At 44.3% G+C, this 144,179-nt stretch overlaps 1 protein-coding gene across 1 annotated transcript; it reads left to right on the top strand.

Annotated features, from left to right (window-relative positions):
* Positions 1-29,200: 29,200 nt before the first annotated feature.
* Positions 29,201-98,482, top strand: marc1 (mitochondrial amidoxime reducing component 1). The gene is made up of 7 exons (XM_068044970.1): positions 29,201-29,989; positions 38,279-38,452; positions 39,384-39,549; positions 59,135-59,275; positions 63,236-63,297; positions 64,308-64,379; positions 83,235-98,482. The coding sequence occupies exons 1-7, from the start codon at positions 29,712-29,714 to the stop codon at positions 83,362-83,364; spliced, it is 1,023 nt and encodes a 340-aa protein (XP_067901071.1). The 5' UTR covers positions 29,201-29,711; the 3' UTR covers positions 83,365-98,482.
* The last annotated feature ends 45,697 nt before the right edge of the window (positions 98,483-144,179 follow it).

Here is a 144,179-nt window from a genome sequence, read left to right as displayed (position 1 = left end):
CTAGGTATGACTCTAACCAGCAGAGAGTTTTCCCCCTGATTCCCATTGACTCCAGTTTTGCTAGGGCTCCTTGATGCCATACTCGGTCAAATGCTGCCTTGATGTCAAGGGCAGTCACTCTCACCTCACTCTTGAGTTCAGCTCTTTTGTCCATGTTTGAACCAAGGCTGCAATGAGGTCAGGTGCTGAGTGGCCCTGTCGGAACCCAAACTGGGAATCACCGAGCAGGTTATTGCTAAGCAAGTGCTGCGTGATGGCACTGTTGATGGCACCTTCCATCACTTTGCTGATGATTGAGAGGAGGCTGATGGGGCGGTAACTGGCCAGGTTGGACTTGTCCTGCTTTTTGTGTACAGGACAGACCTGGGCAATTTTCCACATTGCCAGGTGGATGCCAGTGCTGTAGCTATACTGGAACAGCTTGGCTAGAGGTGCGGCAAGTTCTGGAGCACAGGTCTTCAGTACTATTTCTGGAATATTGTCAGGGCCCATAGCCTTTGCAGCATCCAGTTCCTTCAGTCGTTTCTTGATATCACGCGGAGTGAATCGAATCGGTTGAAGACTGGCATTTGTGATGCTGGGGACTTCAGGAGGGGGCCGAGATGCATCATTAACTTGGCACTTCTGGCTGAAGATTGTTGCAAATGCTTCTGCCTTATCTTTCGCACTGATGTGCTGGGCTCCCCCATCATTGAGGATGGGGATATTTGTGGAGCCACCTCCTCCAGTTAGTTGTTTAATTGTCCACCACCATTCACGGCTGGATGTGGCAGGACTGCAGAGCTTAGATCTGATCCGTTGGTTATGGGATTGCTTAGCTCTGTCGATTGCATGCTGCTTATGCAGTTTGGCACGCAGATAGTCCTGTGTTGTAGCTTCACCAGGTTGACACCTCATTTTAAGGTATGCTTGGTGCTGCTCCTGGCATGCCCTCCTGCACTCGTCATTGAATCAGGGTTGGTCTCCTGGCTTGATGGTAATGGTAGAGTGGGGGATATGCCAGGCCATGAGGTTCCAGATTGTGGTTGAGTACAATTCTACTGCTGCTGAGGGCCCACAGCGCCTAATGGATGCCCAGTTTTGCATTGCTAGATCTGTTCGAAATTTATCCCATTTAGCACGGTGATAGTGCCACACAACACGATGTACGGTATCCTCAATGTGAAGGCGGGACTTCGTCTCCACAAGGACTGTGTGTTGGTCACTCCTACCAATACAGTCATGGACAGATGCATCTGCAGCAGGCAGATTGGTGAGGACGAGGTCAAGTATGTTTTCCCTCGTGTTGGTTCCCCCACCACCTGCCACAGACCCAGTCTAGCAGCTATGTCCTTTAGTACTCGGTCAGTAGTGGTGCTACTGAGCCACTCTTGGTGATGGACATTGAAGTCCCCCACCCATAGTACATTTTCTGCCCTTGCCACCCTCAGTGCTTCCTCCAAGTGGTGTTCAACATGGAGGAGTACTGACTCATCAGCTGATGGAGAGCGGTAGGTGGTAATCAGTAGGAGGTTACCTTGCCCATGTTTGACCTGATGCCATGAGACTTCATGGGGTCTGGAGTCGATGTTCAGGACTCCCAGGGCAACTCCCTCCCTACTGTAGACCACTGTACTGCCACCTCTGCTGGGTCAGTCCTGCCGGTGGGACAGGACTTACCCAGGGATAGTGATTGCAGTGTCTGGGACGTTGTCTGTAAGGTATGATTCCTGTGTCAGGCTGTTGCTTGACTAGTCTGTGGGACAGCTCTCCCAACTTTGGAACAAGCCCCCAGATGTTCATAAGGAGGACTTTGCAGGGTCGACAGGGCTGGATTTGCCGTTGTCGTTTCCGGTGCCTAGGTCGATGCCGGGTGGTCCGTCCGGTTTCATTCCTTTTTAATGACTTCATAGCGGTTAGGTACAACTGAGTGGCTTGCTAGGTCATTTCAGAGAGCATATAAGAGTTAACCACATTGCTGTGGGTCTGGAGTCACATGTAGGCCAGACCAGGTAAGGACAGCAGATTTCCTTCCCTAAAGGACATTAGTGAACCAGATGGGTTTTTACAACAATTGACAATGGTTTCATGGCCATCATTAGACTAGCTTTTAATTCCAGATTTATTAATTAAATTCAAATTCCACCTTCTGCTGTGGTGGGATTCAAACCCATGTCCCCAGATCGATACCCAGGTCTCTGAGTTACTCGTCCAATGATAATACCACTAGGCCACCACCTAGCTGAGGATTGTGATCTACTTGAACAAATTAGCATTGAAAGGGAGGAGGTATGAACGTTTTTAGCGGGCTTAAAAGTGGATAAATCCCCTGGCCCAGATGAGATGTATCCCAGGCTGCCAAGTGAGGCAAGGGAGGAGATTGCAGGAGCTCTGACACAAATTTTCAATTCCTCTCTGGCCACAGGAGAGGCACTAGGGGACTGGAGGACAGCGAATGTGCTACCATTATTCAAGAAGGGTAGTAGGGATAAACCAGGTAATTACAGGCCAGTGTGTCTAACATCAGTGGTAGGGAAACTATTGGAAAAACATTCTGGAGAACAGAATCTCCACTTGGAGAGGCAGGGATTAATCAAGGATAGTCAGCATGACTTTGTCTGGGGGAGATCATGTCCAACAAATTTGATTGAATTTTTCGAGGAGGTGACTCGATGTGTAGATGAGGGTAAAGCAGTTGATGTAGTCTACGTGGACTTCAGTAAGGCTTTTGATAAGGTCCCGCATGGGAGATTGGTCAAGAAGATAAGGGCCCATGGGATCCAGGACAATTTGGCAAATTGGATCCAAAATTGGCTTAGTGACAGGGGGCAGAGGTGATGGTCGAGGGTTGTTTTTGCAATTGGAAGTCTGTGACCAGTGGTGTACCACAGGGATCGGTGCTGGGACCCTTGCTGTTTGTAGTGTACATTCATGATTTAGATGTGAATATAGGAGGTATGATCAGTAAGTTCACAGATGACATGAAAATTGGTGGTGTCATAAATAGTGAGGAGGAAAGCCTTAGATTACAGGACAATATAGATGGGCTGGTAAAATGGGCAGAGCAATGGCAAATGTAATTTAATCCTGAGAAGTGTGAGTTGATGCATTTTGGGAGGACTAACAAGGCAAGGGAATATGAAATGGATGGTAGGACCCTAGGAAGTACAGAGGGTCAGAGGGACCTTGGTGTACTTGTCCATGGATCACTGAAGGCAGCAGCACAGGTAGATAAGGTGGTTAGGAAGGCATATGTGGTACTTGTCTTTATTAGCTGAGGCACAGAATATAAGAGCAGGGAGGTTATGATGGAGCTGTATAAAATGCTAGTTAGGCCACAGCTGGAGTACTGTGTACAGTTCTGGCCACCACACTATAGAAAGAATATGATTGCACTGGAGAGGGTGCAGAGGAGATTCACCAGGATGTTGCCTGGGCTCGAGCATTTCAGCTATGAAAAGAGACTGGATAGGCTAGGGTTGTTTTCCTTGGAGCGGAGAAGGCTGCAGGGGTCCTGACTGAGGTATATAAAATTATGAGGTGCATAGACAGGGTAGATAGGAAGAAACTTTTTCCCTTAGCGGAGGTTTAGAGGGAATTTGAGGAAAAGTTTTTTCGCCCAGAGGGTGGTTGAAATCTGGAACACACTGCTTGAAGGGGTGGTAGAGGCAGGAACCCTCACAACATTTAAGAAGTATTTAGATGAGCACTTGAAATGCCATAGCATACAAGGCTCCGGGCCAAGTGCTGGAAAATGGGATTAGAATAGATAGGTGCTTGATGGCTGGCATGGACACGATGCTCCGAAGGGCCTGTTTCTGTGCTGTATAACTCTATGACTCAATGACACTAATGTTTGACATGAAATGTAAATGCACATTGTAAATATAACCAGTAATGGCAAGTGTAGTGAGGCACCTCATGTACTGTATTGAAAGAAACTGATCTGTATTGCACTCACGTAATGGTCAAATTTGAACTGGTATTTTTGCAAATTTTAATATAAAGTATATTTTGGAAAAAACTTTTGTTATGTAGATGAAGGTGGCAGCCATTTTGCTCACAGCGGTGTTCCACATGACGTAATGAAAAATTGACAGATTATTTGAAGGGCTGCACTTGAGAACAATGCAGCACCTCCTCAATTCTGTCCTAGAGTGCCAACCTAAACTATGCAAATAATCAAGTAAACTATTTTCATTTTTTGTATTTTACTGTATGAAAGTATGTCTAATAAGGATTCCCTAATTGAATTGAAGGGGAGAGTGAATATTTGTGTGACCAACTTACACCCATTTCAATTATGTCGGACCTGACTGATTTTAGTGTGAGATAACCTTTGAACATTTTAATAACTCTAGTTAAACGTGGTTGGCCAGAAAAATCTTGTTAGAATTTTCAGCTTAGTCAGTCGGGCTTCTAATCATTAGTAAAATGTTAATAACTCGGGTTTGTAGTACAGACCTAGAAAGTCCCAGATTTGATCCCTGTTCAGTACTGTATTCGCTGATCATTCCGAGGGCATTGGGACAGGTGCTACAAACTTGTTTGCTGGCTGTTTGCTGAAGAGTGGAAGCATGAAACTGGTTGCACAGCTGTTCTCTTGGCCACTGGTGAGACCTATAAAGGGAATGATACTTGCAAGGAAAAGGAAAGGTTTACGTTGCAACAAAAACAACCCTTGAAATCAAGCTGTGAAATATTAAAAACTAGTTAATACATTGGTAGCAAATTACTTTCTTTGCTATATTGATAATGTAGTTAACAAATCTAATATCAAGCGTTTTATTTATTCATTCATGGGATGTAGGCATCGCTGGCAAGGGCAGCATTTTTTGCCCATCTCTAATTGTCCTTGAGAAGGTGGTGGTGAGCTGCCTTCTTGAACCGCTGCAGTCCATGTGGTGTAGGTACACCCACAGTGCTGTAAGGGAGGGAGTTCCAGGATTTTGACCCAGCGACACTGAAGGAACAATGACATAATTCCAAGTTAGGATGATGTGTGGCTTGGAGGGGAACTTGCAATGGAGGTGTTCCCATGCACCTGCTGTTGCAGTGGTTGTGGGTTTGGAAGGTGCTGTTGAAGATGTCTTGGTGAGTTGCTGCATCTTGTAGATGGTGCACGCTGCTGCTGCTGTGAGCCAGGAGTGGAGGGAGTGAATGTTTAAGGTGGCGAATGGGGTGACGATCAAGTGGGCTGCTTTAGAACATAAGAAATAGGAGCAGAAGTAGGTCATTCGGCCCCTCAAGCTTGCTCACCATTCAATAAGATTATAGCTGATCTGATTGTGGCCTTAACTCCACTTTCCTGCCCCCCCCCCCACACACCCCACCCCATAACCCTTGACTCCCTTGTCAAAATCTGTCCAACTGAGCCTTGAATACATTCAATGACTCAGCCTCCACTGCTGGCTGGGGAAGAGAATTCCAAACACGAACGATCCTCTGAGAGAAGAAATTCCTCCTCATCGCTGTCTTAAATGGGAGACCCCTTAATTTGAAACTGTGCCTCCTCATAATCTCATACATTTCAATGTCACCTCTCAATCTTCTAAAATCCCATGAGTATGGGCCCAACCTGCTCAACCTTTCCTCATAAGACAAACACCTTATCCCAGGAATCAGCATAATGAACCTTCTCTGAACTGCTTCCAATCCAAGTATGTCCCTCCTTAAATAAGGTGACCACAACTGTACACAGTACTCTAGCTGTGGTCTCATCAATGCTCCGTACAGTTGTAGCAAGACTTCCCTACTTTTATACTTTATCCCCCTTGCAACAAAGGCCAACATTCCATTACCCACTACCCATCGCATCTTCCCCTCCCTTCCCCTGTCAGCATTCTGAAGGGATCGTTCCCTCCGCAACACCCTGGTCCACTCCTCCATTACCCCCACCACCTCGTCCCCGTCCCATGGCACCTTCCCCAGCAATCGCAGGAGGTGTAATACCTGCCCATTTACCTCCTCTCTCCTCACTATCCCAGGCCCCAAACCCCTTTCAGGTGAAGCAGCGATTTACTTGTACTTCTTTCAATGTCGTATACTGTATTCGCTGCTCACAGTGTGGTCTCCTCTACATTGGGGAGACTAAGCGCAGACTGGGTGACTGCTTTGCGGAACATCTCCGCTCAGTCCGCAAGCAGGACCCTGAGCTTCCGGTTGCTTGCCATTTCAACACTCCCCCCTGCTCTCATGCTCACACCTCTGTCCTGGGATTGCTGCAGTATTCCAGTGAACATCAACACAAGCTCGAGGAACAGCATCTCATCTACCGATTAGGCACACTACAGCCTGCCGGACTGAACATTGAGTTCAATAATTTCAGAGCATGACAGCCCCCCATTTTACTTTCATTTTTAGTTATTTTTTCTTCTTTTTTTTTACATTCTTTTTTACATTTTTTACAATCTTTTTTTTGCATTTATTTCATTTCATCTTAGTTTGTTCAGTTTGCTTACCCACTGTTTTTTTTTTCAGGTCTGCACTTGCTGCTGTTCAATATACAGTGCATTAACACCTAATCTGTACTAATGCTTTGTCTTTCAACACACCATTAACATATTGTTTGCCTTTGCTCTGTGACCTTTTGGTCAGCTATGTGGCCTGGTCCAATCTACACCTCCTTTGTTATCTTTTGCCCCACCCCCACCTCACTTGCTTATAATCTGTGACTTTTCTAATATTTGTCAGTTCCGAAGAAGGGTCACTGACCCGAAATGTTAACTCTGCTTCTCTTTTCACAGATGCTGCCAGACCTGCTGAGTGATTCCAGCATTTCTTGTTTTTATACCAACATTCCTAATTACTTGCTGTACCTGTATGCTGACTTTTTGTGATTCATGTACAAGGACACCCAGGTCCTTTTATACTGCAGCATTCTGCAGTCTCTCTCCATTTAAATAATATTCTGCTTTTTCATTCTTCCTGCCAAAGTGGACAACCTCACATTTTCCCACATTATGCTCCATCTGTCAATTTTTTGCCCACTCACTTAACCTATCTATATCCCTTTGCAGACTCTTTGTATCATCCTCACAACTTGCTTTCCTACCTATCCTCATATTGTCAGCAAACTTGGCCACAATACACTTGATCCCTTCATTTAAGCCATGAATATAGATTGTAAATAGTTGAGGGCCCAGCACTGATCCCTGTGGCACTCCACGAGTTATAGTTTGCTGTCCTGAAAATGATCCATTTATCCCGACTCTGTTTCCTGTCAGTTAGCCAGTCCTCTATCCATGCTAATATATCACCACCAACACCATGACCTTTTATCTTGTGTAGTAACCTTTTATGCAGCACTTTATTGAATGCCTTTTGGAAATCCAAATATATTACATCTACTGGTTCTCCTTTATCCACCCGGCTTGCTTCATCCTCAAAGAACTCTAACAAATTTGTCAAACACGATTTCTCTTTCACAAAACCGTGTTGACTCTGCCTAATTGTATTGTGATTTTCTAGATGGCCTGCTACTACCTCTTTAGTAATGGATTCTAGAATTTTCCCAATGCCAGATGTTAGGCTAACTGGCCTATAGTTTCCTACTTTCTGTCTCTCTCTTTTCTTGAGCAGAGGTGTTACATTTGCAGTTTTCCAATCCACTGGGACCTTTCCAGAATTTAGGGAATTTCAGAAGATTACAATCATTGCTTCCACTATCTCTCAGCTACTTCCTTTAAGACCCTAGGATGCAGGCCATCAGGTCCAGGGGACTTGTCAGCCTTTAGTCACATTAGTATTCCTATTATATTTTCTCTAGTGGTAGTGATTGTTTTACGTTCCTCCCTCCCTTTTGCCTCCTGATTTTCTGCTATTCTTGGGATGCTTTTTCTGTCTTCCATTGTGAAGACAGATACAAAATACTTGTTCAAAGTCTCTGCCATTTCCTAGTTTTCCATTATTAATTTTCCACTCTCATTCTCCAAGGAACCAATACTCACTTTAGCTACTCTTTTCCTTTTTATATATTTGTAGAAGCCTTTACTGTCTGTTATATATTTGTAGAAGCTTATACAGTCTTGGATGGTGTCGAGTTTCTTTATTATCGTTGGAGCTGCACTCATCCGGGCAAGTGGACAGTATTCCACCACATTCCTGATTTGCGCCTTGTAAATGGTGGACAGGCTTTGGGGAATCAGGAATTGAATTACTTGCTGCAGAATTCCCAGCCTCTGACCTTCTCTTGTAGCCACATTATTTATATGACTGGTCCAGTTAAGTTTCTGATCAATGGTAACCACCAGGATGTTGACGGGAGGGATTCAGTGATGGCAATGCTGTTGAATGTCAAGGAAAGATGGTTAGATTGTCGCTTAACATAGAACATAGAACATAACAGCGCAGTACAGGCCCTTCGGCCCTCGATGTTGCGCCGACCTGTGAAACCATCTGACCTAAACTATTCCATTTTCATCCATATGTCTATCCAATGACCACTTAAATGCCCTTAAAGTTGGCGAGTCTACTACTGTTGCAGGCAGGGCGTTCCACGCCCCTACTACTCTCTGAGTAAAGAAACTACCTCTGACATCTGTCCTATATCTATCACCCCTCAACTTAAAGCTATGTCCCCTTGTGTTTGCCATCACCATCCGAGGAAAAAGACTCTCACTATCCACCCTATCTGACCCTCTGATTATCTTATATGTCTCTATTAAGTCACCTCTCCTCCTCCTTCTCTCTAACGAAAACAACCTCAAGTCCCTCAGCCTTTCCTCGTAAGACCTTCCCTCCATACCAGGCAACATCCTAGTAAATCTCCTCTGCACCCTTTCCAAAGCTTCCACATCCTTCCTATAATGCGGTGACCAGAACTGCACGCAATACTCCAGGTGCGGCCGCACCAGAGTTTTGTACAGCTGCAGCATGACCTCGTGGCTCCGAAACTCGATCCCCCTACTAATAAAAGCTAACACACCATATGCCTTCTTAACAGCCCTATTAACCTGGGTGGTAACTTTCAGGGATTTATGTACTTGGACACCAAGATCTCTCTGCTCATCTACACTACCAAGAATCTTCCCATTAGCCCAGTACTCTGCATTCCTGTTACTCCTTCCAAAGTGAATCACCTCACACTTTTCCGCATTAAACTCCATTTGCCATCTTTCAGCCCAGCTCTGCAGCCTATCAATGTCCCTCTGTAACCTACAACATCCTTCGGCACTATCCACAACTCCACCGACCTTCGTGTCATCTGCAAATTTACTAACCTACCCTTCTACACCCTCATCCAGGTCATTTATAAAAATGACAAACTGCAGTGGCCCCAAAACAGATCCTTGCGGTACACCACTAGTAACTAAACTCCAGGATGAACATTTGCCATCAACCACCACTCTCTGTCTTCTTTCAGCTAGCCAATTTCTGATCCAAAGCACTAAATCACCTTCAATCCCATACTTCCGTATTTTCTGCAATAGCCTACCGTGGGGAACCTTATCAAACGCCCTACTGAAATCCATATACACCACATCCATGGATTTACCCTCATCCACCTGTTTGGTCACCTTCTCAAAAAACTCAATAAGGTTGGTGAGGCATGACCTACCCTTCACAAAACCATGCTGACTATCGCTAATGAACTTATTCTTTTCAAGATGATTATAAATCCTATCTCTTATAACCTTTTCCAACATTTTACCCACAACCGAAGTAAGGCTCACAGGTCTATAATTACTAGGGCTGTCTCTACTCCCCTTCTTGAACAAGGGGACAAAATTTTCTATCCTCCAGTCTTCCGGCACTATTCCTGTCGACAATGACGACATAAAGATCAAGGACAAAGGCTCTGCAATCTCCTCCCTGGCTTCCCAGAGAATCCTAGGATAAATCCCATCTGGCCCAGGGGACTTATCTATTTCCACACTTTCCAAAATTGCTAACACCTCCTCCTTGTGAACCTCAATCCCATCTAGCCTAGTAGTCTGTATCTCAGTATTCTCCTCGACAACATTTTCTTTCCCTACTGTAAATACTGACGAAAAATATTCATTTAACGCTTCCCCTATCTCCTCTGATTCCACACACAACTTCCCACTACTATCCTTGATTGGCCCTAATCTAACTCTAGTCATTCTTTTATTCCTGATATACCTATAGAAAGCCTTAGGGTTTTCTTTGATCCTATCCACCAATGACCTCTCGTGTCCTCTCCTCGCTCTTCTTAGCTCTCCCTTTAGATCCTTCCTGGCTAGCTTGTAACTCTCAAGCGCCCTAACTGAGCCTTCACGTCTCATCCTAACATAAGCCTTCTTCTTCCTCTTGACAAGCGCTTCAACTTCTTTAGTAAACCACGGCTCCCTTGCTCGACAACTTCCTCCTTGCCTGACAGGTACATACTTATCAAGGACACGCAGTAGCTGCTCCTTGAATAAGCTCCACATTTCGATTGTGCCCATCCCCTGCAGTTTCCTTCTCCATCCTACGCATCCTAAATCTTGCCTAATCGCATCATAATTTCCTTTCCCCCAGCTATAATTCTTGCCCTGCGGTATATACCTGTCCCTGCCCATCGCTAAGGTAAATCTAACCGAGTTGTGATCACTATCACCAAAGTGCTCACCTACATCTAAATCTAACACCTGGCCGGGTTCATTACCTAGTACCAAATCCAATGTGGCATCGCCCCTGGTTGGCCTGTCTACATACTGTGTCAGAAAACCCTCCTGCACACACTGTTGGAGATGGTCATTGCCTAGCACTTGTGTGGCACAAATGTTACTTGACACTTAACAGCTGAAGCCTGAATGTTGTCTAGGTCTTGCTGCATTCAGACATGGACCACTTCAGTATCTGTGCAGTTGCGAATGGTACTGAACACTGCAATCGTCAGAGAACATCCCCATGTCTGACCTTATGATGGATGAAAGGTCAGTGGTGAAACAGCTGAAGATAGTTGGGCCTAGGACACTACTCTGAGGATCTCCTGCAGCTGAGATAATTGGCCTCCAACAACCACAACTATCTTCCTTTGTGCTAGGTAAGACTCCAACCAGTGGAAAGGTTTCCCCCTGATTCTCATTGATTTCAACTTTGCTAGGGCTTCTTGATGCCATATTCGGTCAAATGATGCCTTGATGTCAAGGGCAGTCACTCTCACCTCACCTTTGGGATTCAACTCTTTTGTCCATGTTTGGACCAAAGCTGTAATGTGGTCTCGAGCTGAGTGGCCCTGACGGAATCCAAACTGAGCATCGCTGAGCAGGTTATTGTTGAATACGTGCCGCTGGATAGCACTGTCATTGACACCTTCCATCACTTTGCTGATGGTTGAGAGTAGGCTGATGGGGCGGTAATTGGCCGAATTGGATTTGTCCTGCTTTTTGTGTACAGGACATACATGGACAATTTTCCACATTGTCTGGTCAATTCCGGTACTGTGTCTATACTGGCTCAGCTTGGTTAAGGGTGTGGCTAGTTCTGGAGCACAAGTCTTCAGTACTACAGCTGAGATGTTGTCAGTGCCCAATGCCTTTGCTGTATCCAGTGTCTTCAGCCATTTCTTGATATCACGTGGAGTGAATCAAATTGGCTGAAGACTGGCATCTATGTTGTTGGAGACCTCTGGAGGAGGCCACGATGGATCATCCACCCGGCACTTCTGGCTGAAGATGGTTGCAAATGCTTCAGCCTTGTATTTTGTACTTACATGATGGGCTCCACCATCTATGAGGTTGGGGATGTTTTTGGAGCCTTCTCTTCTGGTAAGTTGTTTAATTGTCCACCACCATTCACAACTCAATGTGGCAGGACTGCAGAGTTTGATCTAATCCATTGGTTGTGGGGTCTCTTAGCTCTGTCTACTGTATGCTGCTTCTGCTATTTAGCATGTATGTCGTCCTGTGTTGTAGCTTCACCAGGTTGGCACTTCATTTTTTCGCATGCCTGGTGCTGCACCTGGCATGCTCTCCTACACTCTTCATTGAATCAGGGTTGGTCTCCTAGCTTGATGGTAATGGTAGAGGGATATGCCGGGCTATGAGGTTACAGAATGTGGTTGAATACAACTCTGCTGCTGCTGATAGCCCACAGCTGGATGCCCAGTCTTGAGCTGCTAGATTTGTTCTGAGTCTATCCCATTTAGTACAGTGGTAGGGCCACACAAGACAAAGAAGAGTGTCCTCTGAGTGAAAACAAGGATTATGTGGTGGTCGCTCCTACCAATACTGTCATGGATGCATGCATCTGCGACAGGTTCATCGGACAGGATGAGGTCAAGTAGGTTTTTTCTCTTGTTGGTTCTCTCACCACTTGGCACAGGTCTAGTCTGACGGATCTGTCCTTCAGGACTCGGTCAGCTGAGTCTGTAATTGTGCTACCGAGCCACTCTTGCTGATGGACATTTATGTCCCCCACCCAGCGTACATTTTGTGCCCTTGCTACTCTCAGTGCTTCTTCAACATGGAGGAGCACTGATTCATCAGCTGAGGGTGGGCGGTAGTTGGTAATTAACAGGAGGTTTCCTTGCCCATGTTTGGCCTGTTGCCATAGTCTTCATGGGATCTGGAGTCAACATTGAGGACCCCTAGGGCCACTCCCTCCCAACTGTATACCACTGTGCTGCCACCTCTGATGGGTCTATCCTGCCAGTGGGACAGGACATATACAGGTATGGTAATGAAGGAGTCTGGGACATTGGCTGTAAGGTATGATTTGGTGAGTATGACGATGTCAGACTGTTACTTAACTAGTCTGTGAAACAGCTCTCCCAATTTTGGCACAAGTCCCCAGATGTCGTTGAGCAGGACTTTGCACATTGACTGGGTAGGCTGTGCCTTTATCGTTTCCGGTGTCTAGGTTGATTCAGGTGGTCTGTTGGATTTCTTCTTATTTGACTTTTCTGTAGCAGTTTGATACAAGTGAGTGGCTTGCTAGGCCATTTCAAAGGGTAGTCAACCACATTGCTGTGGGTCTGGAGTCACATTTAGGCCAGACTGGGTAAGGACAGCAGATTTCCTCCTCTGAAGGACGTTAGTGAACTAGATGGGTTTTTACGACAATCCGGTAGTTTCATAATCATTATTAAAAAGATTAGAATTTTATTCCTGATTTATTGTGTTATGACCAGGTGAGAAAGGGGTCTATGGGTTCCCTCTCAGCCTTTGCCTGGTTTAACCGTAACAAGGTTTAATTTTAAAAACACCGTATTCTTAGCTCCCCCTCAGTGAATCTTTGTTCACTGCTCTCCAATTGTAAGGAGAAGAAATCAACCAGACAGGTTTTCTTAGATTTAAACAAGAAAGGTGGAAGTTTATTAACCTTAACCTCTAATTCGGTTAATGACTATGAACACGCTGCACGACTACGCTAACATGCATACGCGATAAACACATACGCAGATAGAGACAGAAAAGTAGAAAGAGTAAAGGGGAAAAGTTTGAGGCAACAGACAAGGGATTTATTTACTGTCCTTTGAGTTTGATGTAGCGTCTTTGATTGCCAGTAAGTATTGCCGTTTTGTCGGGGCCCAGTGCATGCTTTAAAACTTGTTTTGATGTAGGAGTCTTTTCTCTCTTGAGGTTTAAGTGACTTCAGTGGATCCAGAGATTCATGAGAGAGAGAGCTAGCCAGGAGAGAGGCTTTCTTCTTCCAAGTTCAGTTGCAATCTGACCCACACTGTGCTGTGAGCAGTTCAAACAAAAACCTAGGCCAGCAGGTTAGTCATGTGACTAACTGTTTTCACAAACTCCTGCGTTTGTGGATTCTCCATCTTAGCAGACACCCTGGAATGCTGGCTTTCTTACACATTCAGTGTCTGGGGATCAAAACCCATTTGGGTTCATTGGATCAGGGAGCCATTCTATTGTCTCCAGACACTGTCTCTTAGTATGCAAATGTTTACCAGCCACTGCTGATCTCTTTAAACAAGTCATCTCTTCCTTTCAGCAACAGTTTAAATTAATGTTCATATGACAAAAGTAATATGCCTCATTCGTGGCAGGTGGGGTCTTCTTGACCCAGCGGAATGAAATGTGATTTTTGAAGAGCATTTCATTAAAAGGGACTAGACAGAAGAGTAGGTACAGGAAAACACACATGTATCTCTCTCATTCATTCAGAAATCCTAAAAATTGTTACAGCCTGTCTTCGATTGGTAGCAGTGAACAAAGAAGAACAAAGAAAATTACAGCACAGGAACAGGCCCTTCGGCCCTCCAAGCCTACGCCGATCCAAATCCTCTATCTAAACCTGTCGCCTATTTTCTAAGGGTCTGTATCTCTTTACTTCCTGCCCATTCATGTATCTGTCTAGATACATCTTAAAAGACGCTATCGTGCCCGCGTCTACCACCTCCGCTGGCAAAGTGTTCCATGCACCCACCACCCTCTGCGTAAAGAAATTTCCACGCATATCCCCCCTAAACTTTTCCCCTTTCACTTTGAACTCGTGTCCCCTTGTAATTGAATCCCCCACTCTGGGAAAAAGCTTCTTGCTATCCACTCTGTCTATACCTCTCATGATTTTGTACACCTCAATCAGGTCCCCCCTCAACCTCCGTCTTTCTAATGAAAATAATCCTAATCTACTCAACCTCTCTTCATAGCTAGCGCCCTCCATACCAGGCAACATCCTGGTGAATCTCCTCTGCACCCTCTCCAAAGCATCCACATCCTTTTGGTAATGTGGCGACCAGAACTGCACGCAGTATTCCAAATGTGGCCGAACCAAAGTCCTATACAACTGTAACATGACCTGCCAACTCTTGTACTCAATACCCCGTCCGATGAAGGAAAGCATGCCGTATGCCTTCTTGACCACTCTATTGACCTGCGTTGCCACCTTCAGGGAACAATGGACCTGAACACCCAAATCTCTCTGTACATCAATTTTCCCCAGGACTTTTCCATTTACTGTGTAGTTCACTCTTGAATTGGATCTTCCAAAATGCATCACCTCGCATTTGCCCTGATTGAACTCCATCTGCCATTTTTCTGCCCAACTCTCCAATCTATCTATATTCTGCTGTATTCTCTGACAGTCCCCTTCAGTATCTGCTACTCCACCAATCTTAGTGTCGTCTGCAAACTTGCTAATCAGACCACCTATACTTTCCTCCAAATCATTTATGTATATCACAAACAACAGTGGTCCCAGCACGGATCCCTGTGGAACACCACTGGTCACACGTCTCCATTTTGAGAAACTCCCTTCCACTGCTACTCTATGTCTCTTGTTGCCCAGCCAGTTCTTTATCCATCTAGCTAGTACACCTTGGACCCCATGAGCCTTCACTTTCTCCATCAGCCTACCATGGGGAACCTTATCAAACGCCTTACTGAAGTCCATGTATATGACATCTACAGCCCTTCCCTCATCAATCAACTTTGTCACTTCCTCAAAGAATTCTATTAAGTTGGTAAGACATGACCTTCCCTGCACAAAACCATGTTGCCTATCACTGATAAGCCCATTTTCTTCCAGATGGGAATAGATCCTATCCCTCAGTATCTTCTCCAGCAGCTTCCCTACCATTGACGTCAGGCTCACCGGTCTATAATTACCTGGATTATCCCTGCTACCCTTCTTAAACAAGGGGACAACATTAGCAATTCTCCAGTCCTCACCCGTGTTTAAGGATGTTGCAAAGATATCTGTTAAGGCCCCAACTATTTCCTCTCTCGCTTCCCACAGTAACCTGGGATAGATTCCATCCGGACCTGGGGACTTGTCCACCTTAATGCCTTTTAGAATACCCAACACTTTCTCCCTCCTTATGCCGACTTGACCTAGAGTAATCAAACATCTGTCCCTAACCTCAACATCCGTCATGTCCCTCTCCTCGGTGAATACCGATGCAAAGTACTCGTTTAGAATCTCACCCATTTTCTCTGACTCCACGCATAACTTTCCTCCTTTGTCCTTGAGTGGGCCAATCCTTTCTCTAGTTACTCTCTTGCTCCTTATATATGAATAAAAGGCTTTGGGATTTTCCTTAACCCTGTTTGCTAAAGATATTTCATGACCCCTTTTAGCCCTCTTAATTCCTCGTTTCAGATTGTGCCTACAATCCCGATATTCTTTCAAAGCTTCGTCTTTCTGCAGCCGCCTAGACCTTATGTATGCTTCCTTTTTCCTCTTAGCTAGTCTCACAATTTCACCTGTCATCTATGGTTCCCTAATCTTGCCATTTCTACCCCTCATTTTCACAGGAACATGTTTCTCCTGCACGCTAATCAACCTCTCTTTAAAAGCCTCCCACATATCACATGTGGATTTACCTTCAAACAGCTGCTCCCAATCTACATTCCCCAGCTCCTGCCGAATTTTGGTATAGTTGGCCTTCCCCCAATTTAGCACTCTTCCTTTAGGACCACTCTCGTCTTTGTCCATGAGTATTCTAAAACTTACGGAATTGTGATCACTATTCCCAAAGTAGTCCCCTACTGAAACGTCAACCACCTGGCCCGGCTCATTTCCCAACACCAGGTCCAGTATGGCCCCTTCCCGAGTTGGACTATTTACATACTGCTCTAGAAAACCCTCCTGGATGCTCCTTACAAATTCTGCTCCATCTAGACCTCTAACACTAAGTGAATCCCAGTCAATGTTGGGAAAATTAAAATCTCCTATCACCACCACCCTGTTGCTCCCACAGCTTTCCATAATCTGTTTACATATTTGTACCTGTATCTCACGCTCGCTGTTGGGAGGCCTGTATTACAGCCCCAACATTGTTACCGCACCCTTCCTATTTCTGAGTTCTGTCCATATTGCCTCACAGCTCGAGTCCTCCATAGTGCCTTCCTTCAGCACAGCTGTGATATCCTCTTTGACCAGTAATGCAACTCCTCCACCCCTTTTACCTCCCTCTCTATCCCGCCTGAAGCATCGGTATCCTGGGATATTTAGTTGCCAATCATGTCCTTCCCTTAACCAAGTCTCAGTAATAGCAATAACATCATACTCCCAGGTACTAATCCAAGCCCTAAGTTCATCTGACTTACCTACTACACTTCTTGCATTAAAACAAATACACCTCAGACCACCAGTCCCTTTGCTTTCATCATCTGCTCCCTGCCTACTCTTTCCCTTAGTCACGCTGACTTCATTATCTAGTTCCTTACAGGCTTTAGTTACTACATCCTTACTCTCTAGTGACCTCTTTTGGTTCCCATCCCCCTGCCACATTAGTTTAAACCCTCCCCAACAGCGTTAGCAAAAGCACCCCCAAGGACATTTGTTCCAGTCCGGCCCAGGTGTCGACCGTCCAATTTGTAATAGTCCCACCTCCCCCAGAACCGGTCCCATTGTCCCAAAAATCTGAACCCCTCCCTCCTGCACCATCTCTCAAGCCACGCATTCATCCTGACTATTCTTTCATTTCTACTCTGACTATCACGTGGCACTGGTAGCAATCCTGAGATTACTACCTCTGAGGTCCTACTTTTTAACTTGGCTCCTAATTCCCTAAATTCTGCTTGTAGGACCTCATCCCATTTTTTACCTATATCATTGGTGCCTATGTGCACAACGACAACTGGCTGTTCACCCTCCCCCTTCAGAATGTTCTGCAGCCGATCTGAGACATCCCTGACCCGTGCACCTGGGAGGCAACATACCATTCGGGAGTCTCGTTTTCGACCACAGAACCGCCTATCTACTCCCCTTACAATCGAATCCCCTATGACTATAGCCCTTCCACTCTTTTTCCTGCCCTTCTGAACAGCAGAGCCAGCCACGGTGCCATGAACCTGGCTACCCCCGGTGCCTTCCCCTGGTGAGCCATCTCCCTCAACATGGTATACCTGTTGTGGAGGGAGATGACCGCAGGGGACACCTGCGCTGCCTTCCTGCTCTTTCTCTGCCTTTTGGTCACCCATTCCCTTTCTCCCTCAACAATCCTAATCTGCGGTGTGACCAATTCGCTAAACGTGCTATCTACGACCTCCTCAGCATCGCGGATGCTCCAAAGTGAGTCCATCCGCAGCTCCAGAGCCATCATGCGGTCTAACAAGAGCTGCAGCTAGACACACTTCCTGCACGTGAAGGAGTCAGGGACATCAGCTATGTCCCTGAGCTCCCACATTGAGCAAGATGAGCATAACACGGGTCTGAGATCTCCTGCCATTTTTAATCTTAAGCTTAAACTTAGTTAAATGAAAAAGGAACGAAAAGTTTTTAACTAATCACACGATAAAACAAAAAGAGAAATAGAAAAAGCCTTACCTTATCTACACAAAACCGAGTCCTTTTTTTTTGGTTAGAGGAGGAGGGCGGGTGGGAGACACTACAAGTGTAGTGTCTCGGGTTCAGAAATGGCCCAAATATATGGGGTTTTACTTACCCAGCAGCCCCCTGGTCTCCGCCGAAAACAAAAGGAAATTAAGTTTACTTTAAACTGACCTTCCCAGCTGCTCACGCGCTCGCACTCTCTGCTCCCGAAAAAGCAGCTGCAGTGAAAGGCAAGTTATTTGAAACGGCCCAAATATATAGGGTTTTACTTACCCACCAGCCCCCTGGTCTCCGCCGAAAACAAAAGGAAATTAAGTTTACTTTAAACTGACCTTCCCAGCTGCTCACGCGCTCGCACTCTCTGCTCCCGAAAAAGCAGCTGCAGTGAAAGGCAAGTTATTTGAAACGGCCCAAATATATAGGGTTTTACTTACCCAGCAGCCCCCTGGTCTCCGCCGAAAACAAAAGGAAATTAAGTTTACTTTAAACTGACCTTCCCAGCTGCTCACTCGCTCGCACTCTCTGCTCCCGAAAAAGCTGCTGCAGTGAAAGGCAAGTTATTTGAAATGGCCCAAATATATAGGGTTTTACTTACCCAGCAGCCCCCTGGTCTCCACCGAAAACAAAAGGAAATTAAGTTTACTTTAAACTGACCTTCCCAGCTGCTCACTCGCTCGCACTCTCTGCTCCCGAAAAAGCTGCTGCAGTGAAAGGCAAGTTATTTGAAACGGCCCAAATATATAGGGTTTTACTTACCCAGCAGCCCCCTGGTCTCCGCCGAAAACAAAAGGAAATTAAGTTTACTTTAAACTGACCTTCCCAGCTGCTCACTCGCTCGCACTCTCTGCTCCTCTCTAACCTTTTGCCAGCCTTATGCCTGCAGTACTGCTTTAAACTGCCCTTTTTAGCATCCCAATAAACATGTGATGTTTGGGGAAGTTTTACAGTTTGCACATTTCCATGATTGCCTAGAGTATCTTTGTTCCTCTTGAGGTCTGCAGGGGGAGGGTTAGATTTAATTAGCCCTAGCTTGGAGTTCTGCCTCTGGGCAGCGGCAGTGGATGGAACCACTCTGAATTCTCTTTCAGTGCTTTGATGAGTCATGCAAGGGCTTTTCACCTTAGGGGATGATTGGTTCCCTTTTCTCCTGACTGTGGGGGTGGATTCCTTGCTCATCTTTCCTGTGTCCTCTGGGGCACTCCTGCTTGCAGGTATTTGCCCAGATTCTACTGCACTCCCCTGCAGCACTTTGACTAGGTGAGGCATCCTCTTCACAGTTTCTCTCCCCTCTTGAGGACTTTCTTTGTCTATGCAGGTGCCTGTAAATACTGTTAGCAACTCTGGTGGGGTGCTTCTAGTGTCTGCATTTACATAGGAGGATGTGAGGTCTAATTTTTCAAACGTTTTGGAATTGGCTGACCGGACAGTAGGGGTTTCCATTTGGGATTCCTCCTGGACTTCCGTTAACCTGCCCTATTTGTCCCTTTTACCCTTTCTAACCTTTTGCCAGCCTTATGCCTGCCTGTCCCCTTTTGTTCTGACAGGGATCCCTTATGGTTCACCAGCCCTCTGCTGGAAGGTCCTCCAAACACCGATACAGGACTTAGGGGTGCAGATTTCACTGAAGGTTGGGGTTTCCCCTCAACCTGGCACATGTGGCAACTCCTACAGTACTCCACCACATCTTTGTAGAGTTTTGGCCAGTCAAACTGCTGTGTTATGCAGGCTTTGGTTTTTCGTGTACCTACATTTACAGCCACTGTTGTCTCGTGGGCCATTCTTAATATTTCTCTCCGGTACCTCTGAGGCACCACTAACTGGTGAACCACTGTCCACTCCTTGATCTCAGGTCTGTGAGGAGAACTCCATTTCCTCATCAGTACCTCATTCTTTAGATAGTAGCAGCCAGGGTCTCCCTCTGAATCAATTTCAGACTGAGCAGCCTGTGCTAGCTTTCTCAGTACTGGATCGGTCCGATGAGCCTCAACAAGGGAAAATTCATTTAATTCATTCCCTGGGTCTTCTAACTTTCCAAAGAACGTCTCAGACAGACAGACCTCATGGTCATCTGTCTGCAGTGCCAATTCAGTCCCCTCTGGGGGAGTTGGTTTGATCATGGCCTGATTCATTACACATGCAGGGAAACTACAGTGGACCATCTTCTGCCACTGCCCTGTCTCTCTGATCTCCTGCGGTCTTTCTTTCATTACTGGGGAAACGACCACCTTCGTCCCCGTCAGATCATTACCTAGGAGCAGGTCAACCCGGTCCACAGGCAAACTATGGACAATCCCTACGGTCACCGGTCCCAAAACTAGGTCGCACTCCAAGTGCACCCAGTGTAAAGGTACATTGCCATCCAATACCATTCACCACCATTCTGGTGTTTACTGCACTCTCTGGGAAAAAGGTCAGGCCTTTTCCTAGTAAAAGGGATCTAGTGGCCCCTGTGTCCCGGAGGATTACTATGGGCTTGCTTGTTCCACTCAGGTTACTCTCCCTTCAAACACAAAATCCTGATAACCCTCAGGAATCCTTTTAAATTCTCCTGCACTTGCAGCAATAGGCTTCCTGGGTCTTACTGCTACAGCAGTTAAAGCCACAGCTTGTTCTACTGTGCTTTCCATCAGGGTCTCTTCTCCTTCACTGAGTGGGTGTGCCCTCATTAACCCTATAGGTTTTCCCTTTAGTTTCCAGCAGTCAGCTCTTAGATGCCCTTCTTTATTACAATGGAAGTACACAGGTCTCCGGGTCCCGCTCTTACTGACAGTACCTTCCTTTTTGGCTAGAGGAGGGCACCTGTGTCTGCTGCTTTTCTTTCCCCCCCAGGACTGCTTGGGTTTCTATTACCTACCCTCCCTTTGTCCTTTTCAGATTTCTGGGGGTGACTAGGAAAGGTTTTCCCCTGGGAAACAGACTGATAAATGAGAGCAAACTAATCAGCCAGAACTGCGGCTTGCAGGGCTCTATGAACCTTCTGTTCCTCTACATGTATCTTTATGGAGAGTGGGAGAGAGTTTTTAAATTCCTCTCGCAAAATTATCTCCCTGAGATTCTCATAGCTGAGGTGCACTTTAAGAGCCCTCAGCCACTGGTCAAAAGCCAGCTGCTTATTTCTCTCAAACTCCAGCTAAGTTTGATCAGCTTGCTTCTTGAGGGTTCTAAACTTTTGGCGATAGCCTAACTCATATGCCCCGAGGATAGTATTTTTTGTCAGTTCACAATTGGATGAACTCTCATCTGGCAACAGGGAATAAACCTAATGAGCTTTTCCTGTTAGCTTGCTTTGTAGCAGGAGAGTCCAAGTCTCAGCTGGCCACTGTAACTGCCTTGCCAGTTTTTCAAAAGATACAAAAAATGCTTCCACATCTCCCTTATTGAATTTTGGAATCAATTGGGCAAATTTTAACAATTTTGTACCCAACCCTGAATTATGCTCCTCCATATTGGCCATGCTTTCACTGGGGTTAGTCTGTCGCCCCCTAGTTAATTCAAGCCGCCTCTCTTTGCATTCCTTCTGGAAGGCTCTCTCTTTCTCGCACTCCTATCTTTCTTTCTCTCTCCTCTCTTTCCTTCTCTCTTAACTCTCTTGCTTTCTCCCTCTCCTGTCTCTCTCTTTCTCTTTCCTCACATTCCTTCTGGAAGACTCTTTCTTTCTCTCTCTCCTGTCTCTCTCTTTCTCTTTCCCTGTCTTCTAATTCAAGTTTCCTCTGTTCCAACTGTATCCTTGCTAGCAATACCCTGTCAGAGTCTATTTCCATCCCTGTTTCTGCTTCTTCAGATTCAAAGGAAAAATGGTTGGCCACTAGGCTTAGGAGTTCAGACTTAGTAGCCTTGACACGGACAGTGATCCTATGCTGCTCAGCCATTTTACTCAGCTCTTCCATAGACAGTGCTTTTAACTTATCCCAAGTTACCTCACCCTGGCTTGGGGAGTTACTGACTTCAGTCAGCATGTTAGTATTTTAGCACACACAACCACAAGAAAACCTGTATTGAAATCTTTTATCTTTTTTATTGGGATCAATTTGACTTCCCACTTCCAATTTTCTCGTTTGTCTGTGGGTCAAATCCGGACGCTAGCCGCCAAATTTCTGTTACGACCAGGTTAGAAAGGGGTCCAGGGTTTCCCTCTCAGCCTTTGCCTGGTTTAACTGTAACAGGGTTTAATTTTAAAAACACTATGTTTTTAGCTCCCCCTCAGTGAATCCTTGTTCACTGCTCTCCAATTACAAGGAAAAGAAATCTACCAGACAGGGGTTTTCTTAGATTTAAACAAGAAAGGTGGAAACTGATTAACCTTAAACTCTAATTTGGTTAACGACTATGAATACGTGACATGACCACACAAGGATGCGTACGTGATAAACACACACGCAGATAGAGACAGAAAAGTAGAAAGAATAAAGGTAAAAGTTTGAGGCAATAGCTGGGATTTATTTACGGTCCTTTGAGTTCGATGTAGAGTCTTTGATTGCTGGCAAGTCTTGTCGTTTTGTTGGGGCCCAGTGCACACTTTAAAACTTGTTTCGATGTAGGAGTCTTTCTCTCTTGAGCTTTAAGAGATTTGGAGATTCATGACAGAGAGAGAGCGCTAGCCAGGAGTGAGGCTTTCTTCTTCCAGGTTCACTTGCAATCTGACCCAAACTGTGCTGTGAGCAGTTCAAATAAAAACCTGAGCCAGTAGGTTAGTCATGTGACTAGCTGTTTTAACAAACTCCTGCGTTTGTGGATTCTCTATCTTAGCAGACACCCTGGAATGCTGGCTTTTTTACACATTCAATGTCTGGTGATCAAAACCCAATTGGGTTAATTGGATCAGGGAGCCGTTCTATTGTCTCCAGGCACTGCCTCTTAGTATGCAAATATTTTGCTGCCACTGCTGATCGCTTTAAACAAGTCATCTCTTCCTTCCTGCAATAGTTTAAAATTAATGTTCATATGACAAAATTAATATGCCTCATTCGTGGCAGGTGAGGTCTTCATGACATTTAATCAATTGAATTTAAACTCCTCCAGCTGCAGTGATGGGATTTGAACTCATGTTCATGTTTGTTGCAGGCTGGAGAGAGGAATGATTCAAATTTAACAATGTTGTGCGATTTATTCAACAACAAAAACTTGCATTTATGTAGGGCAATGTTGTAAAATGGCCAACCCATTTCACAAGAGTGTAATCAGGCAAAACCTGACACCAGGTCAAAGAAGGAGACATTAGGATAGGTGACGAAAAGCTTGGTTGAAGAAGTAGATATTACGGAATGTCTTAAAGGAGTGGAGAGATGTAGAGAGGTTTATGGAGGAAATTATAGAACTTTAGACTTAGACAGCTAAAAGCTCTGCCGCCAATGGTGAGATGAAAGAAGTGGGGAATGGACAAGATGCCAGAATTGGAGGAATGCACAGTTCTCAGAGGGTTTTAGGGATGAAGTGATTTACAGAGATAGGGAGGGGGTGCGACCATGGATGAATTTGAACACGGATGAGAATTTTAAATTTGATATATTGGTGGATTGGGAGCCAATGCAGGTCAGTAAGCTCAGGGGTGATTGGTGAATGGGACTTGGTGTGAGTTCTAAAATGGGCAGCAAGGTATTTTATGTTGTAAAATGAATTTGCTTGATTTTTTTAAACATAAAACTAGTTCTGATATGATGCTCTATTGCTTTCAAAAACTGGAGTCATATATTTATGAAAGAACAGGATAAAAGCAGTAGGTAAAAACTGTTTCTTTCTGAAGCACAATACTGAAACCTTACCCAGATGTCAAGGTGAGAAGTAGCATTCTTGAAGGTATAGTGAGCTAGGATTTCCCATGAGAGCGATTTGAGATAAACCAGAGTAGGAAGGTTTTAAAGACCTAAAAATCGAATAGATTCTAAAGCAGTAATCTTGTCAGAGAAAGATATGCCCTGGTTGCTATGTGCTAATACAATGTTAAGGTTTCACTTAATCACTATGTTTAAAAGAATGCATTAATTATTTTGCTAGAAACAACAATCAGAGGAAATCTTTCCACTGTGTTGTGAACAAATTTTTTTTTTCATTCATGGGAGGTAGGCATCGCTGGGGGCGAGGCCAACATTTATTGCCCATCCCTAATTGCCCTTGAGAAGGTGGTGGTGAGCGGCCTTCTTGAACCGCTGCAGTACCTGTGAGGTAGGTACACGCACACTGCTGTTAGGAAGGGAGTTCCAGGATTTTGACCTAGCGACAGTGAAGGAACGGCGATATAGTTCCAAGTCAGGATGGTGTGTGAGTTGGAGGGTAACTTCAAGGTGGTGGTGTTCTCATGCATTTGCTGCCCATGTCCTTCGAGATGGCAGAGGTTGCGGGTTTGGAAGGTGCTGTCTAAGGAGCCTTGGTGCGTTGCTGCAGTGCATCTTGTAGATGGTACACACTGCTGCCACTGTGTGTCGGTGGCGGAGGGAGCGAATGTTTGTGGATGGGGTGCCAATCAAGCGGGCTGCTTTATTCTGAATGGTGTCGAGCTTCTTGAGTGTTGTTGGAGCAGCACCCATCCAGGCAAGTGGAGAGTATTACATCACACTCCTGACTTGTGCCTTGCAGATGGTGGGCAGGCTTTGGGGATTCGGGAGACGAGTTACTCGCCGCAGGATTCCTAGCCTCTGACCTGCTCTTGTAGCCACACTGCTAATATGGCTACTCCAGTTCAGTTTCTGGTCAATGGTGATCATCAGGATGTTGATAGTGGGGGATTCAGCGATGGTAATGCCGTTGAATGTCAAGTGGAAATGGTTAGATTCTCTCTTGTTGGAGATGGTCATTGCCTGGCACTTGTGTGGCGCGAATGTTACTTGCCACTTATCAGCCCAAGCCTGGATATTGTCCAAGTCTTGCTGCATTTCTACACAGACTGCTTCAGTATCTGAGGAGTCGTGAATGGTGCTGAACATTTTGCAACCATCAGTGAACATCCCCCCCTCTGACGTGATGATTGAGGGAAGGTCATTGATGAAGCAGCTGAAGATGGTTGGGCCTAGGACACAACCCTGAGGAACTCCTGTAGTGATGTCCTGGAGCTCAGATGATTGGCTTCCAACAACCATAACCATCGTCCTTTGCATTAGGTATGACTCCAACCAGCAGACAGTTTTCCCCCTGATTCCCATTGACCAGTTTTGCTCGGGCTCCTTGATGCCATATTCGGTCAAATGCTGCCTTGGTGTCAAGGGCAGTGACTCTCATCTCACCTCTTGAGTTCAGCACTTTTGTCCATGTTTGAACCAAGGCTGTAATGAGGTCAGGAGCTGAGTGGCCCTGATGACCCCAAACTGAGCGTCACTGAGCAGGTTTAGATTAGAGATACAGCACTGAAACAGGCCCTTCGGCCCACCAAGTCTGTGCCGAACATCAACCACCCATTTATACTAATCCTAGACTAATCCCATATTCCTACCAAACATCCCCACCTGTCCCTATATTTCCCTACCACCTACCTATACTAGTGACAATTTATAATGGCCAATTTACCTATCAATCTGCAAGTCTTTTGGCTTGTGGGAGGAAACCGGAGCACCCGGAGAAAACCCACGCAGACACAGGGAGAACTTGCAAACTCCACACAGGCAGGACCCGGAATCGAACCCGGGTCACTGGAGCTGTGAGGCTGCGGTGCTAACCACTGCGCCACCGTGCCGCGAAGCAAGTGCTGCTTCATGGTACTGTTGATGACACCTTCCATTACTTTATTGATGATTGAGAATAGACTGATGGAGCAGTAATTGGCCAGGTTGGACTTATCGTGCTTTTTGTGTACAGGCCATACCAGGGCAATTTTCCACATTGCCGGGTAGATGCCAGTGCTGTAGCTGTACTGGAACAGCTTGGCTAGGAGCATGGCATGTTCTGGAGCACAGGTCTTTAGTACTATTGCCGGAATATTATCAGGGCCCATAGCCTTTGCAGTATTCAGTGCCTTCAGTTATTTCTGGATATCACGCGGAGTGAATCAAATTGGATGAAGTCTGGCATCTGTGATGCTGGGGACTTCAGGTGGGGGCCGAGATGGATCATCAACTCGGCACTTCTAGCTGAAGATTGTTACAAATGCTTCTGCCTTATCTTTCGCACTGATGTGCTGGGCTCCCCCATCATTGAGGATGGGGATATTTGTGGAGCCACCTCCTCCAGTTAGTTGTTTAATTGTCCACCACCATTCACAGCTGGATGTGGCAGGACTGCAGAGCTTAGATCTGATCCGTTGGTTATGGGATAGCTTAGCTCTGTCTATCGCATGCTGCCTTTGCAGTTTGGCACACAAGTAGTCCTCTGTTGTAGCTTCACCAGGTTGACACCTCATTTTGAGGTCTGCCTGGTGCTGCTCCTGGCATGCCCTCCTGCACGGTTCATTGAACCAAGGTTGGTCTCCCAGCTTGATGGTAATGGTAGAGTGGGGGACATGCTGGGCCATGAGGTCACAGATTGTGTTTGAGTCACCTTTGCAAATCTTCTCCCAGTAAGGTTGTGTGAAACCTGTAACAACGTTATCACCTTGAAACAAACTGTCCTCATGTATCCATTTTTTGTGCTGGTGCTAAGTGTCACAACAGATATGTTCACCATTCCATGCATGATGATATTCATACTGAAATGCCGGGGCAAAATCACCACATGGCCACTGGGATGTCGCACTATTAGAATGATACACTTTACAATTTGGTATTTCTAATAATCTCTACTATTGCCTGTGGTATAGTTTAGTATGTTCGTGAATGCGGTTATGGGATATGAGAGCACGCTGGGCTACATGGACTCTATTAATGACTACCTTGAACTTAAGGATATCATACAATTTAGCAAAATACAGTGTCTGGTTGTGCATGGGTGAAGTGATGAAGTTGCTAGCTCTGGCAAACAATCTATCAGTTATTTGTTAATACCACGGCACTGTAAATTGGTTGATGTTGCTGATGTTCCTTATGGTTACCTGGAATAAACCTGAAATATATAATGCTCAGGCTGAAATTACTTTCACAGTATTACAGTATGTGCCTTTGGTTTATAATGTCCTCAGTTTGAACAATAACCTTGTCCACTAACAGCTACATTATTCAATATGTACTGCAGCAACAACAGCAATTTGTATTTATATAGCACCTTTAAAGTAAGAAAATATTCCAAGGCATTTCATAGGGGCATTATACAGCAAAATATGGCACTGAGCCACGTAAGGAGATATTAGGCTAAATGACCAAAAGTCTGGTCAAGGTGGTAGTGATTAAAGGAAAAAAGTCAGGTAGGGAGACAGCGAGGTTTAGGGAGAGAATTCCAGAGCTTAGGACCGAGGCGACTGAATGCAGAGTCACCAGTGGTGGAGCAATTAAAATTGTGGATGCTCAAGAGGTCAGAATTAGAGGAGCACAGATATCTCGAAGGGTTCTGGGATTTGGGGAAATTACAGAGTTTGTGGGGGGGGGGGGGGGGGGGCATGCAGGTGGGCATGAGGCCACAGCAGAATTTGAAAACAAGGATGAGAAGTTTAAAATCGAGGTGCTGCTTAACTGGGAGCCAGTATAAGGGTTATGGGTGAACAGGATTTGATGCATGTTAGGACATGGGCAGCAGAGTTTCCAGACCTCAAGTTTACATAGGGTAGAATGTGAGAGGCCAGCCAGGATTGCATTAGAATAGTCAAGTTTATAGATAACAAAAGCATGGATAAGGATTTCAACAGCAGATGAGTTGAGGCAGGGATGCAGTTGGGCAATGCTCTGGAGTTGGAAATAGGCGGTCTAGTGATGGAATGGATATGTGGTTGGAAGCTCATCTCAGGGTCAAATATGACACCAAGGTTGCAAACATTCTGGTGCAGCCTCAGACAGTTGTCAGGGAGAGGGATGAAGGTGGTGGCTAGGGATTGGACTTTTTGGTGGGGATCGTCCCAATATTTAGTTGGAAGAAATTTGTCCCCATTCTTTAAAGGATGTCAGACAATTTAGAGACAGTGGAAGGGTGCTGGTGAGGTAAAGCTGGGTGTTGTCAACTTACATGTGGAAAGTGACGTGTTTTGAGATGATGTCACTGAGCGGCAGCATGTACATGAGAAATAGGAAGGGGATAAGGATAGATTCTTAGGGGACACCCCCAAAGTAACGGTATGGGACTGGGAAGAGATGCCATTGCAGGTAATTCTCTGGCTATGATTAGACATACAAGAATATAGCCAAACACAAGTAGCCCCACCCAGCTGGTCAACAGTGGAAAGGCTTGGGAGGATAGTTCAGTCACAGTCACATAGGATGTCATTTGTGACTCTGATAAGAACCATTTGAGTACTGTGGCAGGGGAGGGAAGCTGATTAGAGGGATTCAAACATGGAGTTCCAGGAAAAATGGGCACAGATTTGGAAAGTGACAACACATTCAAGGACTTTAGAGAGGAAAGGGAGGTTGGATATAGGATGATAGTTTGCAAGAATGGAGAGGTTGAGGATTTCTTTTTGACTTGACTTACAAATTAACAGTATGAATGAAGATTGACCTTTTTGCTAAAATTATCAACAGGAAGAATTTCTGGAGGGGGATGTGGGGTGGAGGGGATGTGAAGTGGGACGAAGGGAGGTAAAGTGGATGTGGAGGGGAGGTGAGATGGAGTGTGGTGTGGGGGGATAAATGGGAGGTGAAATATGGGTGAAAGAGGGGGTGAAGTAAACAGGTGATGGGTGTGTGAGTGGGGAGGTTAAAGGACTAGGGAGCCTTTGGGCACCTCCCCTCTACACTATCACTAATTAGCCTGGTGGGAGGGCAAGCAATTTTCCTGGTTGCTTACCCATAAACACGGTATTGCTTCCTCGCATATTTACCAGGAGATATAGCTTGGTTCTTCTGATTAGACCGAAAGGAAATCATTGACTTGGAGCTGCAAACAGGTTAAAGCCTGGTTAGTCTGTGCTCTGCAACCGGTGTAACAGACGCAAACTGTCCTTTTGACATGTTTGTTCTTGGCAGAGGCTTCGAAACTTCCGGCATGTTGATGGAAAGTCTCAGGATTTTTCCAATGTTGACATGCGGGTGACATAAAAGCAATTTTTGCATCACGAATGTTGGCCAATGACATGACTGCGTCATGTGTGGATAAGAACTTTTCCAGTACATTTACTGCAACCTCATTGCCCAAAGCGTTCCCTTTAACTTCGAAGTCGTTTGAAATGTGGACTTTTGCTCCAGAAGGGCATTGAATTTGGACCCCATGAAGAGGATTTACTGAAAACAAAACTCGCAATTGTTTAATCCTTCATCGGAGTTTGGCAATGAAAACAGTTCGAGTGTAAACTATAATATATACCTTGGGTCAATGCAGAGCGCAAAACAAACTGCCACTGGAAGTCTATTTATTCGAAAACACACCCCTTTCTTCTGACATATCGCTTGAAGCGTCGAGTTTGCTGAGACTCCGTGGAAGTTTAGCGTCAAGCAGGCTGAGGAAGGGTTAGTGAAGGCGGGTGAAGAGCTGCCCGCTCAGTCCATTCTCGCTGCCTTGACCTGTAGCTCTGGTGCCCGGGGTCCTGTGTTGTGCCTTTGCTGCCGATGGATCGCTTGACGGAAGCTCGGGGACTGATGACTCCAAGGCGCGCGGTGTTGGCGGTGGCTGCGGGGCTCGGAGTAGCGGCCGGGCTGGGGCTGGCAGCGCTTGGGGTCAGACGTCTCTTGCACGCCTTCCCACAAGGCCATCCCGACCCCAAACTGGTCAAGGTGGCCGAAGTCTCCAGACTCTTCATTTACCCGGTCAAATCATGCAAAGGGATTGCCCTGACCGAGGTGGAGGTTGATGAGTTGGGAATGAAAAAGGGCCCGCTGAAGGACAGGTACTCCAAAAACTTTATGCCATCCTCTTAAAAAAAAAACTATTATTTTCCATTCTCTGCTTTGATTTTCTTTTCTCTTAATCGTGGTTTAAAATTGCAAGTGATTGTCTTGCTGTATTTGGCTTAGTCGTATTTTGGCAAGGCGCGGTTGTTTGTCAACAGCTGCAACGTATTAATTTTCTCGTCACATTGTCCAGAGGAGAGCAAGTCATATCTTTAGCAGTATTTTTATTAAATGATAATACTGTCGTTAGCTGTTTCATAAAGATTTATTCTTCAGTTAGCATGCGATATCAGTGGAACACGTTTAAACATGTGCCCGGGGAAACGTTTGGGCACAAATTTTAATAAAAGGCTTTTGATTTGGAAGAAAATACATTTTTTTTAACTTTTAGAACTTGACTAAAACGAATCGTTTGTGTAGTGTTTAACTCATTGGGTTATCACATTGCTAGTCTTATTCCAAAGTACTTTGTGTGAGGTTTCATTGATGGTGTGTTTTAATATGGGCTATTCACCGTCGCTATTCTGCTGAACAATATCCGCCACTCCAGTTACAAGGCTCGGGACCTAAAATGCTCCAGGTGAAATATACCAAGATCAAAGAGGCTTTTGAAGCAAGGGAGAGAGGGTTAGCAACTTCAAGTGTTTATGCAAAGGAGCAGGGCAGCAGAGACTGAAATGATCATTCTACGGTGTGTGATTGAGCGAGCAGTGGATAAGCAGTGATCAAGGGTCAAAGAAATGTAGATAAGGCCTTGGACATACAGCTGGAGAACATTACTCAGGTATGGTGAACTGAAGGAATTAGAAAATGAGGACAGGTACTTTGAAGTTGATATAGTGGTTGAATAAGAATAAAAATGACGGGTGTGTGCATGTGGGAGACTTGAGTTAGTGAGCTCAGGATTAACTATAATAAAAACAAGAAATGCTGGAAATGCTCAGCAGGCCTGGCAGCATCTGTGGAGAGTGAAGCAGAGTTAACGTTTCAGGTCAGTGACCCTTCATCAGAACTGTTACTTCAGATTTCCAGCATCTGCAGTATTTTGCTTTTATTTCGGGATTAACTAGTAGTGTAGGGTGGAGGAGAGGGCACTAGTAAAGAGAGCATTTTGAGATCAAGTCCTGAGATGATGAATGCATGTATTAGGGGTTTTGGCATTATTGGAGGCTGAGGGATGGCAGGAGGTGGGAGCCTGCTGTTCCAGAAGTCGAAAGATTGATTGGATGCAGAGTTAAAAAAACAGCCCAGTGGTGAGCAGAACGCTGGGTTGCCAAGGTCCACCTTAAGGACTAGTTAATGGAACTGGAGATATGCAGATCATGTCAGACATTAAAGAATAGCTTACAATTTTCCACAGGGGAGCTGAAGAAATTTCTGAATCACCCACACTTAATGCTGAACAGATAGTTGCAGCCTTGGAGTCAATGGTGGCAGTGACACAGAATTGGGTATCATTGCATACATATGACAGCTGATCCTGTGATTGTGATGCTGTTGCTTAGGAGTAGCAAATAGATAATAAACAAGAAAAATGGAGCCTTGAGATGCAGCTCCAGTTACCATCTAGGTATGGAGAGCTATTAAACCCATCTGGTTCACTACTGCCTTTTAAAGAAGGAAATCTGCTGTCCTTATATAAAAGCAAAATACTGCAGATGCTGGAAATCTGAAATAAAAACAAGAAATGCTGTAAATACTCAGCAGGTCTGGCAACATCTGTGGAGAGAGAAGCAAAGTTAATGTTTCAGGTCAGTAACCCTTCATCAGAACTGGCAGAAGCTAGAAATATAACAGGTTTTAAGCAAATAAAGCAGGGTATGGCAAGAGATAACCAAAGAGAAGGTGTTGATAGAACAAGGTCACAGAGAATAACTTACCAGAAGGTCATGGAGCAAAGGCAAATCGCATGTTAATGGTGTGGTGAAAGAGAGTGCAGAGAGGGTGTTAATTGTCAGAAAAGTAGAACAGCCTGGCCCAAAGTACAAACATGAAAAAGCAGTGGATAGGCACATGGTAAAAAAAATGAATGATGAAATGAAATAAAATAAAATAGACAAATTAAAAAAAACAAGAAAAAAAACTAAAAATAAAAAGGGGGGCCCCTCATGCTCTGAAATTTTTGAACTCCCATGTTCCGTCCGGCAGGCTGTAGCATGCCTAATCGGTAAATGAGATGCTGTTCCTCGAGCTTGCATTGATGTTCGCTGGAACACTGCAGCAATCCCAGGACAGATATGTGAGCATGAGAGCAGGGGGGTGTGTTGAAATGGCCAGCAACCGGAAGCTCGGGGTCCTGCTTTCGGACTGAGCGGAGGTGTTCCGCAAAGCAGTCATCCAATATGTATTTGGTCTCCCTAGTGTAGAGGAGACTGCATTGTGAGCAGTGAATACAGTATACTAAATTGAAAGAAGTACGAGTAAATTGCTGCTTCACCTGAAAGGAGTGTTTGGGGCCTTGGATAGAGGAGGGGGTAGGGGAGAGAGGAGGAGGGGCCTTGCCTGGTCTAGGCTACTTGTGACTCCAGATCCACACCAATGTGGTTGACCCTTAACTGCCCTCGGAAATGGCCTAGCAAGCCACTCAGTTGTCAGGGGCAACAAATGCTGGTCTTGCCAGCAGGGGTCAGCAGTGTGTCTGTACATGGACACCAATGTCCATGGTAATAATTTTGGGGTCCATGACTGGTAATTTCAGGGATGAGAAATTTCCCATTGCCTTCTTCTTCCAGACCAGTCCGATTTATAAAAAAAAAATCGCAACCCAGTTTCACAGCCGACAGGTGCTGGGAGCGGGAACAGCAGTTTCTGAACTTCAGAGAGATACATGGTTTTCCAGCAGGTTCCAATTTCTTTTTAAAAGCCTGCCGGAAAACCCAGAATCTGTCCGAAGTTCAGAAACTGCTGTTCCCGCTCTCAGCAATGGTCAGAGAGAGGGGTGGGTGGGGTGGTGGTGGGGGAGAGGGGGAGATCCGAAGTTCAAGAGGGAGACAGGGAGGGGGTAGAGAGAGAGAGAGAGAGAGTAATGGGGGAGAGAGAGGGGTCAGAGAAGGGGGAGAGGGATGGACACAGGAGAGAGGGGTGAGAGATGGACACAGGAAGGGGATAGGGATTGACACAGAAAGGGAAAGAGAGTGAGAGGGGAGAGAAAGCGATCAAGATCACTCCTGACTGATGGACATCTATCCGGATTCTCCGCATCGCGACATCATGTGTGCGGACAGACATTGACCACTTGTGCAAGCAAAAACAATGCCAGGTATCTCACTAAATAGGGACAAATGTGTTTTAAATTGTAATGTGTTTTGATGGCTTTTGTTGGCTATACACTCTATATACAGATTCATTGCCTCCATGTCTGTGGCTGAGTCAATAATTCTGCCAATAATTCTGCAACATGTTGATGCCTATCCCTACTTGCCAGTGATGACCACATCCCATGAAAGAATTTTTAAAAAAGTTATTGGAGCCCTCTGTTTGACTGTGTGTCTCTCTCTCTCGCTCTCTCTTTCTCTCATATTCCATGCACCGTGAAGCTGCAATGTACTGTAATGCTGCACATAGTTTAAAAATTGACTTAAACGTCAGTAGAATACTTAATAATTTTATAAACTTCAATTCTACTCATCCTATATTCCATTCAAATCCTTTTTAATATTATATTTTGTATACCATTGTTACCACCAGGTGAGAAATGTGTCTCGGGGTCTGTTGCTGTCTTTACCTGGTCTTAGTGTAACAGGGTTTAATTTTAAACATACTGTGGATTGAGTTCCCCTTTTTTTGTGAATCCTTATTTACAGTTTTCCAATTATAAGACAAAGAAACCAATTCACACAGGCTTTCTGAGGTTTAAAGAAGAAAGATAAAATTTATTAAACCTTAAACTTAAACTTTAATACAGTTCATGCCTACGGATATACGACACACCCACGCTACCATGCACACGCGATATACACATGCAGATAGGGACAGAAAAGAGAGGAGGAAAATATAGTAGAGTGGGGTTTGAGGCAATTTCAGAAGAGTTTCTTGTTTACGGTGCTTCAAGCTCACTTGCTTGTAGGTAGTCTTGCTGTTTGTCCCGGCCCAGCATTCTTAAACCTTGTTCACATAGGATACTTCACTAGATTCAGTTCCGTGGGAAAGAGATGGAGCAGGCAGACAGGACTGGAGAGGAGGTAGTTCTTGCTTCAGTTCTAGGAGCACACCGTGTTCTCTGAGTTCAAATCCTTTGTTGGAAGTTCAGATTCTCTGCAACAGTTAGGTAGTCATGTGACAACTAGTCTGATTCACTTCTTCTGTGTATTAGGGAAGCAACGACTAGGTCCCCATTGTTCCAACACTGCTCGTACTATGCAAATGTCCTTCCAGTCAGGGCTTGCAATTTTAAGTTTTAATGTTCATGTGGCGAAATAATGTGTGCCTCAGTCCTGGTAGGTGGCGGCATGCCTGAGAACCTTAATTTTTTTAAAGTTTAATTTCTACCTAATCGCAATCTATCTTTCTCTAAAAGCTAAATTTAAAACACTACACTTACCTCATCTCTCGCTTTTTCAGTTCCCATTGTCCATTTTGAATAAGGGATCAAATTGCTATAATATGGGTTTGATTTTGTTAGCATTGAATGAGTTGATGTCAGCCTAGGTGAGAGAAAGAGTGTCATAATTCTACTGAGTGCTTCTGGGGAAATGTCAGCCAGGGTTTCTGTTTCTGATTGCTGTCCAGTAAGCCCAACAAAAACAACTTGTAAGGTGTTTAAAATTATGAAGAGGTTCAACAAGCTGGATGTAGAGAAGATGTTTCAACTTGTAGGGGAGACCAAAACTAGGGGCCATAAATATAAGAAAGTCATTACTAAATCAATTGTGGAATTCAGAAGAACCTTCTTTACCCAGAGGTAGGTTAGAATGTGGAACTTGTCACCACATGAAGTGATTGAGCCGGATAGCATAGATGCATTTAAAGGAGAGCTAGATAAATGCTCCTTTGCATTGGGAAAATGCTAGAATCTATCCTAAAGGATATGATAAATGGACATTAGGATAATAATGATCTGATTGGGCACAGTCAACATGGATTTATGAACGGGAAATCATGTTTGACGAACTTGTTGGAGTTTTATCAGGATGTTACTAACAGAATCAATAAAGGGGAGTCGGTGGACATGGTATACTTGGATCTTCAGAAGGCTTTTGATGAAGTCCCTCACAAGAGGTTGGTTAGCAAAATTAAAGCACATGGGATAGGAGGTAATATAATGGCATGGATTAAGGATTGGTTAACAGGCAGAAAGCAGAGAGTCGGAATAAATCGGTCATTCTCGCGTGGGCAGGCTGTGACTAATGGGGTACAGTAGGGATCAGTGCTTAGGCCCCAGCTGTTCACAATATATATCAGTGATTTGGATGTGGGGGCCAAATGTAGTATTTCCAAGTTCGTGGATGACACAAAACTAGGTGGGAACATGTGTTGTGAGGAAGATGCAAAGCGGCTTCAAGGGGATTTGGACAGACTTAGTGAGTGGGCAAGAATGTGGCAGATGGAATGTAATGTGGAAAAATGTGAGGTTATCTACTTTGGTTGGAGGAAGAGATGTGCAGAGTATTTCTTAAATGGTAAGCGATTAGAAGGTGTAGATGTACAAAGGGACCTGGGTGTCCTTGTCAATAAGTGACTGAAAGCTAATATGCAGGTGCACCAAGCAATTAGGAAGGCTAATGGTACGTTAGCCTTTGTCACAAGAGGATTTGACTACAAGAGTAGAGAAGTTTTGCTTCAATTGTATAGAACCTTGGTTAGACCGCACTTGGAGTACTGTGTGCGGTTTTGGTCCCCTTGCCTTAGGAAGGATATTATTGCCATACCAGACTTGTTCCCGGGATGGCGGGACTGTCCTATGAAGAGAGTTTGGGGAAACTGGGCCTATATTCTCTAGAGTTTCAAAGAATGAGAGGTGATCTCATTGAAACCTACAAAATACTTAAAGGGATAGACAGGGTGGATGCAGGTAAAATGTTTCCCCTAGTTGGGGAGTCTAGAACCAGGGGACACAATTTCAAAATAAGGGGGAAGCCACTTAGGACAGAGATGAGGAGAAATTTCTTTACTCAGAGGGTTGTGAATCTTTGGAATTCTCTACCCCAGAGGGCTGTGGAAGCTCAGTCATTGAGTATGTTTAAAGCAGAGATTGATAGATTTCTAAATACAAATGACATAAGGGGAATGAGGATAGTGTGGGAAAAAGGCATTGAAGTGGATGATCAGCAATGATCGTATTGTTTGGTGGGACAGGCTCGATGGGCTGAATGGCCTACTCCTCCCTGCTCCTATGTTCCTATAAGGGAAAAAGGAATAGAAGGATATGATGATGGAGTTAGATGAAGAGGGGTGGGAGGAGCCATGTGTGGAGCATAAACACTAGCATAAACCACTTCTGCAGAATGGTCTGTTTCTGTGCAATAAATTTGATGTAATTGTTTGTAAATATTAAATATATACATCTCGATGTTGTCCTTTACGCAGCAATGTGTAACAAACAATATCATTGATCATCTGTTGCATTGCTCTGTGGAAACTTTAGGACTGGTATATGTTGTTTGAGATGTTTCCTGGAACATTATATGGTTCTATGATCATAATTTTCCCTATATTGCAACAGTGAGTACACTTCAAAATTTATTTATTGTCTGTAGAGTGCTTTGGGATGTGTTGAGGTACTGAAATTAGCTATTTAAATGCCAGTCTTTTCCCTTTGCTTTATAAATGGCCGAGACATGGCATGATACGTGCTTCTTATCTCGCTTTGGTGGAAAATAGAATGTAAACAATATGGGTGGAATGGCAAAACTACTTTTGCTGAGTCACTGACAGTTTAAAAGTAAATCTTAATGAGAACAGCCTCAAAATAACCATCTTGAAGCACGATATAGCATTAAACAATGAAAAAAAAAATCACCCAAAGTGACAAATGACCTAAAAAACCCTCAGCACTAACGTCTTTTTTAAATGGTCTGCAACTATTTAACTTTCACTACCAGCTCTGAAGAAATGGGCATGTCCTAAAAATTATGACATTAATAGAATAATTTCATTGCTTCCATCTGCAGACTACATCACAAGAATTAACAGGAAAATTGTGGAAATAAGATGGAAGGTAAAGAAAGGTGATCTGGAGCTCCAGGTGAACCATATCACCTTGTTCTTCAGTTAGGGGGATATTGGAGCAGCTTAGGGAAGAATTGCAACAGGCACCTTGGAAAATGATGGAAGATGAATAGGCTTAACCATTTGAAATAGGAATATCTGTTCCTCACAGGCAGATCCAGTGTAAACTTAGGAATGTATGGATTTGCCCCATTCTGAGGTATTAAGGATTTCTTGGTAGATGGCGCACACAATATAATTCTGTGTGAATAGAAAAGATATCTACCAAGTCAGAGATTTGTATTTAGGAACCATTTTTTTTCCTGAGTAATAGACTGAGAAACAAAATATTCTGAAGGTTTATTTTTAGGTGTGTGTGGTGAATAGTCAAAGAATGGTGAACAAGGTAGATATTTAATTGAGAAATAATGTTTACACAAATGGTGGATCTGTCAATGTAGGCACTCAAAACTGGTCCGACTGATTTTGCTAATTTCTGTTAGGATAGATAGGATAAAGATGAAAGAAGAAACACAGAAAAGGATCTACATAGGAGTAAAGTTCAAGAGAATGGAAATTATTCTTGTTTAGGAATGCTCTTTATGTGGGTGTGAGAGACTAAATTTAAAACTGGTGAAGGTGCTTCATAATATGCACTTCATCCCTGAGGGGCTTTGCATAATTTGTGTTATAGAATTGCTAGTTATGTCAGAGGGTATGCACCTTTTCAGCAATGTGATGTGATAAATAGGTTGGCTAAATAACCCATGAGTGACAAAGCCTAAAATTTTTTACCACACAGATTGTTTACCCATATCTGGACCAAGTGATTTGATAGAGTCAGATTCACTCAAAACTGCATTTTTTCTGGTTAATGATTTCTTAATCCAAAATTGCAATACTAAGGCAAAAGAATGTGCTAGGTATAGAAATCTGCAAGACGTTGCACTATGCCAAATTTATATCTCATTTAAATTGACGTTACATTTTCGCTGAGTCAAACAGGATGTATGTTTTGAATAAGCTGTCCTGTAAAGAAGACTGAAATGCCCTTTTATGCTCTTCAGACCCATAATCTGTGTTATAATACTGCTTTTAGATGAAGCAAGACATCCTATTAAGATTTTTTTATCTTCCAGACAGTGGCTGATAGTTGATGAGAAATGGAATATGGTTACTGGTAGGGTGGAGCCTACTTTGGTGCTCGTCACCATATCCAGTGAGAACGGCTTTCTGTGTCTTAATGCACCAGAAATGGAAGAGCTGAGGGTCCCTTTGAAACTGCCAAAGACAAATTCTGTGAAGATGTGCAGGTAACATATTTTGAGTTTTCCATATTTCTGCATAAAAGAGATGGTGCTTACTGCTGCCCATATTTACTGGTGGTCAGGTCAGAGTGTGTAGTGTATGTTTGAAGTGCCTTGCTTCAAAGCAATAATTAAGCAGACTTATCAGTTATGAACTTTTAAAGGAGGAGAAAAAACACTTGATACAGAGATGGACTTTGTCGTGCAGTGAATTAGATTACTTTGCTGAAAGCAATATTTGTTTGTCGCCTCTGGCACCTGAGCTTAAATATAATCTAGGTAAAGGTTGGCAGAGGCTGGTGCATAGTGTGATTTTAAAAAAAAAATTAGAATTGTGATTAATTATACTTGATTTTATGCCTCAATTGAACAAAAGTTGTAGATTCAATTCTGGATTTTTATTCCATATTCTAAAACCATTAATTATTAAGATTTATCTGATGAGGAGGACATTGTCTTGTAATTTTTTTTGCTGCGGTGACATTAGTTAAGATGACAGAAATGGCATCTGTTAACAGGAGGAGCCTCAATTCAATATAATTTGTTGTATGATAAGGTAAAGGGGTGGTTTGTAGTCTAATTACATTATAGTGCAACAGAAAACAAAATTCTGATTCATGATCACAATTGCCAGCAGCTTCCCTACCAGATAATTGTAATCTTAGAACAGTGTGGAATCCTGTTGCTGGTTTACACTTTGATAGGTTTTGATGGGGAAAAAACAAATGGACAAGCTGTAAAACAAGATTTAATTAATTCTATTGTTGTAGTCACAAGAGGATGAGAATTCCTCTGGTCACTTTACAGTTTTGCTGGAATTCTAAACAGAAGAAATCTTCACGAGCAGGCTGACACATGGGGATCAAAGGAATTCTTAACCCAAGATGATATCTGATAAAAATATATTTGTTAATTTTAAAACTTTTTTTTTGATCAGAGTGTGGGGATGCGACATAGAAGGTAGAGATTGTGGTGATGAAGCTGCCCATTGGATCAGTACCTACTTAAAAAATAGTAAGGCTTTCCGACTGGTGTGCTATGAACCTTCGATGAAACCAAGATATCCAAAGGAGAAGGCACCACTTTTCATGGACAATGATAAGGTAATTTGTTATAGTACATGGCACAGATTTGACATGTATGATGAAATTGCAATACATATGAACTTTGTGTTTATTTTATAAGAAATAAGGTAATTTTAATTCCTTGAATTCACCCTGGTCTTCGAGGACATGCACTTTCAAGAGAATAAACAGGGGTTATGTCTTGTGGGTCCCAGACCACCTTAAATAATCACATTTAAGACACAGATACTGGAGCTTGCATTGTGTATATTTTCTCACATCTGAACATCTGTGGTGGAATGATACAATGTGTGTTTGGTGCACAAGTTGTAGTACAGTAGTGAGTGAAGTGGCATAGTGGAAAATATGCTTGAACAATGTAGTCCCTAAGTCATTTTGGATGATAACAATATAACATCCCTCTTTCTTTATAAATAATTGCAATGCCTTTTACTATTAACATAACTTTTCCAAATATTTTTTTCTTTTGGCTAAAGTAAAGAACATTTACAAAGCTTTTACAATTAAACTTGTAATTCTGAAAATATTAAAACTCTTTTATGAGTCATTTTCTTTCAAAGCATTATTCATATCATTCTGGTGGTAAGAAGTTGGGCCTTCATCTCGTGGATTTGGTTCTCGTCATCCCTGTCTGTAATGCGTTGGAGCACTGTACTGGCTGTGTTGTATGTGTTGCTCCTGGTGTTGTACAAGTTGTGCTTAATGTTGATGATGTTGTGTCACTGGGTAGGCGGTGGCGTAGTGGTATTATCACTGGACTAGTAACCCAGAGACCCAGGGTATTCCTCTGGTGACATGGGTTCGAATCCCACCACAGCAGAAGGTGGAATTTGAACTTAATAAAAAATCTGGAATTAAAACTAAGACTAATGATGGCCATGAAACCATTGTCGATTGTTGTAAAAACCCATCTGGTTCACTAATGTCCATTAGGGAAGGAAATCTGCTGTCCTTACCTGGTCTGGCCTACATGTGACTCCAGAACCACAGCAATGTGGTTAACTTGTACATGCCCTCTGAAATGGCCTAGCAAGCCACTCAGTTGTACCTAACCGCTACAAAGACTATAAAAAAGAATGAAACCGAACGGACCACCCGGCATCGACCTAGGCACCGGAAATGACTACGACAAACCCAGCCCTGTCGACCCTGCAAAGTCCTCCTTACTAACATCTGGGAGCTTGTGGCAAAGTTGGGAGAGCTGTCCCACAGACTAGTCAAGCAACAGCCTGACATAGTCATACTCACGGAATCATACCTTACAGACAATGTCCCAGACACTGCCATCACCATCCCCGGGTACGTCCTGTCCCACCAGCAGGACAGACCCAGCAGAGGTGGTGGCACAGTGGTATACAGTAGGGAGGGAGTTGCCCTGGGAGTCCTCAACATTGACTCCGGACCTCATGAAGTCTCATGGCATCAGGTCAAATATGGGCAAGGTAACCTCCTACTGATTACCACCTACCGCCCTCCCTCAGCTGATGACTCAGTACTCCTCCATGTTCAACAGCACTTAGAGGAAGCACTGAGGGCGGCAAGGGCTCAAAATGTACTCTGGGTGGGGGACTTCAATGTCCATCACCATGAGTGGCTCAGTAGCACCACTACTGACCGAGCTGGCCGAGTACTAAAGGACATAGCTGCTAGACTGGGTCTGCGGCAGTTGGTGGGGGAACCAACATGAGGGAACAACATACTCGACCTCGTCCTCACCAATCTGCCTGCCGCAGATGCATCTGTCCATGACAGCATTGGTAGGAGTGACCACCGCACAGTCCTTGTGGAGACGAAGTCCCGCCTTCACATTGAGGATACCGTCCATCGTGTTGTGTGGCACTATCACCGTGCTGAATGGAATAGATTTCGAACAGATCTAGCAATGCAAAACTGGGCATCCATGAGGCGCTGTGGGCCATCAGCAGCAGCAGAATTGTACTCAACCACAATCTGTAACCTCATGGCCTGGCATATCCCCCACTCTACCAGTACCATCAAGCCAGGAGACCAACCCTGGTTCAATGAAGAGTGCAGGAGGGCATGTCAGGAGCAGCACCAGGCATACCTCAAAATGAGGTGTCAACCTGGTGAAGCGACAACACAGGACTACTTGCATGCCAAACTGCATAAGCAGCATGCAACAGACAGAGCTAAGAGATCCCATAACTAACGGATCAGATCTAAGCTCTGCAGTCCTACCACATCCAGCCGTGAATGGTGGTGGACAATTAAACAACTAACTGGAGGAGGTGGCTCCACAAATATCCCCATCCCCAATGATGGGGGAGCCCAGCACATGCGTGCGAAAGATGAGGCTGAAGCATTTGCAACAATCTTCAGCCGGAAGTGCCGAGTTGATGATCCATCTCGGCCTCCTCCTGAAGTCCCCAGTATCACAGATGCCAGACTTCAGCCAATTCGATTCACTCCACGTGATATCAAGAAACGACTGAAGGCACTTGATACTGCAAAGGCTATGGGGCCTGACAACATTCCGGCAATAGTACTGAAGACCTGTGCTCCAGAACTTGCCGCACCCCTAGCCAAGCTGTTCCAGTACAGCTACAACACTGGCATCTACCCTGCAATGTGGAAAATTGCCCAGGTATGTCCTGTACACAAAAAGCAGGACAAATCCAACCCGGCCAACTACCGCCCCATCAGCCTACTCTCAATCATCAGTAAAGTGATGGAAGGTGTCATCAACAGTGCCATCAAGCAGCACTTGCTCAGCAATAACCTGCTCAGTGATGCTCAGTTTGGGTTCCGCCAGGGCCACTCAACTCCTGACCTCATTACAGCCTTGGTTCAAACATGGACAAAAGAGCTGAACTCAAGAGGTGAGGTGAGAGTGACTGCCCTTGACATCAAGGCAGCATTTGACCGAGTATGGCATCAAGGAGCCCTAGCAAAACTGAGGTCAATGGGAATCAGGGGGAAAACCCTCCGCTGGCTGGAGTCATACCTAGCGCAAAGGAAGATGGTTGTGGTTGTTGGAGGTCAATCATCTGAGCTCCAGGACATCACTGCAGGAGTACCTCAGGGTACTGTCCTAGGCCCAACCATCTTCAACTGCTTCATCAATCACCTTCCTTCAATCATAAGGTCAGAAGTGGGGATGTTCGCTGATGATTGCACAATGTTCCGCACCATTCGCGACTCCTCAGATACTGAAGCAGTCCGTGTAGAAATGCAGCAAGACCTGGACAATATCCAGGCTTGGGCTGATAAGTGGCAAGTAACATTCGTGCCACACAAGTGCCAGGCAATGACCATCTCCAACAAGAGAGAATCTAACCATCTCTTGACATTCAACGGCATTACCATCGCTGAATCCCCCACTATCAATATCCTAGGGGCTACCATTGACTGAAAACTGAACTGGAGTAGCCATGTAAATACCATGGCTACAAGAGCAGGTCAGAGGCTAGGAATCCTGAGGCGAGTAATTCACCTCCTGACTCCCCAAAGCCTGTCCACCATCTACAAGGCACAAGTCAGGAGTGTGATGTAATACTCTCCACTTGCCTGGATGGGTGCAGCTCCAACAACACTCAAGAAGCTTGACACCATCCAGGACAAAGCAGCCCGCTTGATTGGCACCCCATCTACAAACATTCACTCCCTGCACCACCGACGCACAGTGGCAGCAGTGTGTACCATCTACAAGATGCACTGCAGCAATGCACCAAGGCTCCTTAGACAGCACCTTCCAAACCCGCGACCTCTACCAACCAGAAGGACAAGGGCAGCAAATACATGGGAACACCACCACCTGCAAGTTCCCCTCCAAGTCACACACCATCCTGACTTGGAATTATATCGCCGTTCCTTCACTGTCGCTGGGTCAATATCCTGGAACTCCCTTCCTAACAGCACTGTGATTGTACCTACCCCACATGGACTGCAGCAGTTCAAGAAGGCAGCTCACCACCACCTTCTCAAAGGCAATTAGGGATGGGCAATAAATGCTGGCCTGGCCAGCAAAGCCCACATCCCGTGAATGAATAAAAAAAAAAACTTTTTGCTGATGTTGCTGGTGACCTTCTGTGCTTTACCATTTCTGGTGTAGGGTGAATATGGCCTTTGTTCCTTTGCATCTGCTTACTGGTTTCCGTCTTGATGTTGTGTGATCTTGGAGTGCCAGCTTTACCAACAACTTTTGCTGGGTTCCAGGTTTTCTGGATTGGATCCTGTACATGCACAATTTGTCCTCTCAACAACTCGGGCAATGATTTGGCATGTTTGTTGAAGTGCTGACTTCTTTGTACCTGAGCATCAGTAATTTGTCAACTTACATTCTCAGGGCCATTTGGAGGATATATCTTGCTTGGTGGAGTTGGCTTGTATTTTCTGCCATTCAATGGCTCTGCAAGCAATTTCATGTCGGCCTTGAGAGGTGTAGCTTGGAGTGACAAAAAGACAAGGTTTGGGTCTTCCTTTGTCTCTCGTCAGTTTATGAGGGTCCTCTTGACTGTGTCTTTCTATAAAACCATGTCCCCTTGGATAATGTGATGATGAGGTTATGCTGTTGAACTGACATTGTTGAGCAAACTTGTTAAACTCTCCGGAGGTGAATTGGGTTCCATAATCACATATTATCTTTTCTGGAATCCCTTCCTCAGCAAACAGGACTCATACTGCTGTGGTGATTGTTGGAGCTCTCAAATCTTTTACCTTTCTGATAAATGGGAACGCTGGATAATAGTTTGCAACTATAAGATACCATTTTTGGCTGTGCTCCCACAGTATGCCATGGCCCGGATGGTACCTCACTAGCCATCATCTCTTTTGGCTGTGTATTTCTATACTTCTGGCATACACTGCATGTAGGTACCATACTTTCAATATCTTTGTAGATGCCTGTGCAATACACAGCTGATTTGGCTGTAAGCTTACACTTCTCCATTCCCATGTGGCCTTCATGTATCTTCTGGTGAAGTTCTCTCTGCACTGTTTTGGGTAAGATGATTCTGGATCCGGCCAGCAGAACACTGTCTTCTACTAAGATGCCATCTCTGATTGACTAATGCTGTTGTATTACCAGTTGCATTTGTTGCATCTTATCCGGCCATCTTACTTGAAAATATAAACAATGCAGATTAATTTCTCAATTTCCTAATGATCTAGGAAGTCAACCTGAAAAGATGAAGGACTAGGCATGTGGAGTCTTTTCAGTATAAATGTACAGCTGGGGCTGTACACTAAATTCAGGGCACTTACTAATTTTACTTTGACTAAATTTTGGGTAAATTTTCATCTTTAGTACTTCTGGCACACTGCTTTGCTTGTGAGGGGTACATATTAGTAACTTGCCTCCGTGAAATGCTGTGCCAGTAGTATGGGGAACATTGGAACAGGAGTAGGCCATTTAACCCATCAAACCTGTTCCGCTATTCAGTGAGTTCATGGCCGATCTGCGACCTAACTCCATATACCTGCCTTTTCCCTATAATCCCTTAACACATTTGGAAGACAAAAGTCTATGAATCACATATTTAAAATTTACTATTGATCTAGAATCAATTGCCGTTTGTGGAAGAGAGTTCCAAACTTCTACCACCCTTTGCGTGTAGAAGTGTTTCCCAATTACATTCCTGAAAGGACCGGCTCTAAATTTTAGGCTATGATCCCTAGTCCTAGACTGCCCAACCAGCGGAAATAGTTTCTCGCTGTCTACCTACCCTATCTTTTCCCTGAACACTTCGATCAAATCGCCTCTTAACCATTTAAATTCCAGGGAATACAACCCTAATTTGTGTGATCTGACCTCATAATTTAACCTTTGGAATCCAAGTATCATTCTGATAAACCTATGCTGCACTCCCTCCAAGGCCATTATATCCTTCCTACAGTGTGGTGGCCAGAACTGCCCACAGATCTCCAGGTGTGGTCTAACCAGGGCTTTATATAGCTGAAGTATGACTTCCATCCCCGTGAATTCTAGTCCTTGAGATATAAAGGATAGCATTCCATTAGTCTTTTGATTATTTTCTGTACCCATTCACTACATTTTAACAATCTGTGTACCTGTCCAAGTCTCTTTGGACCTCCTGCTGTTTCTCGCTTTTTCCCGATTTAGAAGGTACCCTGTTCTATCCTATTGTAGGTCCAAAGTGGATGATTTCGTGTTCACCTACATTGAAATCCATTTGTTACAGTTTTATTCACTCACTTAATCTAGCGATATCCCTTTGTAATTTTGTGCTTCCATCTATGCTGCTTACAATGCCAACCATCTTTGTGACATTGGCAAATTTAGATATGTGGTTTTCTATCCCATCAATCAAGTCGTAAATAAATACAGTGAATAGTTGAGGCCTTAACACATTCTTGTGGGAAACCACTAGTCACATCCTGTTATTAGAGTACCTTCCCATTATCCCTGTTCTCTGTCTCCTTCCACTCAGCCAATCTCCTAGTCAGGTCACTAATTTGCTGTCACTCCCGTGAGTTTCAATTTTAACTTATGAGGGACTTTATCAAATACCTTGTGGAAGTCCATATAAATAACATCCATAGACATTTCCCTGTCACTGCATGAGTCACCTTTTCAAAGAATTCGATCAGATTTGTTAGACATGATTTATCCCTTACAAATCCATGCTGGATCTCTCTGATCAGCTGAAAATTTTCAAGGTTTTCAGTCATGCTATCCTTAATTATAGATGCTAGTAATTTCCAGACAACAGATGTTAGGCTAACTGGTCTATAATTCCCTGATTTTCCTCTCTCCTTTCTTGAATAGCAGAGTGACATGTGCAATTTTACATTCTAAATGAAGGGTTCCTGAATCAAGGACTTTGAAAGGTTATAGTTAGGGCATTTACAATGTTCGCACCTACTTCCTTTAAAATTCTGGGATGGAAACCATCTGATCCTGGGGATTTGTCACTCTTTAGTGTCATTATTTTCTTCATTACTGTTATTTTGCTTATGTTAATTTTGGTGAATCCCTGTCCCTGATTCGATATCAGTTTTCTTGGGATTTCCAGCATGCTGACTTCTTCCTCTACTGTAAATACTGATGCAAAGTAATTATTCAACTTGTCTGCCATTTCCTTATTCTCATTGACAGTATCACCGTTATAACTTGTCAAGAGGGCCACATTTCTCCTGAGCAGCCTTTTTTTCCTCATAAAATTAAAAAAAATAATTGTTTTGATTTTGATAATGCTTGGAAGTTTCTTTTCAAGTTCCCTTTTTGTAGCTCTAACTATCAGGTTTGTCATCTTTGCTGTTCTTTGTATTTTTCCCCTGTTATGACCAGGTGAGAAAGAGGGTTTAGGGTTCCCTTTCAGCCTTCACCTGGTTTTGCTGTAACAAGGTTTTATTTTTAAATACCGTGTTTTAAGCTCCCCTTGGTGAATCCTTGTTCACTGCTTTCCAATTATAAGGCAAAGAAATGAGCACAAACAGGCTTTCTTAGGTTTAAAGAAGAAAAGTTAAAGTTATTAAAACTTAAACTTAAAATACTCTAATTCGGTCAAAGCCTACGGATACACGACATGCCCATGCTAGCATGCATGCGCGATACACACATACAGATAGGGACAGAAAAGAGCAGAAGAAAAGATAAAGTGGAAAGGTTTGAGGCAATATCTGAAGAGTTTGTTACAGTTCCTCAAGCTCACTGTGGAGTCTTTTTGTAGGTTGATCTTGCTTTACATTGGGGCCCAGTATTCTTCTTACACCTTGTTCACTGTAGGAGACTTTTCTCCCCTGGGGTTCATGGGTCTTCAGTTCTGTGAGAAAGAGATGGGAGCAGGCAGAATAGAGATCTTCTCAGCCCAGGAGCAAACAGCTTTCTGAGTTCCAATTCTCATGGCGAGTTCAAATAAACCTACAACAGCCAGTTAATCATGTGATCAACTGACTTATTCAGTCCTGGCCCTTGTGGATTATCTTGTTCTAGCAGACCTTGGAATGTATCCTCTACACACAATACCTGGTGATCAAAGGTCCATTGTGGGTTAAATTGGAGCAGGGAATAGCCCCTTTGTCCTTTCAAGTATCGTCTTGTCAATATGCAAAAATGTCTTTCCAGCCAGTCTGGCAGCCCTTATAATAGGCCTTCTCTTTTTCCCAACAACAATTTGAAATTTAATGCCCATATGGCAAAATTAATATGCCGCATTCTTGGCAGGTGGGGGACATTCCCATTTGCCAGAATCTGGTTTTTTTTTTTGCATTTTTGTATGCTTTTTCCTTTAGTTTTATGTTGTCTCTTACCTCTTTCGTCTTCTATGGCTTTTTTTGGCATTTAGAGCTTTTGCACTTTAAAGGTATAAGCTGGTTCTGTATCACAAATTATTTTTGAACATCTCCCACTGCTTTTCTGTCTTTTTACCCATGAACAGACTTGCCCAGTTTACTGTGTCTCATTGCATTGAAGTCAACCTTATCTAAATCTAGTTAGTAGCTGTTTTGTGTATTTTTCCTTTCAAACACTATGTTGAACTTGAGCATATTATGATTGCTGTTAGATAAATGTTAATTAAATCTGGCTCATTGCTCATTACTAAATCTAATACTAAAGATGAAAACTGACCTCTTTATTTCAGGCTTCAATTTTCAGAGGTGACTGCTTAGTTTAATATGGCAAAACCATTGTGAGAGATGGCATGCATCATTGTGGTAGCAGTAGCCATCTTGATTTTTGTTTTTCGTGAAATGATCATGCAGGAAGGTTTCATGAACCCAGTGGGTGCTGTAACTATTGAGTTATCCTTATATTTTTACATAGAATAACATGGAAATTACATCTCCGAAATGGATCATTTCGTGTTTATCCTCCACATGAGTAGGAGGCCTAATCTCGTGTTCTCATTTTTTCATCCCTCTTCCCTTGAACAACCTAACTAACCTTTCCTTAACTCTGTCCATTAAAATGTATCCTGTTAATGGTCTGAATCTGATACCAGCTTTGGGTCTGAGTATTAACAAGATACTGCTGAAATATAGCTGCTTTATGCACAAAAGCACTCCTTTTCCAAGATACATTTGTTAGACAGCAGCCCAATGCTAGCAACTCTGAGTACTGTGGACCAGTTAGAATCATTGAATGGAATTATAGAATATTACAGCACAGAAGGAGGCTATTCGGCCCGTCATGCCTGTGGCAGCTCTTTGAAAGAGATGTCCAATTTATTCCCACACCAGAGCTGTTTCCTTAAAACTCTGCAAGTTACTGCATGTGCAGTTGCCTTTTGAAAATTACTATGATTCCATCACACTTTTACTAAGTGTATTCCAGATCTTAACAACCTTATGTGTGAAGAAATTTCTCTTCTAGTTTTTTCTGGCCAATTATTTTAAATCGATCTTGTTATTGACCCACTTGCCAGGAGAAATAGTTTCTCCCTACATGCTCTATCAAAACCCTTCATAATTTTGAATACTTCTTTTAGAACATAAGAAATAGGAGCAAGAGTATTCCAAATGATCCCTCAAGCCTGCTCCACCATTCAGTAAGATCCTGTTTGAACTTCTACATCAGCTCCGGTTTTCCACCCTATCCCCATATCCCTTGATTCCCTTAATGCCTCCACAGCCCTCTGGGATAGAGCATTCCCGAGATTTGCAACCCTCTGAGTGAAGAAATTTCTCCTAATCTCAGTCTAAGATGACCGATCCCTTACCATGAGACTATGACCCCTAATTGTAGACTCTCCAGCCAGGGGACACAACCTCTCATCTATCCTGTCAGCCCTCTGTTTCAACGAGACTAACTCTCAAATTTCTAAACTACAGAGAATATTAAGTCCCCCCCTTAATGTTCTCTGCTCTAAGGCGAACAGTTTCTCCAATCTTTCTACATAACTGAATTCTTTCATCCCTGGTATCATCCTGGTAAACATCTTCTGTCCACTCTCCATGGCCTTTCTAAAGTATGGTGCCCAGGATTGTACAATACATTCCAATTGAGGCCTAACCATTCACTCTTAAAAGTTTAGCATGACTTCCTTGTTTTTGTTTTCAATGCCCCTATCTACAAAGCCAAGTATACACTTTCTTAACTGTCTTACCAACTTGCTCTGCCACCTTCAAGGATTTGTGAATATGCATTCTCCTCAAAATAGTACCATTTAGATTATACTGTGTTACGACCAGGTGAGAAATGTGTCTAGGGGTCATTTGCTGTCTTCACCTGGTCTTATTGTAACTGGGTTTTATTTTTAAACAACTGTATTTTGAGCTCCCCCTTTGTGAATCCTTGTTCACAGCTTTCCAATTATAAGGCACAGTGACGGAGTGGTTAGCACCGCAGCCTAACAGCTCCAGTGACCCGGGTTCGATTCTGGGTACTGCCTGTGCAGAATTTGCAAGTTCTCCCTGTGACCGCGTGGGTTTCCGCTGGGTGCTCCGGTTTCCTCCCACAGCCAAAGACTTGCAGGTTGATAGGTAAATTGGCCATTTTAAATTGCCCCTAGTGTAGGTAGGGGGTAGGAGTATGGTGGGGGGGGGGATGGGGATGTGGTAAGGAATATGGGATTAATGTAGGATTAGTATAATATGGGTGGTTGATGGTCCGCATAGACTCGGTGGGCTGAAGGGCCTGTTTCAGTGCTGTATCTCTCTATGACTATGACTCTAAATGAGCATAAAGAGGCATTCTTAGGTTTAAAGAAGAGAAGTAAAATTTATTAAACCATAAACTTAAACTCTACTGCAGTTAACACCTACGGAACTGCAATGCGCCCAAGCTAGCATGCACATGCGATGCAAACATGGAAATAGGGACAGAAAATAGCAGAAGAAAAATAAAATGGAGAGGTTTGAGGCAGTCTCGAAAGGGGGTTTCTTGTTACTGTTTCTGTGTTTCCAGCTCGCCGAAGAGTCCTTGATTGTAGACGCCTCTTACTTTTTGTTGGGTCCCAGTATTCTTCTTAAACCTTGTTCACTGTCGGAGACTTTTCTGTCTTGGGGTTCATATGTCTTCAGTGGTTTCCGAAGCTGGTGAGAGCGAGATGAGAGCAGACAGGAGAGAGGCGTTCTCAGTCCAGGAGAAAAACAGCCTTCTGAGTTCAAATTCCCTGTTGGAAGATCAAATTCAAAAAACTCCAACAGTCAGCCAGTCACATGACTAAACTGGCCTGACCACGTCTGTTTTTGTAATCGGCCATTTTACTAGTTCATCTGGAATGCTTCAATGGCTGGTAATCAGAAGTCCATTGTGGATTAAATTGGAGCAGGGAATAGTTCCTTTCTCCTTTTGAAGTACTTGTCTGTTGATATGCTAATGTCTGTCTCCAGCCAAAGTCTTTCTTCAACAATAGTTTAAAATCAATCTTCATGTGGTGAAATTAACTATTCCTCATTCTTGGCAGATGGGGGGCTTGCCGGACAACTGCCTCTCGATGTTGTTTTTCCTGAAGTGCATCACTTCACATTTATCTGCATTAAAATCAACAGACACATGGCAGATGCAATTTAACAATCTATGTTCTCCTGATGTTATCTGCTATCTTGTTCACTATTTACTCCGCTGTCAAGTTTTGTATCATCCGCAGACTTTGAAATTGTACTCCCTATACCCAAGTCCAGGTCATTTATACATAAGAAAAGCCCTGGTCCTAATATCGACCCTGCTGCATACTTCCCCCCCCCCCCACAAAAGAAGACATTAATTTACCACTACTCTCTGCCTTTTATTCCTTAGCCAATTTTGTACCTCTAGTAGTTTTCCCAACACTGACTTTACACTGGCCTGCAGTTACCAAGATTATACTTTTTTTTTTGTATAGGAGTGTAAATTTGCAATCATCAGGCACCACTCCTATATCCAAGGAAAGATTGCAGTCAGTGCTTCTTCTATCACTATTCTGGGCTGAATTTTACCAGCCCTCTGACGTCGGGAGTCATGATGGGGATCCCGGAAAATTCTTCCGGGACAGGCCCGCCTTGACCTCCGACGGCGAGAAGGCCCCGCCGCATTTTACCAGCGGTGGCATGGCCTCGGTGTCACCTCCCCACCACACGGCAGTGGAGCTATCATTTGCTTAGTGAAATTTGTACCTCCTTTTTTCTGTTGTATTTTAACCTCTATTTCTTTTGTCATCTAGGGAATCCTAGCCTTGGATGTCCCGTCTTTCATTCTTATGAGAATATGATTAATTTGTACCCAAACTATCTCCACCTTTGCTCATTAACTGTTTGTCCTGCCTAATCTTTATTTCCAGTTTACCTGTGCTAGATACCTTCTAAAACCACTGAAATTAGCTCTCTTCCACTTGATTATTTTGACTTTAGACTTTTCTTTGTCTCTTTCCATAATTTCTTTAAATCTAATTATATTAGGATCACTATTACCAAGATGTTATCCCAATGCAACACACTCCACTTCCACTACTTCATTCATCATAACTAGATCCAGAATTGCTTCCATTCCTCGTTGGGTGAGAAACATACTCAGAAACACAGAATTGAGCCTCTGTCGGCCCCTTAAATGCTATTGACGCAGGGCCAGGAGTAGGGATGTGTAATATTAGAAGTTCTTTTATTAATGGTCCTCAGAAACATTCACCGAATAATTAGTGACAATGTACTGGCCAGCCAAATATTGAAGGCTAAAGTTAAAAAAATGCATTATTTTTCAGCCACTACTTTACATTGCCTTGACACTAGGGTTTTTTTTAAATTCATTCATGGGATGTGGGCATTGCTGGCTAGGCAAGCAAGGTGGTGGTGAGCAGCTGCCTTGAACTGCTGCAGTCCATGTGAGGTAGGGACACCCACTGTGCTGTTGGGAAGGGAGTTCCAGGATTTTGACCCAGTGACAGTGAAGGAACAGCGATATAATTCCAAGTCAGGATGGTGTGTGACTTGAAGGGGAACTTGCAGGTGGTGGTGTTCCCATGCATTTGTTATAGTTGGTAGAGGTCAGGGGTTTGGAAGGTGCTGTCTAAGGAGCCTTGGTGCGTTGCTGCAGTACATCTTGTAGATGGTACACACTGCTGCCACTGTGCGTCGGTGGTGGAGGGAGCGAATGTTTAAGGAGGTAGATGGGGTGCCAATCAAGCGGGCTGCTTTGTCCTGGATGGTGTCGAGCTTCTTGAGTGTTGTTGGAGCTGCACCCATCCAGGCAAATGGAGAGTATTCCATCACACTCCTGACTTGTGCCTTGTAGATGGTGGACAGGGTTTGGGGAGTCAGGAGGTGAGTTACTTGCTGCAGTATTCCTAGCCTCTGACCTGCTTTTGTAGCCATGGTATTTATATGGCTACTTCAGTTCAGTTTCTGGTCAATGGTAACCCCTAAGATGTTGATAGTGGGGGATTCAGCGATGGTAATGCCATTGAATGTCAAGGGGAGATGGTTAGATTCTCTCTCGTTGGCGATGATCATTGCCTGGCATTTGTGTGGTGCGAATGTTACTTGCCACTTATCAGCCCAAGCCTGGATATTGTCCAAGTCTTGCTGCATTTCTACACGGACTGCTTAAGTATCTGAGGAGTTGCGAATGGTGCTGAACATTGTGCACTCATCAGTGAACATCCCCACTTCTGACCTTATGATTGAAGGAAGGTCATTGATGAAGCAGCTGAAGATGGTTGGGCCTAGGACACTACCCTGAGGAACCCCTGCAGTGATGTCCTGGAGCTGAGATGATTGACCTCCAACAACCACAACCATCTTCCTTTGTGCTAGGTACGACTCCAACCAGTGGAGAGTTTTCCCCTGATTCCCATTGACTCCAGTTTTGCTAGGGCTCCTTGATGCCACACTCAGTCAAATGCTGCCTTGATGTCAAGGGCAGTCACTCTTACCTCCCCTCTTGAGTTCAGCTCTTTTGTCCATGTTTGAATCAAGGCTGTAATGAGGTTAGCAGTTGAGTGGCCCTGGCAGAACCCAAACTGAGTATCACTGAACAGGTTTAGTTTAGTTTAGTTTGGAGATACAGCACTGAAACAGGCCCTTCGGCCCACCGAGTCTGTGCCGACCATCAACCACCCATTTATACTAATCCTACACTAATCCCATATTCCTACCACATCCCCACCTGTCCCTATATTTCCCTACCACCTACCTATACTAGGGGCAATTTATAATGGCCAATTAACCTATCAACCTGCAAGTCTTTGGCATGTGGGAGGAAACCGGAGCACCCGGAGGAAACCCACGCAGACACAGGGAAAACTTGCAAACTCCACACAGGCAGTACCCAGAATTGAACCCGGGTCGCTGGAGCTGTGAGGCTGCGGTGCTAAGCACTGCGCCACTGTGCCGCCCCAGGTTATTGCTAAGCAAGTGGTGCTTGATGGTGCTGTTGATGACACCTTCCATTACTTTACTGATGATAGAGAGTAGAGTGATGGGGTAGTAATTGGCCGGGTTGGACTTGCCCTGCTTATTGTGTACAGGACATACCAGGGCAATTTTCCACATTGCCGGGTAGATGCCAGTGTTGTAGATGTACTGGAACAGCTTGTCTAGGGGCGTGGCAAGTTCTGGAGCACAGGTCTTCAGTACTATTGCTGGAATATTGTCAGGGCCCATAGCCTTTGCAGTATTCAGTGCCTTCAGTCGTTTCTTGATATCACGCGGAATGGATCGAATTGGCTGAAGTCTGGCATCTGTGATGTTGGGGACTTCAGGAGGAGGCTGAGATCGATCATCAACCTGGCACTTCTGGCTGAAGATTGTTGCAAATGCTTCAGCCTTATCTTTTGCACTGATGTGCTGGGCTCCCCCAGGGCCACTGCAGAGGTTTTCTGGGGTGGGTGTCTCAGTGCTCCTGCACCCCTAAAACCAATGAGTTATGCTAGACTTTCAGGTCTATGTGTGAGGTAGGCCCCAGTATTGCTCCCCTGTTGTGCTGACGCATGTCAAAATTATTCAAAGGAGATGACTTTCCACTGACGCTGCAAACTCCAGCTGTGGCAATGCTGGAGGCCACCAGTGGGCATGATTCCTGGGTAATTACTGGGATTTCTGGTCCATGTATTTTCTGGAATTAAATCTTTACCTAAATTTATATTTTTTTGTCGCTTCCTGTAAAAAGCACACCCTAAACAAATGCGACGGAATGCCGATTTGATGTCTCAGATAAGGAGATAATCCTTTGCTACCTGCACCCATAAGATATACAGAGACTTACTTATTTATGCAATTTTTTGTTTTTCTGTTGTGTGAGTGGAATACATTTATCTTCCAGACAACAATGGGAAAGGACAGTTCTATTTTACAAAAAGCAGGCAAAAAACACATACTTTTTGAACAGATATCTTACAGCCTTCCTTCCAAATCTTTTCAGTGAAGATGCACATCTCTCCCCCTCCTGTGCCCAAACACCCCTTTGCAAATGGTGTATCCTGTGACTCGCCATATATCATGCTGAGAGATATCTGCTAGTATATATAAAGCTCTTACATATCATATCTGCCCATCATATTTAAATTGAATAACCTTCTCAAAAAGAAAGTATAAAAAATCTAGTGTGATAGTTTCCACCTTTCAAAGAGAAAGGAGCACATGATGGACATCCCACTTGATGTCCATTGAATGGATACCATGATTAGGAGTCACAGTTAATTTTGTGGCCCACTGTTACATTTATTATGAATACATAGATACTAGTTCATGGGAAACTTGATCTTCTCATGGAAGCTACCATCTTTTTATTGTAAAGCCATTCATTCAACATCTTTCTTTCTCATTAGTCACCTCCTACAGTTTTTTTTTCTTTCCTTTGATAACATGGCCTCTTCCAAAGGGCAGGAGATTTACCCCCAGTGCTGCCCATCTACAAACAAATAACCTGCATTTAACCCTTTAGTTCATTCCAGTATGTGCCTATTATATCGTCACTGAGTCAAAATCTTAGAACTCCCTCCCTAACAGCACTGTCGGTACACCTACACCACACGGACAGCAGCAGTTCAAGAAGATGGCTCACCACCACCTATTCAAGGGCAATTATGGATGGGTAACAAATTCTGGCCTTGCTAATGACGCCCACATTCCATGAATAAATAAAAAAGCCAGCAGGGCTCCCGGAACTGGGCCAAAAAGGTGGTGGGAAACCTGCCTCGGCCATTTGGAGTCCCCCATGCGCCCCGGCTCTATTCAGTGGCACCCGTGCAATTAACTGCCTGGTGCTGGGATCCCTGCCCTTTTAAGGACGAGGATCCCACCTCCAAGAGCTGCTGGCCAATCAGAGGGGTGGCAGTTCAATTATGTCAGCAGCGCCATTGGGAGCGGTGGCCACTGCCGGTACTGCAGGAGGGCCTTAGAACCAGGTTCAGTGCCGGAGACAGGGTCCTCAGGTAAGTGAGGTAAGGTTGCCGGGACCAGTCCGGCAGACCCCGGCATTGAGGGAAAGGTGGAGGGTGCAGGTGGAGGGGGGTTCAGGGAGGTGGGTTGTTTTCCACTGGGAGCCTTCAGTGGGCCACAGATTACCCACAGAGGAGGCCTCCCCCCACCACCAATGCCACAGCGAGGTTGCCTTGTTTTACTGGTTGTCTTCTGGTTCCCATAAATTAGAAATAATCACACTTTAGGCTTAAAAATGCTGGATCTCTGTTTATTTCATCCGAGCTGTCTCCTGATAATACAGAGCGATTACCAATGTCATCAGTGCATCCAAACACTGCCAAATTGCCAGTATGAATCCACACATGCATGCCCCGACATCACAGCATAATTATGTCACATGTAATGACGTCAGCACATCATGACATAACTACACACTGAGTGGGCGAGCAGCCAACCTGTGGGGGAGATGTGGTGAGGTGGGGTAGCAAGCAGGGTGCGAGCACTGGCGGGAAAAATGGCGAAGGGGGGGAGAGCGAGCAGTGAACAGTCAGGAGGGGGAGAGAATGGCGGTATAGAATGGCGAGCAGTCGGGAGCGGGAGAAGCAGCGAAGAGAATGCGGCAATTGAAGTGGCAATTGCAGGAGGGAGAGGGGAACTGAATGCGGTGATTGAGGGGGCTTGGGTTTAATTTGCTTTTTTGTGTCAAATTAAGCAGCACCATCTTTATTACCGGCAGATGCCTGAGACGTCACAGACAGTGACGTTTCAGTCGATGAGGCTGCATTTGTGCATGTGCCAATAGTGCGCCAGTTAGTGGTTGTGTTGTCAGCAAACGTGACCTATTTCATACAGCCACCATGCTGCTTGATAGGAACTGCCTAGACTGGTGTTGCATTACATGTCACATGACTGCATTGCAGCAGTGAAAGGTGGCCTCCGGAACACACTTACATATGACAATTAGTTCCTAGCTCTTTACGACTAATATAACAATATATTACATCCCTCTTTCTTTAAAAAACACAGTGCTTCTATATCGATATAACTGTTCCAATCATTAACTTTTTTCTAACCTTAAGATGATCAACAATTATCTTTTAGAAATAAACTTTGAGTTTTTTATAGTGTGTTTTCTTTTCCAAAAATATTATTCACGGTATCATTTAGGTGGTAAGATGATGCGCCTCCATCTTGTAGACTTCGCATTTGTTGCTGTCAGTGGTGAGTTGGCACGCTGTACAGGCTATGCAGTGTGCGATGCTCCTGGTGTTGTAGAAGTCGTACTTGCTGTTGCTAATGTTGTGTCACTTGCTAGTGACGTTGTTGATGTTGTCTTGCTGGATAGTGATGTTTCCAGTGTTATTAATCCTGTTTTCCCAGCTCTGGTGTCGGTCGAATGTGAACTCGGTTCCTTCTCACTTGCTTATCGGTTTCAGTCTCACTGATATATGACCTTGGAGTCTCAGCTTCACCAACAACCTTTGCTGGGCTCCAGGTTTTGTGCTTGGATTCTATACATGCACAGTTTGTCCTTTCAACAGCTCAGGTAGGGATTTAGCTGCTTGTAGAAGTGTTGATCTCTTACCTGTGCATCAGTGAGTTATTGTCTCACTTCCTCCTGGTTACTTGGTGGATGTATTTTCCTTGGCAGTGTTGTCTTATACTTTCTTCCATTCAACAGTTCTGTAAGTGTTTTCATCTCAGCCTTGAGAGGTAGGGATTGGAGTGACAATAAGGCAAGGTTTGGGTCTCCCTTCGTCTTTCGGCATTTTGCAAGGGTTCTTTTGACCATCAGGACGGGACCCGTGTCCCTGTGGGTAATGTGGTGATGAGTTGGTGGTGTTGAACCCATACTGTTCAGCAAATGCCTTAAGTTTTCTGGAGCTGAATTGGGTACCATTGACATCTATTAATTTTTCAGGAATCCCTTGCTCAGCGAACAAAACTCGTACTGCTGAGAGGAATGTTGTGGCTTTCAGGCCTTTCACCTTCTTAATGAAAGTTTGAGTAGTAGTCTGCAACTATGAGATACCATTCTTGATTGTGTGTGAATAAATCGGCTCCTACAGTATGCCAGAGTTTGGGTGGTACTTCAGTAGCCACCATCTTCTCTTTCTGCTGTGTGTTTCTGTACTTCTGACATACATTGCATGTAGACATCATATTTTCAATGTCTTTGTATATGTCTACTCAGTACACAGCTGATTTGACTCTGAGCTTACACTTCTCCATTCCCATGTGGCCTTCATGTATCTTCTGGCAAAGTTCCTGCATTGTTTTGAGCATGATTGTTCTGGATCTGGCTAGCAGAACATCATCTTCTAGTGAGATGTCATCTCTAATGGACCAGTACTGTCGTATTGTTGGCTGTGTTTGCTCTACCTTATCAGGCCATCCCTGGATCACTTGCTGAGAGAGCATCTGTAATTGCTCATCTTTGCTGGTCTCATCTCTAATTTGGTTAAGTTTTGGTGCTGTTACATTCAGTAGGTGATGAACCTTTATACCTAAATCTTCTATCTCCTGTTTTTCCTGTGGTAATAAAAACAGAAAGTGCTGGAAAGACTCAGCAGGTCTAGCAGCATCTGTGGAGAGAGAAGCAGAGTTAACGTTTCAGGTCAGTGACCTTTCATCAGAAGTGGTTCTCATGAAAGGTCACTGACCTGAAACGTTAACTCTGCTTCTCTCTGCACAGATGCTGCCAGACTTGTTGAGATTTTTCAGCACTTTGTTTTTATTTCAGATTTCCAGTATCCGCAGTATTTTGCTTTTATTTCTCCTGTGGTGACAGCTGAGATAGGATATCTGCCAGCACCATTGCTCTTCCTGGCTTGTATTTCAGAGTGAAATCGTAACACTGAAGTCTCAAGAGTAACGTCTGCAATCTTACTGGTGCTTTACATAAATCTTTCTTGTATATCTGCTCCAGTGGATGATGATCACTCTCCGCTATGAAATGTGGCCCCCGGAACAAACTTACACATGACAATTAGTTCCGAGCTAATTGATTCCTACCTCTTTATGACTAATATGACAATATATAACAAAATGCAACTGTGCTCCTGACTCCAAATTATTCTCTGGAAGATTTGCTAGTTTGAAATACAAATGAATATCTTGGTCAGTAGTAGGATTTAGTAAATGTATCCTTTTAAGAGACTGTATGAGTCTCTCATTGCTCTACGCAGGTTTTTACTGTTCATTCAAGGGTATTAATGATGCATTGTTAACTTGAATGAAAGGCTAAACTGATATCCTGCTCTTGTAAATCTCTTGTTTCTCTACTGTAGCCCTTGTAGAAATCCTTCATTGAAATGACATCTATCTTTTCTATTCCCTGTTGTAGACTGTCTACAATGATATCAGTTCCTGCATGATGATGTCTGAGGCGACTGTAGAAGATTTTAACACCAAGTTGGAGAAAAAGGTTAAGATGGAGAATTTCAGGCCTGTGGTAGTCGTGAAGGATTGCAAACCATATGAAGAGGTAAAGAGTTTACTTATGTTTGCAGGGAAATGAACAGGAATGAATGTGTACTCTGTACTTTATGTTTTAAAACATAATCAGTGGTATCCAGAGAATCTTGCAGAGAATATAGTGATGTGCAAAACTGTATTGTTTTAGCGTTGCACCCAAACCAGCATAGGGGGTAAAGCTATGTCAACCATGGCTCAGTGGTAGCACTTTTACATCTGAATCAGAAGGTCGTGGGTTCAGAACCCACTCTGGAAACTTGAGCATGAAACCTGGACTGGCACTTCACTGCAATTCTAAGGGACTGCGGCACTGTCCTTTGGATGAGCTAAACCTTGGCCCCATCTGCCTTTGCAGGTGGACACAAAAGATCATCTGTGCTATTTTGAAGAGAAGGGGTGTTCTTCTGTCACCCTGGCCAATATTTATCTCTCCCAAGCAACATCATTAAAACCAATTATCACATTGCTGTTTGTGGGACTTCCTTGTGCATAAATTGGCTACCATGCTTTCTACACTACAAAAGTACTTAATTGGCTGTAAAGTGCTTTAGGACATCCTGAGGTTGTGAAAGGTGCCAAATATAAATAAATGAAATTCTTTTTACCTGTATCTCTATATGGCGTGACTGTGTTCTGGAGTAAACTATCCAGAAAATCCTCCCACTCCCTTTATATGTTGGAGTGTTTCTAATTCACATTCAAGCACATAGGGCTGTATTTTATGGGCCCCGGAGATGAGTTTGAAGGCGGGAGGCCCATAGAATTGAGGCGGGGGACTCAGGGCCTGTCAGCTTTCCGTTGCAATGCAATTTTGTCAGAAGTGGGATAGTCCAATAACGGCCTACCCACCCAGAGGCCAAATGAGACCCTGAAGTGGCTTGTTAACGGCCACTTAAGGGCCTCTTCCTACCACCGCTGGGATTTAACCAGGGGTGGGGGAGGGGGGGGGCGGTGGTGGGGGAGGACTTTGCTACACGGGGAGGTCGCCCAGTAAAACAAAGCAAAAGCGACCTCCATGCAGGGTTAGGGGTGGGGGGGATTGTGGTGGGGTCTCCTCTGTGGGAAATCTGTGGCCCATGAAGGGCCCCCACTGAGAAAACATGCACCAATCTGAAATCTCCCCCCCCCGCCCCACCCCACCCCACTGCACTAAACACCCACCCTCCCTCCCTCCCTAGCTTGCTGGGGCCTGCTGGTCTGACTCTGGCATCCTCGTCTCACTTACCTTGGATCCAGACTCCAGGGCTGGGCCTGGGGCCAAAGCCTCTTGTAGTACCGAAGGTGGCCACCGCTTCCAGCGGCGCTGCTGATACTGCTGAGCTCCTGGCCCTATGATTGGCCGGCAGCTCTTGTAGGTAGGAACCCCGTCTTTAAAGGGATGGAGATCCCAGCTCTTACTTTGCCTGCCCCGTAGAATCGCTCCAGGTGGCCAAGGAAGATGCCCCTGCTTTTTTGGCCCGGTGCTGGGAGCCCACCGTGGGCACAAAATTCAGACCAATGACTCTGTGCTTGACTGTTTCAAGGCAGACATCCTACAGGTGTGTTCCTCTGGGACAATCCCTCCACATACAAATTGTCACATTTTGTAGTTCTGACACACTGCCTGTTCTGCTATTACCTGTTCTTTGTTTATTGTACAGTTAATTATTTATCTATTTCCAGAGGTAACTTATACATCTTTAATACTAAATTTTGGTTATCAAATAGATTTAAATTGATTTCTTTTGAGTTACTTTTTATTGCTCAATTTAGTTTAATTAGTGCATTTTTCCCTCTTATTTACGTCAACTTTTATTTAATTTTTATTGCTTACTTAAAACAATTTGGGTTTATGCCTTGCCTCTTATAATTGTTTATTGATCTACCATATAGTTAAGTGCTAAATTATAAATGAATAATTGAACACCTTGCTTTTGTTCCATGGTTAATTAACTTTGCATCTCCTTCCTCCTCTGCATCTAATTCCCGCTCTCTCAAAGTCCTGTTTTAAAAGACCTCACTCTGTTCCCAGCTCATTTCTTTAGCGTATCTGCTGTGCTCCCTGCTGGAGCTGTCACCAGCAACAATAACGTGCACTTTTATAGCATCTTTCAGGTAAGAGTATTTACAAAAAGTTCAGGGATTCAGAAGAAACTATGGTTAAAGTAAGGCACAGCGAAAGAGTTGGATTTCGGAAGTCTTTTGAAGTTGTGTGGAGAGATAGCATTGTGGAGGGGGTTTTCAGAAAAACGGGGTGTAATGTAGTGTCTGAAAGTTCTGCCACCAATCTACCTGCAGGAAGGGGTAATGGATCTGTATTGAACCAGAGGGAAGAGAGCAGAGGGTGTGTGCTAGGATGCAGAACTGTAAATGATTACAGAAGTAGGGAGGAGCAAGCATGGAAAGATGCGTAAAGAAGAAAGGGAATTTTCAACTTGATAACCTTCTTGGTGGGAGGGTATGGTTGGCACAGAGAGTCAGCGAAAGTCTGTGAGAAGGTTATGTGTTGTGATAAGACTTTAGGATTTTGTATGAGATAGAACTGACAATTTGTACTGAGGTTATTTATCATAGAAAGCATCACAACCCAACTTGTTCCTCCCTTTACCCGACATTCACATACGAGCACTTTCTTTCAGGGTCACTAGATAGGAATAAAGAGCAGGAAGCCTGCCTGACTATCTCTCCCCCCCAGACTTGAGTTTCTGAGAGTAATTGCAGCATCTGTACTGCTGCCTTGACTCAGCACACCGAAGAAACAAACTTCTGACCTCATGGTCTTTGTGGCTGAGTACCAAACTGATAGTTTTTAATAGCATTTGCAATTTATACACTAAAAAAGCACTGTTGTTTGCATCTCATAAGGGCCAACAAAAAACAATTAATATGCCACCACATTAAAGGGTATTTGGTGATATTGCTGGGCTCTGCCATAATCATTATTGGAACATAGGAATTGCTAAATGAAAAAAGACCAAGGTCACTCTAGTTCATTATCTCCAATCCTAACAGTTTCATGACACATTGAGAATGGAGTTGTTGATTGTACCTACACTGAAATAACTCCCCACAATATATTTTATTTTAGCTGAATAATAATGGAGCTGGAGTAACGCTTGTCTTCAGGTATTTCTGGTGAATTTTTGATGTATATTAATGGTCTGGACTTGACTATACAGGGAATAATTTCAAAGTCTACAAATGGCATGAAACTCGGAAATGTAGTAGACAGGAGAATAGTGCAGACCTCAGGAGGACATAGACTAGTGAAATGATCAGACACATGGCAGATGAAGTTTATTGAAGAGAAGTGAGAAGTGATTCATTGTGGTAGGAAGAATGAGGAGAGGCAATAGAAACTAAGGGTTACAATTTAAAAGTGGATGCAGGAAGAAAGAGATCTGGAGGTGCACTTTCTCAAGTCTTTGAGGGTGGCAGAACAAGTTGAGAAGGCTGCTCAAAAGACATATGGAATCTTTGGCTTTATAAATAGAGGAATAGAGTACAAAAGCAAGGAAGTTCTGCTAAACCTTTGTAGAACATGATTTAGGTCCCTGCTGGAGTATTGTGTCCAGTTTTGGGCACAACTCTTTAGGAAGGATGTCAAGACCTTGGAGCGGTTGCAGAGGGGATTTACTAGAATGGTACCAGGAATAAAAGACTTCAGTTACATGGATAGACTAGAGAAACTGGGGTTGTCCTCCTTTGGGCAGAGAAGGTTCAGGGGAAATTTGATGGAGGTATTCAAAATAATGAACGGTTTTAGAGTAAATGAAGAAAAACTGTTTCCAATGGCAGAATAGTCAGTAATCAGGGGACACAAATATAAGACAATTGGCAACAGAACCAGAGGTGACATGAAGAAAGATGTTTTTATACAGGGAGTTATGATCTGGAATGCACTGCCTGCAAGGGTTGTGGAAGGAGTTTCAATAATAATTAAGCACAAAATATTTTCACTGTACTTACTGTCTATGATTTTAATTTTTAGGATACATGGAAAGGTATACAGATTGGGACTACAAAATTGCACCGTAGAATGTGTTGCACTAGGTATGTCCTTAGCCATTTCAGCTGGTTTTCTTGCCTTAACAGTACATGCTACACAGTTTCTGCAGCCTATGGGAGGGGAGAGGTGGTTCCTGCCAGTATTACTCTTGGCTGAATGCAAGGAGGTGTGTAAAAGCAGCAATGAACACTTGGTTCGGAATTTTACGCACCTCCCCGGGAGCGGGTTGAGAGGCGGGGATAGTGCGTAAGGTCAGGTGGGATGGCAAGGGATGCCCATTGCCTACCTGCCTCCGCTGGTATTTTACCAGCGTCAGGGCAGATGGCGGGCGGTCCGTCTGCCCTTGAGTCAGTTGAGACCATTAAGTGGCTCCTGTTCAGGCACCCTGTGCCCCATGGAGGGTCCTGCAGCGGCAAGAGCCACCCCTGCTTGTACAACCCCTCACCCGGCCTCTCAATCATACTCCCACCACCCCTCACTATTGCCCGGGCCTGCCTGACTGGCCCTGGTGAGCCCTCCTTACCTCCTACCCCCTTACCTCCTACCTTTACTTGGAGTCTCCAGTGCTGTTCCTGTTCCTGGTCCTGGTCCTGGGCCTGGGCCTACTGCACTCCCAGCAGTGGCCACCATTCCCTGCGCTGCTAGGACTGAAGAGCTGCTAGCTCTCTGATTGGCAGGAAGCTCTGGGAGGTGGGACATCCTGCCTCGGCAGGGGTGAGGGGGGTGTGGCGGAAGCTATAACCTCAGGCTGCTAATTACCTGATGACCGTAAATTCTGGTTGTGGCTTCCAGAACCGGTAGAGGCGGGCTGTCCCCCAGACTTTGCAGCCGGTGGGCGGGGCCACTCTCTTCTCGTTAAATCCCAGCCTTAAAAGTCCAATGTCTCGCTTCTGTCCTGCTTATAACTCACATTATCCAAATGATCTTATGTCCCATTAATCCTTAATACTGGACATTGATCCTCAAAGGCACTGCGTCATTGCAGTACTCCAGGTCACTCCTGTCATGCTTTGAGTTTTGCATCCTAATGAATTTACTTTTTCTTCCTTTTTAGATGCATTTTCACAACAGTAGATCCTGATACTGGAATCATAGACAGGAAGGAGCCATTGGAGACACTCAAGAAGTACGTATGAAGCCAAACTCATGCACCTAGTTATCAAATTAGATGCACAAACTTCCCTGATATTTCAGTGAGCTTAATCAGTGGATAACTGAGCTATGTGGTCTGTGCTGAATTACCTGGCTTGTATTTAGGAGGTAAAAATTGGCCACTGTTTCGGTTCCTGATTGTTATCCAGTAATCCCTGCTAGAATCCAGTCACTCTCTAGTACAATTCCCATCACTTAAACCATCCATGTTTAAATTGGGCAAACAGTGCTAACCATTTGCCATTCCTGTTATTGGCAAATTACAAAGTTGCTGCTTATTAGTGTTAAGTGCACTGGATATTTCGGGTAGACACAGGTGGTCAGTAAGTAGCTCACACCTTGATGAAGTGCAGTTACCTATTAGGCTTCATGATTATGGAACCACAGGAGAAATTCGTGTGTTGAGAAGCTGGGCAAAGCTCACTAATCTCTGTAGACAGTATCAAGCACAAGTGAGGAGTTTCTGTTTTTTTGCCATGTAGTCAGTGTGTGAATTTTGAAGAACATTACAGAGTAACCATAGTGTACCATAGAAAAGTATGAGCGGGTTGTAATTATAGATTGCTGAGTTCCAGCAGAACCATCCGTAATCCTGATTCATATAGGATGGTTGAGGTGTAATCAGTGATTTGGGAGATTATAGGGTTTTAAATGGAAAACAAAATATAAACCATCCAACATGCATAGCAAACAAATTGCATTAACACCAATGTCCATTATAAGCAGTGGGGATTGTATCTTGCTCAACAACTTGCATTTGTATAGGTCCTTTAGTATATTGCCACCTCAATTGCCGCTTCTCTTCCCTGCTCCTTCCTGCACCCGACTGTTCGCCACTCCATTCCACTGCTTCCGACTGCTCACCGTCCCATCTCGCCGTTCTCTTCCACTCCCAACTGCCCACTGCTCCGACCCGCTGCTTCCGACTGCTCACTGCTCCATCCCACTGTTCTCTCCTGTTCCCGACTGCTGACCGCTCACTTCCCACCTTGCTGCTTGCACCCTGCTCGCTTCCTCCCCTCCCTGCTGCTTCTCTGGGCGGCGAGGCAGAGAGCAAGTGGCAAGAGGGAAAGGAGTGCAGACGGGCACGAGAGAAAATGGTGGGATGGAGCGATAAGCAGTCTGGAGTGGCGAGCAGGCTGGCGCGGGAGGAAGTGGTGAAGGGAAGCAGCGATCGCAGGAGTGAGCAGGGAAGAGAAGTGGCGATGGCGGGAATGAATGGAGTACTGTTGGGGGTATGGAGATGGCCATCATGGCCATTGAGGGGGCGTGGATTCAATTTGTTTTGTCAAATTGAGCAGCACCATCTTTATTACTGATATCTGCCTAAGATGGTGCAGATAGTGACGTTTCAGTTGATGAGGCACAAAGTTAACATGCAGGTGCAGCAAGCTATTAGGAAGGCAAATGGCATGTTGACCTTTATTGCAAGGGGATTGGAGTACAGGAATAAAAAAGGCTTAATAAAACTGTACAGGGCTTTGGTGAGACTGCACTTGGATGCTGTGTGCAGTTTTGGTCACCACATTTAAAAAAGGATATACTTGCACTGGAGGCAGTGCAGCAAAGATTTACTAAATTGGTCCCTGGGCTGAGGGGATTGTCCTATGACAGGAGCTGAAGTAAATTGGGCCTATATTCTCTGGAGTTTAGAAGAATGAGAGGCGATCTAATTGAGACATACAAGATTCTGAAAGGGCTTAATGGGGTAGAAGCTGAGAGATTGTTCCCACTGCTCGGGGAATCGAGAATGTGGGGCACAGGAGAAGGGGCCAATCATTCAGGACTAAGATGAGGAGAAATTACTTCACTCAAAGGGTTGTGAATCTTTGGAATTCTCTACCCCAAAGGGTTGTGGTTGCTCTATCATTGAATACATTTAAGCCTGAGATTGATAGATTTATGGTCTTGCAGGGAATGAAGGGATATGGGAAGTGGGCAGGAAAGTGGAACTGAAGCCCAAGATCAGGCATGATCGTATTGAATGGCAGAGCAGGCTCGATGGGTCATATGGTCAACTTCTGCTCCTATTTCTTGTGTTCTTGTGAGGCTGCATTTGAGCATGTGCCAGTACGACACCACCTAGTGGTTGCGTTGTCAGCAAACGCAGCCTTTAATATATTGGTGTAGAGCATAGCTCCCCTACCTGAACCTGACAGGACCTGACGACATTTGTCGGGTTCGGGTTGGATCGGGTCGCTCTTCCAGGTCCGGCATTCAGGCTCGGGTTGGGTCGGGCCGGGTCGGACACATTCTGTCACCACCTCCAGTACGTGGCTCCAATTACGATGTACTTTTTGGACTTGAAAGGTTGTTTACTCAGTTTTTTAAGCTTGTGCAGATAAGCAACAAAATGAAAAACGGGAGCTAGGTTAACTGATGTTTGGGTCGGGCGCAGAAAAAAATGAAAGGACTCGGGCCGGGTCGGATGTGGTTCTTTCGGGCTCGGATCGGGTTTCATTTGCAGACCCGAGCCAGCCTTTATATTGGTGGGCTGGATAGAGTGCAGTTGTACATTGCTGCCACCTTCTGTCTGAGCAGGTTTCTTGGACAGCATGTGCTGAAAAATGCAATATACTGATAACTGCCACTGTGACTGATTTAGAAGTGCGCATTCAGAAGATAAAACAATTCTCTTCATTGCAGGAAAGGATAAGAGTGCATTATGTTCTTGTTTAAAAATTAGTAAAGTCTGCTACAGGCCCACTGTCCAAAATCTGACACCCTTAGGACTGATACCATGCTGGTTTCAGATTTTTCCAGATTTTGGACAGTCACTTCAGTTTCCCATTAAAAACATCCATCTGAATAACTTATGAACTTGCCCCGAGGGTTAGCCTTCTGCAATGAATAATGGGACAAGAAAGTCACTCTGCGTGTTGAAGGCACTGACAATTTTATTCCCTGTAAGAGCTGCCTCACATCCAGATCTTGCCCTGTCTTCACCCTAAAGCTTTCACCTTCCCTTTGCTGAGTGTCTCTGCAAAGATTTTTTTCCCAACTTCTCTCTGTCTTACGGTAACTCCGAGAGATGATGTCTTCTGGCGCTGCCATCTTTCGCCTTTCTCTATGCTCAGGCTTTGTGTTCAGCACACATCAAAAGACCCCTATTGCATTAAACTGGGAGCAACAGCCTCAGTACATTCAGACCCCTCACATCCTACAGTCATGTCATTGCATGTTCCTGCAACAATTACCAGGGGAGGGAGGCAGCCCAGTACATCAAGTAATGTGTGTTGTCTCTCTGGGCTCTCTGCTGTGACTCTGATCAGGAGTTCAGCAAAATTCTGTTGAAATGAGAATAGACGAGATTCTCCTCGGAGATGTCCCATGTGTCCAAGCATGCCAAGGATCATCATTTTCAAAATGTCCGGTTTTCGGACAGCTGGATTTGGGATATTGGATCTGTATTACAGTAAATATTTTCTCATTTTAAACCCATTCTTTTGTGTATTGGATTATCAAACTGGGATTTCTGGATTTCCCAAACTAGAACAAAAAAAGGTTGAAAAGAATAAAAAGAAACAAGATAAGAATCAGAAAGGAAGAAAAGAAAAGAGAATGAAAGGGAAGCTTACAGAGAACAGTATTACTTGATTTAAATACAAGGGTTTACATATAAATATTTCCCTTCCCTCTTTGTTTCACCCATCAGGAAGCGCCCCACCACCATGCACATTCCTCTTTAATAATGTATACTCGAAGATCATTACTTAGAACTCCACTAGAGCAGAAGAGTATTAACAGATTGCCATGTGTTTCTGCTGCTGTTAGCTTGGTGATGCTGTTTTCTTCAACAAAATGATAAGCAAAATGTGTGAGACTTGCCAAGTTGAAGTAGGATGGATGACTGAAAGTTCAATGGTCAAGCCCATCAGTTTTCCAGCCCAGCTTCAATTTGACAAAAGAGTCCACACAATGTTCAATGGTTCTTTTCAATGTTGCATCTCATGATTTTACTTTTGAGTTCAAGATTTTTTAAGTGACTAAATTCAGTATAGCTCACATATTTTTGCACCCTTTTTGTTTACTGTTTGAACTCAGTGCACCACAGAATCATTGTCAAATTACTTTCGATCACTGCCCTTAATTAAAAATTGACAATTACTTTCTTTCTTTTCTTTTTTCTTTTGGGCCTCCTTATCTCGAGAGACAATGGATACGCGCCTGGAGGTGGTCAGTGGTTTGTGAAGCAGCGCCTGGAGTGGCTATACAGGCCAATTCTGGAGTGACAGGCTCTTCCACAGGTGCTGCAGAGAAATTTGTTTGTTGGGGCTGTTGCACAGTTGGCTCTCCCCTTGCGCCTCTGTCTTTTTTCCTGCCAACTACTAAGTCTCTTCGACTCGCCACAATTTAGCCCTGTCTTTATGGCTGCCCGCCAGCTCTGGCGAATGCTGGCAACTGACTCCCACGACTTGTGATCAATGTCACACGATTTCATGTCGCGTTTGCAGACGTCTTTATAACGGAGACATGGACGGCCGGTGGGTCTGATACCAGTGGCGAGCTCGCTGTACAATGTGTCTTTGGGGATCCTGCCATCTTCCATGCGGCTCACATGGCCAAGCCATCTCAAGCGCCGCTGACTCAGTAGTGTGTATAAGCTGGGGGTGTTGGCCGCTTCAAGGACTTCTGTGTTGGAGATATAGTCCTGCCACCTGATGCCAAGTATTCTCCGAAGGCAGCGAAGATGGAATGAATTGAGACGTCGCTCTTGGCTGGCATACGTTGTCCAGGCCTCGCTGCCGTAGAGCAAGGTACTGAGGACACAGGCCTGATACACTCGGACTTTTGTGTTCCGTGTCAGTGCGCCATTTTCCCACACTCTCTTGGCCAGTCTGAACATAGCAGTGGAAGCCTTACCCATGCGCTTGTTGATTTCTGCATCTAGAGACAGGTTACTGGTGATAGTTGAGCCTAGGTAGGTGAACTCTTGAACCACTTCCAGAGCGTGGTCGCCAATATTGATGGATGGAGCATTTCTGACATCCTGCCCCATGATGTTCGTTTTCTTGAGGCTGATGGTTAGGCCAAATTCATTGCAGGCAGACGCAAACCTGTCGATGAGACTCTGCAGGCATTCTTCAGTGTGAGATGTTAAAGCAGCATCGTCAGCAAAGAGGAGTTCTCTGATGAGGACTTTCCGTACTTTGGACTTCGCTCTTAGACGGGCAAGGTTGAACAACCTGCCCCCTGATCTTGTGTGGAGGAAAATTCCTTCTTCAGAGGATTTGAACGCATGTGAAAGCAGCAGGGAGAAGAAAATCCCAAAAAGTGTGGGTGCGAGAACACAGCCCTGTTTCACACCACTCAGGATAGGAAAGGGCTCTGATGAGGAGCCACCATGTTGAATTGTGCCTTTCATATTATCATGGAATGAGGTGATGATACTTAGTAGCTTTGGTGGACATCCGATCTTTTCTAGTAGTCTGAAGAGACCACGTCTGCTGACGAGGTCAAAGGCTTTGGTGAGATCAATGAAAGCAATGTAGAGGGGCATCTGTTGTTCACGGCATTTCTCCTGTATCTGACGAAGGGAGAACAGCATGTCAATAGTCGATCTCTCTGCACGAAAGCCACACTGTGCCTCAGGGTAGACGCGCTCGGCCAGCTTCTGGAGCCTGTTCAGAGCGACTCGAGCAAAGACTTTCCCCACTATGATGAGCAGGGAGATTCCACGGTAGTTGTTGCAGTCACCGCGGTCACCTTTGTTTTTATAGAGGGTGATGATGTTGGCATCGCGCATGTCCTGGGGTACTGCTCCCTCGTCCCAGCACAGGCATAGCAGTTCATGTAGTGCTGAGAGTATAGCAGGCTTAGCACACTTGATTATTTCAGGGGTAATGCTGTCCTTCCCAGGGGCTTTTCCGCTGGCTAGGGAATCAATGGCATCACTGAGTTCCGATTTGGTTGGCTGTATGTCCAGCTCATCCATGACTGGTAGAGGCTGGGCTGCATTGAGGGCAGTCTCAGTGACAGCATTCTCCCTGGAGTACAGTTCTAGGTAGTGCTCAACCCAGCGGTCCATCTGTTTGCGTTGGTCAGTGATTATGTCCCCCGATTTAGATTTGAGGGGGGTGATCTTCTTGATGGTTGGCCCAAGAGCTCTCTTCATGCCATCATACATTCCTCTGATGTTTCCGGTGTCTGAGGCCAGCTGAATATGACTGCATAGGTGTTGCCAGTAGTCGTTTGCGCAACGCCTAGCTGTTCTTTGTGCAGTACTTCTGGCTGCTTTAAGTGCTGCGGATGTTAAATCGCTGGGGGCTTTCTTGTAGTTCAAAAGTGCAATGCGCTTAGCGGCTATGACAGGTTCCAGCTCTTCATTATGAGATTGAAACCAGTCTGCATTTCTCTTCGCACTTTTGCCGTAGGTGGTCAAAGCTGACTCATAGATGGCGTCTCTGATGTGGGCCCACTTGGTCTCAGCATCCCCTGTGGGAGTGTTTTGAAGGGCTGTTACAAGTGAATTTAGAAATTTTTGTAACAGCTGTGGGTGAGAAATTCTGCTCGTGTTGATGCGCGGGTGGCCCTTCTGCTTGGAATGATGCAACTTCTTTGGTCTGAGTCTAACCTTGCTGCACACCAGGGAGTGGTCGGTGTCGCAGTCCGCACTGTGGAAGCTGCGTGTGATTTGAACACTGTTTAAGGCGGCTCGCCTTGTGACAATGAGGTCTAGCTGGTGCCAACGACGTGATCTTGGGTGCCTCCATGAAACCTGGTGACAGGGTTTAGTGTGAAAGAACGAGTTGGTGATGCAGAGGTTATGATAGGTACACAACTCAAGCAGTCTCTGCCCGTTCTCATTCATCCTTCCAACGCCATAGCGCCCAAGGCAGGAGGGCCATGAGTCATGGTCGGCCCCAACCCTGGCATTAAAGTCCCCCAGCAGGAATAGGTGTTCGGTGTTGGGGATGCTGCTAATGATGTTATGGAGTTGTTCATAGAACTGGTCTTTAGCTTCAGGTGCGGAACAGAGTGTTGGAGCATAGATGCTGAGTAGGTGTACTGGACCAGAGCACACTTTCAGTGTGCTGGATGTCAGCAATCTGATGAGGTGTGATGGAATAAGCAAATTTCCAAGTTTTTGCTATGAAAAGAAAATGGATCAGAGCTTGTAGATGGGCTGCAACAAGACTTTTGATTTTCCCTATTCTTTTACACAATTGCACCCAATGTCTGGAAATATAAAACAAAAACAAGAAATGCTGGAATCATTCAGCAGGTCTGGCAGCATCTGTGGAAAGAGAAGCAGAGTTAACGTTTCGGGTCAGTGACCCTTCTTCGGAACTGACAAATATTAGAAAAGTCACAGATTATAAGCAAGTGAGGTGGGGGTGGGGCAAGAGATAACAAAAGAGAAGGTGCAGATTGGACCAGGCCACATAGCTGACCAAAAGGTCACGGAGCAAAGGCAAACAATATGTTAATGGTGTGTTGAAAGGCAAAGCATGAGTACAGATTAGGTGTAAATACACTGAATATTGAACAGCAGCAAGTGCAAACCTGAAAAAAAACCCTGAAAAAAACAGTGGGTAAGCAAACTGAACAAACTAAGATGAAATGAAATAAATGCAAAAAAAAGATTGTAAAAATTGTAAAAAAGAATGTAAAAAAAGAAGAAAAAATAACTAAAAATGAAAGTAAAATGGGGGGCTGTCATGCTCTGAAATTATTGAACTCAATGTTCAGTCCGGCAGGCTGTAGTGTGCCTAATCGGTAGATGAGATGCTGTTCCTCGAGCTTGCGTTGATGTTCACTGGAACACTGCAGCAATCCCAGGACAGAGATGTGAGCATGAGAGCAGGGGGGAGTGTTGAAATGGCAAGCAACCGGAAGCTCAGGGTCCTGCTTGCGGACTGAGCGGAGATGTTCCGCAAAGCGGTCACCCAGTCTGCGCTTGGTCTCCCCAATGTAGAGGAGACCACACTGTGAGCAGCGAATACAGTATACTACATTGAAAGAAGTACAAGTAAATCGCTGCTTCACCTGAAAGGAGTGTTTGGGGCCTGGGATAGTGAGGAGAGAGGAGGTAAATGGGCAGGTATTACACCTCCTGCGATTGCTGGGGAAGGTGCCCTGGGACGGGGACGAGGTGGTGGGGGTAATGGAGGAGTGGACCAGGGTGTCGCGGAGGGAACGATCCCTTCGGAATGCTGACAGGGGAAGGGAGGGGAAGATGCGACTGGTAGTGGCATCACGCTGGAGGTGGCGAAAATGGCGGAGGATGATCCTTTGGATATGGAGGCTGGTGGGATGAAAAGTGAGGACAAGGGGAACCCTGTCACGGTTCTGGGAGGGAGGGGAAGGGGTGAGGGTAGAGGTGCGGGGAATGGGTCGGACACGGTTGAGGGCCCTGTCAACCACAGTGGGGGGAAATCCTCGGTTGAGGAAAAAGGAGGTCATATCAGAAGCACCGTCATGGAAATTAGCATCATCAGAGCAGATGCGTCGGAGACGGAGAAACTGGGAGAATGGAATGGAGTCCTTACAGGAGGTAGGGTGTGAAGAAGTGTAGTCGAGGTAGCTGTGGGAGTCGGTGGGCTTATAATGGATATTGGTAGACAACCTATCCCCAGAGATGGAGACAGAGAAGTCGAGGAAGGGAAGGGAAGTGTCAGAGATGGACCATGTAAAGGTGAGAGAGGGGTGGAAATTGGAAGCAAAGTTGATAAAGTTTTCTAGTTCGGGGCGGGATTTTTGTTTCAGATTTCCAGCATCCGCAGTATTTTGCTTTTAGTCTGGAAATATAATGCTGACTGCTGTCTATCTTTGGAAAAAACACCAACTGAAGTTTTAAAGTTGGACTGACATCAAAATTTCCTGGCTCCTGCTTATGCCATCCTCCTGATTTCAGATCCCTATTAAATCCCCTCCCCATTAGTCATGTTCCATTTTGGTAAGGTACGATAATATTTCATTTTCAGTTAATTTGCTTCACAGTGGTTCACACTGCTGCTGTTGGACTTAGATGGAGACAGTGGGAAACAGAACCCTGAAAGACAGTCAATGAATGCAGGAAATGAAGGAAAATTTCACAAAGCAACAGAAAATTAAATAAAATGAAATATAGAGGTAGAAAACTTCTGAAGTGAGAAAATTCAGAGTGGAAATGTTTGCCGTATAATTTTATATATTTTGACTTCATCAACAATGGACTCTATTTTTAGAATTACTATTATGAGAGCAGAAAGGAAATGCAGAGCGAGAATAGGCCAAGTGACCCATAAAGCACACTCTGCAGAGCCCATGTATTGTATCATGGACATTTCTTTCACTGTCCATTCCCTACTTTAGGAAATTCCATTTTCCTTCCCCTAGATTTCCTAAGCAAAATCAAACCATGCATTTAATATCTCAATCCCATCTTATTCATTTCAGTGGCTTTCATTTGAAATAGCAAGTTTTTTGTGTTGGTTCGACTGTTTGAATAATCTATACTTTTAGGCTGGGATTTTACGGCCTCTCCTCCCCGTCCCTCCCCCCCACCCACCCCCCAAGGCGGGATCGGAGGCGGCACGGAGCATTGCGCTGGGTGGTGGGGGGGTGGGGGAATTGGGGTGGACTGCTTGTCGCCCAGTGATATTCCTGGGGGCATGATAGGTCAACGACGGCCTTCCTGCCCAGAGGCCAATTGAGGCCCTTATGAGGCCTATTAACAGCCAATTAAGGGCCTCTTCCCACCACCGCTGGGATCTTACCAGCGGTGGGAGTGGGGCCTCTGCCACATGGAGAGCACGCCTTGTAAAACGAGTTTCCCTCCCTCCATGCTGGGGGTGGGGGTGTCCTTCCACAAATGGCCCACGGAGGCCCCCCCCCCACTGGGATCATCTTTACCCCCCAGGAACCCCCTACCCCTGGACTGAACGACCACCCCATCTCACTGGGGCCTTCTGGACTGGCACCAGCAACACTGTCTATACTGCCTTAGTTCCAGGGTACCATCACTGGGCCTGGGTCTGAGGCCTCTGCAGTACCATCAGTGGCCACCGCTCCCAGTGGTGCTGCTAATACTGCTGAGCTGCTGGTCCTCTGGCCGGCAGCTGTTGGAGGCGCGATCCCTGTCCCTCAGAATCAGAATCGTTACAGTGTAGGAGGAGGCCATTCGGCCCATCGTGTCTGCACCGACCCTCCGAAAGAACAACTCACTCAGTTCCACTCCCCCACCTTCTCCCCGTAACCCTGCACATTCTTCCTTTTCATATAACTGTCTAATTCCCTTTTAAATGCTTCAATTGAACATGCCTCCCCCACACTCTCAGGCAGTGCATTGTAGACCTTAACCACTCTCTGCGTGAAAAAGCTACCATTACTTTAAATCTGTGCCCTCTTGTTCTCGATCCTTTCAGTTTCTCTCTGTCTACTCTGTTCAGAACCCTCATGATTTTGAAAACCTGTATCAAATCACCTCTCAGCCTTCCCTTCTCCAAGGAAAACAGTCCTAACTTCTCCAATTTATTTTCATAACTGAAGTTCCTCATCCCTAGAACCATTCTCGTGAATCTTTTTTGCACTGTCTCCAATGTCCTCACGTCTTTTCGAAAGTGCAGCACCCAGAACTGGACGCAATACTCCAGCTGAGGCCGAACTAGTGTCTTATACAACTTGAACATAACATCTTTGCTTTTGTACTCAATGCCCCTATTAATAAAGCCCAGGATACTGTTTGCTTTATTAACCACTCTCTCAACCTGTCCTGCCACCTTCAATGACTTATGCACGTTTACACCCAGGTCCGTCTGCTCCTGCACCCCCTTTAGAATTGTACCCTTTATTTTATATTGTCTCACAATGTTCTTCCTACCAAAATGAATCACTTCACATTTCTCTGCATTGAACTTCATCTGTCTGCCCATTCCACCAACTGTTCTATGTCCTTTTGAAGTTCTACACTCTTCTTCTTTGGCCTCCTTGTCTCGGGAGACAATGGGTAAGCGCCTGGAGGTGGTCAGTGGTTTGTGAAGCATGGCCTGGGGTGGCTATAAAGGCCAATTCTAGAGTGACAGACTCTTCCACAGGTGCTGCAGATAAAATTGGTTGTCGGGGCTGTTACACAGTTGGCTCTCTCCTTGCGCTTTTGTTTATTTTCCTGCCAACTGCTAAGTCTCTTCGACTTGCCACGTTTTAGCCCCGCCTTTATGGTTGCCCGCCAGCTCTGGCGATCGCTGGCAACTGACTCCCACGACTTGTGATCAATGTCACAGGACATCATGTCTCGTTTGCAGACGTCTTTAAAGCAGAGACAAGGACGGCCAGTGGGTCTGATACCAGTGACGAGCTCGCTGCACAATGTGTCCTTGGGGATCCTGCCATTTTCCATGCGGCTCACATGGCCAAGCCATCTCGGGCGCCGCTGGCTTAGTAGGGTGTATATGCTGGGGATGTTGGGCGCCTTGAGGACTTCTGTGTTGGAGATACGGTCCTGCCACGTCATGCCAAGGATTCTCCGGAGGCAGCGAAGATGGAATGAATTGAGACGTCGCTCTTGGCTGACGTACGTTGTCCAGGCCTCGCTGCCGTAGAGCAAGGTACTGAGGACACAGGCTTGATACACTTGGACTTTTGTGTTCTGTGTCAGTGCGCCATTTTCGCACACTCTCTTGGCCAGTCTGGACATAGCAGAGGAAGCCTTTCCCATGTGCTTGTTGAATTCTGCATCGAGAGACAGGTTACTGGTGATAGTTGAGCCTAGCTAGGTGAACTCTTGAACCACTTCCAGAGTGTGGTTGCCGATATTTAGGGATGGGGCATTTCTGACGTCCTGTCCCATGATGTTTGTTGTCTTGAGGCTGATGGTTAGGCCAAATTCGGTGCAGGCAGCCGCAATCCTGTCGATGAGTCTCTGCAGACACTCTTCAGTGTGAGATGTTAATGTAGCATCGGCAGCAAAGAGGAGTTCCCTGATGAGGACTTTCCGTACTTTGGTCTTCGCTCTTAGACGGGCAAGGTTGAACAACTTGCCACCTGATCTTGTGTGGAGGAAAATTCCTTCTTCTGAAGAATTGAACGCATGTGAGAGCAGCAGGGAGAAGAAGATCCCAAGCAGTGTAGGTGCGAGAACACAACCCTGTTTCACACCACTCAGGATAGGAAAGGGGTCTGATGAGGCGCCGCTATGCTGAATTGTGCCTTTCATATTGTCATGGAATGAGGTGATGATACTTAGTAGCTTTGGTGTGCATCCGATCTTTTCTAGTAGTCTGAAGAGACTACGTCTGCTGACTAGGTCAAAGGCTTTGGTGAGATCAATGAAAGCAACGGAGAGGGGCATCTGTTGTTCGCGGCATTTCTCCTGTAGCTGGCGAAGGGAGAACAGCATGTCAATGGTGGATCTCTCTGCTCGAAAGCCACATAGTGCCTCAGGGTAGAACACGCTCAGCCAGCTTCTGGAGCCTGTTTAAAGTGACTCGAGCGAAGACTTTCACCACTATGCTGAGCAGGGAGATTCCACGGTAGTTGTTGCAGTCACCGCGGTCACCCTTGTTCTTATAGAGGGTTATGATATTGGCATCGCGCATGTCCTGTGGTACTGCTCCCTCATCCCAGCACAGGCAAAGCAGTTCGTACAGTGCTGAAAGTATAGCTGGCTTGGCACTCTTGATGATTTCAGGGGTAATGCCGTCCTTTCCAGGGTCTTTTCCGCTGGCTAGAGAAACAATGGCATCACTGAGTTCCGATTTTGTTAGCTGTACGTCCAGCTCATCGATGACTGGCAGAGACTGGGCTGCATTGAGGGCAGTCTCAGTGACAACATTTTCCCTGGAGTACAGTTCTCGGTCGTGTTCCACCCAGCGGTCCATTTGCATGTGTTGGTCAGTGATTGTGTCCCCTGATTTAGATTTGAGGGGGGCAATCTTCTTGATGGTTGGCCCAAAAGCTCTCTTAATGCCATCATACATTCCTCTGATATTTCTGGTGTCAGAGGCCAACTGAATATGACTGCATAGGTGTTGCCAGTGGTCATTTGTACAGTGGCTGGCTGTTCTCTGTGCAGCGCTTCTGGCTGCTTTAAGTGCTACGGATGTTAACTCGCTGGGGGCTTTGTTGTAGTTCAGCAGTGCAATGCGCTTAGCGGCTATGACAGGTTCCAGCTCTTCAATGTGAGATTAAAACCAGTCTGCATTCCGCTTCACATGTTTGCCATCGGTGGTCATTGCTGAGTCATAGATGGTGTCTCTGATGTGGGCCCACTTGATCTCTGCATCCCCTGTGAGAGTGGTTTGAAGGGCTTTTTCAAGTGAATTTAGAAACTTACGTAACAGCTGTGGATGAGAAATTCTGCTCGTGTTGATGTGCGGGCGGCCCTTCTGCTTGGAGTGATGCAGCTTCTTTGTTTTGAGGCTAACCTTGCTGCACACCAGGGAGTGGTCGGTGTCGCAGTCCGCACTGTGGAAACTGCGTGTGATTTGAACACTGTTTAAAGAGGCTCGCCTTGTGATAATGAGGTCCAGCTGGTGCCAACAACGTGATCTTGGGTGCCTCCATGAAACCTGGTGACAGGGTTTAGTGTGAAAGAATGAGTTGGTGATGCTGAGGTTATGATAGGTATACAACTGCAGCAGTCTCTGTCCATTCTCATTCATCCTTCCAATGCCATAGCGCCCAAGGCAGGAGGGCCATGAGTCATGGTCGGCCCCAACCCTGGCATTAAAGTCCCCCAGCAGTAACAGATGTTTGGTGTTGGGGATGCTACTACTGATATTATGGAGTTCCTCGTAGAACTGGTCTTTAGCTTCAGGTGGGGAGCAGAGTGTTGGAGCATAGATGCTGAGTAGGTGTACTAGACCAGAGGCGGTGAACAGTCGGATGGACAGTATGCGTTCTGAGCCATTTGAGGGTGGCTCTATCATGCTGAGCAAAGAGTTTCTGATGGCGAAGCCCACTCCATGCTGTCGTGGTTCTTCAGGATCCCTACCTGGCCAGAAGAAGGTGTAGTCTTGCTCTCTTAGAAATCCTACACTATCATCCTCACATTTCACAAAGTTTCATATCATCTGCAAACTTTGAAATTGTGTCCTGTACACCAAGGTCGAGGTCATTAATTTTTATCAGGAAAAGCAAGGGTCCCAAAACTAACCCCTGGGGAACTCCACTGCAACCTTCCTCCAGCCCAAAAAACATCCATTATCCACTACTCTTTGTTTTCTGTCACTCAGCCTATTCTGTTGCTACCAACCCTTTTATTCCATGAGCAATACGTTTGCTCACTAGTCTGTTGTGCGGCACTGTACACGTAAAGTCCATGTACACCACATCAACAGCATTGCCCTTATCAACCCTCTTTGTTTCCTCCCGAAAAAACTCCAGCAAGTTAGTTAAACATGATTTTCCCTCAAGAAATCCTTGCTGGCTTTCCTTAATTAGCCCGCATTTGTCCATGTGACTATTAATTTTGTCCCAAATCATATTTTCCAGAAGTTTCCCCGCCATCGAAGTTATACTGACTGGCCTGACTGTCGTTGCTGGGTTTATCTTCACACCCTTTTTGAACAAGGGTGTAATGTTTGCAATTCTTCAGTTTTCTGGCACCACCCGAGTCTAAGAAAGACTGAAAAATTATGGCCTGTGCCTCCGCGATTTCCACCCTCACTTCCCTCATAATCCTTGGATACGTCTCATCTGGTCCTTGTGCTTTATCCACTTTAAGTACAGATGGCCTATCGAATATGGCCTCTTTATCAATTGTGAACCCTTCTAGTGTCTGAATTACCTCCTCATTCACCATTGCCTAGGTTGCATCTTCTTCCTTGGTAAAGACAGATGCAAAGTATTCATTTAGTACCTCAGCTATGCCCTCCGTCTCCATGTATAAATCCCCTTTATGGTTCCTAATTGGCCCCACTCCTTTTATCACCCTTTTACTATTCTTATGTCTGTAGAAAACTTTGGAATTTCCTTTAATGTTAGCTGCTAGTCTCTCTTCATGCTCTCTCTTTGCTTCTGTTATATGCTCTGTCACTTCCCCTATGGACCTTCTATATTCAGCCTGGTTCTCGATAGTATTTTCTACCTGGCATCTGTCATAAGCACACTTTTTCTTCTTTATCTTAATCTCTACCTCTTTTGTCATCTAAGGAACTCTGGATTTGTTTTCCCTACCTTTCCCCTTCGAGGGAACATACCTTGACTGTGCCTGAACTATTTCCTCTTTGAAGATAGCCCCCGCCTTTTCGGCCCAGCGCCGGGTGCCCCAACTCCAGCACAAAATCTAGCCCATAATGTGCAGACTTCCTATATAGTCAGTTGGCATGCTAACAATAGCATTGCTAATGGTGCAATTCTACCAGCAACAATCAGTTAGGAATTGATTTTAATGTTACTTATCTGTTGGAAAGCAGGTGGGTGGGCAGTTAAAAATGAGCAGGTAACTTACCCTCTTGGAAATGAACCCTTTCTCGTTGCCCCTGGTATGAACCTGCAGGGTTCAGCAGGAGGAAAAAACATTTACCTCAAGCAGACCGGAGCCATGTGAATTTATGCAAATTTGGGTCCTATTATGTCATCAGGACCTCGATGGCATCGAGTGGTATTTGTGCTAGGAAGCTGCCGCGGCTTTCCTGCCAGGCTGACGCAGATTGGCACCTAGTTGGAAGGACCAAAAGCCCTCCGGGTAATTCAATATATGTACTTTGTGCGCCGAATAAAGCAAAAGTGCTCTGCGCTATGCAACAAAAGTCGCAGACTCCTTGTCCCGGACTCCCTAGGGCTGACAATAAGTGACTTATTTTAGGAATAGAATAGGCATGGCATTTAAACAGGGAACACCACTTTATATTCAGGACAACTTTTTTGCTCAATTTAGCAAGAAAGAGATGATCAAATATTCTTAGTTAAAATCAAATTATCTGCTCTTTTCCTAAGAATGTTTCATATAAACTCCTCATATCACAGTTGGTAAAGGCAAGCATGTTAGGAAATTCCAAATTCAAGTTATGATCTGTGGTTGATTTAGCTGGAAGCAGTGGTAAAGATTCGATAATTGGGCTGTTGGAGGACAACTCCGTTGAGGTTCCTGCTCCTGATTACTGGTCCCTGTTGCATGTTGGATGAGGATCAGGTCAACATGATAAAAGTGTCCTTCACAATCAGACATCCTGTCAACATCCATAGTCTAATGTTACACATGAAGATTAGCAATTTGGATGATGAACAGAGGGTGTTTAACTTCTGTGGAATTCTACTCCAGCAGAAGTTGACACTTTCGGAAGAAGAAAGCAATGAAAATTAGCGAAACAAAATTTTAATGAATGAGTCTTAGTTGGTAACAGGTCACCCATCCATAAAAATTTCACAAAGGATAATTTCTTCATCTCGTTCAAATACTGACATTTGATTGATTGAAAGATACTTTGCGGATTGCTGAGTTTGATGATGCAATACAGTTAGTGTTGGAAGGAATTGCACAGAGTATTGGGGGAACTGCATGAAACTCACCAGAAAAAACCCTCACTATGCCACACTTGGAAGCCTGTCTTGTCTGTCTCCATACTAAATACTGACTGGAAAACTGTAGCAGGTAATGCTGCTGCCACTAGGTGTCATTATTGGAGCTATTTAGAAAACACAGAATAAAAACATCATAAAAGGATGAGAAAAGTCATTTAGTCCATTGAATTCACCCCTAATACCCTAACTCTCCCAACCTAACATCCATTTTGAATGTCCCTAATTTTTCATTTCTGCATTTCCACCTCTCAGATTATTTCATCATTTAGCAGCATTTGAACAAAGAAAAGGTTTGTTCTTCACTATCTTAGTTATATTTTCTGGGTCTAATAGCTTGATTTACCGTGAAGTAATATTCTGAGTTTACATTTTATACATAAATAGCTTGAATAGTTCCTCCCTCCTCTTAAAAGCTAATTTTCTTCTGCTTTGTACTCAAGTGTAAGGATTCCCTACACGTGCAAAGCGGAAAACGGTGCAGATACCTGTGGTGTTGGCTTTTTCCTCATTTTATGCTGCCTGGGGATTTTCTGGGATTTCCGTGAGTGGAAAGGATCACTTGTGCCTACTAGAAGAGCATGAATGGAAATTATGCGGAGGCAGAAAAGTATGGTGGCACCTACTGACTTATTCTGCCTCAGCCTTGGCCAATCAAGTGCCTATCAGGAAGTGCACCTGGAAGAAGTAGGCTTTAAGCTTACCCCAACTCTGCTCAGATCATAAGATCTGAGAGGAGAAAGCAATAAGGATATGGAGGGCCCAAAAAGTTAGGTGCCTTTGGCAGTGGTTCTTGGACAGATGCCAGGAGGCTCCTCAACTGATAGCCATTACCACTGCTGCAAACCTGAGATGTGTGGGTGTATTATCATATCATATCAATCCTCATGAATCCAGATACTATACCCAGCCAGACGTATTGCTGGCATTTAGCCAAATAAAACTGTGCAGCCTACCATCACAATGCATTGGCCAGCTTCCCATTGCATGTTCAGTCAGGACCACCTGGCCTATAAGAGCATTGGTTTTCAGGGTTATCTGGAGCCAAGTGGGAAGAAACTTCTTGGAGTTATGTCACCCCCCTCGCCTGCTGGACAATACTCCAACTAATTGGTTGGAAGGGGTTGAGCATTTATTAGGTGGACAATAGCAACCTGGAACTCTTCATAGGTGCTCTGGTGAGCAGCATCATCTATAAGATGTTTACGTGTATTTATCACTATCCTCCTGATCACAGCGCAGACTATACACCACTTGGTTCCATTGCATTGAAAGTGCAAAGCTTCAGCTATAACTGCTTGCTTCTCTGCAACTCATTAATGGTAGGTACTGAGCCCTGGATACATTCCTTCCTGCAACCATTTCCACTTTTATGCCGCGAATCCATCGAAGGATCAAAGGTTGCTCTTCCATTGCATGCCTAGCAGTTCTGAACAATGAAGGAGTTGACTTTTGAAAACTGAGCCAATCAAATCATAGGACAAGAGACTGGTTGCATCATTAAAATGGCTAGGATAAACTTATGTCATATTTTGCAAAACCTCCTGTTTTCAGATAACCCATGAGTTAATGAGGCTATCCAGCAGAGTTTTCTGATTGGTGGCACCTTAGGGATTATGGGATAAAACTTGGTTCATAATTTATTCCCTTTTCCCATGTGACATATGTCTGCAGTATCTATGGAGGAGTTTAGGAACAGGCTGTTCTCTATTACTGTAGCATGTCAAGCAGCGTAATGGAATTGTTTTGTTTTTAACTTGACCCACTGAGAAACATCAGAAAAGTAATAGTATGCTAACATTCACTCTATTAAAAAAAGAACAATTTGTCGACTTTTAGTTCTGACAAGTTGCGTTCAAAGTAACAATACTACCCTTTAATCTGGATGAAATAGTCCTTTTGACTTCCCATGTAGTGCAACACTATTCATTTCTGGTACTTTATTGTAATCCCTGTGATTGTGTGCTGGAAAAGCATTTAATTTTTATCTATATTCATTTGATGGTGCTAACTTCTGCCTCATGCTGCCTATTAAAATAGATATCTTAGTGCTGTGGAACTCAGGATTGTATTAGCCTGCTATCGACAGCACAACTGAAGTATAACAACAAGTATGGAAAGTTCATGAATACATTGCTGTGGTGGGGTTGAAGAAAGAAACATACAGTATTTACATAATTATTTTGGTTCTAGGATTTAAAACTATAACCAAAAATGGGATTGACATAAATTAGTTCTTGTAACGGATGTTCATATGAGTTACCTTCACTATTTACATTAATGCTGTTGGGATAAATATGGATTGTATACTTTGTTTCTCACATTTTTCGGTATGAAAGAGTTTGTGAGGACTGCCTATGTCAGTAGCTTTGTTTTGTACTTGCAGGTATCGCCAGTGCGACCCCGCTGAGAAACACATTTACAAATCTGTCCCTGTGTTTGGCTCACATTATGGGATTGAAAGACCTGGAGTGATTCGAGTAGGGGACCCTGTGTACATGATTGTTGAGCAGTAGAAGTTTACAATGACAGAAGTAGTGCAGCTTCTTCTGCAAAAAGATTACAAGTTTAATGTCTTTACTTTTGGAAGCACTTTTGATTATTGTGCCATTAATTGCTTGTAAAAGTAGTAAATTGAAGATTTAACATGAAACTGTTGCGTTTTTCCAGCTGAACACTGCTTTAAACAAATAGCTGAAACTACTTTCTTAAAAATGAAAAAGCAAATTATACTGGCCTATTTTTACAAACTTTTATTAGCATAAGCATTTAAATCATCCTTGAAAAGGATCAAACATTTTTGTTAGGACTGTTCTTAAAAATAGTTAAAAGGAGTTAGTAATTTCAACATTTTAAATTTTTGTTCCTGCCTGTACTTCAGAGTTTTTTTCCTAAATGCACAATAACTTTTGCGAACTCATAGAAGGATTGTCTTTGAGGGTTAATCAAGCCCATCGGACTGTAGGAGCTGACGTAACCAATTCAACTAGTGACAAATTCACTGAAGTACTTAAGGTCAATAACTTATCTCTGCCAATATTAATTCTACTCCCAATCATTGTATTTAACACCAGCTATAGCGTTCTCCAGTTCTTTGCAGCACACAGCAGTATTATGTGCTTGTGTGCCTACATTCTAAACAGTTGAGAATGAATAGGGGGTGGGGTGATATTTCTATAATTTTAAAAGAAGTGAAAATAGCTGATACTGTGGTACCCAATTATGAAAGGAGAAAATAAGCCATAAAAGTAGGAAGTTCAACATATATTCAGATACTTCATTTATTGTTGTTGCCAAACTTTCTCTGGAAAAAAAACAATATTTCTGTGAACAGCCTCAGCAGTTGGTTAAAATGCTGAGCCACCACCTGTCTCCAACTGCCTCACAGTTAGAAATCTACTGCGTACAGGGTGTTGGCTTTAAGCCTCATGCTTCTCCCACTCTTCCTCATTTAGTTAGTGACATGCATCTGCAGCTTGTTTTTTTGTCCTTTAAAAACTTTGTATTTTTTTATTCTTTAGATTTTTCTGCATTTGCTACTTAAAGAAGCTCCTCTAATTCACAAGAAACCCGAGTTTCTAATAATTTTCACAGAGGGTGCATGTCTGCAGCTGCAGGTGGTTTACATAGATACTTTGTTCAGAGGCACTTCTCCCTGATGTATGTTGTATTTTTATGCTGCCAATCAGTGATTCCAGCAGTCAATTAATTTTGGTAATTTCTCCCTGGAGTCAGTGCTGGATGTACTCTCTGACTGTATGAAGGACTAGATAAACAACTCGTGTGCAGTGGTTTACTGGGAAATAAACCACATTGTGATGCTGCGACTGCATATCCTACTATAGTCTTGTGCATTGACTCATGACTTCTACATTATTTCTTTCTAGGGCTAATGCTAGCTTAATTTTTATTTCAAAGCAACTAAATAATTTGTATTTCTTTATATGCTACCATTTCAATCTTATATATAGATCTCCTTATGTGACTCGGTGTCAAATTTTGTCTTATTATGTTAACAGCTCTGTATAAATACCAAGTTCTTGTTATATTGCACTTTCTTTTGTTGAGGGGCCAAAGGTAGGACAATGCTAATGTATGTTTTGCAATAGCTATTATAGCTTATGTTACATATACACATGAAGTAGTAACACAAATAATCCAGGAAATGTACGACAAAATAGACATTTATCTTTGGCAAAAACTGCATTCTTTCATGTTTAGTATCAAGCTGTCCTTGGTTAGGCATTGATATGACTAGATGGTAGGATAGTAGTAATATGGTCATGCTTTCGGTACCAAAACATACGGATTAGAAGCAGCAGTAGGCCATTCAGCCCCTCGAGCCTGCTATGCCATTTGTTAAGAAAATGGCTGATCTGAATGTGGCCCCAATTCTTCTTTCCTGTCTGTCCCCCATAACACTTGACTCCCTTGTCTATCAAGAATCTATCTAACTCAGTCAAGTGAACCTTCTCTGAACTGCTTCTAATGCAATTTTATCTTTGTTTTAGTAAGGAGACCAAAACTGTGCACAGTACTCCAGATCTGGTCTCACCAAATCATTGAATCCTTTTTTTAAACACTGTTCCAGGATTCTACCATCCTCTTAATACTTAAAGCCAAATTTCCTGTTTTCCTTTTGACACCTTGGCCTCAAAATTCGGCTCCATAGTGCCGCTGTTTTCGGCACTGTGGGAGCCAGCTAAGGAAACAAATGGCAGGTGATCTGCTCCTGACCACTTCGAGCGCCAACCTTGCTGGTTGCCATGCTGTGAAGAGTGATAGCGCAGGTGTACTGTGTGTGTGCCGGAAGCATGCAGAGTGGACAGCTCGTGATGTCAGTCAGCATCCAGCGTTCATAGAGTCAGTTATGGCACAGAAAGAGGCCATTCGGACCATCAGGTCCATGCTGTTGATGTGGCATGGTTAAATACAGTGGCGAGTCGAAGAGACTTAGCAGTTGGCAGGAAAAAAGACAGAGGTGCAATGGAAGAGCCAACTGTGTAACAGCCCCGACAAACAAATTTTTCTGCAGCACCTGTGGAAGAGCCTGTCACTCTAGAATTGGCCTTTATAACCACTCCAGGCACTGCTCCACACACCACTGACCACCTCCAGGTGCTTACCCATTGTCTCTCGAGATAAGGAGGCCAAAGAAGAAAGAAATACAGAGAAGTGTGAGGTAATGTATTTTAGCACAAGGGATAGGGAGAGGCACTATATACTTAATAGCATGGTTCTAAAGAGTGTGCAGAGGCAGACGGACCTAGGGGTACATGTGCACAGATCCTTGAAGATGGCAGGACATATTGAGAGAGTAGTTAGCAAAACATATGGGATCTTGGGCTTCATAAATAGAGGTGGAAAAGCAGGGAAGTTAGCTGAACCTTTATAAAGCTTTGGTTAGGCCACAACTAGAGTATTGCATCCATTTCTGATCACCACACTTTAGGAAGGATGTGAGGATCCTCGCAAGGGTGCAGAGGAGATTTACCAGAATGCCAAGGATGGGAGATTTTAGCCACGTTTAGGTGGAGAAGCTGGGGTCGTTCTCTTTGGAGCAAAGGTGATTGAGGGGAGATCTGATAGAGGTGTTTAAGATTATGACGGATTTAGATAAGGTAGATAAAGAAAAGCTGTGCCTGTTAGCTGATGGTACAAGGACTAGGGGACACGGACTTAACGCTTTGGGAAAGCGATGCAGGTGGGATGTGAGGAAGAACTTTTTTATGCAGTGAGTGGTAATGACCTCAAACTCGCTGCCTACGAGAGTGGTGGAAGCGGGGATGATCAATGATTTCAAAAGGAAATTGGATGGGCACTTGACCGAAATAAACTTGCAGGACTATGGGGATAGAGGGGGACTGACTGGATTACTCTACAGAGAGCTGGCAAGGGTGCAATGAGCCTAATGGCCTCCTTCTGTCCCATAATGACGATGACTCTATGACTACGACTATGCCAATTTGGACCTTGCTGGTCCTTTTAACGCCCTCTCTCAAACACGCACAGCTGAACATGGGGTCAGCTGTGTGAAGCAACCCCGACCATCTCCATTTAACGGCACCATCATCCAATTTTCAGGTGGGGTGCTTTTGACTAACTACAAGCTGCTGCAGAGTTAGTGGAAGTACTATGTCATTGGAGGAGTTGACAGAAGTTCTTTCAATCAGAAACCTGTAGTGCTGGACCTTTGGAAGGAGCCGTGTGGTTTTGAAAGGCCTCTGATTGCATCAGTTGCTCCCAGTCATAGGGCTATAGTTGTAGTTCCTCTTATGCTGCAGTATGACAGGCAGATGAAACAGAGGCAGCAGAGAGGAGAAGTTGTTGGCAGAGAAGGGGGAGGAGGAGGGCTCTCAGCAGGACGTCTTACCCACCTAGCAATTTCAGAGAGCACTTCTCCTACCTTTACCTCAGCCAGGAGCAGTGTCTGTGTTGGCTCCTTTTCACCAAGGAGGTGGTCACAGAACTATGCTACCCCCTTAAATCAGAGCTGCCATTTGTCATCAAGGTTACTGTGGCCATCAGTTTCTACACTAGCGGATCTTTCGAGGCTGGAGCCAGCAACATTGCCAAAATATCTTAGTTCGCCATCATTCGCTGCATCTGGGAGGTCAGTGGGGCTCTGTACGCCAGGAGAGGGGATTTTATTGTCTTCTCTCTTAGCAGAGAGAAAGAGGAAGAGCAGGCATATGACTTTGTCAGTGCTGTATCTCAAGGGGAGATGTAACAAAACCGCAATGTGTTCCACTCCCTGAACATGCTTTTGGTGTGTGAACACACCCAGACCATTCCTGCTATCTTGTCAGCAGAAATGATGCTTTCATCCTGTGACTGTCAGTCGTTCCATCAATCCTTGAACCACCACATTGAACCAGAGAATGGCTGCTCAGCAACAAGGCCTACCCACTGCACAGGTAGCCGATGACTCCCCTCGCATCCGACCACACATGGACAGTGCTCCTACAATAAGAATCATGCTGCAACTAGCAACACTGTGGAGCAGACCACTGGCATCCTGATACAACAGTACTGTTGCCTGGACCTCTTGGGAAAAGTCTTCCAGTACTCACTAGAGTATGTCTCTAGCTTTGTGGTGCTCTGCTACATCACAAAAAGTTAATATGCAGGTACAGCAGATCATAGAGAAGGCTAATGCATTTCTATCCTTTATTACAAGAGGAATTGAAAATAAAATTAAGGATGTTATGCTTCAATAATACAGGGCATTGGTGAGACCACATCTCGAATACTGTGTGCAGTTTTGGTCTCCTTATTTAAGGAAGGATGTAAATGCATTGGAGGCGGCTCAGAGGAGGTTTACTAGATTGTTGCCTGGAATGAGCGGGTTGTCTTATGAGGAACAGTTGGACAGACTGGGCTTGTTTTCACTGGAATTTAGAAGAATGAGGGGAGACTTGATTGAAGTTGATAAGATCCTGAATGGTCTTGACAAGGTGGATGTGGAGAGGATGTTTCCTATTGCGGGTGACTCCAGAACTAGGGGGCACCATTTTAGGACAGAGATGAGGAGAAATTTTTTCTCCTGAGGTTTGCGCGACTTTGGGACTCTGCATTAGAAGGTGGTGGAGGTGGGGCCATTGAATATTTTTAAGGCGAAGGTAGATAGATTGTTGTTAGGCAGGGGAATCAAGGGTTATTGGGTGTAGACGGGGGTGTGGAATTCGAAACAGAAACATATCAGCCATGATCTTATTGAATGTCGGAGCAGGCTCGAGGGGTCGAATGACCTACTGCTGCTCCTAATTCATATGTTCGTATGTCCTCCACAACCTGGACATCATGACGGTGCAGCTCATCACCAAGTCTCTGGCAACCACCTAAGGGGGAAAAGGAGGATGAGGAATAGAAGGAAAAAGGGAGGAGGCATGTGGGACATCATTGCTGCAGACAGGCTGTCCATGAGCATCTTATCAGACTCTGAATCCCCTGAAGAAAATCCCCAGATCACCATTGCTCCACACTTTCCCAGCCTACCATCCTCTGTTCCGGCTATCATAGAATCTTATTGGCTAAAATCTTGAAATAAAAGACACCACAAAAAACAATTCCATACCAACTTTATCCAACACTCAACTATTTATCCTTGTGCTTTCCCTTATTGCCTTTCTTGTAGTTGCCAACCAACATCCACCCATTTATACTAATCCTACGTTAATCCCATATTCCCTATCACAGCCCCACCATTCTCCTACCACCTACTTACACTCGGGGCAATTTGCAATGGCCAATTTACCTATCACCCTGCAAGTCTTTGGCTGTGGGAGAAAACCAGAGCACCCGGTGGAAACCCACGCAGTCACAGGGAGAACTTGCAAACTCCGCACAGGCAGTACCCAGAACCAAACCCAGGTCGCTCGAGCTGTGAGGCTGCGGTGCTAACCACTGTGCCACTTCAGGTTGTACTAACTCAGCATGGGCAGCAGCAGCAGTCTTGGCTGGCTGGATGACAGACAACAGCAGGGCTGGCAATGATGGGAGATTGAATGTTGTCATCCTAAGAGAGGACAGTAGGTTCATGCACAATGGAGCCACTGCCATTCCCCCGGGGCAGCACCTCAGAGTCCTAGTAATCTGCTGGAGCCCAGATTGCTGGACTGCTTCAGACTCTGCAAGCCCCTTTGAGTGCTGGTGTCTGCAGCCAAGTCTGAGCCTGCATGAGGATAAGATGGAGCTTATAACTATTAGATAATAGTCCTGATTGCTAGAGATTGCTTATGGGCGAATGATGGGATTGTAGTGCATTGAGCAGTGTGTGAGGTTGGTGGTGGTGCGGTTGGTAGAGATGGCATTTGAAGATGCATTCACTGACCTTGAGCACATTTGAGCTCAATGAACTTTTCCTGGCACTGTATAAGGGTCCTTCGGGCCATGTTCCTGGCATTGAACTCTGGCTATCTGCTCCCACTGTCTTCACAGTGTACGTCTGGCAGGGCCTCCTTTCCACCTCCAGCACTGCATCTGAAAACCTTAGGATCCCTCTCTCTGGCTTGCTGCTCCATTGTACCAGTTTCTTCTTGCTGAGAATGCATTTCTCAACCACGTCCAGCATCTGCTGCAGCCAGAATGCACATGCCCTTTAAGAGGTGCAGGCTAGCTTTAATTGGTGCTACCTTGCACAAACTTGAGCCCCTGTTGACCATACAGCTGCTCAGCAGTGTGTTTCATGCTGGGCTACACTGTCACAATCATGCAGTTGTACAGGCAGCACAAAGTCTGCATGCTGCCTGCATCACTTCTATCAGGGCACAGGGTAATCACAGGTCACGATTGTTGTGATTCCCATGCCTGCTAAGAGGCCTTATCGAATCTTTTCCCCCTTAACTTTAATTTGTGTCCCCAAGCCGAACAGAACTTTCCTGATCTAATTTCTCCATTATCCCTGAAATTTTTAAAGATCTCTATCAAGTTCCCTCTAATCTTCCTCTTCAAGAGAGTACAGTTCTAGTTGGATAATCATTTCTCATAACTCAGCTCCCTAATTTCCTGTATCCCTCCTCTGGACTGCATCACGTTTTTAATTACTGAGATCAAAAATGAGCAGAGTACTCTAGATGCTGTCTCACTAAGGCAATATGTAACTTTAAAATCACTTCCTTTGACTTATAAGTCACATCCTTAACAATATAGAGCAACATTTTATTTGTTTTCCTGACCCGGTACAACCATTGAATTGATGCCATCAATGACCTAACCACCAAATTCCCCAGATGATCTTCATACTCTATTATGTCAAGCATCTGATATGCTCGAAGAAAGTGCATTGTTTTCTGCTATATTACTCTCATGGTCCCTCTGTGTACCTTTTATCAATTTCATGGCATTCCTCTGCTTGATTTTACAGATCCCTGTATCCTGTTCCTTGTCAGTACATTTACAAATGTTATTGGCCATTTATTTTCTCTAATGCATTCCATGAATGTGCTTTTCATTCATGTCAGTTTTACTTTTGTGTTTTCTCAATTGATTTCTGGGATAAACTGCCTCTGTAATGTAGAACTATCTCCTTAAAGCTCTCTCATTTCCCTCCCACATCTTTCCCTTTAAATTGTTTTCCTGGAAGATTGCATTCGTCAAAGTCTGCTCTTCTGAAATGTTAATAGTTTTTATTAACTATTCTATTCTCAATTCAACTTCAAAATTAATGGGTGGGGGGTTGAAGTTGGTTCTTCAGCAATAGCAGAAAACAGGCTAAAAGAAAATCATGTGGGTGTAAACCTGTCTGCTGAGTGGCAGTAGTGCAAAATGAGTGACAGCCAAAGACCAATTTCACTCCCAGCAGCTTTATGACCACAAACCCCAAATGTTCCCTTAATCTAACTCGCCTTATTATTCTGTCTTCATCACTTTGGAGCAAATCTAATATTGCCTTCCCTCTTACTGGTTCCCTCACTTGCTCTTTCAAGAAAATATTCTTGGAGCAATTCAATAAACTCAGTCATGCACACAGCTAGTCCCCACAATCTTTGTCAGAAAGATTAAGATTCTCATGATTACAAATAAGGCCTTAGCACTAATCTTTTTTATGATGTTCCTCAGCAGTACATTCACTTTGAATGAAGCTCCTTCTACATGTTTTAAACCTCAGAAAGGCGATGGGGGTCTCAGCCGTTGCCTTGAGAGCCGGCAAGAGACCTGTGCTGTGTCCTCTGGGAAGCCCTGCTGGGATTACATGATAATCAGGCAGTTGACAGGTCACTAGCGGGCCTTCCATGGGATCAGGACCCCGGGGATGGGAAGTCCTGCCCTCCGAGAGCTGCTGGCCAATCAGAGGCCAGCAGCTCTTTTCCTTAGCAGCGCCATTGGAGAGGTGGTGGCTGCTTGGCTGCTGGCAGAATGGCACCCACCGGAGGCCCAGAATCACAGAGTGACCAGGCAAGTGATAGTGGGAGGGGTTGCGTGAAGTCGGGGTCACGGGGGATAGGGGTGTAGGGGGTTTGGCAGCAAGGGCAGAGGGGTAGCTCTCAGCAGGCTCCCCCTTTCCTGATGCCAGCCGGGTCCCTTGATCAGGCACTGAGTACCTTTGAATGAGGGACCCCCCCAACCACCGGGGAGACCACAAGCAACCTGCACAGGTTTGCAAGTCATTCTCTCTGTGTGGCGATGGGCCCACTTGCCGCTGGTCATTAATTGCCCCTTAAGGGTCTAAATTAGTGGCGGGACGGGAAGGCTGTCCACGGGCCTTCCCACCACGGAACTAATCAGGGTGGAGGTGGGAAAGTGACGGGTTCTCCCCCACCACCACCATCCCACCCGATTAAATGCCCTTCCCGCCTCCAAACTCGCCACGGGGGAGAGTATAAAATACCGCCTTGTATAATTGTGACTAGCTTGAGAGAAACTACCAAAAACAGAATTGTGAACATTTTGTGCCATAAGCTAATACACATTAGGAACGGTATTTAGATTGTGCAAATATTTCACACAGAAAGAGGCAGCTTTTGTCTTTTAGTCTGGACTGGATTTGAGAACAGTCTTGGATTGAAGCAATCGTGGATGAACCCATTGTCGCATTTGATTGACACACCACAAAAGTCTTTAAAAGATGTACCCAGCAGCAGGTTAGATACTTCTGCAAGAGGAAGACTGAAACAACATTGGAAGACAAGTCATCCTTCCTGTTCTTGTGCACTTATTTCCTAGTGGTCTGTTACAAAGTACTCATGCAGAAATTTGGGAACAGATCTCCTGTTAGTTTATGGCAGGGTTTATGAAGAAGCTGATTAATACTCTCTAACAGATGAGCAACCTTGGGATAACAGGATGTAGCGATCAGAAATCAATTTGCACCTTGAGTAATGAATGACAATTTATTATGTAATTAATTTAATTAGCTGCTATTTTGAACTGTTGGGTCTGTAGATTCCCCCCCCCCCCCCACCCCCCCAAAGTCATGTGATTGTTGTAAGACATATTTAAAAACAGATATCAATATATCCAGCCAGCAATTTTCCACCCATTAAAACTTAAGGGCTGAAAACCGTGACATAGCAAGGACGGAACCAGAAAACTCCAGACCGAATGATTATCTTTTAATGATTGCTGCTCATCTATAAGCATGGAATGAGCGAACTTTTGTTATGATACTGTCTTCCTGTTAACTGTCTCTGTCAAACAGTAATTTGTCACCTCTACAACTTCAAAAAGGCTTCATGTGATTTTAACCAAACTTCATCGTGTCTTTCATCATAAACCACAAGGTCTCATGTGGAAATATTAATGCTTAGCATTGTTCAGGTGGATCAGGGTGCAAATTTATCTCTTACTGATTATGTCACTTGTCAGTACTTAAATGTAACATTTTAAATGCAGCCGAATTAGAAAGAAATATGTGACTTGTGTGTTTTTGGCATTACATAGAACAGTTGACGAAAAACACTTAAAAACAATTAATTAAGTGTTGGGGACTGACAGAAATCATGGAGATTTGCAGGTCTATTTGTTCTTGAATCAAAATAATATAAACCAAAAACATGAGGATATAAGGGAAAGAAGAATGCCATAAAAAAGGCCTTTTTGCTTGAGCTCACCCCATGTGACTGCATTTTTTTTATCATCTCCCTCCATCTCATGTTTGTTCAGATACAGCTCTACTTGCCTCATGAGCCCTTTCATATCTTCTTCCATGGTCCTCCTGTAGAGGTAAGAACTCGACGTGGCTATACCAATTGGCAAGTTGCGTTACTTTGTTGAGAAAAAAAGAGACAAATCCAAGTAGCACGCTATTACAGATTCAGCCTGTGATTAACAGAACAACACGAGCTATATACTTCCAGTGTTGTAGCTGGACATCGGAGCACTGTGTCTTAGTTCAGTCTTCTGTTCTCTTCTGTCCATATCCCTCTCCTGTCTTGAGTCTTCTCTTCATTGTGCCGGTTATTGTGGACTCTCTTTTAACCTTCAGTGGTCCTGCAACCTTTGTCAGAGCACCTAACAGAGATAACCCCGTTCATTTCTAATCCAATTATTGTCATCTGCATGTGTCCTCTATCTCCTGTGACTCAAGTCACATACAATCTAACGAGCTTCAGACCCCTTTTGTTCTCCAGTTCCTTATCTTACAATATGTCTCACCATGTGGTTACATAACTTCAGTTTCTGCTTACACTGTGGTTATAACTTAAGCAACTACTCGACATGATTTCAACCAAATCAACTGCGGGCTCTGGTCGCAACCTAATCAACCATCTTGGCACTAACAATACTTTAGCAACTTCAGCATAATTCTCTTGCAGGTCCTAGCTTGACACTTCTCCCATAATTCTGTTACTTCACATATCCAAGCATATAGCACATTATATACATACTGTTATGTTTATGCTTGGTTTAATTTTGATATCCCATTTAACTCTGAGCAATGCAGATATCACAATGTGTTAAATAACCAACAGGTTTATTTAAAACACAATAACATTAACTAGAAAAGATCTTACAGATTGGTGCACATGTCTTAACAGCAGCCTGTGTCTGTGAAATGGATCGAAAATGTCTCTCGGAAGCTTCCAGAAATCTCCCACAATTCCACTTCTGCTCTCCAGCTCCACCTGAAGTTTTAAGCAATCAAACTGATCAGTCACTACATTTTTCCCCCTTTTTAACTAAAGACATTATTTTTACATTGATGTATTCTAAACAACAAACATATATGCATCAGGTTACTTCTTAGCATTCAACTTGTCAGTTTTCTCTAAGTACAGAGATGGCCTTTGAGATAGGAAGGTCTCTTAGGTCTTTGATTATATCTACAAATTTGTGGTTGTGGATCTGTTTAGTTGGCTTGATGAGGTGGATTATCAATATCATTCAGAGGAAAAGAAAATGTATCCTCATAACCACTATCCTCAGAATATCCTGGTCTGCTCCCTACTAACCGTCTTGCATTCCACCTGCTGTCGTCAGCCAACAGATAAGCATTAGTACTGAGTGAACGTTTATTCTGCTTTGGACCTGATACTGATGAAGCGGGTTTGTGGTAATGACTTGGCCATTTGATTCAAACCCAATCCCAAACTTTAAACTATGGTTCCCTAGTGCCTGTACATTTGTCAAAGTATATTTCTGTTTTCTGTTGTCACCATGTGATTTCATCTGCTTTCACTCTGACCTCCTTGTTTACAGGTGATGGTGGATTGAGAATGATCAGTGGCATGTGAAAGTTCCGACCTATCAAAAGATCAGCTGGAGACTTGCTGTTTAGAGAGTGTGGGGTGGATCGGTATGTGAGGAGTAGGATGTGAATGGACTGTTCGAATATTCTCCCTTCCACCATCCTAGCTTTCAGGCTTTCCTTTATCACCCTGTTGAACTGTTCAAGGCCACCATTCAATTGTGGGTTGTAGTGTGACATCAGCTGGTAATAGATTCCGTAACTGGCTAGGAATTCCATGAATTGACTTGAGACAAACTGCAGTCCATTGTCTGTAGTGAGGTCCCTGGCAAACCCCATTTTGTAAATAATTTGTCCAGGATGTCGATGACTGTAGTGATTGTAATGGAACTTGTAGCAATTTCCAGCCATTTGTATAAGATTAAAAGAAAAGGCCTATAAATTTGCTAGAAATAGTAGTAAACCTGAGGATTGGGAGGATTTTAGAATACAGCAAAGGAGGAGGAAGAAACTGATAAAGAAAGGGAGAATAGAATATGAATGTAAGTTAGCAAAAAATATAAAAATGGACTGTAAAAGCTTCTATAGGTATGTAAAAAGGAAACGTTTGGCTAAAACAAATGTGGGTCCATTACAGGCAGAGTCAGGAGAATTTATGATGGGAAATAGAGAAATGGCAGAGAAGCTAAATGATTACTTTGTGTCTGTCTTCACTGAGGAAGATACAAGAAATCTCCCAGAATTAGAGATCCAAGGGATTAGGGAGAATGAGGAATTGGAGGAAATTAGTATTAGTAAGAAGAATGTATTGGAGAAATTAATGGGGCTGAAGGTTGATAAGTCCCCAGAGCCTGATATTCTGCATCCAAGAATGTTGAAAGAGGTAGCTATGGAGATATTGGATGCATTGGTGATCATCTTCCAACATCCCATAGATTCTGGCGTGGTTCCTGCAGATTGGAAGGTTGCAAATGTCACCGCACTATTTAAGATGGGAGGGAGAGAGAAAACAGGGAATTACAGACCTGTTAGCCTTACATCAGTTGTTGGGAAAATTCTAGAATCTATTCGAAAGGATGTGATAAATGGAAACTTGGATAATAATGATCTGATTGGGCATAGTCAACATGGATTTACGAATGGGAAATCATGTTTGACGAACCTGTTGTTTTTTCAGGATGTTACTAACAGAATTGATAAAGGGGAGTCGGTGGACGCAGCATACTTGGATTTTCAGAAGCCTTCTGGTTGGTTAGCAAAATTAAAGCAGATGGGATGGGGATAATATGCTGGAATGGATTAAGGATTGGTTAACAGGCAGAAAGCAGAGAGTAGAAATAAACAGGTCATTCACGCTTTGTCAAGCTGTGACTAGTGGGGTACCGCAGGGATCAGAGTTTGGGCCCCAGCTGTTCACAATATAAATCAATGATTTGGACATGAGGACCAAATGTAATACTTCCAAGTTCGCGGATGACACAAAACTAGGTGGGAATGTGTGTTGTGAGGAAGATGCAAAGTGGCTTCAGGTAGATTTGGACAGACTTAGTGAGTGGGTAAAAACGTGGCAGATGGAATATAATGTGGAAAAATGTGAGGTTATCCACTTCGATAGGAGAAACAGATGTGTAGAGTATTTCTTAAATAAAAAGAGGTCAGAAAGTGTAGATGTACAAATGGACCTGGGTGTCCTTGTCAATAAGTCACTGAGAGCTAACATGCAGGTACAGCAAGCAATTAAGAAGGCTAATGGTATGTAAGCCATTATCGCAAGAGGATTTGAGTACAGGTGTAGTGAAGTCTCACTTCAAATGTATAGAACCTTGGCACCTGGAGCACTGTGCGCAGTTTTGGTCCCCTTAGGAAGGATATTATTGCCATAGAGGATGTGCAACGAAGATTCACCAGACTTCCTCACGGGATGGCAGGACTGTCGTATGAAGAGAGATTGGGGAAACTGGGCCTGTATTCTCTGGAGTTTCGAAGAATGAGAGGTGATCTCATTGAAACCTACAAAATACTTAAAGGGATAGACAGGGTAGATGTAGCTAGACTCCCCAACCAGTCTAGAACCAGGGGACATAATTTCAAAATAAGGGGGAAGCCACTTAGGACGGAGATGAGGAGAAATTTCTTTACTCAGAGGGTTGTGAATCTTTGGAATTCTCTACCCCAGAGGGCTGTGAAAGCTCATTGAGTATGTTTAAGGCAGAGATTGACAGATTTCTAAATACAAATGACATAAGAGGATATGAGGATAGTGTGGGAAAAAGGCATTGAAGTGGGTGATCAGCCATGATCGTATTGAATGGTGGGGCAGACTCGATGGGCTGAATGGCCTACTGCTGTTCCTTTGTTTCTATGTGCTCTGAAGATCGTGGACAACAAACAAAAAATGTTGATTCCGAAGGGGCTGCTTGCACTTCTCCAAAAATATCAACTTGAAGTTGTTGCCATGGTTTCATTGGCCATGGGGTCGGTTTTAGCGGCTCAGGACAATGTTTAACAGATTTATTGCTGAGTGCGCAAGCTATGCAGTCCCTAATGAACTCCCCTATACAGCAATCTATTCCTGGCCACCAGACTGCTTCAGGAGATCACTGTTCCATCTTAACAACGCCCGATGTCCTTCATGAACAAGATGCAATACATATTTCTGTAGTGGCTTTGGGATAACTGCCCGAGTGTCACTTCCAATAGTTATCACCAAACAAAGCGAGTTTGTTGTGTACTCTGTAAAACGGGATCAGTTCTTCCCCTATATCATGAGGCCGCTCAGATTTGAGGTATTGACATACTAGCTGTAGTACATTGTCTGCTGCTGACTCTGTCTCCAACTCCTATCGTGTATTCAGATTAGTGATCATGCACAAAATCACTACGATCACATAGTCTTCAACGTTGCAAGTTGCTTTGCTGTCGTTAACAATGTCTGCGACAATATTACAGCTAAGCATATCCGCTAATTGGTTGCGTGAACCTGTAAGGTATTCTACATGGAAATACTGATGGTCGAGTCTGTCACTCAAAATAGATACTTGTGCGCCAACATCAATAAGAAGTGAGACTGAGATGCTTGCGATCTGGACTGAGCACTCCTTAATGTGTTCTGGTGCTTCACTTTTGGGTGATGGAATATACATGTTGTACCTCTCTCTCTGGAAGAGACTTCTCTACATGTCAAACTGATGAAGTCTTTTCCTTCGACGACCTGCACATTTTTGCAAAGTGGTTCCATTTTGAACATGAGTTACACATTTGCCCTTGAACTGGACATGGCATTTTAACTTGATGAGGATTTACACAATTTGGACACAGTTTTGCAGGTAACTGACCATGATGGCGCACATATTGATGAGGTTCCTGAGGTTTTCTTTGCCTTAACCCTTGCACTGAAGCTGGTCTGCAACCCTGAGTCCAAGGGTGCCTGTGTGAGTAACCTCTTTGAATATAGCATGGAAGATTCAATCTGGACTGCCAGGGTTATGGCTTTTTCAAAGGTTAAATCATCATCCTCCATGAGGAGATGTTCCCTAATTCGTGGAATTGAAGTCTTTTCAAATAATTGGTCACAAATCAGTTTGTTGGTTAGTGTGCCAAATTTACATATAGATACAAATTTCTGCAATGTTGTCACATATTGTTTAATGGGCTCACCATGTCCCTGGGATTTCTGGCACTATGCATATTGCTCTATCATCACGCTTTTCTTTGGCCCAAAGTATTTTCCAAGGGCAGTCACTGCCACATCGAACATAGATTATCTTCTGAGTGCTGCTCGAAGACACGCTTTCCTTCTGCCCTTTACCAATGTATGAGTATTGCTTTCTTATGGTTTGCTGCTATATCGTGGCTGTCCATCCCCGTAGTGAGCAAGTAGGTCTTGAACCCTGAAATCCATCACTGCCAACTCAAAGGAGGATTTCCTGACATTGGCAGGAAAGATTCTGAAGCAGGTAACCTTTAATATCGTTCAGTCATCTTCATCACCAAGTTTTTGTTATGTTTACACTGGGTTTAATTTTGATATCCGATTTACCTCTGAGCAATGCAGATATCACACTATGTTAAATAACCAACTGGTTTATTTAAAGCACAATAACATTAACTAGAAAAGATCTTACAGATTGGCGCACATGTCTTAACAGCAGGCTGTATCTATGAAACAGATTCAAAATATCTCTCGGAAGCTTCCAGAAATCTCCCACAATTCCACTTCTCTCTAGCTCCACCCAGAGGTTTAAGCAATCAAACCGAGCAGTCAAACACGACACATAGTTCAATATTTTTACACCTGGTAATTTACAAACCTACTACCCTTGGTGTAAAAATGTTCTACTTTATTCCCCTACACAATCGACTTCTTCATCTTTAATTTAAGTCCCCTGATGTTTGAATCCTTTTCCAAAGTGAGCAATTTATAAATTCCCTTTATAGTCTTGAAAACTTGGTCACCTCAAAGTCTGCTGTTTCCACTCCTTAGCCTTCCTCATAACACCACATGTGACCTTTTAAATGCTACAATTGCATGTTGTAGCGAAAGAAGACTGTAAGACTGTTTTGACATGCAGTTTCACAAATTCTGTTAATTTTATGAAATTGTTTTTCTGGATAGAAAGTTATAGGGGTGGTGGTGAGGGGTGGGAGTTGGGAGTGGGGGGGGGGGGTGAGCAGTAGGTGTTGGGGGGGGGGGGGCTTGTCGTTGAGTGTCCAAATTTCTGACATGTGCTCCCAGTGGGTGAGGGTCTATGTCAAGATTGTGATTTTGTAAAATTACCCATATGTGTGACCAAGTAAAGTATATAAACATCTGGCTAAAAAAAGGATCTTGTATCTGTTTTGGTTTGTGTAACATTCTGGTGCCAAGAAAGCTCATTTTGAAAATGTGTGTAAGAATTTTCCCAGATTGTGTTTAAAATAAAACTGTTTACCTACAAGAGCACATTGTGCTGCACAGTGTCACAAATGTATTTTAAGAATGCCCTCAAGGAATTATACAGTCGTTCAAATTTTAAAAACAGAATTTGAACAACTTAGTGATACTTTAAACACATTATTAAATTAGACAATTAAGAAATGTGTGAAAAGCCCCATGTTCTAACAATGTTATCAAGTATGCGTCATGGTATGTACATCAATTAAGTGTTCATTGCAAGTTAATGGGTGGTAGGAATCCTGGCTGATTTCCTAGTGACTCCAGCTGGAAAAAGTATGTGTGGACATTGGATGACAACTGAAACAGGCCCGTCTGTAATGTGCCTCATCCCTGTAGGCGCTCTCTGCCTAGATTCATGGTGAGGCAGTGCAAGATGGTTGCTACAATAGAACCATATTTTAGCATGCCTTCAGAGAAAAGCGGAGGGGGACAGTGGACAAGTCATCTTTATAAAGGTATAGATAGATGTTGGAAGTGTTTTTTTACGCTGAGTCTTCACATTGATTCTGTGTTCATCTTACAGCTGTACACCTGCTAAGCCTCAGTCACAGTGTGTTAATTGGACCATATTGTTTATGTCAAGGTAATACCAGATTACTTATGTGCCAATTAGAATTTGAGCCCAGAGACTCATGGGACAGTGTGACAGCTGCAGTCCTCCTTTCTGCTTGTTTCCAATGTTCTGGCTAACATCAATGAGGATGTGTTTCAGTAAACAAACCACCAATCGATCACCCTGCTACTGCGTTTCTCATCCACAAGGACTCATTTGTGAACAACTCCTGTCAGCTGAATGCCATAACACAGGAAAAATGATTATTGGTCTAACAGATTCTGCTGTAGAGATAGCAGTGCTTTAACTGCCAAGACTAATGCAGTTATGATTTGTTAATCTCAGGCTCTCTTGTTCTGCTTAATAAGAGCTGAATTTTCCACAGAAAAGGTACAAGTGTTGGCCTCAGTCTTCATTGTAAGTTTGTTCAAAGAATTACATGAGCTTTTGTTGTACTTGAATGTCTTAGTCACAGTTGATGGGAGAAGGAAATCAGCCATTGGTGATAGATAAAAGGTTATTGACCAAACACTTAATTATTTTTGTGATTTGTTAAAATAAATGTATATTGCTTCTAAGTATAGAAGAGAAAAACAGAAATATTCTAACGAGGCTGCTGTCAGGCTGGAAGAGAGGTCAACAAAAATTGAAAAAAAAATGCTTTGTACTCTGAATTACACTAATAGCAACTATCAGCTGATATGAATTGCATACATTTAGTTTAAATATTATTTAAAGCAGAAAATCCAGTACGTGTGCGTTCCCCTTCCCCTTGGGTAGCAGAACAAAAGCTCCCTGGTGAGAGCAAAATACCACATATTGTATTATGGGACAAATAGTGTTTGCATTCTTGCCATGTGTTAGATTCAAACCAGGTTATTTTTGCACTCTTTAAAGGGCATGCTCATCATGAAAAAGTTCATTTGAAAATACATACCATGTTAATGTAAATTGTGCTGAAATACATTATTCCATTACCTCAGTGACAAAAATGACACAGGAATAAAGCTGTACTACATTCAGAAACGCGTAAAGATTTGTCAAACATCTTTACATTTCACTTGCCTATGAAGCAGTCTGTTTATTCCAACCAGCTTTGCCTACAAGAATTCAATCCCTGTCGAGAGCACTGGTACTTAATAAATGATGTCTAGGTGTAGTATAACATAGTCCTATATTGCATTTAAATTGGCTATTTGCCAATCTGTTTCTCATTACATTGTACTGCATTTCTTTAAAAGGAAATTTTGCAAAAGGAATTATTTTACTGCCCACCAGAAGTGACCTTGTGAAGAGATCTCCTTTGCATTTGACATCTAATTGTGAAATTCATCATCTGAGTCGAGAGGTCTACCACAATTAAGGAGGGCAGGCAGGTTTGCAAGGCATCCCAATCAGGGGGCCCAAAGCTCTGGATGGTCGGCAGCCCCACCAGGAGAGGTGAGTGCTGCTGAAGCAGACAGGAAACTGCAAGCGCACCTCAAAATGGAGGCGCCCTCTGTAGCATTTGAAAAATTTAAAATTCATTCAGGGCCACAGCTGTTAGGCCATCAGTGTGGAGGGAACCCCTCAACAGGATGGCGTTTGCGGCCACAACTTTAGCCCTCTCATCCCACTGGCACTCTGCTGGGGTGATTAAAAGAAGGCACTGATGGCCTCCTGGCCTGCTGCTGGGATGTCACTTTCGTTTAGCTGCCGGGCTCCAGCCTCATTGGGGGTCCCATTTTCGTTGGGAAGATAGCAGTGACACCATAACCTTACCCCTAATTGGCTCCTTAATGGGACTAATTGTCTACCCTCCACTGCCGGCAGTGCTATCAAAGGAGCTTTGGCGATTTACTGCAGTGCATCTGTAGATCAGTGTTGTCCAACATACGGCCCGCCAAAGGTTTCCATCTGGCCCCTGGATGTATTTCAGAGATGAGAAATCTTCCATTGTCTTTCAGACCAGCTTTGTGAAAAGATCATGCTGTTAGTTTCACAGCTGACAGTTGCTGACATCGGAAACAGCAGTTTCCCACCTTCGGACAGATTCTGGGCTTTCCGGCGGGTTCCAACTTTTTTTAAAAAAGCCGCACAAAAACCCTGAATCTGTCCGAAGTTCAGAAACCGCTGTTTCTGCTCCCAGCACCTGTCAGCTGTGAAACTGAAAACACATCTTTTTAAAAAAAACTGACCAACCACAAAGCTGCTGTGCTGAGCGCTCCCGCTCCCTGCAACTGGGAGTGAGAGAGAGAGAGAGAGTGGGGGGACAGAGAGGGGGAAGGGCAGAGACATAGATGGCTGAATTTTAACAAGCCCTCGATGCCAGTCTCCGTGGCGGGGGGGGGGCTGAAAGATGGGGCCGGCAGTGGTCTGCCACGGAGCCCGACATCATGGTGGCCCCTCGCTGCTGGGTGACGGGACCTGGATTTCAATATTTAAATTAATTACATGCATAAATTTAAATGGACTTAACTTCAATCTTCCAGGCCTGTCTTAATCTTCGGCGTGACGGCTGACACTCGTGCCTTCAATTCTCACTCCCGGAAAAGCCGGCGTGACACTGGTGGGGAGGGGGCAGGAGTTAAGATTTTCAGTTCAGGTTGGGGGGACAGGGTCAAATAAATGAAATGGGTGTAGGGCATGGTGGGAAGGGGTGAACTTCAGATTTCATGCAGTCTGTGGGGTGGGGAAGGTCAGATTTGAAAGGTAAGTGTTTTGGGGGAAGGAAAAATAGTTAATGTAATTGTTATTGGGGGGTGGGAAAGGGGCATTAGAAATTTATTGAATAAATTTTGGGGGGTGTATCTTTGACAATTCAAATTGACTGGCAGGACTGGCTGCTTGGGTGTTTAAAAATGGCACCTACGCACAGGCAGCTGCGCCATTGCCAGGGACGGACAGTCCACCCCCCTCCACATGATTGGGGGGCAGGCCGCCCCAGCTATTTAAATGAGCCGCTGTGCATGAGATTGTGGCAGCTTCTTTGAACTCACTGCCAAGATTGGCGATGGGCTCTTAAAATCCAGCCCAGAGACAGGGGGGAACAGATGGAAAGAGTGGGGACAGAGAGAGAACTAGGGGGTGGGGGGGGGGTGACATAGAAAGAAGGGGACAGAGAGAGCAAGGATGAAATGGGGGGAGGGGGAACAATGCAGAGTGGGGGAGCAACACAGAGAGGGGTGAGCAACACCGGGGGTGGGGGGGGGGGGGGAACGCAGAGGGGGAGGAGAGACAGAGGGAGAGAGAGTGATCAAGATCACTCCTGACAGCTGGATATTTATCTGGAATACTCCGCATCACTAGAACAAGCGTGCGGGCAAACATTGACTACTGTGCAAGCAAAACAAATGCCAGGTATCTCACTAAATCAGTGTCCAACATAGTGATGAGAAAGTAAGTCAATAAATTAATCTTCTCATTTAAAGCTTCTTCACAAAAATGTACATTTATTGTTTTGATTAATGGATAAAATTTTAATGCCTATCTCTTTCCAAAATTGTCTCACCAGCCCCCTATGTAAGACAAAAATTGTAATGTCGTCCCCCCCCCCCCCCCCCCCACATGAAAAGGTTGGACAACCCTGTTGTGTCGATTCAGTGGCTGCTTTGTCCTGGATGGTGTTGAGCTTCTTGTGTGTTGTAGCAGCTGCACTCATCCAGGCAAGTGGAGAGTAGTTCATCCCACTCCTGTCTTGTGCCTTGTAGATGATGGACAGTCTTGGGGGAGTCAGGAGGTGAGAACTCTCTCAGAGTTCCCAGCCTCTGCTCTTGTAGCCACAGTATTTATATTGCTGGTGCAGTTAAGTTACTGGTCAATGCTAACCCCCAGGATGCTGATAGTGGGCGATTCAGTGATGGTCATGCCATTGAAGGTCAAGGGGAGATTGTTAGATTGTCTCTTGTTGGAGATGGTCATTGCCTGGCACTTGTGTGCCACGAATGTTACTTGCCACTTATCAGCCCAAGTTTGAATGTTGTCCAGGTATTACTGGATGTGGGCATGGATTGCTTCAATATTTGAGGAGCTGAGAATGATACTGAACACTGTGCAATCATAAGCGAACATCCCCACTTCTGACTGTATGGTGGAGGAAAGGTCTTTGATGAAGCAGCTGAAGATGGTTGGGCCTAGGACACTACCCTGAGGAACTCCTGCAGTGATTGAGATGTTTGGGGTTGAGATGTTTGGCTTCCAACAATCACAACTATCTTCCTGATAACTACCTGCTGAGTATTTCCAGCGTTACTTGTTTTTATTTCAGATTTCCAGCATCTGCAGTATTTTGCTTTTATCTTCCTCTGTACTAGGTATGACTCCAACCAGTGGAGAGTTTTTCCCCTGATTCCCATTGACTTCAATTTTGCTTCATGATGCCACATTCAGTCAAATGCTACCTTGATGTCACCATCTCACCTCTGAAATTCAGCTCTTTTGTCCATGTTTGGACCAAGGCTGTAGTGAGCCTGAAGCTGATTTGCCCTGGCAGAGCCCAAACTGAACATCGATTAGCAAGTTATTGTTATGTATAGCTAGATAGAATTGTCACTGACACCTTTCGTCACTTTGCTGATGATTAAAAGTAGACTGATTGGGCGGTAATTGGCTGGCTTGGATTTGTTCTCCTTTTTGTGGACAGGACATACCTGGGCAATTTTCCACATTGTCAGGTAGATGTCAGTGTTGTAGCTGTGCTGGAACGGCTTAGCTTGGGCGCAGCTAGTTCTGGAATACAAGTGTTCAGTACTACAGCTGGGATGTTGTCAGAGTCCATAGCCTTTGCTGTATCCAGTGCCTTGAGCCATTTCTTGATATCACATGGAATGAATCAAATTGTCTGAAGACTGGCATCTGCGATGCTGGGGACTTCAGGAGGAGGCCGAGATATATGTCCAGCTGGCACTTCTGGCAGATTGCAAATGCTTCAGCCTCGTATTTTGCACTCAAATGCTGGGCACCCCTATCATTGAGAATGGGGATGTTCGTGGAGCCTCCTCCTCTGGTTAGTTACTTACGAACATATGAATTAGGAGCAGGCCTCTCAGACCATTGGGCCTGCTCTGCCATTCCACAAGATCATGACTGATCTGATTGTAACCTTAACTCCACCTTCCCGCCTACCGCCAATAAGCTTTCACTCCCTTGCTTATCAAGAATCTATCTACCTCTGCCTTAAAAATATTCAAAAACTCTGCTTCCACCGCCTTTTGAGGAAGAGAGTTCCAAAGACTCACGGCCCTCTGAGAGAAAATATTTTTCATCTTTGTCCTAAATGGGTGACGCCTTATTTTTAAACAGTGACCCCTGGTTCTAGATTCTCCATCAAGAGGAAACATCCTTTCCACATCCACCTGTCAAGACCCCTCAGGATCTTATATATTTCAGTCAAGTCTCCTCTTACTCTTCTAAACCCCAATGGATACAAGCCTAGCCTGTTCAACCTTTCCTCATAAGACAACCCACCCATTCCAGGTATTAATCTAATAAACATTCTCTGAACTGCTTCCAATGCATTTACATCCTACCTTGAATAAGGAGATCAATATTGTACACAGTACTCCAGATGTGGTCTCACCAATGCCCTGTATAACTGAAGCATAACCTCCCTACTTTTGTATTCAATTCCCCTTGCAATAAACAATACCATTCTATTAGCTTTCCTAATTACTTGCTGTACCTGCATACTAACCTTTTGTGATTCATGCATTAGGGCACCCAGATCCCTCTGCATCTTAGAGCTCTGCAATCTCTCACCATTTAGATAATATACTTCTTTCTTTATTCTTCCTACCAAAATGGACAATTTAACATTTTCCCACATTATTCTCCATTTGCCAGATCTTTGCCCACTCACTTAGCCTATCTATATCCCTTTGTAGCCTCCTTATGTCCTCTTCACAACTTACCTATCTTTATGTCTTCAGCAAATTTAGCAACCATACCTTCGGTCCCTTCATCCAAGTCATTTATATAAATTGTAAAAAGTTGTGGCCCCAGCACTGATCCCTGCGGCACACCACTCATTACATCTTGCCAACCAGAGAATGACCCATTTATGCCTACTTTCTGTTTCCTGTCAGCTTGCCAATCTTCTATCCATGCCAAAATGTTACCTCCTACACATGAGCTTTTATTTTTCGCGATAACGTTTGATGTGGCATCTTATCAAATGCCTTCCGGAAATATAAGTACAGTACATCCACTGGTTCCCCTTTATCCACAGCACATATTACTTCTTCAAAGTACTCCAATAAATTGGTTAAACATGATTTCCCTTTCACAAAACCATGTTGACTCTGCCTGATTACCTTGAATTTTTCTAAATGCCCTGCTATAACGTCTTTAATAATAGCTTCTAATATTTTCCCTAAGACAGATGCTAAACTAACTGGCCTGTAGTTACCTGCTTTCTGTCTCCCTTTTTGAATAAAGGAGTTACATTGGCTATTTTCCAATCTAATGAAACCTTCCCTGAATCTAGGGAATTTTGGAAAATTAAAACTAATGCATCAACTATCTCACTAGCCACTTTTTTTAACACCCTAGGATGAAGTCCATCAGGACGCAGGGACTTGTCAGCCCGCAGCTCCAACAATTTATTCAGTACCACTTCCCTCGTGATTGTAATTCTCTTGAGTTCCTCCCTCTCTTCCATTTCCTGATTTCCTGGGGTGTTACTTGTATCCTCTATGGTGAAGACCGAGCAAAATACCTGTTCAATTCATCTACCATCTCCTTATTTTCCCTTATTAATTCCCAAGACTTACTTTCTAGAGGACCAAAACTCATTTTATTAACTATTCTTTTTTAAATATCTATAGAACCTCTTACTATCTGTTTTTATATTTCTAGCCAGTTTTCTCTTGTACTCTAATTTTTCCCTCCTTATTAATTTTTTAGTCGTTCTTTGCTGCTTTTTACATTCTGTCCAATCTTCTGACCTGCCACCCATCTTTGCACAATTATATGCTTTTTCTTTAATTTTGATACTATCTTTAAAACTTTTTTAGTTAACCATGGATAGTGGGTCCTCCCCTTGGAATTTTTCTTTCTCATTGGAATGTATCTATTCTGTGTATTCTGAAATATCCCCTTAAATGTTTGCCACTACATCTCTCTTGACCTATCCCTTAACCTACTTTGCCAGTTCACCTTTGCTAGCTCTGCTTTCATGCCCTCATAATTGCCCTTATTTAAGTTTAAAATACTAGTCTTGGACCCACTCTTCTCTCCCTCAAACTGTATGTCAAATCCAATACATATAATCACTGCTACCTAGAGGCACCTTCACTATGAGGTCATGAATTAATCCTATCTCATTGCACAATACCACATCTAGTACATCCTGCTCTCTAGTTGGCTCCAGAACGTGCTGTTCTAAGAAACTATCCCAAAAACATTCTATGAAACTAAGCTACCTTTATCCATCTGATTGTTCCAATCTATATGTAGAGTGAAGTCCCCCATGATTATTGTCGTACCTTTCTGACAAGCTCCCATTATTTCTTCCTTTCTACCCCATCCTACCATGTGGTTACTGTTAGGGAGCCTGCACACCACTCCCACAAGTGTCTTCTTGCCTTTATCATTTCTCATCTCGACCCAAACCACTTCTACCTGGTTTCCTGAACTTAGGTCATCCCTCTCTATTGTGCTAATATCATCATTTATTAACAGAGCTACCCCTCCACCTTTTCCTAGCTTCCTGTCCTTCCTAAATGTCATGTTCCCTCCAATATTCAGGTTCCAATTTATGTCATCCTTCAGTCATGCCTCTGTAATGACTATCTGATTGTACTTATTTATTTCTATTTGCACTTTCAGTTCATCTGTTTTGTTTTGAATGCTATGTGCATTCAGATACAGAGATTTTAGTTTTGTCCTTTTATTATTTTTGTAACCTCTAGCCATGTCTGCTGATTTACTCTTAGATTTGTTCTCACTGAACCTTCCTGTCATGGTTTGTTCACCTTTTCCCATATTAATACCTTTCTCTGTTGCCTTATCTCGACTCTTTGATTTACCACATCTTCCCAAATTTGATCCCTTGGCCCCAGTATTTAGCTTAAAACCCTTTCAATTTCCCTAGTTATGTGGCTCACTAGAACACTGGTCCCAGCATGGTTCAGGTGTAGACCATCCCAACAGTACAGCCCCCACTTTCCCCAGTACTGGTGCCAGTACCCCTCAACGCAGAACCCAATTCTGCCCCACACCAGTCTTTGAGCCAGGGATGAATTTCTCTAATCTTATTTGCCCCACACCAATTTTCACGTAGCTCAGGTAATAATCCAAAGATTATTACCTTTGAGGTTCTGCTTCTTAATTTGGTGCCTAACTCCTCATACTGATTATGCAGAACCTCTTACCTTGTCATGCCTATGTTGTTGGTACCTACATGGAGCACGATGAGTGGATCCTCTTCCTCCCACTGTAAATTCCTCTCCAGAGGAATTGATGAAGCAGCTGAAGACGGTTGGGCCTAGGACACTAGCCTGAGGAACTCCTGCAGTGATGTCCTGGAGCTGAGATGATTGACCTCTGACAACCAATGGAGAGTTTTTTTCCCTGATTCCCATTGACTCCAGTTTTGTTAGGGCTCCTTGAGGCCGTACTCGGTCAAATGCTGCCTTGATGATTTGCCTGAGCAGATGTCCTGAACCCTGGCACTAGGTAGGCAACACAGCTTTCTGGACTCTCGCTCTTTGCTGCAGAGAACAGTGTCAAACCCCCTCACTATACTGTCCCCTACTACTACTACTTTCCTTTTTGCTCTCCCCACTTGAATGGCTTCCTGTACCATGGTGCCGTGGTCAGTCTGCACATCCACGCTACAGCCCTCGATCTTGTCCATACAAGCTGCAAGAACCTTGAACCTGTTGCTCAATTGCAAGGGCTGAGGCGCCTGCACTCCCACCTTTTTGATCCCCTAACCTGCCTGACTCATAGTCACACCCTTCTGTCCCTGACCACTGACCAAAACAGATGGCCCTATCCTAAAGGGTGTGACTGCCTCCTGGAACAAAGTGTCCAGGTAACCTTCCCCCTTCCTAATGCATCGCAGTGTCTGTAGCTCGGCCTCCAGCTCAATGACTCTGAATCAAAGCTCCTCAAGATGCAGACACTACGGACGTGGTTGCCATGGTTTGCGTGGCATCCAGGAGCTCCCACATACACAGCTGCGATACATCACTTGTCCTGTCATGTTTATATGTTAATTTAATTTAATTTATTTTATCTTAATTAATTTATAGTTCCCCTCCTTACCGAACTCCCTCACTTACCAAACTCCATTCTTCACACTCTGTGCTCTCCAACAGCACTCAGTGCAGACAAGCAGCACTGAAAGTCCCCTGCATTTATACTCTCTGAAAGCAACTCAAGAGGTGAGGTGAAAGTGACTGCCCTTGACATCAAGGCAGCATTTGACCGAGTATGGTCTCAAGGAGCCCTAACAAAACTGGGGTCAATGGGAATCAGGGAAAAAACTCTCCATTGGTTGTCGGAGGTCAATCATCTCAGCTCCAGGACATCACTGCAGGAGTTCCTTAGAGTAGTGTCCCAGGCCCATCCATCTTCAGCTGCTTCATCAATGACCTTCCTTCAATCATATGGTCAGAAGTGGGGATGTTTTCTGATGATTGCACAATGTTCAGCACCATTTGCGACTCCAAATACTGCAGCAGTCCGTGTAGAAATGCAGTAAGATCTGGACAATATCCAGGCTTGGGCTGATAAGTGGCAAGTAACATTCATGCCACACAAGTGCCAGGCAATGACCATCTCCAACAAGAGAGAATCTTAACCATCTCCTCTTGACATTCAACGGCATTACCATCGCTGAATCCCCCACTATCAACATCCTAGGGGCTACCATTGACCAGAAACTGAACTGGAGTAGCCATATAAAAACCGTGGCTACAACAGCAGGTCAGAGGCTAGGAATCCTGCGGTGAGTAACTCACCTCCTGACTCCCCAAAGCCTGTCCACCATCTACAAGGCACAAGTCAGGAGTGTGATGGAATACTCTCCACTTGCCTGGATGGGTGTAGCTCCAACAACACTCAAGAAGCTCGACACCATCCAGGATACAGTAGCCCACTTAATTGGCACCCCATCCACAAACATTCACTCCCTTCACCACTGATGCACAGTGGCAACAGTGTGCACCATCTACAAGGTGAACTGCAGCAATGTACCAAGGCTCCTTAGACAGCATCTTCCAAACCTGCGACCTCCACCACCTGGAAGGACAAGGGCAGCAGATGCGTGGGAATGCCACCACCTGAAAGTTCCCGTCCAAGCCACACACCATCCTGATTTGGAACTATATCATCATTGCTTCACTGTCATTGGGTAAAAATCCTGGAACCCCCTTCCTAAAAGCACTGTGGGTGTACCTACTTCACATGAACTGCAGCAGTTCAAGAAGGCGGCTCACCACCACCTCTCAAGGGCAATTCGGGATGGGCAATAAATGCAGTCCTATCCAGCGATGCCCACATCCCATGAATGAGTAAAAACAACACAATCCCCTTGTAGATATAGCACAGTGGCAACGTCCACTGCAAAACCCACTTCCCCTTAAAAAAACTCCAGTGAATTTATCGTCCCTTTCAAAGCACCGAGGACTGTTACCTCGGTGGCACCAGCTTTTGAATGTCAAGAAACTGAAGGCATGTGAGTGCCGTACACCAAACACAAATTAAGAACACTTTGTTGGATCGCAGTGAATGACATTCAAATGCATTTAAATAAGTATGTAAAACATTTAAATGATGAAGACATCATGTTGGGGTGTCAATGCCGCCACTGTACATCCCCACCTCCAACAAAATCGGAGAAGAGCACAATGGCGCTGGGTTCCGTGGTGGATGGCTTCAGGGGGATTCTCTGGTTCTCTGGCCCCTATGCCAATGATCCTGCCTTCAACTGGAGCATATAAGTTCAGCCCGTTGTGTTTGAATACAATTCTGCTGCTGCTGATGGCCAGTATTTAACTGTTAGATCTATTGTGAATCTATCCCATTTAGCATGGTTGTAGTGTCACACAACACGATAGAGGGCATGTAACATTATGCACCCTCACTGTGGGCTTGTGGAGGGATCCCTCATTTGTGGGAAAGTTGTGGCCCACTGAGGACTCCCACCAGGAGCCACTCTACCCCCCAGGACCTCCCTATCCCTGGTCTTCACGACCACCCCCAACTCCGCCCCCCCCCCCTCACTGGGGCCTTCCAGACTGGCCCGGTGACCCTGTTGCACCTACCTCTGGTCCAGGGTTCCAATGTTGGGTCTGGGTCCAAGGCCTCTGTAGTACCAGCAGTGGCCACAGTTCCCGAGGGCACTGCCGATACTGCTGAACTGCCGGCCCTCTGATTGGCCAGCAGCTCTTTGAGGCGAGATCCCCATCTTTAAAGAGATGGGGATGCCGGCTCATGAAACTTAGAAATTAAAAGACCAGAGGATCGCTGTGGGGGGCAGGGGTGGGTGGGGGAACATGCGAAAAGACCAAAGTAGTCTTTCCCTCACCTTTTCAGCCCAGCACCGGGAGCCCAGGCTCCAGCACAAAATCCAGCCCCAGAAATGTGATGATACAAATTATGGATTAACTCTGAAGAGTTATGAAAAACTGACTTTGTCTTTTAAAAAAATGAACCTTTATTTTAAAAAGTGAACAAAGGTCCAAAATGGCCACCGAAGAAAATGAGATGAGCCTTTTGTGTATTCAAAACTGTCTGATAGATACAAAGGACATGTCATCAAAGCTAAGAGGTGTCAATTTCACCCCACCCTAAAAGCATTCCAGAATTGAATGTCTTCTTCTGAAACAAAGGAGGTGTGAGGTCGCCATGTCCTGGGCCATTGTGCGATCACCATGAGGGAGAGATGACAACGTCTCCTACCAGGAGATGAGAGGTGACACAGTTGTACATTACAAAAATGACAGCCAGAGAGAGAAGCATCGGCCTAACAGAGTGTGTTCCAGCCAAACCAGAGAGCATGTCCCCTGTGGCAGAATCCTACATCTACTTTATACAGCAGTCTGCCTTTTCATGCCCTGCTGGAGCAATCCTCCAGACTTTTTAAATCTATGTTTCAGGAGCCAGGATCCCCGTCCCTTTAAAGATGGGATCCCACTTCCAAGAGAAGCCAGTACTGTAGAGACCTTGCACCCAGGCCCAGCGCTGGAACCCCAGGCCTCAAGTAAATGAGGCGGGGTCGCCGGGGCCAGTCCGGAAGGTCCCAGCAAGGGTGGGTGGGGGTGTGGTCATGCAATCCATGGGGAGGGGGTCCTGGGCGCTAAATTGGTTCCCAGTGGGGGTCTTCTGTGGGCTACAGATTTCCCATGGAGGAGGCAGCCCCCCAGGCCTGCAAGGAGGGTGCCTTGTGTTACAAGGTGCCCGCCCCGCGTGGTGGGGGTGTCCCTGTTGCTGGTAAGATCCCAGCGGCAGCAGGGAGAGGCCCTTAATTGGCCTTTAATAGGCCATTTAAGGGCCTCAATTGGCCTCTGGGTGGGAAGGCCATCGTCAGCATACCCTGACTCTGGGAAGATCGCTTGGTGACGGGGAGGCGATGGGCCCTCCGTCGACCAACCCCTCCCCCGCCACCCTCGTGACACTCCGTGCCCCGACGCCTCTGACCCCACCTCAGGGGGCTACATAAAATCCCAGCCATAACATAAGAGGGTATTTTCCTCTTCCTGTGCTAAAAATTTCTCCTTAATGAGTTTAAGGGGATGCCTAACCTCATGCCCATTGACCAATACAAATGGACTGAAACCAGTGGAGTCATTTGGTGTCTCCCTGATGGCAAATACTAAAAATAATATCCCCCTTTTAACAATTATGAGGATACTCAAAACAATAAGCCTTTATCACACTTTTTAGAGTTTGGTGATACCTTTCCAATGTACCTTATGACTGCAGGTGATAAGCAGACAATTTGAGCTGTTTCACTTCCAAATTACTCATGACCTCTTGAAATACCCCTGACATGAAATTTGACCCCTGGTCTGACTGAATTTATTTTGGCAATCAACAGCTAGTGAAAAACGGAATTAATCCCTCAATCACAACTTTTGCTGAGATCTTTCTCAAAGGTACTGCCTCTGGAAATCAAGTGGACAAATCTATTTCAGATAAAAGAAACTTGTGACCTGACTTCATTGTGGGTGAGAGTCTGGCACAATCCACAGGAACCCGACTAAACAGTTCATCAAAAACAGGTAGCAGTATCAATGGGACTGGTTTAATCAAATGCTGTGTCTTTCTAACTAGCTGACATGTAAGGCAAGTTCTTCAAAATTCAACCAGATCTTTATGCAAGCCTGGCTCATAAAAATCTGTCGTATTCTGGCCTGAGTCTTTCAAATACCCACATGACCTGCCACTGGGACCTCATGGGCAATTCTCAAAATTTCACTGCAGTACCTGGGGGGAACAACAACCTGATGAACAGCAGCTCAATCCTCATCAGCAGGCCTGTGGAGAAGTCTCCACTTTCTCATTAGAATATCCTTCTTAAAATAATAGCACTCTGGGACCTTTTCAGCTTCAGCCTCAGAACAAGCCATCTGAGACAAACTTCTAGATTCAGGGTCCAACTCTTGTGCCTCAATCAAAAAAGATCTGTTAAACAATTCACCTTGGCTAGCCTTGAAGCCTTTTTCACCAACATCCTCATTGAAAGCCTTGAAAAAAGTTTCAGCCAACCAAACACCCGAATTGTCCTCCACAACAATTGAATCCTTCTCATCTTGTTCAATCTTATGAGCCTGGGATCTTGTCACTACACAATCTGGGAATATTCCAGGAAATTCCTCCTGCAAAATCTCCTCAACAGTGCTTTCTGAAACTACTGGAGATGCCAACACCTTATCCCGAGCTAAGTCATTCCCTAGCAACAAATACACCCCTTCAATATGCAAATCTGGGACAATTCCCACCGTTACTGGACTGGTGACTAAATCACATTTTAAATTACCCTTATGCAATGGAATGGATAAATGACTCCCCTCGATACCACGCACCATGACTTTCACATTCAAAGCACTATTTGGGGGAAAAGCTGCATCCTTTGTTATCATTAGTGACTGAGCTGCCCTGGATCTCTAAGCAGCACAATCGGCTTGCTTGTCTCATCTGACAAATATGGGAACACCTTACCCCTGAATCCAAAAGTTCTATAACCTTTAGGGACCTGATCTAGTTCATTAGCACACAAGGAAGCACATTTCTGCTCACTATCCAACATTGCCAAAGTCACTGGCTTGTCAACAGCGCCACCTATTGGAGCATCCTTTTCAGGACAGGCTTTCAGTCAACCTACCATAACTACTGACTTGCCTTTTAACTTCCAGCATTCTGATTTTATATGCCCTCTTTTTTTACAAAAATAACATGCTGGTCCTTTTGACTTAACCCTAGTCTCCTGATTATCTTTTGTATCACTCTGAGGGTTGCGTGTATCCTCTCCTTTACCCTTTCTCTCACTAAAACCAAATCTCTTCTCATTATCCACCTTCCTATCTTTCCAATTTCTTTGAAAGTTTCCAAACTGGGACCTGTAACTTCTACTTTTGTCGGTCAATTCATAATCATCTGCAATTTCTGTGGCATTCCTTATTTTACCAACTCTATGCTCTTCCAGATGGGACCTTATTCCTGAAGGGACACTATTTTTAAATTCTTCCATTAGGATTACTTCCCTAAGGCTTTCAAAGTCTTGCTCAATCTTCATGGACCGGTACCAACAATCAAATATAATTTTCTTCTCTCTAGCAAATTTCCTAAATGTCTGGCCCTGCTTCTTTTATAAATTCCTGAATTTTTGCCTGTAAGCCTCTGGTACCAGCATATAAGCATAGAGAACTGCAGTTTTAACCACTTCAAAATCATTCAACTGCTCCTCCGAAAGTGCTGAATATACCTCTAACACATTTCCCACTAACACATTTTGCAATAAAATTTGTCCAACTCTCTTTCGGCCGTTGAAACTTCATAGCAATTTTTTCGAAGGAGGCAAAATACATTTCAAGTCCTTTCTCACTAAATTTAGGCAATATTCCTTGCCAAATAAAAACCAGGAGTTATAGTGGATTTGTCCTCAAACCATCCTGTCACACATTATTCGCATAATCTAAGCTTTTCCTGTCCAGTTTAAATTTCCTGGTTTCTCTTTCTTTTTGTAACTTTCTTTTTTTTTTCAGTTTGAATTCAATCCGTCTCAGTGCAACGTGAAATTGTTTGTCTTTTTCCCTTTCTTTTTCAAGTTCCAGTTTCCTCATTTGTAACTGAATTCTAGCTAACTCAATCTGAGGCTACCAGGATCACCCTTTTCTGCCTCAATGTTAAAATGCCAAACCAACACTTCAATAATTTTTGCCTTTTGATTTCAAGCTAACCCCCACTTGCTCTGCTACAGCCATTAAAGCATCCACTGTTAACTGTGTTAAATCATTGAAAGTCAAATCTTCTCTCTCCGCATAGGCTTGAGCATTAAAAGTAGATATGCTGACTTTTCTTTGTGAGTATGGCAAAGGTAATTGTGAAATCTTTTTTGTTTAAATTCTGGCAAATTCCAATGTACCCATTTTACAGCCTCTGAATTCGTATCCTGGACTTGAGCCTGCAATTTGTTATGATCTCAGTGAGACCATTAACATTAAATATATGAGATATGAACCCCCAGATCAATTTAAAGAATTACACAAGATTTCACATTTCAAGACTTTTATTATAACAAATAAACCAAAAGAAATCCTCATTAACTAAAATGTACTTTGTAAGTAGCTGATACCCCAAATTACTTCAATTTGCTAGAGAGAAGAAAATTATATTTGATTGTTGGTACCGGTCCATGAAGAGAAAGGCATTTTCTTTTACTTGTTAAAGCACTTGAAAACCTCACACCACACTTATATGTTACAGTCCTCCTTCCCTCCCTGTGGCCTTTGACCTCGAATCCCCCTCCCTCCCCCTACCCCGACCTCTGACCTTCCCTTGCTGAGACTCCACTGGATCCCCAGGCCAGCTGCTCACTTGATCAACCCCTCCCTTCTCCCTGATAACATCCCTGATTGAACCCGTACCCTACCCCAACCAGTGCCTTTGAAATCGACCCCCTCTTGGCACAGACTTAATTGGTCCTGCTGCCTGCTGCAACCTGCTCCCTACCTGCCTGGAAGCCAGCCATCAATCAGGCTGCCTTCTGGGTGGGGTTCTGATCAGTAACGTCATGTGCACGCTGTGGAGTTAAAATGATTTCTGGGTTCCCTGCAACTTTCTGAACACCGAGCCCCACCTCTGCAATGGTATTAGCTATGGAATTCTAGGATATTAGTACAGTGACAATATATGAAGAACTATATATGTTCAAATCAGGATGGTGTGTGACTTGGAGAGGCACTCGGAGCTGGTGGTGATCCCACAACATTGCTACACTTGACCTTCTTGGTTGTAGAAGTCACAGAGGAGAGGAGCTCTGTCAACATATCCTCAGTGAATTTTTGCTGTGTATCTTATAGATGGTTCCAATGTTCCCCTAACTCCCCTTTGCTGTGCACGGCCTGTTTGTTGCACTGCGCTGTCCCTTTAAGATTGCTAAGCGGCTGCACAAGTGTGCATTTTAAAGGAACCGCTGCTTGTGCACAACTTGTTTGCCCCCTGAATGACACATTCCTGATTGCTGTGTGGCTGCGCACCATGCAGCTTAAATCAAACGTTGTATGGTACATACAGCAGTCACTGTATGCTGGTGATAGAGGAGGTGGATATGGAACCTGGTGATAGCAATACCAATTGAGCCAACTTCTCTGTCCTGGATGGTGTTGGAGCTTCTTTGAACATTGTTGCAATTGCACCCATCCAGGCAAGTGATGAGTATTTTATAATATTCCTGACTTGAGTCTTGTAAGTGAGGGGAAGGCTATTTTATGATGGCATGCAATCTGAAGAAATTGAATGAATGGAGAGTCGAATCATCACCAGAGAGTGGACAGAGTTAGTGTGCCACTAGGTATGGGAGGTGAGCAGTGAGAAATAAAAAAGTTTCATTTTAGACACCTGCATAAGTATTGACCCCCTCCCAGGTCAGATCCAGCACGGACAGAAACACTGTAAAATTCATTGTACTTCCCCAACATTGCAACTTAACCCCTTCCTTGGAACGGCATGCTACTACACAGTGTGAACTTTCCCATTTCCCAATGACTCCAGGGTGAGATTTGATTCCCACCATTCAGTTCACCCCTTTAGTGTGTATACCACAATATTCTTGTTTCCTTAGTCAGCTCTTTTCTGTGTTGAGTAACAGATTTGAGTTACCTGGCTACAAATGGTTTACATCCTGCATGCTATACCTTGGTCTTTTGATGACATTACCATCACTTGGTTAAAAATATCAAGCGTTAACCTTACCGCTGGGTTCAGTTCTAATTGAATTATAATATTTATCTTTGACACAAGAATATCGCACGAAGATAAAGGCTGGCTCGGGTCTGCAAATGAAACCCGACCCAAGCCCGACAGAACCACATCCGACCCCGGGCCCGACCAGGCCTGAGTCCTTTCATTTTTTCCCACGCCTGACCCGACCATCAGTTAACCTACCTTCTGTTTTTCACTTTGTTGCTGATCTGCACAAGCTTGAAATAACTGTAACAAAACCACATTTCAAGTCCAAAAAGTACATTAACATTGGAGCCACTTACCGGAGGTGGTGATAGAGCATGTCCGACCCGGCCCGACCCGACCTGAGCCCAAATGCCAGACCCGGAAGTGCGACCTGACCCGACCGAACCCAACACAGGTCGTCGGGTCCCGTCAGGTTCGGGTCAGGTAGCCGGCCTTTACAAGAAGATACTAATTCATGAGATACAAAACATTCTATATCCTTTTCTTTATTTTGCTTATTTTTTTGTCACCAGCTTTCTGTGACTTTCTAATGATTACTTAAAAGAAGTTTACCAGTTTCCCTGCAAGCTCCTCAAAGTAGTTTGGTTTGGTTCCAGACAGCTTGTGTGGAACAGGCTGGTAAATGTGAACCCCTAAACAGGGGTTACTGTCTTGCAGTAACACAAAAGTGGCTGTATAATTCCAGCGTGCGATCTGAATATGTGTGTGACCCCCTCATGCCTATTGGACTCAACACTGCGTGCAGTACTAGTGTGGTGTCAATTTATTTAAAAAGTGCTTGGGTAATCCATTGAACCTTCTGGGCACTTTATAAAGTACAGTCATTTTTAATGCTTTAACTAAGTGAACACTCCTGCTGGAACTTAGAAATTTTTAACTGGTAAGGAGTGGCCAGGAATAAAGGCTCTGTACGTGCACATTAATGAATTGCACTCTCTCAGACTAGTATAACCACAGCTTATGTCTTTTGCCAAAGGAATACCTATTAAAATGCTTATTGATAAAGATTGGATAGGCTGGGGTTGTTCTCCTTGGAACAGAGAAGGCTGAGGGGAGATCTGATTGAAATGTACAACATTTTGAGGGGCCTGGATAGAGTGGAAGTGAAGGGTCTATTTACCTTAACAGAGAGGTCAGTGACGAGGGGGCATAGATTTAAAGTGATTGGTAGCAAAATTAGAGGGGAGAGGAGGAAACACTTTTTAACCCAGAGGGTGGTGGGGGTCTGGAACTCACTGCCTGAACGGGCAGTTGAGGCAGAAACCCTCAACTCATTCAAAAGGAGTCTGGATATGGACCTCAAGTGCCGTAATCTGCAGGGCTACAGACCAAATGCTGGAAGGTGGGATTAGAATAGGTGGATTGTTTTTCAGCCGGCACAGACACGATGGGCCAAGTGGCCTCTTTCTGCGCCTTAAACCTTCTATGATTCTATGATTAGCTTTTAATGCACTGTCAGAGCTATGATCTTTCACATGAGACATTAAACTGAGGCCCCGTTTGCCCTCTCAGGTGGACGCAAAAGAACCTATGGCACTATTTTGAAGAAGATCATTGGAGTTATCTCCAGTGTCCTGGCCAATATTTATCCCTCAATCAACATGACCAAAAGCAGATTATCTGGTCATTATCACATTGCTGCTTGTGGGAGTTTGCTGTGTGCATATTGACTGCTGTGCTTCCGACATCACAACAGTTATTACACTTCAAAAGTATTTCATTGGCTGTAAATCACTTTGGGACATCCTGTGGTCATGAGAGGTGCTAAATAAATACAAGTCTTTCTTTTTAATATTTTCTCTCATCCTACTCTTGGTGATCTCTTGGTGTCATACAGTGCTTTTGACAGAAAAGTCAAGGAGACAATCTACTCTTAGGTTTCTCATAGAATCATAGACTCTTAAGGCAGAGAAGGAGGCCATTCAGCCTATTGTGCTTGTGCTGGCTCTTTGAAAGGGCTATCCAATTAATCCTACTCTCGTGCTCTTTGCCTATAGCCCTGCATTATTTTTATTTTCAAGTATATAATCAGTTACCTTTTAACCATACATCCATGGAAATAAAAATCAGGAGCAGTGCAAGATGGGCTGTCGATTTGCTATCACCTCTTTTACACTAAGTTAAAATTACCCCCACTTTTCCATCACCTTTGGCACTGAGATTTGAATCCAGGCCTGGCTGATTGATTAAATGTCTCCTCTATTTGTTTGTGGTTATGGACTGTGTGTGAAATGAGTTTGGACAATGTCAGCTCATATTGTAGTGGACATGATCCCAGAGAATGGCATAAAATATATGTACAAATGGCAATGGCCTTACAGCATAAAACTTTCCTAATTCAACATTAAATTGGCCATTTAAAGACACAAGGATGGCTGAGGTGGGAAACAGAATGATCATAGTGGTACAAACAGGAATGCATGTCTAAGGTTTGGGTGAGGGGATATTTTTCAGGGAGGGTACAAAGGACCTTCATTTTTCATTTAATCTCTCCTGAAAGTGCTGAGTGTTGACATTAAACACAAAAAGTGGAAAAGTGCTCCATTCTCGGAGATTACAGCCTAGAAATTGTTGTTGATGCGCAGTTCCACAGGTGTAAAATGGGCTCCTAAGCGTTGTAGTCGGAAGCTCATTTTGGGGTCAGATCTGACAACAAGGTTGTGAACAGTCTGATTTAGTCTCAGACAGTTGCCATGGAGAGGCATGGAGTGGGTAGCTGGGGAACGGAGTTTGGAGCTGGGACCAAAAACAATGGCTTCAGTTTTCCCAATATTTCATTGGAGACATTTTCTGTTCATTCAGTATTGGATATCAGGTAAGAGACTGCAAATTAAATATTGGGAAGACTGAAGCCTTTGTTTCCGGTCCGTGCTCCAGACTCCATTCCCTAGCTACCAACTCCATCCCGCTATATGGCAATAGTCTGAGACTAAACCAGACTGTTCGCTACTTGGTTGCCATTTTTGACTCCTACATGAGCTACCGACCGCATGAATAGCAAGCCATCACTAAGACTGCCTCAACCTTTGTAACATCGCCAAACTTCACCCCACCTCAACTCATCTACTGCTGAAACCCTCATTCTTGCTTTTGTTACTTCAGGATCTGACTATTCCAACACACCCGCAGCTGGTCTCTCACATTCCACCCTCTGTAAACTAGAGGTCATCCGAAATTCTGCTGTCTGTGTTCTAACTTGCACCAACTCCTGTTCCCCTATCTCACCTGTGCTCACTGAACTACATTGGCTCCCGGTCAAGCAACATCTTGATTTTAAAATTCTCATTCTTGTTCACAAATCCCTCCATGGCCTCACTCTTCCCTATCTCTGTAATCTCCTCCAGCCCCACAATTAACCGAGATATCTGCGCTCATCTAATTCTGGCCTCTTGAGCATCCCTGATGTTAATCTCTGCACCATTGATGACCACACCTTCAGTTGCCTGGGCCCAAAGCTCTGGAATATCCTCTCTACACCTCTCCTCCTCTATACCTCATTTTCCTCCTTTAAGACACTCCTCAAAACCTATCTCTTTGACTAAGCTGTTGGTCACCCGATCTAATGGGCGGAACTTCCATTCCAGGGTCAGAACCCCAACGTCACAATCACTTCTGGGTCCCGACCCCGCACTGTGTCGGCAATGTGCACACGCTGCGATTTTAATTGGAAAAGCTGTTAATTGGCCTAGAGTCACATTTGTCACCCAATTAGCGGCGGTGATGGACGTGGGAAGGAGACGGCTCACAGGGGTGAGCAGCAGCCATTGCTGTTGTTGCCATTCGCATCAAGGATGGAAGGTGAAACTGAGCAGAAGGCATTGGAAGGGAGAGCCCCCATGCCAGGGCAGCCACCCCACCGCTGCCACCATGTAATGAGAAGCTTTTTATGTTGTCAGATGCAACATAAATGAGATATGTGGCATTCAGTTGATTGAAGATCTCCAACAGGTTTATTAAACAGCTAACTTATATACAGCCCAAAGCTATTTACAGGCCTTGCCTCTTGCTGTTACAGTTACAGAGTGAGACTCTGGCTCTGAGTCACATGATTGCATCCTGGTACTTGGCTCATTAACATACCAAGATCTTAAAGGGACATCACTCTTAAAGGAAATCATACAACACATGCCAGGGCAGCTCCTTCATTTTTTTGATGCCTCACTTGAGGTGCTGCTGGAGGCATCCTGCCCTCTGGCAGCAGAAATAGAAAGCCTGCAAAGCTGACAAAGAAGGCATGGCTGGAGGTGGCTTATGAGGTCAGTAGCAGAGGAGTGGTGAGGAGGAACTGGGTCCAGTGCAGGAAACGTTTCAATGACCTGCTTAGGTCTGGCAAGGTGAGTCCAAACATAGACCCAGTTGACATGCTGCCTGGTCAGCAGTCACCAGATGCAAAAGAGAGGGCATCCTGAGGGCACATAGAGTTCTCCTGACCATAGGAGAGATGTATGCAAGGCATCATTGATGATCCATAAGCATAGTTCATTATCTGAGCGTTATTGGACAGTGGGCTACAGGAAAGTTTGCAACATTCTATGAGAATGAAAAGGTGCAAGTGGTGAGGGAGAGATGCATTGTCCTAACAGCATCTGATTCTAGATGGGAGACCAGTGCCTGGAAGAACAATAGGGCTCACTTGTATGGTGGGTCCCCCAGCTCGCATCACTGACGTATTTTGAGAAGCTGGCCCTTGATCTGGTCAGAGTGGCAAGCCACCGCAACATTGGCAAGGTAGCAATGGGAGTCCAACATAGACAGGGTGAAAAGATCTCAGTATCCCCAGGTTCAGGGCTTGCATGGCAATCCTCCCCATGCAATGAGTTGTCAATGCATAAGCTGTCATCTCATTATTTTATGCAGCTGAAGCATCTGTTAATTGTACCGATTTCTCATAACCACCTTCTGTTGTGTCTCCCACAGGGCCAGCTGAAGCGGGGGAGGAGTTACAACACCGGCAACCTGTTCTGGAGGAGTCAGAGGAGGAAGACACCTCGGAGACTGCACTGTCATATCTTTCTTGTGCACTCTCTACCAACGCAGACACTCGCATCTCGGTGGGTCCTCGCACGTTACTAGCTAGAGTGGCACAGTGTGAAGTGCACAACACATCAGAGCAGGAGGATATGGGGGAGGCTGAGTTGGCTGTGGCCAGTCCCCCTTGGGGAATTGAGGACAGGCGCAGCCCTGCTCAGCAGGGCAGAGATGCAGAGCCTAGGGAATCATGAACCAGGTAGCTCTCCCTGGAGAACCAGCGAGATATGTGCCCACATGTCATAGTTACTTGAGGCACTGCGGATTCATGGGATGAAAATGGAGGAGTTCATTCATCTCCTGTGCTCCACAATGTCTCATTACTTTGAGGGCATGAGTTCCTCCATTAAGGCCCACCTCATGGAGAGCCATATGCAGCATCACTCAGAGTGGATGCAGGAATAGTGCACTGACATGCACAAAAGGCATGGCGCAGTCTATAGCATTGACCAGTGAGTGGTGCAAATTGCGCCCCAGCTGGTGGTTCCCTCTAGCTATCAAGGGTGCCAGAAAAGGGCTGAGGTGGTGACAAATGGTGATGAGGGGGGGCTACCCTTCACAGGCTCCACCATTACCATCTGCCTCCATGGCCCCTCCGACAGACGAAGCATCTGTAGAGTTATGCCCTGTAACAGAGGCTGCTCCTGCAGTGATGCTGGTGCAGCAGCCTTTGCAGGTGCCCCCTGGAACCTCCATGCTGAGGCCGCCCGCCACGGGCATTTCAGTCCCAGACAGGCACTCGCGAGCAATCTGCCTCCATCTCAACCTCAGCCACAGGTGGAGCAACTCGCAGAGTGGCCGTGAGCACAGGACATTGTGCCAATAATGTCACTTTGTGGGGCACTTGAGTGTTTTTGTTGTAAATAATATTAAACTGTAATTTGAGAAAGAACTGGGCATGTTGTTGCACTAAGGCAAACTTGTGTGTTTTCATCTCATCATGGCGAAAGGCAGGGGAATGGAAAATAAGGGTTGGCAAAGCAAAGGAGTGTATTGTGGAAGAGAGTGTCAGGTGGAGACCCTGGAGCCTTGCAGTGTTTATGACATTGGAAGGTTGCTGACTTTAGTTGTTAACGGATGCTTGCTGTCACTCAGATGAAGGAGAATCTCCTCTCCAGATATCCTGCAGACTGAGTATCGCTCAGTTGAAATGTGTCTGGATCAGAGTGGCCCTTGCATCCCTGCCATCCTGATGAGCACTCTGCCTCCTGAGCCTACTACGGCAACATCCCTGCAAAGCATGGGGACCATTCTCCAGTTCTGCCTCAGCTTCCTGCTTCCGCTTGTCTTCTTCCTCCTTTTCCTCATCCTCTTCCTCCTCCGAGAAGCTGTGCCATTCCAGTGCTTTTCCCTCTTCAATGTCCACACCTGGGGTGGCACAGTGGCGCAGTGGTTAGCACCGCAGCCTCACAGCTCCAGTGACCCGGGTTCAATTCTGGGTACTGCCTGTGTGGAGTTTGCAAGTTCTCCCTGTGTCTGCGTGGGTTTCCTCCGGGTGCTCCGGTTTCCTCCCACATGCCAAAGACTTGCAGGTTGATAGGTAAATTGGTCATTATAAATTGCCCCTAGTAAAGGTAGGTGGTAGGGAAATGTAGGGACAAGTGGGGATGTGGTAGGAACATGGAATTAGTGTAGGATTAGTATAAATGGGTGGTTGATGGTCGGCACAGACTCAGTGGGCCGAAGGGCCTGTTTCAGTGCTGTATCTCTAAACTAAACTAAACTCTCTGGAGGGCCATGTTATGAAGTGTGCAACAGACCACCACAATGCATGAGATTCTTGAGGGAGTGTACTGGAGGGCACCACCCAACTGGTCAAGGCACCTGAACCTCCTCTTCAGGAACCTGATGACCTTCTCAGTGATGACCCTTACGCTCAGGTGGCATTGGTTGTAGTGTCTCTCAGCCTCCGTGTCAGGGTTATGCACCAGAGTCATCGGCCATCTCCTCACGGGAAAAGCCTTATCTGCTAACAGCCATCCACAGATTTCCAATGGCTCCATGAAGAGCTGCAGCACCTGTGCTGGCCGAAGGATGAAGGTGTCATGGCAGCTTCCACGATAACATGCACACACCTGCATAAAGCACTTGCTGTGATCACATTCCAGCTGAATGTTTAGGGAGTGGAATACCTTCCTGTTGAGGAATCTACCTGATTGGTCAGTTGGTGCCTTAGCCACATGGGTACAATCGTGATCCCTGCACCTGAGGGAATCCAGTGTTACGACCAGGTGAGAAAGGGATCTAGGGGTTCCCTCTCAGCCTTTGCCTGGTTTGATTTTAAAAACACCTCCATGATGCAATGATGTGCTGCTGCCTGCGAGATGCCATCAATGTCTGCTGCCACTGCTTGGTAGGACCCGGTTGCAAAAACGTGCAAGGTCACTGTGACTTTTACAGCCACAGGAAGGCCATGGCAATGGTTCCTGCAAACCCTTAGATGACATTCAACGAGGGAATACAAGTCAGCAACCATCTGCCTGGACAGGTGCAGCGATCTGCGGCACTGAAACTCCGACATGTCCAGGTAGCTTCTCCTTTGGTGGCAGATCCTTTGCTGAGAGTATCGCCTTTGTTGGTTCCTATACATGACCCCTGCACTCCTGTTGCCCTGGGGTCTGCCTCTGCTCCTGCAGATGCTACTCCTCATTGCTAGTTGATACTATCTTGGAGTAACTTAATCCCATTTCCTGTTATGTCCTTCCTCGTCTTCAATTGGAAAGTGCAGTCTTCTTAAACCCTGTCTCATGCATCCATGAGGCCAATAAGCAGAGGAACCACTCCAACCCCCCACCAAAGCCAATGCCCCCAAAATACCCTTGTCAAGAGTGAAGAGATTTATTTTTTAAATTTATTTTTATTTATTTAGAGGTACAGCACTGAAACAGGCTCTTCGGCCCACCGAGTCTGTGCCGACCTTCAACCACCCATTTATACTAATCCTACACTAATTCCATATTCCTATCACATCCCCACCTGTCCCTATATTTCCCTACCACCTACCTATACTAGGGGCAATTTATAATGGCCAATTTACCTATCAACCTGCAAGTCTTTTGGCATGTGGGAGGAAACCGGAGCACCCGGAGGAAACCCACGCAGACACGGAGAACTTGCAAACTCCACACAGGCAGTACCCAGAATTGAACCCGGGTCACTGGAGCTGTGAGGCTGCAGTGTTAACCACTGCGCCACTGTGATATGATAGCTAATTCTCCTGATTCTGTACAACTGGTTGCCTGTGGATGAGGGCCTTTTCAGTGCCTTTCCTCTTTAATGGTACCTTTTGCTGCTGTCCCGCCTTCCTGACTCACTTCCAGCTGTGTTACCAACTCCTACTCCCTGTTATGTGGTGTGCCTTGGGGCATATTATTACATTAAAGGCACTATATAAAAATAAGTTGTTACTGTTGCTGAAATGTGCTGCAGTCCATACTATTAAAGGCTCCAGTATAGGGGCATTCCACAGTCTGCAGTTGAAACACGCATTGGGTTCTTTGCATTACAAACAGAATGTAAGAAATGGGAAGAAGAGTAGGCCATTCGGCCCTTCGAGCCTGCTTTGTCATTCAATAAGATCATTGATGATCTCCTACCTCAACTCCACCTTCCCGCACTACCACTATTACCTTAGTATCCAAAAATCTATCGATCTCTGTCAGTTTATATATGCAATGTCTGAGCATCCACAGCTCTCTGGAGTAGGCCATTGAAAAGATCCACAAACCTTTGCATGAAGAAATTTCTCCTCATCTCAGTCCGAAATGGCCGACCCCTTATTTTGAGACTGTGACCCCATGTTCTAGACTTCCTGCCAGGGAAATCATCCTTCCAGATTCTACCCTATCAAGCCCTTTAAGAATTGTATATGTTTCAATGAGATCCTCTCTCATTCTTCTAAACTCCAAGGAATATGGCCCCAATGTTCCTTGTAGGACAATCCCCTCATCCCAGGAATCAGTCTAGCGAACCTTTGTTGCACTCCCTCCAAGGTTAGTATATCCTTCCCTAGGTAAGGAGACCAAAATTGTACACAATACTCCAGGTGTGGTCTCATCAAACCTCTATAGAATTGCATTAAGACTTCTTCACTCTCATATTCCAATCCATTTGTAATAAAGGCTAACATACCATTTGCTTTCCTAATTCCTTGCTGAACTGCTTGCTAACCTTCTGTGATTCATGTACAAAGACACCAAGGTCTTTCTGAATATCAGCATTTCCCACCATTTAAAAATTATTCTGCTTTCCTATTTTTCCTTCCAAAGTGTATAACTTCACACTTCCCCACATTATATTCCATCTGTCATGATCTTCCCCACTCGCTAAACCCAGAAGTTCGAGGCCTGAAATTGGGTGTAACGACCAGGTGAGAAAGGTGTCTAGGGGTTCCCTCTCAGCCTTCACCTGGTCTTACCATAAAAGGGTTTAATTTTAAACACACCATGTTTTTAGCTCCCCCTTGGTGAATCCTTGTTCACTGCTTTCCAATTATAAGACAATGAAATGAGCACAAACAGGCTTTCCTAGGCATAAAGAAGAAAAGTTGAAATTTATTAAACTTAAACTCTGATTAGGTTGACGCCTACAGATAAACGACACGCCCACGCTAGAATGCATATGCGATACGCACATGCAAACAGAGACAGAAAAGGGCAGAAGAAAAATAAAGTGGCAAAGTTTGAGGCAATATCTGAAGTGTTTTTGTTACGGTTCTTTGAGCTCACTGTAGAGTCCTTGATTGTAGATAGTTCTTGCTTTTCGTTGGGCCCAGTATTCTTCTTAAACCTTGTTCGCTGTAGGAGTCTTTTCTCTCTTCGGGTTCATGTGTCTTCAGTGGATTCAGAGGCTTGTGTGAAAGAGATGGGAGCAGACAGGGGAGATCTTCTCAGTTCAGGAGCAAAACAGACTCTCTTCAAACTCTCTGTGGCCAGTTCAAAAGCAAACTGTGGAACAGCCAGGTAGTCATGTGACCAGCTGGTCTAACCAGTGCTGGCTCTTGTGGATTGTATCCTCCTTAGCAGGCCCTGGAATGTGTTTCTTCACCTTTGAGGTCTGTTAGCATGTAAATGTTTTTTTCCAGCCATGGCTGATCTGTTTAACAAGTTATTTCCTCGCTCCAACAACAGTTAAAACTCAATGTTCATGACAAAATTGATGTGCCTCATTTTTGGCAGGTGGGGGCCTGGCATGACATTGAGCTTTCCTGAAATTAGCTGGCACTATGCCTGTTGTGTTCAGGATAACCATATCTATATGCGACCTTTCCATTGTGGTCTTTAAAGGGACCGCTGGAGGCCACCACCAGCAAGGTAAATTAGAAAAGAATACTTGTCTGAATGTGGAGTCGGGATGAGCAGGACTGCTTGTCCTCCAGGATAGCATGCTATTAGTGCCCCTTCTGGCTCCACTGACAGCCTCCTCCTGATTGCCTCCATCTCTCCATCCTGATCACTTTACTGCCCCCAGGACCTACCTGAGGGCCACTTGCAGGGAGATAGCCAGCCTAACCTTGCCCTTGTCAAACTGGCGAGCTGCCTCTGGATGCCCTATCGGGGTTTGCAGCTCACCAGTATTATGTTGAAGGCTAAGGTCGAATATCGGTGAACCTCGGGCCTCTTGCTCCCATTATGCTGCCTATATCAGGCCTGAAAATGGGTCGACAAATTTCTATCCTTGCATCCGTTGTTTGATAACCACAAAAGTAAACATTTTATTGTTATGGAAGAGCTAACTGCCTGTGCCACAAATTCAGCTTTAGTTCCTGAAAGCATAATTATTGGACTTTTTTTTGCTAAATTTCTCACCAGCTTCCTTCCATTCTGTCATCTAAAGGTATTGACATCTTTCTGGGGGTTTGGCTTCACACCTACCAGTCACAATCCAGTACCTTTCCATCATGGTTGGTAGTCATGTCTAGCCCTCAAGAATGAGAAGTGGCAGCCATTCAATTGTAGAAGACATCACAATTAAACCTGCCTGCAACCAAATGCTCAGATTTTAAAGAAAGTTACCCATAAATTCCCAATGCCATTTTCATTCTGACACCAGCAATAGGGGATCTCTGATGTCCAGCAACAATGATATCATCAAGCAGGCTGAGCAGCCAATCTTATTGAAAAATTCTCACAGACAGCAAACCAGGAAGTAACCAGCAGATTTTTATCATTCACATTTTACAGTTTTATAGAAAATGAAATAAAGATTGGGACATAGGTATGGGATTAACATGGAAACTGAAATATCATAAACAAACTTTAAAAAAATATATATTTTAAGAATCTTTAGAACTTATATCATGGAATGATAAGGGTCAAGCTACAAGGAAAGATTAAACAAACTAGGGTTTTATTCCCTGGAATTCAGAAGGTTAAGCAGGATTTGATTGAAGTTTTCAAGATATTAAGGGGAACAGATAGGATACATTGGAAAATACTATTTCTGCTAGTTGGAGAGTCAAGGCCTAGGAGGCATAGTCTAAAATAATTTTTAGAGCCAGACTTTTCAGGAGTGAAAGGTTATTGGGGGTAGGTGGGAATGTGGAGTCGAGGTTACAATCAGATCAGCCATGATCTTGTTGAATGGCAGAGGAGGCTCAAGGGGCCGAGTGGCCTACTCCTGCTCCTAATTTGTATGTTCGTATGAAATTGGGAAACATTTCTTCACGCAAAGGGCGGTAGAAGTTTGGAACTCTTTTCCACAAATAAAAATTGATGCTAGATCAATTTTTAATTTTAAAACTTAGATTGATAGATTTTTGTTAGCCAACGATATTAGGGGATATGGGGCAAAGGCCCTAATTTGGAATTAGTGCAGGTCAGCCATGATCTGATTGAATGACGAACAAGCTTGAGGGGTTAAGTGGCCTAATCCTGTTCCTATGTTCTTATGAATGGAGAAATTTGACATTCCAAATATAAATGTAGTCTTTCAGGACCAGAGAGGTTGCTCAGCAGTAATTATGACTTAGTACCCTGTTAAAACCCAATTACACCTTATTCATCAAGGCATAATTTTTTCAGGGTTTTTACAGTGAGAATATTAGCATGAAAAGTGGAAGTTCCCATCAATTCAGTGATTTCTAGATGATTTCCATACATGAGGACTTCAACAATGCACCTTGTGGAGGAGCTGAGAATCACTAATGGAAACTTCTGGATTTCTGCATTTAGCTACACATGTGCTGTCGGATTCACAGAATAATGAGGCAAACACTGAAGGTTTTGCCGGCATTACAACCTCAAAATCTGGGTCCATGCTTCCAGCTGAAGTTGCCGAGCAGCAGGTAGGATTGGAAGCTTTAGTAGATTTTCCCAGCCCAACCAAAGGATATTGAAACCGATTGTAGCATCCCTCCCGTTCTTTAGCAGTTAACTCAGCACAAACCTGAGAATGGAGCCTGGGCCAATATGGTTCAGCTATTTATTGCATAGGCTTGCAGTACCATTAAAAGAATAGTTTTTTTTTCTAACTTTAAATTATTTTTAATTATTGGGCAGAAGTCAGACGACGTGAGGATATTTTCATTCATCGGTAAAACCTGGTAAATTTCAGTCTTGATAGGGAAAGTATTTCAGAAAGGGTTCAGGGTGGGTCCTTAATGTTATTGAGCACTCCTCCACAGGCTGACTCAGCAGAGTGTTTACACTGCAGTGACAATCTCCTCATAAATTAAACTAAAAATACACTGTTACTTGACCCTGGTCATGGAAGATTCCTCACTAATTCACTTAGCTGCTTAATGTGAGCTTTGCCGATTTCTTATTTATTACAAGATATGGTTTGGAATATCACTATTCTTTTGTCTCAGACTTTTGTGTTTATTAAAACAAACACACTGCCTTAATGGACTTTGGTCCAAAAGGAGCCAGTGAATGAGATAAAATATAAAGATATATACAAGATGACACATGTGTGACCTGGAAATGTTTAACTTCTTTTTGTTGTCTCCTGGCTTGGTGCAATGTTTGAAAGGTACTGAGGGATGTTTTATACTTTATAACCTGCAAATCGGTTATTATTAATCTGTGTTTTAAAGAAAGGGAATGCCATGCACAGTCTATGTAGACCAGACTGTATGTCAAAAGTATTAAAAACAAAATGTACATGCTGACCCTTTAATGTAGTGCAGCTTTCCTGCAACGCTCCTTTTAGTTAATTGTTTATTTCAACAATGTCTGGACCCATGAAGAAATGATAACTCACTGTTCTTATTCCCTTTCCTAAATGTTTGTCATTTTTATGAATAGATTCATTAAAAAAATTAGATTTAGTAAATATAAGTTTCTAACATTATTTTTGTTGAGGTGTTTGGGTAAAGTTACCTCCTTTATTTTGTACTTTTGTCTCATTTTCTCCATCCTCGGCCTGCTGCCTATGGTGAAAGTATAGGCGTCATGTTCTCCTAGGTCACCACCAATATCCTCTGCAACCGACAGGAGGTAGCAGATACTGCCTAGATACTCTCCCTTCCAAACACAACTCCTTCATTGGTATACTCTGCCCTGGATTGATGTCTTCTTCATTGTAAAAAAAGTAATTTTTCCCCCTTATAAAAAAATCTATCACTCTAAAGTGAATGTTAATTATTGTTTCTACCATATTTTTGTAACTCCACTGTCAGAGTGCCATTGTTCTTCTGCTTGTGTGATTTCACTCCATCTATCAATCCTCTGTCACAGCTGCCTTCTGTCAGTTCACCCTCCTGTATCGGTGGCCATTTTTACAACTGAAACAATAGTTGAACGCACAATGTGTCATTTGATGAAATAAGACATATAGACGGCCAGATTAGGTGACAGCAGGGTTTTGGCTCAGAGGTAAAACCATCCAAAACAACAGGAGTCACAGATCTATTAGTTACTCACTTCTAACCATACACCACAGCTGCTTGCTCACATATACAAACATACATAGGTTGATAGGTAAATTGGCCATTATAAATTGCCCCTAGTATAGGTAGGTGGTAGGGGAATATAGGGAAGGTGGGGATGTGGTAAGAATATGGGATTAGTGTAGGGTTAGTATAAATGGGTGGTTGATGGTCGGCACAGACTTGGTGGGCTGAAGGGCCTGTTTCAGTGCTGTATCTCTAAATAAAAAAATAAAAAATAAAAAAAGACTAGCTGATCCATTAAGCCTGCCCCACACCTCATGATGGCTGGAACATCATGACTGGACACTTCCAACCCAACCCCCATACCCACTACCCCCAAAGCTCCAGCCATGTAATGTCCTGGGAGAGACAAAGAAAAAACAGAAAATAAACCCAGGGTAGATAGAGGAAACAATACTCTGGAAAATTCCTCTTTAGCCCCCTCTGGCGATTGAGACATATCCGGGAGATCATTTGGATCAAGTTGTATCTATTAAATATCTCAATGGAGCCTCTCTCAGCCAAGTTGACTGAGCATGCCCTCCATGGTTCCTTTATAGGCACCATTAATGCTTCTCTTTCACTACGCTAGGTACAAAACTGGAAAAGAATGAAAAGGGGAGAGAATGGTGTTGTGCTAATATCACTGAACTAGTACTCCAGAGAGGCCCAAGCTAATGCCCTGGGGACCTGGGTTCAAATCCCACCATGACAGCTGGTGAGATTTCTGGAATTGAAAGCTAGTCTCAGTAATGGTGCCATGAAACTATCATTGATTGTAAAAATCCATTAGGTTCACTAATGTCCTTTAGGGAAGGAAATCTGCTGTCCTTACCTGGTCTGGCCTACAAGTGACTCCAGACCCACAGCAATGTGGTTGACTCTTAACTGTCCTCTGAAATGGCATGGTAAATTATTCCGTTATCAAGAGCATTTAGGGATGGCCAACGTGCTGGCCTTGCCAGCGACACCCACGTCCCTTGAAAGAATAAAAAAAAATGGGGATGCATAAGAGGGCAGGATTGGGGGAAGCACAGAGACCTCAGAGGGCTGTGGTGCTGGAGGAGGTTACATGGATAGGGAGGGATGTGGCCATGGAAGGAATTGAAAGCAATGATGAGAATTTTAAATTAAAGCCTTCCAGACCTGGAGCCAGTGTAGGTCAGTGTGTACAAAGGTGATGGGTGAATGGGATGGGCAACAGAGTTTTGGATGAGCTCAAGTTCACAGATGGTGCAAGGTGGTAGGCCATCCAGGAGCGCAATGGAATAGTCAAATCTAGACTATATTAAGGACTGTTGGTTAGGCACTGAACTCCTGTACCAGTAGGTGGAGTGTGTGAAGTGCCACTCTGTCCATTACTACCTCAAAATTGCTTTCAGCTCCTATGTCCAGCATACAGCACCAACTTCCAATCGATGAAATAGGAATTGCCTGGGTCACGCACATGAAAGCTTAGCCTCAGTAAATGTGCAAACAGGTGGATCAGGATCAGGGACAGGGCGTTAAATTCTGCACCATTATTTTCAGGAGACTGTTGTATTATTCCCACCAGGCCAAGGTCCTCAAAATCAGGGCCATAATGTTACCATGGTAAAGTAACTTGCAAGGCACTTTACCACTTTCACACTGCAGATTTCACATCAGCTTAGTGGGTAAACTGTGCGGTGTGGTACTAAGCTAAATCAACAATACTTGCCACTGTAATCCCTGGGCTGCACTGAGTTAGCTGATCTTAGCCAGAGCATTAGCAGTTAAGGTGCTCCAGAAGGCCTCAGCATGCCTGAGCTGGAGTCGGCAAAGAATCAGCCAGAGTTCCTGTTCTTGGTTGTTCTTCTGCTGGAAGCTGTGGCTGTGTGGATAGGATTAGCCTTGGCTGTCATGCTGCCTATGGTTCAACTCTCTGCCTGGACTCACACGAGTGCCCTCTTGGATGAAATACAGAAGAGCTTCCCCAGCAACAGTCAGTGCCTTTTAAATGAGGAGGTGAAAAGGGGAGAAAACTGGAAGAAACAAACATATTTGTTTACAGAATAGAGTATAATGACTACATTGTTATAAAACTATCATAAGACAGGAGATGCAAATAAAACACTTATCTACTAACAAGCATGATTGCGTTCCAAATGTATTCATTGAATGTTAAACACTTTGAGACTTGTTGAGGACATGATTAAGTATTTTTTAAATGCAAGTTCTTTCTTGATAACAGTAGATACAACATTCACCACAGCTATAAATTTGGGATTTCAACCATCGTGCGGATACTGTGGCAAAGAATCCTTCTTCCTTAACTGTTCCACAAGCTGAGGCTGCCTAAGAACTTCAGTGATTACCATCAGAAAATTCATTGGTTGAGGGGCTGAATGGTCTGCCCCATGATCAAACAACTCATTAATACTTACTGTATAGGCTCACATATGGAAATTGTTCTTTGAGTTCATGACCAGAAGTTGCTGCTTCTGCCCAAGTAATCATACTCCGGCAAGACTCAGGAAAGAGAATAAAGGGGGGAAATATAGGAACATAAATAGAAAAGTACTATGTGAGGTAAATGAGCAAAAATAAAATTCACCACTCTCAGCGAATATTGAATAAGTAGTCATGTTATCACCATGCAGTAAATTTTCACCTACACTACCTGGGCAGTAATCTTGCTGCATGGATTGCATGTCAATTATACAAGCCACTTGATTGTCATCCCATTGGTTTCACCAGATTATTTCCCAGACAGTGAAGGTGAAAATTATGCCTCCTGCCCCTCTGCTCATGAATCTAAAGCCTGATTATTCTAATACCAGACTATCTTTGGGACAGTCTGCCAGCCAGATATGCATTGTCTCCTTATCCATTATTAACAGCAGCTATTCTCCCAACATTCTGTAATCAAGCTTATTGTTTAGGTTTCCATATCCCACCATGGCATGCTTAATTTCATTTTTTGGTCAAAGTATGCTATACTGCAGATAAGATTTGTGAAAAAAGTCATTGATATTTGTAGAGTGTTAAAGGAACTAAAGTGCCAAAGGATTCTATTCAGGAGGTCTTATCAGCACTTCATATAAACAAAAGAAAGACAATCATGCAAAAAAAAAATTCAACAAGCTTGATACAGTTATCTCTTGCCACCCACAGAGGGGCAATGGCTAGTGATGGGTACATTTTCTTCATTGTAATCACTAACCAGTGAAAGTATGGAGTTATAATAAACAGCATGAATAGAAATAATAAAAAGATGCTGCCTGCAATAATTTCAATACCATTTCCATCTGGGTTCTCTAAAATCTGTAAATTTCCTTTTATATAAAATCTACAGATGTCTTTTTCAAGAAATTTCTGGATTGTGGAATATTCAAAACTAGAATTTAAATTCAAGCAAAGCTCCTCACTTCAATGTCTTCATCATAGGTCCCACAATAAAAGTAATTGTTCTCCTTTAAAGTATCTGCTTTGTCCCCAGTCAGCTGGTCTTCCCAGACCATGCACTGACCACAGCTAAGTGGATGTGCAGATGACTCACTCTTAACTCTCTGCCAATGAAGTTCTAGATATCAGGAGGAGCAAAAAAGTTGGCCAGTGCTGGGGAGGACTTTATCTCTGCTTTTTAGTTACAGCCATCAGCATCTTGACTAGATAATCACATTGAATCTTTGTTGGGGAAACAAGTGGCAAAAATGATTGAAAAAACTGATAGGAGTGTAAGAATTTTCAACAAAGCTGAATTCCATGTGTCACCATTGGTAGCTAAAGATATAAAATTTATATCCACACAGTGGTAGGAAGAAGGGGGTGGGTGAATGTTTTTCAACTGTCGGCCTCCCCTTTCTCACATGAAGAATGGGCAGCAAGTAATTGAATGAAAGGGATGGGATGGCGGTGGGGGGCACCTCAGCTGACCCATTGGTGTCCAAGGTCAGGATGATTACTCCTGCTTTTCTTATCTCTATATTTAGGGAAGTTAAATTTCAAAAGCTTACCAGTTTTGGCAGCCATTGGTTAGGTTGCAGCAAGCACTTGAAAGCCTCAGTGCTGACAAATTTTGCTGGGGGATCCTTAAACAGGCATCAGGATCCTCATTAACATATGCAAGAGACGTAACAGTTCTTTCACGTGACTGCCAGGGATGCCTAGAAAGCTGCTTTTGCCAATACAGTGGCCCCTGCAATGCAAGATGCTATGCCCCAAAATTGATCTTTTTTGCCCTTGTTTTCCATATAGAGAAGTTGCAACAATTCCCAATTAATTCCTGCAATGTTCAGTTAATGGTAAATTTATATGTCTGAAGAGCAAAATCAAGAGCAGAGTAGGGATTTGGATAAAATCAAGCAGAGTATGCGAGGAAGGGACAGAATTTAATGATGGTAATAGGGCATTAGCGACTAATGCCCCATTAGGGAAAAATAGCGAAAAGTTAAAATTAAAGGTGCTATACATGAACGAACAAAGCAGTCATATCAAGATAAGTGAATAAATGGTACAAATAGAGGTAAATGTGAGTGAGGCCCTCAAGAAATCACTCCCCCCTTTTTTAGTTTTCTTTATATATCACTTTTTTTTAATTCAACATTCTGTGTTTAATATGTAAATGGTTGTAAATATACCTTCTGTTAGCTTTTTCTCGTAGAAGTCAATTCACAATCAAACACCCCCATGGAGACAATGGACCAGTCTGTCCAGGAGAGAATTACAGAATCACAGAATTGTTACAGCTCAGAAGGAGGCCATTTGGTCCATCGTGTCTGCACCGGCCTTCCAAACGAGCAATTCACTTAGTGCCATTCCCCCGCCTTCTCCCCATAATCCTGCACCTTCTTTCTTTTCATTTAAGTCTAATTACCTTTTGAATGCTTCAATTCAACCTGCCTCCAGCGCACTCTCAGGGAGCGTATTCCAGAGCTTAACCACTTGCTGCATGAAAAAAACTTTTCCTCGTGTCACTTTTGCTTCTCTTACCCATTACTTTAAATCTGTGCCCTCTCGTTCTCGATCCTTTCAATAGTAGGAACAGTTTCTCCCTATCTTTGAAAGGTCACAGACCTGAAACGTTAACTCTGCTTCTCTCTACACAGATGCTACCAGTCCTGCTGAGTACTTCCAGCACTTTTTGTTTTTATTTCAGATTTCCAGCATCCGCAGTATTTTGTTTTTACTTTATTCTCCCTATCTACTCTGTCCAGACCCTTCATGATTTTGAATACCTTGATCAAATCACTTCTCAGCCTTCTCTTCTCCAAGTAAAACAGTCTAACTTCTCCAATCTATCTTCATAACTGAAGTTCTTCATCCCTGGAACCATTCTTGTGAATCTTTTCTGCACTCTCTCCAATGCCCTCACATCTTTCCTGAAGTGCGGTGCCCAGAACTGGACGCAAAACTCCAGCTGAGGCTGAACTAGTGTCTTATACAAGCTCAACATAACATCCTTGCTCTTGTACTCTATGTCCCTATTAATAAAGCCCAGGATACTTTATGCTTTATTAACTGCTCTCTCAACCTGTCCTGCCACCTTCAATGACTTATGCACATTTACACCCAGGTCCCTCTGCTCCTTCATCCCCTTTACAATTGTACCCTTTATTTTATATTATCTCTCCATGTTCCTCCTACCAAAATGAATCACTTCACATTTCTCTGCATTGAACATCATCTGCCACCTGTCTGCCCATTCCACCAACTTGTCTATGCCCTTTTGAAGTTCTACACTATCCTCACAGTTCACAATGCTTCCAAGTTTCGTATCATCTGCAAACTTGGAAATTGTGCCCTGTGCGCCAAGCTCTAGGCCATTAACATATATCAGGAAAAGCAAGCGTCCCAACACTAACCCCTGGGGAACTCCATCATAAACTTTTCTCCAGCCCAAAAAACATCCATTCACCACTACTCTTTGTTTCCTGTCACTTAGCCAATTCCGTATCCATGTTGCCACCGTCCCTTTTATTCCATGAACTATAACTTTGTTCACAAGTCTGTTGTGTGGCACTGTATCAAATTCCTTTTGAAAATCTATGTACACCACATCAACAGCATTGCCATCTCTGTCACTTCCTCAAAAAACTCCAGCATGTTAGTCAAATATGATTTTCCCTTAAGAAATCCATGCTGGCTTTCTTTAATTAACCCACATTTGTCCGTGTAACTATTAACTTTGTCCCAAATTATTCTTTTGAGAAGTTTCCCCACCAGCAAAGTTAAACTGACTGGCCTGTAGTTGCTGGGCTTATCTTTACACCCTTTTTAACAGGGTGTAACGTTTACAATTCTCCAGTCCTCAGTCACCACCCCCGAGTCTTAGGAAGACTACAAAATTATGGCCAGTGCCTCTGCAATTTCCACCCTCACTTCTCTAGGTATCCTTGGATGCATCTCATCTGGTCGTGGTGCTTTATCCACTTTAAGTACAGACAGCCTATCTAATATGTCCTCCTTATCAATTTTAAACACTTCTAGTGTCTGAATTACCTCCTCTTTCACCATTGCCTGGGTTGCATCTTGTTCCTTGGTAAAGGCGGATGCAAAGTATTCATTTAATACCTCAGCTATGCCCTCTGCCTCCTTGCATAAATCCCCTTTATGGTCCCTAATCTGCCCAACTCCTCCTTTTACCACCCTTTTGCTATTTATATGTCTAAAGAAAACTTTCGGATTCCCTTTAACGTTAGCTGCCAGTCTCTTTTCATGTTGTCTCTTTGCTTCTCTTATTTGCTTTTTCACTTCCCCTCTGAACCTTCTATATTCAGCCTGGTTCTCAATAGCGTTTTCTACCTGGCATCTGTCACAAACACACTTTTTCTTCTTTATCTTAATCTCTACCTCTTTTGTCATCCAGGGAGCTCTGGATTTGTTTACCCTACCTTTCCCCTTCAAGGAAACATACCTTGACTGTGCCCAAACGATCTGTTCTTTGAAGGTAGATTATTGTTCATCTATTGTTTTTCCTGCCAACTTTTGACTTCAATTTATTTGCCCCAACTCCGTTCTTAACCCATTGAAGTTGGTTTCCCCCCAGTTAATTATTCGCACTCTGGATTGTTATTTGTCCTTTTTCATAGTCAGCCTAAACCTTATGTTACAATGATCACTGTCTCCTAAGTGATACTTGATTCACTTGGCCCACATCATTCCCAAGAACCAGGTTTAGCAGTGCCTCCTTTCTCATTGGACTAGAAACATACTGCTGTCGAACATTTTCCTGAATACGGTTTAAGAACACTTGCCCCTCACTGCCCTTTCCACTACTACTATCCCAGTCTATGTTTGGATAATTAAAGTCCCCCATTAAAACTACCCTATAATTTTTGCACTTCTCTGTACTTTCCTTGCAAAGTTGTTCCTCCATGTCCTTCCCACTACTTGGTGGCCTATGCTCTCCTTAATCAATACCGCCACCGCTCCCCCTTTTTCCCTTCACTATCTTTCCTGAACACCTTGTATCCAGGAATATTCAATACCCAGCCTTGCCCTTCTTTGAGCTAGATCTCTGTTATAGCCACAACATCATATTTCCACATGTCAATCTAAGCCTGTAACTCACCAATCATATTAACAATACTCCATGCATTCACATACATGCACATCAACCCTGATTTAGACTTTATTACTTTCTCCCTTACTCTGACCCACCTAATAGCTTACTATTCTCTACTCTACTGCGATCTATCCCAGTATTCTGTGCACCTTGGTGTTCCTCTTTGATATTTCCTCCTGGTTCCCACACCCCTGCCAAGTTAGTTTAAGCCCTCCCCAGTAGCACTAGCAAATTGCCCCACAAGGAAATTTGACCCAGCTCTGTTCAGATGCAACCTGTCTGGCCTGTACAGGTCTCACCTTCTCCAGAACTTATCCCAGTGTCCCAGGAATCTAAAGCCCTCCCCCCTGCACCATCTTTCCAGCCATGCATTCATCTGCACTATCCTCCTATTTCTATACTCACTTGCACGTGGTACTGGGAGTAATCCAGAGATTGCTACTTTTGAGGTCCCGCTTGCTAATTTATTACCTAGCTTTTCTGCAGGAGCACATCCCTCTTCCTACCTATGTCGTTGGTACCAATGTGGACCACGGCTGCTAGCTGTTCACTCACCCACCACCCCCCCCAAGAGTACTCTGCAGCTGTTCAGTGACATCCTTGACCCTGGCACCAGGGAGGCAACATACCATCCTGGATTCACTTTGGCGGCCACAGAAACACCTATCTGTTCCCCTGACTATCAAATCTTCTATCACTATCACTCTTCCAGTCTTCCTTGTGCCCCACTGTGCAGTTGAGCCACCTATGGTGCCATGATTGTGGCCTTAACTCCACTTTCCTGCCTATCCCACATAACCCTTGACTCCTTTGTAGATCAAACATCTGTCTACCTCAGGCTTGAATATATTCAATGATCCAGCCTCTACTGCTGGGGACAAACTTTGCCTGAAGTAGCTACTTTATCACTTAATTTTGCTTCTCCAACCTACAAACAGTGTGTCTCCTGTTTTTTTTTAGTTTTTAGAGATACAGCACTGAAACAGGCCCTTCGGCCCACTGAGTCTGTGCCGACCATCAACCACCCACTTATACTAATCCTACTAAGGTCGGAAGACCTTACACAAATCAACGATTCTCGGAAGACCGCCATCATTAACAACGAGCTCAGTAGATTCAATGTGGACATTGCAGCACTTCAGGAGACTCGCCTCCCCGCGAGTGGCTCTCTAGCAGAGCAAGACTACACCTTCTTCTGGCAGGGCAGGGATCCTGAAGAACCAAGACAGCATGGAGTGGGCTTCGCCATCAGAAACTCTTTGCTCAGCATGATAGAGCCTCCCTCAAATGGCTCGGAACGCATACTGTCCATCCGACTGCTCACCACCTCTGGTCCAGTACACCTACTCAGCATCTATGCTCCAACACTCTGCTCCGCACCTGAAGCTAAAGACCAGTTCTATGAACAACTCCATAACATCATTAGCAGCATCCCCAACACCGAACACCTATTCCTGCTGGGGGACTTTAATGCCAGGGTTGGGGCCGACCATGACTCATGGCCCTCCTGCCTTGGGCGCTATGGCGTTGGAAGGATGAATGAGAACGGGCAGAGACTGCTTGAGTTGTGTACCTATCATAACCTCTGCATCACCAACTCGTTCTTTCACACTAAACCCTGTCACCAGGTTTCATGGAGGCACCCAAGATCACGTCGTTGGCACCAGCTAGACCTCATTGTCACAAGGCGAGCCGCCTTAAACAGTGTTCAAATCACACGCAGCTTCCACAGTGCGGACTGCGACACCGACCACTCCCTGGTGTGCAGCAAGGTTAGACTCAGACCAAAGAAGTTGCATCATTCCAAGCAGAAGGGCCACCCGCGCATCAACACGAGCAGAATTTCTCACCCACAGCTGTTACAAAAATTTCTAAATTCACTTGTAACAGCCCTTCAAAACACTCCCACAGGGGATGCTGAGACCAAGTGGGCCCACATCAGAGACGCCATCTATGAGTCAGCTTTGACCACCTACGGCAAAAGTGCGAAGAGAAATGCAGACTGGTTTCAATCTCATAATGAAGAGCTGGAACCTGTCATAGCCGCTAAGCGCATTGCACTTTTGAACTACAAGAAAGCCCCCAGCGATTTAACATCCGCAGCACTTAAAGCAGCCAGAAGTACTGCACAAAGAACAGCTAGGCGTTGCGCAAACGACTACTGGCAACACCTATGCAGTCATATTCAGCTGGCCTCAGACACCGGAAACATCAGAGGAATGTATGATGGCATGAAGAGAGCTCTTGGGCCAACCATCAAGAAGATCACCCCCCTCAAATCTAAATCGGGGGACATAATCACTGACCAACGCAAACAGATGGACCGCTGGGTTGAGCACTACCTAGAACTGTACTCCAGGGAGAATGCTGTCACTGAGACTGCCCTCAATGCAGCCCAGCCTCTACCAGTCATGGATGAGCTGGACATACAGCCAACCAAATCGGAACTCAGTGATGCCATTGATTCCCTAGCCAGCGGAAAAGCCCCTGGGAAGGACAGCATTACCCCTGAAATAATCAAGAGTGCCAAGCCTGCTATACTCTCAGCACTACATGAACTGCTATGCCTGTGCTGGGACGAGGGAGCAGTACCCCAGGACATGCGCGATGCCAACATCATCACCCTCTATAAAAACAAAGGTGACCGCGGTGACTGCAACAACTACCGTGGAATCTCCCTGCTCAGCATAGTGGGGAAAGTCTTTGCTCGAGTCGCTCTGAACAGGCTCCAGAAGCTGGCCGAGCGCGTCTACCCTGAGGCACAGTGTGGCTTTCGTGCAGAGAGATCGACTATTGACATGCTGTTCTCCCTTCGTCAGATACAGGAGAAATGCCGTGAACAACAGATGCCCCTCTACATTGCTTTCATTGATCTCACCAAAGCCTTTGACCTCGTCAGCAGACGTGGTCTCTTCAGACTACTAGAAAAGATCGGATGTCCACCAAAGCTACTAAGTATCATCACCTCATTCCATGACAATATGAAAGGCACAATTCAACATGGTGGCTCCTCATCAGAGCCCTTTCCTATCCTGAGTGGTGTGAAACAGGGCTGTGTTCTCGCACCCACACTTTTTGGGATTTTCTTCTCCCTGCTGCTTTCACATGCGTTCAAATCCTCTGAAGAAGGAATTTTCCTCCACACAAGATCAGGGGGCAGGTTGTTCAACCTTGCCCGTCTAAGAGCGAAGTCCAAAGTACGGAAAGTCCTCATCAGAGAACTCCTCTTTGCTGACGATGCTGCTTTAACATCTCACACTGAAGAATGCCTGCAGAGTCTCATCGACAGGTTTGCGTCTGCCTGCAATGAATTTGGCCTAACCATCAGCCTCAAGAAAACGAACATCATGGGGCAGGATGTCAGAAATGCTCCATCCATCAATATTGGCGACCACGCTCTGGAAGTGGTTCAAGAGTTCACCTACCTAGGCTCAACTATCACCAGTAACCTGTCTCTAGATGCAGAAATCAACAAGCGCATGGGTAAGGCTTCCACTGCTATGTCCAGACTGGCCAAGAGAGTGTGGGAAAATGGCGCACTGACACGGAACACAAAAGTCCGAGTGTATCAGGCCTGTGTCCTCAGTACCTTGCTCTACGGCAGCGAGGCCTGGACAACGTATGCCAGCCAAGAGCGACGTCTCAATTCATTCCATCTTCGCTGCCTTCGGAGAATACTTGGCATCAGGTGGCAGGACTATATCTCCAACACAGAAGTCCTTGAAGCGGCCAACACCCCCAGCTTATACACACTACTGAGTCAGCGGCGCTTGAGATGGCTTGGCCATGTGAGCCGCATGGAAGATGGCAGGATCCCCAAAGACACATTGTACAGCGAGCTCGCCACTGGTATCAGACCCACCGGCCGTCCATGTCTCCGTTATAAAGACGTCTGCAAACGTGACATGAAATCGTGTGACATTGATCACAAGTCGTGGGAGTCAGTTGCCAGCATTCGCCAGAGCTGGCGGGCAGCCATAAAGACAGGGCTAAATTGTGGCGAGTCGAAGAGACTTAGTAGTTGGCAGGAAAAAAGACAGAGGCGCAAGGGGAGAGCCAACTGTGCAACAGCCCCAACAAACAAATTTCTCTGCAGCACCTGTGGAAGAGCCTGTCACTCCAGAATTGGCCTTTATAGCCACTCCAGGCGCTGCTTCACAAACCACTGACCACCTCCAGGCGCGTATCCATTGTCTCTCGAGATAAGGAGGCCCAAAAGAAAGAAAGAACACTAATTCCATATTCCTACCACATCCCCATCTGTCCCTACATTTCCCTACCACCTACCTATACTAAGGGCAATTGCTAATGACCAATTTACCTATCAACCTGCAAGTCTTTGGCATGTGGGAGGAAACCGGAGCACCCGGAGGAAACCCACGCAGACACAGGGAGAACTTGCAAACTCCACACAGGCAGTACCCAGAATTGAACCCAGGTCGCTGGAGCTGTGAGGCTGCGGTGCTAACCACTGCGCCACTGTCTCAGGTAAGATGATATATTTCTGCTCATAAATTGTTGTTCAATACTCTGTGTTATTTTAGCCCTTTTTTTGTGATAGCAAGAGGATTATTAGAGAGATTGAAATCAGAGAGTGGATGATGTTTAGGAGTAACATGTAAGAAATTGTGTAAAGGAATCATCATTGATTCTAGGCAACGGAAGAGTGTAGAGAGTGAGTGCTGTGTAACAAGTGTTTGTTCCTAGCTAGATGGATATTGCCCACGATAAGGGATCACTGTGCAAATTAGTATTTTAGCAGAATGTCAGTTTTTATTTATAGTAAAGTCTATTTGTTGTATGGTATAACCAAGCTTACTTGGGATATAAGTTTGACTATGTTTAAGATGTCCTGGACAGTTGTTAACTTATAATTAACATTG

Source organism: Heterodontus francisci, chromosome 13 (genome assembly GCF_036365525.1).
Source record: "Heterodontus francisci isolate sHetFra1 chromosome 13, sHetFra1.hap1, whole genome shotgun sequence".
Taxonomy (NCBI): Eukaryota; Metazoa; Chordata; class Chondrichthyes; order Heterodontiformes; family Heterodontidae; genus Heterodontus; species Heterodontus francisci.
The sequence above is the reverse complement of the archived record's forward strand: the minus strand, read 5'-3'. Positions and strand labels throughout refer to the sequence as shown.

Coding starts and splice junctions, on each gene's coding strand:
- marc1 (XM_068044970.1), top strand. CDS start 29,712: ATGGATCGCTTGACGGAAGCTCGGGGACTGATGACTCCAAGGCGCGCG. Junction 38,453..39,383: donor AATTCTGTGAAGATGTGCAG/GTAACATATTTT, acceptor TTTTTTGATCAG/AGTGTGGGGATGCGACATAG. Junction 39,550..59,134: donor TTTTCATGGACAATGATAAG/GTAATTTGTTAT, acceptor TCCCTGTTGTAG/ACTGTCTACAATGATATCAG.